The following is a 144179-nucleotide window of genomic DNA, read 5'->3' as shown; positions in this document are numbered from 1 at the left end:
ACGTTACACTTATATAAGTATTACATAATGTAGGTACCATTAATTTAATACTAACTATTCCAATTGCTAACTAGGAGATTATTTTAACAGTAAACATTCATTATCACAAAAACGGATATAGTTGTTTATTAATTATGATTAATGAGTGTTTTCCGGTTGCAATAATTTTATTTTCACGAAATTTTTATACCGTCTTATACATTATGCCAATATTACGTTTACCTAACCTAACATACCGACACTAAAATATATATTTTGAGAAGGGACACCAATATAATCTTTTTATCCGTCTTCTATACACTTGTAATACAGTTGATAGTCAAAACTGCTTTCCAGCATCTCCACATTACACTCAGTGTGGTTACATTGTTAGAAATTAAGTAAAACAATTAACGGCCATAGAATATAACATTATCTATGTTTTGTCAGAAACTTTTTTGATTGGTATTTACTATTTTTATTTTTAATAAAATTATTAATAGTTATAAATAACTAAAAACTTTCTAAAAATCAAAAAAAAAGTTTGTAATAAAATACACATAATATTATTCTACATAACTGTTATATAATAAGTATTAAGTATTGATAATTAATGTTCAGTAAAATAATCACAATGAGTTAAATCCGCAGAGAAGCTTTTATACCATAATATCTTATACATACATAAGACAGAGAAAAACTATTAACAGCACACTCAAACAATAATATAATCAATGATTAATCACAAAACCAAATAAACGCTCAAAAAATGTATGCGAAATATACGATAAACGACCATAGCACGTTGCTATGATGCTGATTAGTAATAAATAATAACTGTTATTTATATTACAATGGACCGCGAGAATTAGACGAAATTCTAATATAATTTGCGGATAATTGTGGCTTGACTGCACCATCCCCGTACGGTATTCGGAGGAGTAGAATTACTAAATTAAGTCAACGCGGAGGAGCTGACGAAATGTTAATTTTGTTTTTGTAAGCCTTTGAATATAGTATTATACATAGACAAGTAGACTTAATTAAAACACGCGTCAGCGGCTAATCATTCATTTGAATATACATAAATATATATATATATATATACTCTTATATTATTCATAGTTATCAGGTAGTGATGCAGTTTACTGGTTAATATTAATAGCTACACAACGGAATGACTAATGTTTTCATACATTATATGCTTTAGTGTACCAATATGGTAATATGCAATTTATTTTAACCTTACGAAATACTGAGGTACACATAATATACTAGCTGCAAGTACCATGTTTTGTTAATATTTTAAGAAATTAAAATAATAACACAGACAATGGGGTGGACAATTTAATAGCTTATAACTTATCTATTTTTATACTAATTATTTTAAATATAATGTTAACGCGATTAAAATTCAATTCATATACAAACAAATAATAGTATACTATTTTATTTTAAGTAACAGTCATATTTTTTTTTAAAGGTTAAGATACGCATTAATTTCAACAAATCGGCTGTTAGAAAAATACGTATATATTATATTGTTTGTCAATAAGTACGCGATGCATATTTTTTTTATAAAATATACGTACTATTCAGCATGAAATACATAATAACACATACCCTATAATACTTCCATTCAAAATATCTGATTATAAGAATATAATTAAGTTAAGATAAAATAATTCTTAATTAAATTTGTAAACCTTTTTCGTTCCAAATTCAATTAAGCAACTTACTATAATATATAACGTATATGTAAGTAAAAGCATGTCTAAATTACATTAATTATCACAACATTTATTTCGAAGCGTATTTATATTAAATAGTACAACAATAATTTATGAAAAAGTAAGTTCAAAACTTATCACCAAGTGCAACTATCTACGGATCGATATTTACCCAAGTAACTCTACTAGTAATGTGTACAAATTGCACGACCGTTATTGAATAACAGTTTCTTGTTCACCGGGGGAATATTAAGTCCTGGGCTTTCCCACAACATAAACTAGTGTGGAGGAATACATACGCATACAGCCTGCCCTATAGCTAGATAATAAATTAAAATCAATTTGCTACTTATACACGGTCTAGTAATAGTCGGAATTAAGGAAGCCAGATGCGAGGAGGTCGTAATATGCAGAACTTCACCCCTTCGGGTGTAGCATCCCGCGATAAATAAAAAAAAAAGTACATTATATTTTACATATTTGCATTTTTATGAATACGAAATTAACGAGATATTAAATTTTATAGGCTTAAGGCTCAAATACAGACCCCCAACCTTGGTACTTATACAATATTCGTGAACTGCAGTCGTTGCAATGCAGACCCAATTGTACAGCAACAGTATAATGACTATAATGGTGCATAAATATATAATATAATTATTGTACTTTTATTTTTTATAGTAACGACTAACGGCAAAGCCACAGACGTGTAAACTAAAATCTAGAAGTAGACATGAACATGCAAATATTTTATACATAATAATAGATGAAAAAAATTATATGTCTACACTTCAACAAACGTTTACGAGATAACTGCAAATGTATATGGTTCGGTATTAAGAGCGTGCAATGTACATATACAGATCGATCGCCACATTAATGATTATTAATTATAATAAACAAAACCTATAATCCCTTTTCGTATTCTATATTATCAAGACAATAAATAATTGTTGATTTTTAAAATTACCTCTATTTACCCTCTACTCAACCATCCGAGTACTTATCACTTATCAGGATCAACAATCAATATATACATTTTGAAATATTTGCATGAACTATGAATATAATATAAATCAGTTAACTTAAATAATTGAGAATCGCGAAACCAATAAACAAAAACGAAACGAGGACAGTTATTTCTAAGACGAAAATATTATGTTGTACATATGTGACTACAGAATGTTAACCTAACCTATGCATAGTACAACTCCACAAAAAAAGCTAGCAAACACAAAACTCTAATTATAATAATTATTAAGAAATAATATACTTATATTAAGATAGGTAAGACCTATTTGTTATTAAATTCACTATGGTATATGACGCTTAGGCGTACCTATATATAGCAACTGTACCGTATTAATGTATCATACATATTTAAACATAATATAAAGTAGTCAGACGAGAGTTTAAATATCGTATCATAATGGCTGCGACTGTTTAATATAATAATACGTGTGTACAATCACACTACACACACATCACACACGGTAAGCTTATACATGACGTGTGTGTGTATTATGTATGATGATTGACAATGCATCCCTCGGTCCGACGAATAATAATAATAATAATAATACGTGTTTTTGGCACATCTGCTCAACTTTAACTATACACTCTATAGCTCGGGGACGACACGCATGGGATCACAGCCGCCACCCCGTCCTGTTTGCACATATATTATATTATTATACCCTTCCATTATTTTTACGTTTCATGAACGACGTTAACACAAAACGCGCTCTCGGCGGGGTCGCGACTCGCGTGACGATGTTCAGCCAATTCAATATTGTTCAATGTACCTATATACAATGCATCAAAATTACAATATTCGACACTTGTAAAATAACCCAAACCGAAAACACGACGGGCAATCTGTCGACGAGAAAATGGAAAACGGATCTGCTTCACTATTATTATTATTATTATTATTATTATTATTAATTCTGTTGTTACTGAGATGAGGGGTCGTGGCATTACGTTATTGCGCGAGACGACTAGCGAGTATTAAACATTAAACTATACGATGCACAAATAGTATATCTATTGTTCAAAGAACGACTGTAGACACAATCAGTTGAGATCGCAGATATGTAATTGACACTTTTCTATACAGGGATTGAAAAATCCAAAATAAATATTCGAGGTCTTTAGATGAGGTTTAATTAAACTTTAGAAGAGGCCTTAATTTTGTTTAAATAAAAATAACATTTTAATAAGCAAACAAATTTGTATTACTCCTCAATCAGTGTTTTAAATATTTTTGTTCCTGAATTATACAATTTGCCTATTATACAAATACTGAATTAAATTAAAATCATAAAACATAAGTACATAATAATTAATAAACAATAGTTAATAATAATAATAATCGCAAGTCTCAAAAAAATAAAACATATTTTATTTAAGAAATTTTCAAAATAAAGCTATGGCTTTTTATGAGTCTATTACATAAATTTTTTGTAGTCATGGTTAAAAATAATTGTTTTCAAATAACAGAAAAATATCAAATTGTTGTCATTTAACTATAATACAAAAGGCAATATTATAATGTGCTCCAAACCTTAACAAATCTATATGTAAAAATAAGTCACTGCATTAACTATGCTTAATGATTATATTTTATAGGTTTTTTTTTATTAAAAGAATTTATGTAATACTTCAATAGCTATTATAGTCATTAGTAATTTGTTGAAAATAATACAAAATATTGAATGGTACATAATATGAGAAATTTGTGAAATATGTAAAATTGTAAATTTTCAAAGATTCGATATATATATATATATATATATTTTTATGTTAATTTACTAATTTTTAATCATCGATCATCAAACAAGCACATAAGTTGAGTAAACTAATAGCTAATAACTGACATTAGGTACAAATGGAGTAGTAAACATAAATTAATTTTATTATTAGTATCATAATTATAAATGTGTTTAACCACAAACTAAGATATCTATTTAACCATTATCTTTAACGACTTTAACCACTGTTATTGCCCTACAGAATATTGACTTAGTACAAATTTTTATTTAAAAATATGATCCATGTTAAACTTATTTTAATTTATTTCAAATTATTCTTTTTAATATGCATTATTTCTCATACTTCAGATAAATATTTTTTTTATACCTAATTTAAATGTTTTTTTTTTCATTATTCAAACTAAATTCTATCCCAATGGAATAAATTATTAATATATAATATGTATAGCTGCAATACATATCATTTTACTATCTAGCTCACTTGATTTAATAGCTAATACAGTTTTATATAGTATGTTAGTAATACACAACTTAAACAAGATAATAAACAATAAATTATAAAAATGTGTATATTTGATTATAAATAAAAACTAAAACTTGGAGGAATGTATTGCCCCTATTTATTATTAAACCATTAATACTATAATATGAACAGAATGCAATACACATCATGCAAACCATGGTCAAATGATTTAAATAATAAATAAAAATATGACTCACTACATATTATTCAATGACAATACTATTTGGTAGATATAAAAATACAATACCTAGTTTTACAATTACATAAAACAATATGAATAAATCACAACATAATGATAGCTACCTAACATATATATAAAATTGTGAATTATTTCATGTTTACTAATTACTAGAATAAACCATTTATAATAAAATAAATTCACAAGTCTGTGTTTAGTTAAATTACAAATAGTTTTACCTGCAGGGCAAAATCTGCCTTCTGGACCATCATACAGATTAAGGTTTGTGTCCACAGGGACAGAGTCGTTCAATAACGTTAAATGGGCAGGTTGGTCTCCTTCGTGGTTTGTGCCAGTTAATGCAACAGAAGACAAAATATCAAAGCTTATTTTTCCATCGGGTTTTGGATACTCAATAACAGAAACTTCAGTCTTTGTTTTCAGTCTCTCATTATCAGGAACTTACATGTGTTAAGAAAATACATTTATAATAAACAGTTAAATAAATAAAAAATTATTTTAAAAATAGAGACATACCTCCATGGCTGAGTGTCCAAGGTTCTTTTCCTTTAACGGCAAGTGTAAATCCAGAATATGCCATACCTCCAAACAGTCCAAGCTTAGTGTGAAATGATGGTCGAACATTTCTTACTTGTTTCAAATCTGACCATATCCAACTGCTTTTCACTTTTTCTTCATAGTCTTTAGGTTCCAAACCTGTTTAATATAATAAATTAATTTATATTTAATAACTGTAAATAGATTATAATACTTTTCAAAAAGAAAAAAGAAATTAAGATTCATACAATATTTTTTATTTAAATTGCCTATTTACTTCCTATGATTTATTTGGCATAGTGTTTGATAGATACTTTAAACGATTTAAACAAATATTAATTGAGTAAATACTTAAGAATTTAACAAAACATTATTTTAATATTACAAAAATATTGACTTATTGACTCTGATATATAAACTATGTTTTTACATTGAGAACAAATTAAAAAGTAATTATTGAGTATTGAACCCCGCCTCTTAAAAAATTAATTTGTTAACTTTTGTTAAATTTGTTATAAGAACTATATTATACAGTCTATTCGTGTATAAAAATAAAAATAGTTTACCAATTGTTTCACTCGTTTCAGATGTATTAAATATGGTATCAAAAGTTGATTCAGCAGCTAACAAACCAGATTTCATTGCATAATGAGTACCTTTGATTTTTGGTACATTTAAAAATCCAGCAGTACAACCAATTAAAGCACCACCGGGAAAAGAAAGTTTTGGAATAGACTGATAACCTCCTTCATTAAGAGCTCTAGCACCATATGCAATTCTGTGTAAGAAAAAATAATATTTTTATTTAATTATTTGTATTATATTATCCATAAGTAATTATAATAAATTAACCTTTTACCATCCTCAAACAAAGGCTGGACATGAGGGTGATGTTTAAATCTCTGAAACTCTCTAAAAGGAGATAAGTATGGATTACTATAATCAAGTCCAACAACAAAACCAACAGCAACTAGAGGCGTGGATTCGTTTAAATGATAAATAAAGGAGCCACCATAAGTATTTTTGTCCTAAAAATAATAATCACAATTTTAATTTAAACATTTAAAAATATAAATAAATATATTAATATATTTCATATTGTCATATGAAAAATAACACAATTCAAATATTTAATAACATTAACATTTTTTTGCCAGTTTGCTACAATATAAACAAATTGGTAAATTATATAATAATACAATTATTTACATTCTAACTGGTTTTATTAAAACTGAATTATTTAACATCAAACCCACTTTACACTAAATTGGACACTTAATCGCTTCAAAATACAAGATTATCAAAAAGAATTATTTAAGATTTAAAAATAAATATAAACAATATTACAAATCAAAGTAAATTATGATTTTTGAAATTTAAAAATAAGGAACCGCTCTGCTGCACAACTGATGTCAAGTGTACCTTGTCATTAAGTAAATCCCTGTATTAGATGTGTTAAATGTTAAATTTGATAATAATAAATAATAATTGTATAATATGAAAAACAATTCTGAGTGGAGACGATCTGTCACTCTATATTACTAGGAATATTTTGTAATATTTTTGTATTGCTATTTATATTATAAATTTGTGTTAGTAATAATGGGTTGAATTAATTTTTGCTTGAAACATTTAATTTATTATTTTAAACATCATTGTTAATAACTTTTGAGTTGATACCAACTTAAAACAATGTGGATACTCGAAATTACGTGTCTATAATAATTTTATTCTTTTTTTAAATTACAAAATAGAAAAATCTTCAGGTAAATACTGAGAATCTTTACTTTTGATCTATCAAAAATAACAACTAAATTCTCTTTTATACCAATAACCATCCTCAAAGTTCAAGATCTAAGTATTTCTCTACTATATAAGATATTAAATAAAAACACATGTATTGTAAAAGCAATATACTTATTGCTTAATGCTTTGCTTTTAAAACAATTTTTATAGATAAAGTCTAAATAGATGGTAAATTATTTTAAAAACAATAGATGTATTAATATCTTAAATTCAAAAATACATAAATTGAAAAAAAAACGAATTAATACCCGTTTTCTCAAACACTAAATTGATATATTAAATAATGTCAAGATTATAAAATAATTAAATATTAATGTCAATAATGCTAAAAGTTTTAATTTTACTGATTAAATATTAATTTATCTAAGTGGTTAAAATAAAACCTTTTTAAAAATGAAATATTTACAAACTCAACAACTTTAATTCAAATACATATCCATTATAAATTTAAAATTCATAAATATGAATAAAAAATAAAAATACTTCACATATACTATACAAACATACTATTAATACTCTACACTCTACAGAATACTTCTTTAAAATGAATCGATTATAATACAAAGTATTTATTGATTTTGTAAATTGAAAACATCAAGTGGTACATGTATTATTTGTCTAATGCTTATTTGCAGTATTAATACTAAAAAATGTACTTAGAATTGAATTATACACGAAATATCCTGTATTCTAAAGGCTAGTTTTGAAGTACTACAATGCTACACTACTTGCTGAAAATGTACAAACATCAATTTCAAAATTCTTTACTAAAAAAAAAGTCACCAATACTATTGCAAAATGGCTACAGATAATACACCTATAGTTCTAAAACAATCTCTTAATGATACTTTTTCAAATAAAGTTTTTAAAAAGTTGTCTAAAGTAGTAGCTATTATAATTATAATTGCACTTCTTATTTACTACTATTGGAAATTTACAAGAATCGTATCTGAAAATGAAGATTCAAGAATTAGTATACTTCTATACATGACGTATGTAACTTTAAATATAACACTGATCGTAGTATGTTTCTTCAATATTTTTATGGGACATGATATTTATAAAAATTTTACAAAAAACATTGCATACGTAGATTTTCTATCAAAAGATCTAGAATTGAGTTACAAAGACAGTTTACTTACATACATCAATTTCAAGGCACTTTTACTCATCAGCACAACAACAGCCAGTTACATAATACTTTATTATTTAGCATTAAATGAAAACGATTTCCCATCAGTTGATTTTACTGAAATGGTTTGTATACCTATAGTTTGGATACTTATACTTCAAATAAATGCTAAATTAAATCAATTGTCAAAACGATTCAACTATATAAAAAACATACTAGAATCATATATGGAAAAATCGAAGAGTGTTTATTGGATTCAATGGTATACAGTCAAACCAAAGGAGATAACTATACTAAACCGTATGCATTTATTCACATACATATCATTTACAGAAGTTTGTTCATATTACAACATTCAACTATTGGTACTAGTACCTAGAGTCATATTTTTTAACGTATTGCCAGTTCATTATAATATAGTTACAGCACTCGTAGCTGATGAACGTAATGCATCACATAAATGGACTCAAATGTTCACTTTATCGGTAATTATTCTCACAATATGGCCAATTATTCATCTGGTAAAATGTACGAGTAAAACCTTTGAAAAAGTATGAAATACTATTAATAGTGAAATATTCACATAACATGCTTATGTTTCTAAATTAAGTGACCGTCGCATCAACATTAGTTTTATTTTTTGTGTATGTTATAAAAAACAAAAGTATGCATATTTTCATAATTATGACTCTTTGGTTCAGTTATTATAATTCAGTCTATAATATATTGTATAAAAACAATATTTCCTGTGCATAAGTCGTATGGATTTTTTTTTTAATATTTTCATTTTTTGTCAAGTCACACATGTTTTAATTTAACTTAATTTATCTTATTTTTCACCATTAATAACCATTTAAACAATTAAAATATTAAAAATGATCAAGTCAATGCACAGAATATAGTGATATATTCTTCTATAATCTATATAAAACATAATATAATAGGGCTCTTTGTTATAAAATAAACCTAAGTTGTAATCATGGGAGTATGAAATACCTTTGTTGTTATATTATGCCGATAGACAGATAAATAAAATAAATGTTGGCGTGAAAGACTCTAAAGAATATCATAGAAGTATCTATGTTTAAATTAAATCAAATTGATAAACATTTATGTGAATATTTACTTGTCTTATAAAATGGATATTTTTCTGAAAAGCAATTAATTTAATTGGTCCTAATTATAGGGAGCACAAATAACGCAAATAATACATAAGTTGTTGGATAAGGGACAAAAACAAGATATTGAAGATGAAGTAAGATGAATAATATCTAATTTAGTTTTTAATATTTTAATTAATACCTAGTTAATAATTTATAAAAACTTATTAATTTCAGCTATATTTATTTTCTGAACAACTATTAAAAAGACCACTAGAATTTTCAGTAAAAGGATTTTTTTTAATTAAGCCTTCACTTGTTGCTTCAGTATGTATAGTTCTTAAATGTATGACTAGAGTGTATAAAATAATTATAATTTTATAAATTTTAGATGATGGAGTTGATTATTACATATGTAATAATTCTCTTGCAATTTCAAGATTCATTAAAATCTATATCTCCAGCTCAATTTTTAGTTAAACCAAGACTTGGTTGAATGCAACTTACTAATGGCCAACCAACAGTATGTTCTACTCTTCCAGGACTATGAAGTTCAGGTTTTACTTCCCATATTTCCTTAAGACCAAGGCCATATGATTGCGGTGCACAATTTTCACGTAGATTAAATTTTTTAAATAACTGTTTGGTTAGATGACCATGACAACCTTCAGCAAATATAGTTATTTTGGCATGCAATTCCATACCACGTTCAAAACTATCCTACAAATTGAATAATATTTTATATTTAATTTATAAATATAATTATACTTTAAGCTATAGTTAAATAATTCTCTAATAGATATTTAAATACTTTGGGTGATCCATCTTTGGCGACGCCAACATCACCAGTTGCAACTCCTTTCACTGAACCATCATCATGATAGAGAACTTCTGCAGCTGGATATCCAGAATACACTTCAACGCCTAAAGATTCAGCTTGTTCGCCAAGCCATTTTACTAAATGCCCCAATCTCACAATATAATTCCCATGATTGTCCATTGGCATACCTGTTTTGAGTTATTTAATTTAAATCGACGCTAAGATAAATAAATAAATATTATGTATCTAATATTTATTACCAGGCATAATAGGTATAGGTATACGACTACTTTTTGTGAGATAACCAAACTTATCATCTTTCACTGGGGTAGTTAATGGTGCACCTAAATCTTTCCAATCGGGAAACAGTTCATTTAAGGCAACTGGATCGACAACAGCACCAGATAAAATATGACTACCTAAAAAAATTTTAAAAAATTGCACAATAATATAAAAATTGTAATTTATGTTTTAAGCTACCAATCAAATGTTTCAAGCCGAAATTCTTATAAACTAACCACTTAATTTTTATTTTAAACAATGAAAAAAACTAATATAATTCTCAGGTTATGGATATTGAAATCAATGATCCACTGTTTCTGTAAGTTCTTATTAGTACAAATAGGTATACAGCATAGTAATAATTATATGTTCATCCAATATAAAATATTTATTTATATTTTTTTTAATAATTTTTACGATAAATTAAAATTAAATTATCATTTGATACAGTTTATTAAAACACTTTTATTATTATGTTAGATAATATTTTGGACATTTTCAGTTAACATCCAAGACTAAAATAATACATTTTTTTTTTCAATAGATAAAAAAAAATATATAATAATTAAAATCTTACCAACTTCTGATGCTTTTTCCACTACACAAACCCTTAACTCCTTGTTTTTTTCAGTCGCTAATTGTTTTAATTTAATTGCTGCTGATAAACCAGCTGGTCCTCCGCCAACAATTACAACATCAGCTACATCCTCATAACGTTCCATTGATATATCTATATAGTACAACATTAAGTATAATTATAAATAAATTAAACTAAAAACAAAACAAGTACCTTTCCATCTTTGGTCAGTTTCTCGTGGGTGCACAGTATAATGTGTTGTTATTTTCGGTGAAGCAACAGAATAAAGACGGAGACATGATGTTCCCACTTTACGAACTGTAAATGATTTCATTCAAAAACATTATAATTAGTAATATATTGTTATTTATAATATGCCAACAATTTCAAATGAATAAACAAATTATTGATCTGAATGTAATAATATAATATTAACTCAATTTATTTTATACCGTTGATAAAATGTATCTATAAGTAAATTACCTAAGTACTTTTTATAAAAACACTATTAACAATTTGTTTACATTATACAATATACATAAGTAATAAACTTCAATTTATATTCTTAAGCTAGTAGTCCTCAGTGAGGACTCCTCACTATACGGCCCTTTAAAAAATTGTGTAACCGGTCACCATTAAAACTGAACTGTATATTCTAAAATCCAGGCTTCTACACTTTTAAAGAGTAATTATAATACTAGTATTTTGGTTTTATCATATTCAATATTTTTTATTAATCTTATCGAGCAAACTATCTTAGCAAATTCAAATTAATTCATTACAAGCTAGTAATTTTCAAAATCCTGGTGGGATCACTACCTTAAGCTAATTAACAATTTAAAATTATTTTTAACTTTAAAAAACATTTAATATTGAATGCATTACTGTTAAGTACAGTATGAATTATATTGCAATATATTATGCAACTAAAGAATTCAAGAGTAAAATATTAGATTTATATATAAATAAAATTATTGTATAAGCATAACTTATGTAATTGTATAACTTTAAATAAATAAATTACAATTTTGTATTTATTGAACTAAATACATTTTTAGTACAACTTTACTTTTAATTATAGCTTTCAACAATGAAATTGATCCTAAATGTTTAACATTTTTTCGAGATTGACCTTGCAAAGTTTTTATTAAATACAAAAAGTACATAGATACTTACACAACATATTTGACGTTGTGGCCATCATCTTAAGGTCTTTAAAATTTTTAAAAACATACAGAAATAACACTGATAAATTCACTGACGATAAACCAAATACTTAACCGAATAACCGATGTCTAAACTGAACTTTGGCTACTTCCGTATTCAATTCTGTAACTTGTGAGTAGTGAGACTATCGAATATCACTGTAAAATAGTTTCGATAATACAAACGATAGACATTGCCCATTGGCCTCGTTTTGAAATGGTATTTAATCACATCACTGAATAACAATTTTATATCAAAGTAAGTATGTTTACACGGGTTTATCACCAAAAGAAGGTATGTAATAACAGCTGACTGTAGAAAGAAATAATTTAATATCAATGCTGTATTAATTGCTGTCCCCTTTTAGTATATTCACACTGTAGTAATCTCACATGATCATATATTTTAGAACGTTCTAGAATAATGGAAATAATATACCTACTTAATAATTTGATATTTTAAAGTTTAACCAAATTTTTGATTGAAGAAATGTGGCTTTATACGCCAATGATGCTGTTTAATGAAAATATTTGATGATTAAATAATAATACTGAATAATTTTAAATTATTCTTGAAAATACAAACAATTTAAACTCATAGCGTTTCTAGTATATTTTATACATCATACTTAAATAATTAATTGAAAAAATACAGCTTTCCTGAAAAACAGTTGATGTATTATTTCTTAACTATCTTAATTCTTAAATAAGGTATGGAAAATGAAAAATCAATGACAATCACAATGCATAATTGAGATGTCTTTTTTTTCATTTCTTAAAATATAGTGTTTTAAGCTTAATACTTCATTTTTAGATTTTCCCGTGAATCGAAAAAAAGTATGTCCCCACGAGTCTTGGAAATTAGAATAATAATATTATGAATCCAAACGGACAATACCGGCAACGCTATCTACCGCCGTGTTGTTTTAAACTTCAAACCATAATCATTCACGTGCGCGTTTTGTCACTAGTCAGCGCTTTTGTAAGCTAATTGTAAATAGAAATACATTTAATTTATTTATGATATAAAAAAAAAATGTATGATATACTTAAACTTAATACTTCTACTGCAATGCTGCCGAGCTACTTATTTTATGTATTTCATAATATCATTGATTTTAAAATAAACTTTAAATACCTTAATACCTTAATATATTGTAAAATCAATGATAATATTTTAGTAGTTGAGATTATGCCATTTTCATCAACCGACAACCTGAACCTACACAATTATTAGGTACAACAGCGCTGTACCTAACAACAGCACAGTAAGTCATCCGCTGCGCCATCAGGCTTAACTACAAGTAAAACAAGCAAAATGTGCAAAAGTGTATCAACAATTTGGAATTATAAATAATATTAATTTGTATGTTACATCAATTTAAAATATTTTATTATTAAATTATTATTACGTAAAGTTCCACTATTGTAGTGGTCATCGGCAGAGGAATCATGAGTGACTCAGTCCACAGTCGGTGGCAATTTATTTATTTAAGAAAAAACTATATTTTTGTTCGCGATAAAAAACCGTTTGTTGTGATTTTTCACGTTATAGCTATACATTATTGTTGCTACAAATCGTCAAACATATTTTATTGATATTTAATACTCGAATAAAATTATATACATTTTTTGTTGTTTTGTGATCTGCTTGTAACAACATTATTACTATTAAATTAATTTAGAATTTAAAAGAATCATTTGCAAATGTGAACATTGCTTTGAGAATATATTCCTATGTGGTTGTTAGCAACTTGCTGTGTTCGCGGATATACAGTGGCACTGATCACGTATGGCAAGTGGGGTAAATCCCCTATAACTTTTTAATGGGTCGTGAGTAATTTTTTTTGATAGAGTTGTAATTTGTAAATACTTAATAGTAAATACAAAGAAATACAAAGAATAGTAGACAACAGATAAGTAAAATACATTTAATGCAGTAAGCAGGCACGATGTAGAGAAGATATCTTATACATTTCTCCCTTAATCAGGCTTGGGTGGGTGGGTAGGTGGTACCCTCAAACAGGGTTTACCCCAGTGGCTTAAAAAAGGATTGGCGCCACTGCGGATATATCCTTCCTGTCCATTGAATCGGGGTTAGTATATTGCCAATCGACTTTCAAATCATAATAATTGACAAATGTACAACTATTAAAAGTTGAAAGAATTTTTTTCAATAAATCTAGGACATTAGAAAAAATATTATTTTAAAAATAACAAATACATTTGTTTATTGTTTATTAATTATTACTAAATTATAAATATATTATGTATATATTTTTTTTATCTTCAGCAACGGCTAACGGGGATTATTAGCCTTTTATATAGATTAGACACAGATTATAAGTAAAGCAAAATAACATTTTATACAATTTTTTACTTAATAATTTTAATTATAATCTATATTAAATAATGCAATAAGTAAATTTGATCAAAAAAAAATTATGACATGCAGGGGCGCCGAGTATAAGTGGCTCGGGGGCTGCAGCCTCCATGAGCTCGATAAGGTGGAGCTCAGCCCCCTAAAATCGAAATTGCTAATACTATTTAAATGTTATAACATAAAAAACAACAAATAACTATATTTTAGTAATAATAATTGAAGTAATGTTTAGTATAATTATTTAGGTAAAACTGTACATGTGTTTATAAAATAGTGAACCCTCTCCATGACATTTTCAAAACCTGGCGCCTCAGATAACATGATAAGAGGAAATATCTATAAATATTACTCAACAAATAATAACATCAAAATAAATTGTCTATAATATGTAGATATATAAATCTAGTATTTGCTCAAGTATTGTTATTTTTTTAAAAATTGTTAATATATGAATAATTAGATCAAAAAAGTATCATTTTTTAACTTAATTAATTTAATGGAATTAATTTTTATAAATTCATAGGGGCCTCACTTCAAGATCATGTAGGTTAATAGGTATCTATCTAATATCTATTTACAATGGTTTACAAAGACTTGTAACGGTTGCATCACTTATTACTTCGGCTCGATAATCTCCAATAACTTTTTTTAGCACAATCGCACTATACTTAAAACCCAAAATAAAGCGATTATGAGCACTGATCTTCATATATTTGGGCTTTTTACAGTAATATTAATATTATGTGTCTGATAATTTACACTGTCGCGGTCGTTATTATACCGATCGTATAGGTTCTATACACGATAATTGATTCGTTAGCAGTTATTTACTTATTTAATTTGTTAGTAAATTATTTTTATTATTGTTACTGTACTTACGATGTCGAATAAAACACAAAATTACAATTAGGGAAAGAAAATAATCTAACACGTAGTCTTAGACCTCCGTATATAATGTATTAAGTAAGGTGCGTCTGAATATATAATGTATACACATACTACACTACTACAACACAGTACATACATATCCATGATATTATTATATTAAATAAATACCTATATATATATATAGGTACTTCGATGTAATAGTGATTTCGTCGTCGTTTACGGGTCATGGCGGAGGTCGTGGGATTAAAAACCGTAAACACAAAATTGTAGGTAGTTACACACATACATACCTATATAGTACCTACATATGCATATAATATACACATTATACACATATTTTATATTTTATTCGTATGTAATATTGTTATTATAGGTATTCGACCGGAGACGACGTTTAGAAGAACATAGTATATATATAAGCGTGATAATATAACCTTTAAAGAGTGTACGAGAAAAATAAAATCGAGAGGAGGAACATTAAAATCACACGCATTATTGTGTAATAATAAACGATGCGTCGATGCCACGATGTCTCGTCGCTATATTACGCCTATGGGCTATGGAATGGCCTATAATAATTACATCAACACTATAATATATTATATTTATATATTAATACATTATATTATATGTAGAACTATGTATATGACCGTGGACCGTGTGAACGCCACACAATTTTGGTACTTACATAAGTATATTACCATTGACTATAAATACTAACCAACAACTTTTTTACAGTATTTTTCAATATATTTCCATCACATAATTGATAGTAGTTTAGTGTTAGGATAGTGTGTGCTATTTATACACCTTGACAGAGATTTATTATATTGTTTTAAAACTCACCAATAATTAAAAAATATTAATTTATAATTTATATGATACAATGATTATTATTGATATTGTTACTTAAAATTAATTATAAGTTCAACTATGATGGATAAATTAGTGGATATACCTGAATACCTAAAAATATTCCTAATTATATTGATCATACTACAGCGTAATAATGAATGCTAATAACTGTAGCATTGATAAAATACAAATTCATAAAAAGAAAAATACAATATAAATCATGATAATATATAATTAATTACTACAGTAAGTAATAACAGGACCTTTTTAAATGAAATTAATAAAATAATTAAAATATAACTAATACACTCTTAAATTGTCATCTATTAATACGTATTATAGTGGCGAAATTCGTGTATTTAAAGATTAGGTGTTCGATATATTGGCTAATCGTTTTAATTAATCAAATATGAAAAATGAAATTGATAATTTAAAATTCGAAATAAAATCTACTGGCTGGTATAGGTGGTACTATACTACATAAAATTAAAACACAACGATCTTCAAGTATACATGAGTCGTGACTTATAAATCAGTATTGTGTATTTTCAAATGATGCAAGAAGATCAATTATCGAATGGGAAAAAAATAAATAAGACGATAAAACATTCGTCCACTGACTACGGTGGTCATCACGGTGCTCTATGCGTATATACATCTGTGTACTTCTGACTTCACTGCTATCTGAAACTACGGCGTTGCCGTTTCAACGTCGTTACGGGAAGTCATCGGGAGTATGTATAATATGTAATTATCGACTATTAACCTATTATTATTTTTAATTGAAATAAAATTATAAAGCTGATTTAAAGCTATTTTCATTTCGTTGTTTATGTTTATGTAAAATACAAATCACAAACTATTAAACTAATTATGGTAAGCAGTTTAGCTGCCGTCTATACGTATACATGTATTATATAGTATTTAAAAATTATTATTACAAATATATTATATACTACTCAATATTAGACATACAAAATTCTTGACTACGCCACTGTCTAGTATGCTTGGATTAGTAAATATAATAAACATTTTTATAAAAATATTTTATATTCTTGTAAATGTTTTTAAGGATTAAAATTAAAAGTACACTAGACTATGCTGTTTATAAACTCAAAATTGATATACTGTATATCGTTCGTAAAATTTGATCACCGTAGAATTTAGATGAATGACGTCTGACATTATATATAGCCACTAACGACAAACCACTTGCCGAGTTCGAGAATCGAACAGATTACATACATTTTTATTGATTATAAAGTGGAAGTTTTGATGGAGAATAAAATAAAAATAATTAAACGGGGAAATGTTGTTTTGCACATAAAGAATTTTTACATTTTATAGCTAACCCGGCGGACGTTGTGAGAGTTAGTATTATTATCATCAGTACTCTGTGTATGCACGCATATGGTGACTAATTCATATTAAAGTCCCATTAAAAAAAAGTTTCAGTTTTTCAAAATTTTTCAATCCAAAAGATATTTTTAATTTTTCTTTCCATAAAAACCTTATTCAGACTACTCATATTACGAACATTATTTTTTTTTAAAAGAGCCCAATCCAACCACCTATTCGTCTTTAAATTATACACTTTCAAATGAAAATAATTTTATTCATTTATAATATATATAATATTAACTAATATAAATATAAAAAATAAAAATAAATATAATAATATTTGGCCGGTTGCACAAAAAACATCCATATTTATTTTATTGATCCGATAATTCATTGGCTCCATAAAAGTTTTATCGGTTTAATAAAATATTTTATCGATGGATAAATATTAAAAATCGTTGTTTATATTATTATATTATATTATATTTATTATATTTGTGAGTATAAAATTATTTGCAAATTTACATTTTATTCGAAAATAATAAAAAAACAAATATCTCATTGTTATGTTGATAAACTTTCATTAATTTTATTTTATTGAACCAATACAACTTATTGAAACAAAATCGGGTCAATAAATTAATGAATCAATAGTGACTAACGGTCGATAACTTATTGATTCAATAAGGTATTATGGCTTTGTACAACGTATTTTAATTTTACCGATTCTATAACTCAATTTATATTGGACCAATAACTATTTATTGAAACAATATAGTATTGTGCAACCGACCCATAGATTTATATTTAAGCATGGGACTATACACTAAAATATAAACTGTTACCTAACTTTATACATTATAAAGTACATTACCTACATTATATTAATTAAAATTTAAGTTATATACTATATATATATAAATTAGTTCATGTACAAGGCATACAATTTTTCCACCTTATTTTTGAATAAGGACAGAGATATTACAAAAATAAAAATAAAACAGATAACTTTCTATATATCCGCGAGGGGTTCGTGAGTAAATTAGGTTAGGCATCAAAAACGCATCTTGATGATGATGAATCTCGTCGGAGCCTAATCTCAGGAGACGGAACATCACAATGCAGTAGAATTATTTTAACTATGCTATTTTTAGTACACTAAAAATTAGAGAGAATAGAGATTAAATAAAAGTTAAGCTCCAAAAAAAAAAATAATAATAATAATAATAGTTATATTACTATAAATTAACGTTGAGGCTATAATATTTTACAGATATTATATTATAAATATGAGTATAATTAGTATAAAACGTAATACGCACGTGTTGCATATTCGTTTAAAAGAAAAATTATACATTTTTATTTTTAATTAAAATAAATTTACTTTTTAAAATTAAACCGTAAATTGGTGTTTTTTGTAATAAATTGGTTATTGTATATGAATTTATGAACACCTATCTTCGTCAGAAAAGTATTAAAACTGCAGTTATATTTAGGCCTTCTGAAAACACAAAATAACAACATTTGATAAACAACCAACATACTACATTTTACTCGAACAAAATGTTGAACATTAGCAATAAGGCCATTAGCCACCAATAATAATTACCACTCGGCAGTCAGCACTCACGGACTCACTAGTCACTCACTAACCATACTGATACTAGTAATAATTATTATTATAATAGGTATGTAGTTGGTATTCGAAATAAAAAATATTTAATGAATAATGATTTTTTTGCGTATTTATTACACAATATGTTTTTCTTAAATATTCTTATAGGTAAAATATGACTGACACAAAACTACATAACTATATCCTTTGCCATATGCCCATTTCCCATATCTATAACTCTATACACATTTAATTTTTTATTTTTATGATAAGTCTTAAATTAAAAAAATATGCAAAGATTAATGTTCCTTTTTAACAGTTTTTAATTTCATTTTAGACGATTTAATGCTATAATTTATTATATATTTTGTATAATTTTTTTTTTATTGTAATTATAGTGACTGATTAACTGTTAATTATAATATTATATGAAAGCATTTAAAACTTAAATAACAACATTAAGTCGAATGGCTTTCAAATGTCAATGTTTAAAATGGCTTACTGCATAATTTATCAATTATTATAAATATATTTAAAGTAATACCGTTATCGATTAATTATATTAATTATAGGCAATTATATTTATATCAGTCACTAACAACTAGTAAATATAAAGATAAAATATGATAAATTATTCATTTTTGTTGAATTTGATTCTATTTAAAATGTTTTAAATGATTTGTAAAAAGTATTTTTAAGAAAATTATTTTTGTATTATTTAATACTAATAACGTTTAGACCAACATCGATTACTGACTAACGTTTCAAGACAACTGCAATGGTAAGATATCGTTCCAAAACTATATATCTTTCTTAGTTTTTACCAAATCAATTTAATAAATCGTCAATATAAGCCCGGATTAAGGGGGCCCAGTGGGCCCACAACGAGTATCAAAAAATAGTGGGCCCCTGGCGAATAATACGTTTTTTTTTATTCAATCAAAATTATTTGGATATAATAATAATAGTATATTTCATATATAAAAGGAAACGTGTACAAATAACATTTTTATTTTTGTATTTAAAAAAGTAAGAAATAAATTTATAAATATAATTTTTTTTGCCTGAATTATTTTTATTTGGGGGGGTCACCAATATTTTGATTATGGTTATGGGCCCCTAAAATTGTTTGGCCCCAGACCCAAAATTTTCTTAATCCGGGCTTGCATCAATACATTATTTAGACTCTACATTTTAGAGTATTAGGTACCTTACTATTACTTTAAATTAATTTAAGACAAAAGATTTATCAATAATAATTACAAAAAAAGATAATAATAATAAACAATAACAAACACCGATGTACAATGAAATATTCATTCAGTAAATCAAACTTAAAATTTTTTAGTAATAATACTATTATAAAGGTGCATTTAAAGTTAATTATGTATAATTGTATAAATTATTTATAACATATTTTTTTGATTCCTTAATCCTTATTGCATTTGACAATGTGAGTAAGGAGTAATAGAAATTATATTGCATTATACATTTATTTCTGTATCTTATTGCAGACTGCAGTAGTAACGCAATTCGCCAATGTAACATAAATGTATTATTTATATAATATTTATAAAACAATAATGGCTAAATAATGATCGAGTGATAATAAAGATAAAGTTATAGCGAATAATGAATGCGTACATTCCTTTTTTAAATGAGATCATCCTTGTGTTTAATGATAAGTGATAGGATATACTTGTTAGATTTGGTTAACTTCAAATTCTAAATTTACGATTTGGGTAAGCTGTTGAAATCAGTCGTTATTTTTTTATCCAACACGGACAAGCGACTGCCGTTGGTTAATTGATATTTATGTATGTGTTATTCAAATTGAAAAGAATAACATGATATCATTGAAAGTTTAAGGCGTTTAAGTTGCAGGTTAAAGGAATCGTTTATACTTTCAATCACATTGTGCCTATAGAAAATGTACATAATGTACCTCATTATACTGTATACTTTACATTTAATTGTAGTAGCGCAGTGGCGTAAACTGGGGGTCACACGGGGTCCCACTTGCAACCCCTAAAAATATCATAAGGTCGCAAGAGTATCTTTTTGCGACTCCAAAAAATCACGATTTCAGTTTTCAAAAAATTGAAATATCAATATAATAATAAATTAACTAATTTATAATTTAAGAACCAATATTTAACTTTGTTTTGAAGCACTGGAATTATTATTGTTATATTATGTCCTTTTCATATTTATTTATAGTTTTGTTATTAATTATTTTCTATTATTATACCAATATGTATATTTATTGTGATCGGCCGACTCGAGTCTGATATTATATTAAAACTACAATTTTGACGAATAAAACAGTTTATTTTTGATCTCTAATTTAGCTTTTATATTAATTATTAAGGTAATATTATATTATTGAGCAAATTAAATTATTTTTGTAAATGTTTTTTAAATTATTTCGGTATTAATTGTTGTACCTGATTATTAGAAAAATATTAATACAAATGTTGAGAAAAATATTAGCCTTTTTGAAGAAAACCTCCATTCTACTAGAAAAAGATCAATTTAATTAATAATTAATTTCATATCATATCTTTAGTATTCATTTACAATTTATTGAAATTAAATTTATATTAATTTAATATCATTAAATACCTATTTCAGAGGATGTCAGCGCACCGTTTATTTTCTCTCTCTAGCCTACGCGCTACATAGACAAAACGCATTTACGCAGTCTGAGTAGAACTCACTTAATTTTGGTTTTTAGAGTTAATGTACCTATTATAAAATTAAATTTTGACAATATTTCTGAGTACAAGACGATGAGTTTTTTAAAAAAAAAATTAAAATTTTGAAAAGTTAAAGGTTATTTAAAAATATTGTAATTTATAGCTATTTCTAAACTATATATATAACTTTGTATTGAGAATAATGGAAAAAACTCATCGTCTTGTACTCAGAAATATTATCAAAATTTAATTTTATAATAGTTATATTTACTATAGAACCTAAATCGAGCGAGTTCTACTCAAACTGCGTAAATGCGTTTTGTCTATATTGCGCACGGGCTAGAGAGAGAAAACAAACAGGCGCTAACATCCTCTTAAGGATATTATGTTAAACACTACCTTAACTTAAAGTCAAAATTTTATTTTATTGACAGTAAATAATTATATACCCTATTTATGGCGTATATTCATATTCATATATAATTACCAATATATACTTATGTACTTGTAATATTACATCTAGAATAAAATAAAATATTTTAGGAGGGTGTGGGGGGCTTTGCCCCCCACAAGCCCGTCCAACCTAGAAACTGATTGCAACCCTAACAATTTAACCCAATTTACGCCACTGTAGTAGCGTATAGCGTATTCATACTTCGTGTCTAACTCGAAATAAGAAATAATTACACAACGACCGTAATTTATTATATATTTTGGCGTTGCTGGTTACGCATGGAACATTTTTTTTTACAATACGTCGAATAATAAACGAAATCACCAAAATCAACTTGTTTCATTTTACCCGCGCCACCGCTCCACATTATAATAAACACACTTATTAATATATGTTATGTTACATTGTTAATTGTAATATTTTATATATTATACTTTGACAAATATTATACCGCAGCACACCGGCGTATCGACCCTAACACGCACAACGAGTACGGGACACAGCTGTTTCGCAAGCAGTAGCCACCCTTCACAGCGGTTACAGCACTATATTTTTCCACGACCATGTGTTCTGGCGGAGCGCTTGCAGTGCTTGCACTGAATCCGTCTATATCGTCGTTGTCGTCCCCGCCGCCGCTGTCTGCGCGAAACACGATTTTACGGTCGTTACGGCGATTGCTGTGGCTCACAGCTGTCTTGCCTGTATGTAGTTGTAAGCGCCCGTTCGTCGCGGAAACGTTCGTGAGGTACCGATATACCGAGCTGTTACGCTGTAATAATAAATAAATAATAATAACATTACCGTTTTATTACTGCTATAAATATATATATAATATACATAATAGTGACGGCTCGTACTCATTACCAGTCGTGATTTCGGCGAGAGATCTATAAAATAATATTATTTTTGACATGCGACACGACCGAGACTATTATTATACAACAGTGTTGCTACCGCGACTCTTTTTGTGCCGGGTACGATGACGACAACGACGAATATAACGTGAGTATGTGGTTGAATTTATATTTTGTAATAAATATAACGTTGTGTGACTAAAATACTAAATTACTATACCATACTCTACCTGTATATCGTTGATGTTCGATCATACATTTGTTATGCAACAGCCGTATTGTTTGTATTAGTGTGGTGATAGTCAGATAGTATATAATATAGGCGATGAGTTCGTTATAGGGATGCCGTGATAATTTACTGCTGTGATCAAGTGATTTTTTTAAGAACTCTTGTTCATATTTGCCATGTTATCCAAAAAATCCATCCCCGTCACTGTCATGGAACATTATTGCTACTGCCGATGATCACAACAACATGATGATTGATATCAGTCTTTCTACTGTTTCTAACCATAATCCGTGGCGTGTCCTAGTCAAAATATTACCGGAATCAGACCTATTTATCTAATACATAATAAATTACCTGCATAGTGTGAAAAAGCGCCTCCACTGGGCCTCTGGAGGCGTATGAATCGTTATTGCCATGGTGGATATATACTATATATACCTCGGTTATGGTTATTATTTTGCGTACTCTGTATGACTGATACATGATAACAAAAATATTCCTGAATGGTTATCAATGTTAAACGATTGTATTATTTATAAGGGAGCTACAGTCGTGGTTTACCGTCGTGGCGGACTATATGCCCTAAAGATTCCGTACAAATGCATGTACGTCCGGGTTCGATTCAATCAAGGTTAAAATGCAATTTAAATTTTTTTTTATAAATATAACGTAATGTTAAATTTAATTTGTACATTATTATAAATTTATATTTTATTCAAATGAACTTTATTTAATTTTACTGTTAAAAATAAAAACCAACGTTTATAAAAGAATAAACCGGAAAATTAACTGACACGACAGTCATTACTATATATTCCTAGATATGTTATTAATAGAAATACAATTATATTTACTATACAAAAATAAAAAATATTTGAAAAATCATTTTAATGAAGTATAAACTTAATAATCATTTTTACGGTTTAAAATACATAATAATGGTCAATGACTGGACATACAAATAATGTATTATATAACAGATATAATAATAATTTTAACGCAAAAATCAAAACTTCAATCTTTAAGAAGATTTATTTTCTTTAGGTACTATTTTTGTTCAAGTTTAATACAAAAAATAAAATTATATTTAAACATAAATAATATAACACATGAAAATAATTGGTTTTAAAATATTGGCAAGATCACAGACAAGTATTAAGTATAACATAAAACAAAACTTATTTCCAAATCCAATAACTCTTTTGACTTTTGTCCTATTAATGTCTTACTGCAGTTGTCATTTATTGTGTAATAATATATAGTTAGTTACATTATTGTTTTCTTTTTTTTAATAGAAAATTTACAAATTTATACTAAAATTATATAGATGGTGAATTGAAAATTAGCTGAATGAATAAAGGCGATTAGTATTGCTACATAACTTGGATTTCTTTTATCATTACTTATTAAGAGATTCATGCACCTAAAAAACACTGAGTATAATCAGGCGCGGATCCAGACAATTTTAACAGAATTTAAAAATAATATTAATTTTTTACATATATTGTAATTTATAATATAAATTTATTTTGTTGGTGGCTTAGACGACACTACGACGGGGGGTGCCCGAGCACCCATAGCCCCCCCCCTGAATCTGCGCCTGGGTATAATTATATTTTGATTGGTGTGTGTATGTGTGTTTAGCATACACTTTGGTATAATAAGATTTGGCCAGTTTATTTAGTAAAGTAGTTTTGGTGGAGGTTTTTCTATACTTAGGGGTGAAGGTTATTTAAGGTAGGCATAAATATTGGAAAGCTTGCAAGGCTTTTTTATTAGACGATTTGGCAGATCTTCAAAATTGAACACCATCATATAACCAGGCTGGGCGAATTATTGACTTGTGTATTATGTTAAGTTTATTTGTTTGATGAGAAAGTCTAGATCTTAAAAAAAGGCCTTAGCAGATTGAGTGGAGTTTTGTATTGACTGATTTGCATTTTGTATTTATATGTATGCTACTATGCTCTGTGTGACCACGTGAGATGAATAGCTTGTCAAAAGTTAACCCAAAATATTTTATTTCATTGGCTGATTTAATAGTTAATACTTTGTCACTATATTTTATATTACAGTAAATTCCCGTTTTAACGAGAATACCAATACAACGAAAAATCCCGTTATAACGAAAGTCATGGAAGTACCCTACCGAAAAGTAGGGCTTATAAAGAGCTTATTCGAATTTTCGTTACAACGAAATTTCCGTTATAACGAAAAAAAATTCGATCCCTTGGAGTTCGTTGTAACGGGATTTTACTATATTTCGTTGCCATATAGCAGTGGGTATTTCTATATAGATATGTTGTGTAAAAATCCAACGAGATTCAAAGTATAATTTAGTTAAAGGTACGTTTATAGTTATTTTCTTATCACTTTAACCGATTTTACTTTTACTCGCGCTTCGACTATTTAAACTATATAGTATATTATAGTCTTTTATATAGAGACATCACTACAGCACTCTTCGAGACTCTGTTCGTCGCCAGAATTTACGACGATCACGTTAGACGCGTCGTCGTGCGTTTTTATTTCGGCAGCGCGCTGGTTATTGTTTCGGCTCGCCTGAAACCATGAAACCAGGACACTACGAAATGATAATATATTTTATATTTTAACGACGACGTGGCATTATATTTTAGACAGCATAGGTACCACCTAGCTGCAGCGTTATAGCTGAAACTATACGTCTATAAAACGTACACGCAGTGTCGTCACTCTTCGCCGATCGTATTATAGCGTACAGATAGCTGCGCTCCCGCGGGCGTTAGTGATTCGTAACACACGAAAACTTCGAGACGTGATACTATTCGTGGCCCGACCGGCGGCCCCGAATATAAAACGTGACCATTGCGCGCAAAGACGACGGTTTAGACGTCCCAATAGATCATTTTTCCCCCCTCGTCGTCCACTTCTCGCTATTCTTTCCACGGGAGTCGCCTAGCTATATCGTCGTCGTTGTCGTCGCCGTGTACAGTATACACGTACACAATATGATGCACCGATATAATACATTATTATGCGCACGTCTAAATAAATATAAAGTAACGATTGTAACGTATTATAGCGCTCGTCGTTCGGACTTCTTCTTTTGGGCATTAAATAATGTTGTGTGGCGGCGAGTACTATACGACGAATACGACGCCGACACGCCGTCGCCACCGCTGCCGGTGCGTGCCGAACCGTGAAGGCAATGCCATGCTGCTATAGTAAACTTGTACACTGTACTACACCCTACCTCATAGTCCAGAGTCGTACAAGACTCGCGCACGAATATAATAACATTAATGGTATATACTTATATAGTTATAATAGTTGTATGTATACCATGTACATTATACCTTACCTTCGCGTTCGTTCGGAAACGAAAAAAAAATGACTGAGCAAAATAGAGCAATGCGGTCGAAATTAGAGCGACGGTTTTCTGTTCGAACAATGCCTAATTACAATAATAATATACAGGCGGGTTCGAAACACACGGCACGCACTCCTGCACCGCGCACCTTATAATAATATTATTATAAGACTGTTTTAACGCGAACATGTATTGGATTTCTGTGCAGTGTGGAATAATATTTACAGAATTTTGACGTAGGTATCTAAACATTTTGAAATTGAAGTTTTCCATTTTTGATCGCTGTAACATCGTTTCTTTGTCCCTTTGCTTTGGATCAAAGCTAGATTTTAAATATATCAATAATAATTATCATGTTTTAGCCGTTATTTTCTTATAAAATATAAGTGCGGTAGTGCCAGTTCACCATCAATAAATAAATAAAATTGGAAATGAGTTTAAAGTTGAATCGTACGATTCATTTATTACCTATTAGTTATCACCTACTTTAACATGTAAGATTTGTGTGTGTGTGTGACGAGTAACAACGAATAGAACTATTAAATAATTGATTTAATTCTACCATTTGAACAAGTAAATATATCATCATGATTTCTCGGTAAAAATCAAGTGTTGAGTATTATGATTTATGCATAAAACACTGAGGTACATATAAAAAGTTATTTATTCATTAGTGACTCTTATTATAACATACAATTTGTATTTCTTAAAATATTAACCCTATCTAAAAATTATAATTTTCTATGAATAAAAATTGCAGAAGTTAATATGGAATATAACTAATCAAATTATTGAAATTCGATTCCCCTCCCCCTTATAGGGGACAATATAAAGTACAAAATAAAGATTTATGCTGGGTTCCAGTCCATTCCTATCATTTACTATAAAAATAAATAGTGACGTTACGCTTGGGAAATTGGTGTATTATATTACTTTATTTATTTGTATAGGTAATATGTTGTATATTAAACATTATATACAATACTTATATTAATCCGTTTAAAAAAGTAAATCAACTAAGATAATATGCTAGTGCAGGTAATTTCTGATCTGCGATGAAAGAACCATCCCGTATGTAAGGCATTATTAAGATTAATGGTATATATATATATGTAATACTGTAATAGTACTCGTATTATAATATAACAATAATTTTACATAGCACCTGACCCGCATACGTATTCTGCCGTCTGGTTTATACCTCTAAAGCAGGTGAATCGTATTATTGTATACACTTTAATATAATATTAAATATTAATGTTTGTTTTATTCGCTCGAATAACTTTTTTATAAGAACAGCACAAACACTGTTTGTGCTGTTCTTATATTATACTTACGTGATCTTCGTCACTACGGTGATGCACTGCTGGGCGCTGGTAACTACATTTATACATACAATAGTTACAACAGTCAACAATAGTCATATCGTATAAATTAGTGTGAAAACAACAAATTATTCATCGGTGGTAATTATTGTTCATACACGCACATACCGTTATGTCACCGTTTGGGATTGTCATTGTTTTCGCTTTCACGATTCTGCCTAACATAATTTTCATAATTTTATCATATAGGTGCAATAAATTATAATATATTATTTATTTTATTAATATCTACCTGCCTACCTAGTCATCGATCGTTAAACATCAGTCTCACAAAAGAAGATTTGTCTTCACGTTGTTTGCGCTAAACTCGGTCAAATGACGAATTGTCTGATATAGTATGTATTTAGTGCAGTACTTACTAATATAGGTACTTATTACTACCTACTATACATTTAGTTACTATACAATGAGTTGTTTCTATACGGCAATCACATAGTTTAACAAACCTGAAAACATTATGACTTTTTCTCCAATATCATTGCCTCTAGTTGGCAATTAATTATTTTATAAATCGAAATATCTAAGTAAAACCACAAAATATGTGGTTAAATCAAAATTTTTGTATTGTATTTATGTTATAAAGTTCTTCCTAACCGAAAAATTTTAATAATATTTTCAAGTATTATTATACTGTTTTATACTTTATAAGTATAAAATAAAACATAAAAGTCAATATATTATTATTTACTTCCAAAATATTCTCACAAACTGCTTATAAATTTAATATTAAGCCCGATATGTTATGAAACTTGAAAATTAGAGATCTGAGTCTCGTTTTGGTTACCTAACCAATATGCGGTCTACCAACAATAACATTCATGATACATTATAATTGAAACAAAAATTGTATATTCTTCTGTTATGATAAGTATCTATGTTTGAGATTTGTGGTCTACAATAAAAAAAATATATAATACTCTCATAAATCATACTTAATATATATGATACTGAAACATTATTACAATTATATTATAAATAAATTCATTAGTTTATGAATTGATATAATACTTATAATATTATATATTTTTAGTTTATATCTAGTTCGATATTTGAATTCGATCTAAATTGAAAATATATCAACAATAATAATCAATACTTAGGAATTATAGATTAATAGATTATATTTATTATAGGTACTTTATACTTTATATACCTACATATTATATGTATGAAAAATATACTATAGCTAGGGAGCCTTACCTGTTGTTCGCTTCACTCATCAACCCTCACAGGTCTTCACCTACGTGACCTATGCTGTATTTATTTAGTACTATAGTAGAGATACATACTAAAATATTTGTCAATTATTTTAACTTGTAAAGTTGTAATCATGTTATTGTATAAAACATCACATTATCTATAATTACTCATATTTACAATATATAAAATCTATTATGGGTAGTACACAAAATTATATAGATTGCATATTATCATCGTTGAAATGTTGAATGGCCAAAAATAAATGTTGTACTATGTTGATCAAAAGCATATTATATCTATACAATATTGGCTTGATGCCACGTTATGTATAAACTCGTATACAGTTTATACATAAATAATACCTATCATCATATAATATTTCGTCGTTTATTCATATAATATGCATTTTCAAAATATTTTAAGGAATACTTTAGTTTAAAATATACGATTACTTTATTTTATAAATAAAGCAAATATGTGGTATATAATATACATAGGTCATACTATAAATATTATAGATATTACAAAAACGAGATTTAACGGATAAACTGAAGGTATTAAATATATAAATTATAAATATTGTGGCTTTTTAATATTTCAGTACTTATAAATATAACTTTATTTTGAAAAGTACTTACAGTGAAATTTTAAGTAAAATGTAATGTACTTAACCATTGGAGCAGCTAAGATTTATTTTTAAATGTTGAGGAGAATTATATAGAATACAAATTTTATAGGAGAACTGAACTAGTGACCATTTTCAATTATCAAAATATTGTTGAAATTATAAATACATAATGTTATGTTTCCTGAATAATAAATAAGTACAATATTTAATGTATTTATACAGATAGTAAGACTCATACTATATTATATTGTATTATACTATATAAGTGTGTCCAATATGGGTCTTACTGCGTGTGGTTACTGCTTTAAAAAAAAAAAATTAACAACTTTAGATAGTACCTAAATTGGTAATTTTTAAAGAAGTTACAATTTTTAAATAATCATAATAATAGATAGGTACAAGAACAAGGAACTTAAAATTTTAAATTGGTTCTCTTTTTTCGTCATAAGAGGATTTTATACTATCATATATTTGTTATCATCGGTTCTGTCTTATAAGTTTGTAGTAAGATCCAAAATTTACGTTCAGCAGTTTTAGTTTTAATTTTAATCGACTTGTTACCAAATTCAAAGTTATTATTAACATTAATCATTATCTATATTCTTGATGCATTATTCGATATTTTTAATTTTGAACTTAAAAATGTGCCTACCTTTTTTTAAATATTCCAATTTAAAAATGTTCATAATTCGCTTTAAAATAAATATATCAAAAAAATTCTTCTGAGAGGAAACAGTAATGTATGTTATATCACTTTGTTAAATCTAATATTATGTAGGTTAATTCACTTTAATATTAAATGCTAATTGCTTAACTTAAATTTACGATATAAATGCGCTTGTAAAACATAGACAACAAAATATATATAATTCGTTTTTTTTCTATTTCATTATCAGTTATCATTAGCCGATAAACTGAAACTCATATCCACGGGTCATGACTTTAAGTAGTATCATACCATCTCATAGATATATTTATATATAGTTATATATCTATGTATCATCTACATTTTACAGGTCACATCCGTAATGACAAACAACATAGATGACATACGTTTATAAATTTATAGTAATTTTGTCCAATCTTATGTACCATAACACTGTTTGTACTTACAAATAGAAAGTTAATAATTTAATTTAATATTATTTTCTGATATGGGGAGGGGTACAGCCACAACTTTTTGGTTGCATCACTGGACCTAATCAACTTATAAAATAATTAGTTTGTGTAATTTTTCAATTTTAAATGCCAAACGAATTATATATGTTAACTACTTTAAAAATCAGTTAATTTTCAAATGTTAACTTAGTTTTAAAAATTCGTTGATTTAAAAATTAAAGAGATACGTGGCCTAAATAAATAATATGAAAATTTTTTTTTATTATTTTTATCTATTAAGATTGGATAATAACTCAAATTCTGCAATTTTTATAGACAAGTATAAAATTACTGATATATATTAAAATTATATTAGTATAATATTATACTTAAAATAGTAATTAGTAACATTAACAATGTTAAAATTTAATTTCATTGTTAACTAGGTATACAACTAGGTGGGTGTCAACGGCTTTCAACGGCTATTTTTGGCATTTTAAAAATGTACTAGTTGCTCCTCTCACATATTATTATTTATTATATATATGATGATTATAATACCAATCCGTTAAATAGAGGAGGTAAAAATGTAATTAATAATTATAGTTTATAAAAATAATAAAAATTGTAATAATAATAATAATAATAATAATAGCTCACCTAGTCACCTGGTAAAAAGAGTATATTTTACCAGAATACGTAATTTTCAACGCATTTAAGTATAATTATAAAATTAAATATTGTACTTATTCATATTATTATATTCATGTACAATATACATTTTACGTACCTATCATTTTATACTATTTTTTATTTTTTATATTACAATAAGTTACAATACCTACCTATTTATTACATTTGAATATAATTGTAAATATTAATTTTTTTTTGTTTATCTTTTTGACAAATTACACTGTATTTCGCTTATAATTATTGTATATTTTATCCTTTTATCATAAATATTATTATTATTTACGTATTTACCTTCCCTATTTTATGGATCGGTATTGTATTGATAAATATAATATATCATTATTAATTAGATTTTATTATATATATTTAAATATTTGATATTTAGCCATTTTAAATTTACAAATTATATATACTTTAATATGATATTATGATGTTATAATCTATAGTTAGTTTCAACATTTAGAATTAAGAAAACAAATTAAAAAATTATCAATACAGCTTAATACCATATTATAAGAATATCATGGACACACCATTTTCCATAAAAACACAAAAAACTTACAATAAGCACTCAGTCGCTAGGCCATTCAGGCGCCTAGGTGGTATAGCTGCTCAGTCGCACGCCCAGTTTATATTCTATTACTATACATGTTCTTAGTTAACGCGTCTTTCATTAAATTAAAAATATTATTCATAGTATACTTTTTTTTATTTTGTTAATTCCTAAATTATCAATCCACTCAACAATTCAAGAAGATATCACTTCAAACCACAAGTTCTACAAGAGGTAAGGTGATATATCTATCTTCAATTTATACATCACGCATAGTCCTAAATATACAATTATATATATATAAAAGGAAAAACTCTCTTACTCACTCCCCGTATTAAGATTTCATATTAATTAGTAATACATAAAGTAATGAGTTGATAATATCAATTTAAATACAATACAAGAATTTTTAAGCAAATATTAGACTAGAACCTTTTACCTCATTTATATCTCATTACAATGTTATAATCATGTATATATAATAATATGTGAGGCCAACTGGTGCATTTTATTCTAGGTTGTTGGGGGGGGGGGGTTGAAAAAAAGGTACTTTTGAGAGCAACTGATACACACGCCCAACTAGGTATTTATTACATCTTACAAAATAGTATGATTAAATAATTTTTTCTACGTTTTGCAGTCGTATTTATAAATAATGTGTAGATAAAAACGATGAGTAATAAACTAATAAATTACTAATTAATTAGATAATAGCTCTAATATAAGTTATGAGATAGATGTATGGTACCGTACATAAAAAAAAATATTAAAACGATAGTCCTAGTTGTTATGACAGGTTTTAAACTTTTACCATATCAACCAAACACAACTTACTAGTTATTAATAATTGTATCTGTTTTTGAAATTAGAAGGTTGCATTAAAAATATTAAATTATATAACTTAAAAAATATTTATACTTTTTACTGTGTGAGAATTTCTTCGTCTTGTCAGTGGTCGATTCCTAGAGCTATTGGCGTAATTAATTGCTTGTTTTTTTTTTTACCACTAACAAAATATATTTCCAACTTTTACTACTGTCTGCCAGTAATCAGTAAATATATTATATATTATTATTCTTCAAATAATACGTGACCTCAACCGTTTGATCATTGACATACATTTTTTAATTTCAATAGTTGAAATAAAGTTAAAACAGTTTTAACGATATCTAAATTTCAAATCCATAGAAATGAATAAATAACCGATCCGTATAAGTGTATACGGATTTAATTTAAGTTCTTACGAAGTGCTATAGTTTTTATTTACTTCAAATAACATTTTGTTGTTTCTAATTTTCAGGTAATTGTTTTACAGACTGGGCCGCAATGAGTTGTGTTCCTTGCGTAGATCCATGTAGTTCCGTGTCCAAAGATGATTTGGACAGGTGGACGAATAGTCTGAAACACGTTTTGGCCAATCAAACGGCCATGAAAATGTTTGAAGACTATTTGCAGGCGTGTAAATTGGATTCTGTGGACATTTTGGAGTTGTGGAAAATGTGCGACGGCTTATTGCGCTACGTACATCACAAGAAGATCGAAAAGTAAGCACGTCACAAATCTATTCGATTTGTCTGTCGCCTATATAATCAATGACGACGAAGGTCTAAACTACTGGCGGTTGTATAAAAGTATTTTGGATTATTTAGTGTTTTAATTACTATATATATATATATACATAAAATATAATGTAATAATACCATTTTTGAAATTTTAAAGTCACTGTTAATAGTTTAACTCGGTAATCACACACAACACTGTAGGATATTGCCTATCCCAAACCCCTTAAAACTGATCTGCTATTCGGTATATGTCTAATCACCAGAGCTAAAATTTCCCTTCAATACATATCGTCAACTTTGGGTCTGGTAATGGTCTGGTCGACATCTAGACGTTATGCTGTTTTATTGTCTCACGTTGAAAAGAAAACTATACACCCATTAATCAAAAGGAGCTTTGAATTGGTAATTTCAAAACATTTTTAAAGAAAGAGTAAATTTAACAAATCACAATATGAAAAATAATTTCCTAAGAAAACACTGCGAGTAAATTATATACTACTCATTAGTATTGATATTTAATTTCAACTGCAATTGTAATTCATTCAAAGACCTTTATGGCTTTATACAACTTTAAGTAGGTACCTATAGGGCTGACATTGAATTGAGAGAACCAAATATTGAATTGAGTCCCACAAATACTTTTGGGTTATCGGAATTGAGTCCGACCAATATTGTTAGATTATTCGAGTTGAGTCCTTTCAGCCTATTATTGATATATATTGATTGCCTACATTGTTTTTAATAATGCTAATAATGTTTTTAAAATAATAATAATTAATAACAATTATGTGTAATATAATAATGTTAATAATTAAATAGTGGCTGGTAAAAAATTAAATGATACAGATTTTAAAAAGTCAAATCTCCAAATTTGCTTATTTATATAATTGTTTGTCTGCTCCCGTAAAAAGTTTTCTTTTTCTAATGTTTTTTTACATGGTCTTTTTGCTTTGCTTCTTAATTTTATATATGTATTAGAGTGTAGTCCCAGAAGAGTGTCCACAAGAATAAAAATATTTGGATGTCCCGAATGAAAAAAAGCATTTAATTTTGAGTGAATTTTACTGTGTAAGTAGTTATGACATTTTATCTAAAGGAACTCAATTCAAAGATATTAAGATAATAAGCTGGACTCAATTCAATATCACCGACCTATAGTATACCTACCTACCCACAAAACCCCTTTTTGTTGACTAAGTGACAGATTATATAGACAATTTGTTTTAATATGACGTACCTGTGTTCTAGAGCACTGGTCTTCAACCGGTGGGCCGTTACACATTTTTGGAGTTGCGATAATTCAGTTTTAATATAGTACTACTGCAAAGCATTAAGCAATTTTAGCTTTTTTTACAAAATGTACCCTGAGTCGCGAGATCAAAAAGGTTGAAGACCACTGTAACTAAAGTACCATTTATATTGAAAATACAAATTTAATACACAATCAAAGTATAATTTTTAACTTAGGCCAGATTTTTATTTATATTTATGGAAATAATAGATGAGTCGTGGGTATTGATACGTTATGCACTTGGCATTTCAGCGAATCGTCAAAAATTAAAAATGACTACATCGCCATTGTAGAATGTGCCGGTGATATGGAGGGATTGACGGAACACCAGTTGCGCCGGTTGGAAGAAACTAAAAACAGTGGGCCGAAGAAGATATTAGCCCGCGTCGAGAAACTACGTCAGACAGCTTACGAACTGATGCAGCACGACTATGGATTGTTTAGGAAAAAGTTGTTAAAAGATCACAAAATCGCGAAAAAATAACGTTTTTGTTTGAATCGAAATATTATTACGTATGTCTAAGATATTTATTTTCTATATTTTATAATTTATTTGAAGTACAAAATACATGTTTGTTTAATATTATTTATACATTATGTTGTGATAAAATATGTTATTTCATCGGAACGTGACACATTTAGGTTTAGGATAGAAAACCCGGTTGTAAACTCTCCCGGGTCAACATTATATTTACCTGTAGGAAATGTGTAAACTCTCCAGAGTTGAAAAATAGTGTTATAGATTTCATCTCACTCAAACGTGGTACATAAAAATTCAAGAGTTAGGCTTTCTGGGTACCACACGTGACACGATTGCATACGGTGCACCTTTTCGGGAACACGATTTCGTATGATTTGCTGTGCATCGTTGCCACATTTGAGTTTTTATTTGTGATTAGTAAATATTAAATTTTGAAAAAATCACTTAAGTCAAAACATTTAAAATTAATAAAATGTTTAAATAGGTAATAAATTGTAAAAGTGTGTTTAATATAAAATTGTATACCTTGGTATTACTTAAATAACTAATTTTCGACAAAATATATTATAATATTTTTATGAGTTTTGTATTTATTATATTCTTTATTCGCAGTTTATTTTATACCAATTAAATCAGAATTTTTCATTTTTTTAATCCTACCTTTAAAAGTCTTTAATTATTTAAAGGTAAATAAATAATAAGTTAGTTTATAAGTTACTGATTGCATTTTCGTACATGTTTCCAGAAGGATGGGAGCTATGAAATTAAGCGTTACAAATTTGATGAAAACTTTCGGATTAATTTTAAATTGTATACGTTTTGTTAGTTTAAATCAAATGGCAATAGCGCTTTAAAGTTGCAGATAAAAATCGTACGCAATCGTATTTTACCGGGCTTTCTGACTTCTGTAGAAAATACAGAGATGGAGAGATGACATTAGTGAAGTTGGAAAATGGCTGCGTTACATTTTGGATTAGTATTCATAGATATATAGATCTAAATGAAGATTGAAGAGGGAATGTTTATATGTATATACACATTAGCTGCAATATTGCAATAATGCCTACACAAAGCGAACAATTAGAAACTTTTACTACGTACTTAGTTAATACGTAGTATATTGACGACGATATACATATCCTTCAACAATGTGTGTTTCAGTATCATAAAAACAACAAGCGGTTGTGAATTCGCATTTAAATTCATATTTCTCTAGTACTCATCCATGTCTATTTATATTTATAACTTCATAAGGCCCTAACAGATTTTCAAAATGAAGTGTACTGTGTACGTAAAAAAAAAATCAAAGTTACAATAAATAAAATAAAATTAGTAAAACCTTTTATACCTTTTAAATTATATCAAAAAATAAGACTATAAAGACCAATATATATATAAATACCTTAAGTTTTTTGAAATCTGTAGGATCGTATTGTTATAATCATAAAAATTTAATTTAAATGTTTACTATTTTGACTATATTATTATTAGTTTGTATATAGTAGTATTATTTAATTGAATGTTTGAAATTTCGATGTATATTTGATTTATTTTATGATTTTTATTTTATTTGTATTTTGACAATAATTATAGCCCACGACAGCTAAAGCCTGAGAGAGTTTAGATGTTCCCGTCGGGTAGTATTGGAGTAGACCCTGGACAATTTATAGATAGGTAATTTATTCAAATCAGAAGAGTTTACAATCGCTCGATTAGAAGAATTTTCAGGAAAAACTAATGACAATAACACAAGGCTTATTAATATATTGGTTCATGGATAAATAAATGGATTATTCACAATATAAAAGTTATCGATAAAAATAATAATATATATCTATATTTTTGTACATTCACATATTTACACTACAATAATTAGCGGACGTTGTTTATTTTTTATCCAAAAGATCTTTGGCCTCGTTTATCTTTGCAGCTATGTACGGTGAACCACCTTTATCTGGATGATTGATCAACATGATTCGTTTATGGGCATCCTGAAAAAAAATCAAAAAAATATTTTATTTATTAATACACAAATCTAATAACATATTATTATATTTTCCCACGCATACGACAATTACAGCCAAAAAGAGTTAACATGTTTCAAAAATAAAACTTGGAATCAAGTACCAACAATATCACGCAACAAAAACATAAAATATATATTTTTCGCCAAAAGTATAAAAATATACACATTGCACAACAAATGTCATTCATAGCTATGTCCGTGAAATATTTATAAAAAAAAAACAGATTTCGGACAATTTTTTAATAAAATAAAATAAATTGTTTAAATATAATGCATAAAATAGAAAAATATACGTATCTATACTATTTTTATATTTCATTTTTTACGCATAAATATAGTTAGATTATATCAATATTTTATTATTTAAATTATCGTTGGTAGGAAGTATTTTCCATCGTGCTTACGCATTGTTTATTAAAATATAACTTTTTTTATTTCATAGTAATTATTACTACTTTCTATGTAGTTGAATGCACATTTCTCAGTATTTTAATTAATTATTTATAGGTATAGTTATTATAATTGATTTTAAACAAAATTAATTTCTTTAATGTTTATCACTGACATTACTACCACTACTAGCTATTCTAAAAAAAATATAGGTTTAGTGAAACATAAAAAAAGTAACCACTCACCAAAGGCATGTCATACTCCCCTCACCATAATCATGAATATAATATTATTATGTTTGCATGTTTGAAGCTAGATAATATTAATACTAGTATAATATGCCTAGGTATTTTTATGTACTTCTGTCTAATAAAATAGTATTATTTATTTAGTATCCAACACCCATGAATACTAATTACAAATTAGAAATAAATATGTGTCATATAAATACAATAATATTCTATTATTTTTATTTACTTAATTTACAAATTTAACCGTTAACTTTATTAAAAGACAAGAAGATTACCCACCCTACTTTGAAAGTATTGCTTGAACAAAACTTTTACTACAGAATAACAGCCATTGGTTATGGATAGCGATTGGTAATAAAATTAACTGGAGATTTAATTTGGTCAATAAAAGTTGCAAACGGTTTTCATATATTATGTGTAATCTCAGAAAAACACTAATTAATGTAAATGCGATGAAAATAAAATAAAACATTGTAATTAAATTAAAATTATCCTTTAAAAATATAAATTATAATATTGTATAGGTATGTATTGTTTTTAGTGAACTATTATTTAATTATTTAATGGAGAGTACACACTACATACGCTCAGTTATATTTTTTCAGCAATCGTTTGCACAAATATTTAGTAGTATAGACAAAGGCTTGAACAAATATTCAAATTATATAAAGCATTATAGTCAATTTGACAACTAAAGAGTTAATAGCAGTATTGTGCTAAAGCCAAAGGACTTGGTGAATACATGAATTGTATACTCATATGTGGTATGTAGAAGCTTGACTTAGTTGACATCCAAACTAATAAGATTTATAAAAGTGCAAATTATTAGGATACTTAGATGAAATGTTTTATTTTTAACTTTATTTATTTATAAGAAGTTACAATAGTGCTTTATTTATTTGTTTTTAAATTAAATTTAGCAATAGCATAAATCCAGTTAAAAATTGTTAACTCAAAATAGTGTCAAAATTATAAATATTATTAATTTAAAAAATTGTTTATGTTCATTGTAAGATAGTTATTGTTTAATACAGAAATTATTTCATAGTAAATGACTTAATTTATTAATATATATATATGTATTAATGATTAAAATTTATTTATAACTTTACTATTAAAAACAAAATTAGTAACCAATAATCATAATTAACATTTGTTTAAAACATTAGAACTTTTGATGCTGAACTAAATATACTATATTCAAAATGGTATTTTACAATATTGCTTACAACTGTAATATCAGAATATTATCAAAGTATACTAGAAAAACTTTTATATTTACAGCTGATCATTTTATGAACATGTTAAATAAAATTAATTTTTAAATAATGTTATTACAAAAATGTTTTACTCATTCAAATATATACAAGACTTTCAACTATGAATCTTAAAAAAGTTCATGCAGATAATTAATTACACACAATTTATTATCAAACAAAAGATAAAAAAAATTGATTATCTATGGAGAATGGACACATGATAAAATAAAATTTAAAATATAAACACATAGTATTACTGATCAGTGGTGTACTCAGGATGTTTTAATGAAGAGGGATAGAAAAATTGGTTGTAATATTTGTGTGAGTTGTAGCCATTAACAATAACAATAGAATATTGAATTACATTAAATTACTTTAAAAGTAAGCATTGTTTTTATTATACCTTGAATCTAAAAAAAAATTTAATTATTTACATTAATAAATTTATATTAATTTTCCTTGATTTTTAAGACATGACATAAATCATTAAAATTGTTGGAAAGAATTAACACTTTTCTATGAATAATCAACAACTTTAAACTATTGACAATGTCTAAGGTCTTAAAATGTTTTAATAAATTAGTCAATAATAAATTTAATAGTAAATTAAATCTTTGGTATTTTAAAATGTTGTCTCAGAAGTACAATACAAGAACATGTATAATTATAGTATTTCTTTTAGCTATATTAATTTGAAATCGTAAACAATAATTTTTAAAAATTATTAATAAATGACGTCGAAACGATGTAAAAAAAATAGCTATATAAAATCAGAATACTTACTTGTTCAATAAAGTTTAAATATATTATTTAAGTATTTTATAATAACAAGGTTTTTAATGTTAAATACTTAGGTACCTACTAATATGAAAGTCTATATTTTATATTTTATTCGTAGATAGAATAATCCGACGACAAAACACGGAAGTGGAAAAGAAATTAATAATCTAGTAAGTATCATCGATCTATTTGCATAGATAATAAATATTTTTTATTTTATACTTAAGGCAGTTAAAATTTTATAGAATTATAATATGATTTAGCTTACTTTGATTTTGTTTTTTGGAGCGTTATTTGACACGTCAAGTATGAGTGTGGCTTCGCGTTTGGACATAGTAGGTTCAAATCCACCTTTATGAAATTTACTACTTGACTAAAAGCAATAAAAAAAATAATAAAATGTTTATAACAATAACAATAAAGTCATAATGTTTTGTAATTTTACCAAAATTCCCGATTCGGATGACATTGTTTTAAGAACTTCACTCATTTTTTGAGCTACTTGTGGGGCAACTCGTAATACTTGTCGACCAGCAAAACCAGCTGCGGCCAGACCTAGCCCAACGACAACAACACTGGCCTTGAAATAAAATACATTTAAAATTACAAAATTAATCCAACACGAAATGATCTTAGTTAATTACCATCTGTCAATTTGTTGCTCAAAACGTGAAATATTGAAATAATTGAAAATGTAAAGTTGTTCTGTAACGTTAATAAGCGTTAAAGACGTAAGTAGTAACTATAGACAGTATAATAAAATTAAACTAAATGAGAGTTAAGACTTGACAGCACGATGTAGATAAAATTTAGAGAGGTTGAGAATTTGAGACTAAGAGATAACTGTTATCATTTGACATAAAGCATTATGATAACAACATGGACCTATTGATACATGGATAATATTATATAATAGAAAACATAAACATATTGTTAATGGGTATGCTGGTATGCATGAACCTTATATTTATTTATTTATTGATATTTGGTAGTAACGCCCGCTAAGTAAAAAATTTTAACTAAACCCAGATTTAATTTTCGCCATACATTTATCACATAAACTCACAATGAGTAAATCATTGTCACAGTATGCAGTAATTCTACCTTGCTCTTACACTTCACTAGTTAGTAGTTCACAGGACCGGATTAAGATTTAAATATTTAATAAAGCCCTAAGCTATTTGAGATATGGGGCACTTTAGAAGTGCAGATATTATATGCATTGACGGAAATATGGGATATTTGGAGGGGCTTCCCCCATAATAAAAAAATCATTCAGAGCGCTCGTAAATTTTTTACACATTGTATTAGTATAAGGTTTATACCATTAGGGGGCTAAATCAAACAAATAAATATTTAAGCCCCCCCCCCCCCATAAAAAAAAAATTGTATTTTAACAGCCTATGATTATAAGTCAGTTCCAAGTATGATTTTCGGGGATAATACAGAGGATTAAACTGAAATACAGTTAAGAAATACCACGATAATTGAAACAATAAATCTTTAACTTAATATTATTTTTATTTATAACATACTTAAAAATAGTTACTAAAAGTACCTTATAATAAAATTATTCAATACACGAAATATCTCTCTGTGTTAATCCATTTTGTGTAAATAATATATTTTTTTTTTATGATGCTGGCCTGGGCATATACGAGTACTTATAGGCTATAGGTATTTTAATTCGTAGTTAGTAGCCAGTAGGTACTAATGGTACTACTAAAGAACTTTAGCCATAGTAGGTAGGTACCTATTAAATATCATGTAAATATTATAAATATGTAATATCGATCATTTTCAAAATATTTGATATCAGAGTTATGAAAAAAATGTAGATTACATACAACATAAGTACCTACTTATTAGGTATTAATATCAAAACCTTTACTCTATATAGATAATTATACCTAAAATACCTATAAATTAATGTCATTATGATTGAAAATCATAAATATTATAGTTCCTATACCTACATATTATTTTAAAATCATCAGGATCCAAATGTTGACCTCCGACAATCTTTACAACTCTCGATGAAATTTAAAAAAAAACATTTTTGAAATTGATAGATATCTTTTTTATTTATTTATTGTATACGATAACTGTTAAGTGAACAATAAACTGATAATAATACAATAATCATTGTTCTTCTTTTATTTTTTATTAAATGTAGATAAACCACAAAAAGAACTTACTGTATTATTATTATTTGTTATGTTATATTGATATACTTGTTATAGTTTATTACATAGTTTGTTATTGTTATTTCAATAAAAAAATAATAATAATTATAATGAATAAAATGCTGTTAATTTTTATAATTTAATTTTAATTATTTATTAATATTGTACTGTGAATAATTAAATATTCATAATAATATGTACTAATATAGAACAATTTTTAGTTATTTGTTGTTATTATAAAAAATAACTAAATTTGAGAATTATACAAAAATAGAATAAATGATAGCTCTAAGATTTAGCTATTTTACCATTTTTACCACTTTATTTTAAAAAAAAATCACTTAATTGATAAATGTACCCATATCTTTTTTTACGGAAATTTTCCATCTCTGCTAAACCCCTTAAAAACTAATCGTTCCCTTCATCAATGTACAGTAGTCATGATATACGAATACTATGAATATTATTCGTCTTGAACAGATTTTAAACTTTTAAACGATTATATTAAGATAATATTGATTATTAAAATAAATATACTAAACTACAGTTTTCGTTTACGAACAATTGTAATTGTCACTTTGTTAAATGCTTTTTACTTGAATATAAAATATAATATTATACTATATACTAGGTACTTCTGATAATAATATTTGAAGTAAATATTTAAAAGAGAAAATTTATCGTTAAAATATATTAATAAAACTATACTCACCTAATCACCTTATGTATCAAATATTAATTAAAAAAAGATTTGTACTTTGTAGGTTGTTTACAGTTATGTAAATTACTGTTGGTATAAACAGTAAGATTAAATGTTCATCCGTATAATAAACAATTGTTGATCTGCAATCGATTGTAATGCTATCTATAACTGCAGTATTTGTTAAACATAGCTTTGAAATTTATTACAATCTAATATTTATAAAAAAAACTTAAATAGGACCTAGGAGTAAACGATTAGGTTTGACATTAAATTGGTACAAAATAATAAAGATGATTGTTGAATTAATGAATTAAGAGTTCAAACACTTCAAACAATTCACTCGATTGCAAATTATACTTGACAATTCAATGTCTATACAAGTGGCTATAGGTTACAAACTTAATATTATTGTGTTAATTGAAAAACACAGTTCTGATAATGGCTGTATCTACAACACATATAAAATATACTATGTTCCCATTTGTTTGAACATTAACCTTATCTATTGATTTAAACTTTGTTGTTTAGGTATATATAAATAAATTATAAGAACAGTACATACATATAGATTAGATATAGGTATACGTTTAATAACTAATGTGATTTATTATGATGGATTTGTATTTTGTATTCACGATTTTCATCGAATGACGACGATTTTTGTATTAATATTAGATTTATATTACGATATACTATACCTAGTATAATAGTTATCTTATTGCGGCATTAAAATAATACGCAATTCTAAAAATTGAATTTATTAATAAATTATAAATACTTATAAAATATTGTACAAGTAGTATTCAAATAAATATTTATGCTGAAGTTATAACACACAGTAAGCGACCGAATTTTCTATACTATTTAATATTTCATGAATATTCGTGAGAACTATCTAGTAGACATTTATTAGCGTATATTTGTATACACTATCTATACAAATTTAATACAATGACCAACTTACAAGAAGTGAAATTATAAATTTGTTGAATTATACTTTTACAGTCAAACACGTAACAATAGAATATCGCCAATATACTAGGTTCAACATATCACATATCGTTAAAAAAAATTATATTTTAGGTAGAATGAATAGATTATGAACTAAGTTCAATTTTTTGAAAGAAAAATGTAAAATTAGAAAAACTATTACTTATTGGTGGAGACCTGTGGCCTAAAAGAGCTTATCCCTCCTCAAAAAAGCCCACCTTTAAAAATGATTATAAAAGTAATAACATTTTGTAGTTTCATACATCAAATTCTTAAAAAAGAAATACAGCATAATTACATAATTTATAATATTTTAGATTTTGAGCGGAGCAATCATCACTTTTGTGGACAGTAAAATATGGAGTGGTTTTTGGTAGTGAATTTTGATCTAGTTGGTATTTTAGTGAGTCAAAAATAATAAATTCCCAGTACTTTTTTTTATAATCGAAAAAAAAATAAGTTAAAATGAGAATTTTTTTTGGTTTTGTTTTTTTTAGTTAAACTGACTTTACGTGTAAACGAATATTGAGTAACCGTATCCGTATGTACTTAAAAATTTCACCAAATGTTTTATGTTTATATTATTGTTTTATATTCACGATAAAATGTTTAAAATATTTCGACTATTATTGCTATTAAGACATGAGAAATAATAAATTTTTAAATTTTTTTTTAAATATGCCGATAAGGTTAGGTTAGGTTACCGAGAGATCCCACAAATTCCAGAATAGTTGTTTTTATACCCCGCTGTGTAAAAATATAGAAAATAAATAAACACAATTTCTTTTTATATACATTTTAAACTAGGATTTTAACGATATCTATTCATCAAAATCGCAAAAAATAAGAATGCAAACTATTTTACAGTTATAGAAATTCATAAAAACTTTTCTTTTTAGGTATATCTGTTTTGAAAATGTCATTCATAACTGATATAATTTATCGTAAGTAAATAAGTAATTCGTATTGAAACTTTACAATTTAAAACATATGTACATAAAATTATGCTTTACAGACATTTGAAATTACTTTTTTATTCAGTAAATAATGATGTTAATTATTTCACTATAATTTAAAAATATTATTTATGGGAACTTGAAACTTTTAAGAATATTATATTATTATCATGCATTTTACACACGCAATGACATTTTTGATTTATTTTAAGATATTATATATTTATATTTTATACTATGAACCTAATTGAACTTATTTTTACTTTTTTCTGGTATTTATAGAAACATGTTAATCAATTTGTATTAACTAGTGGATTAGTGTATATTATATGTTATTATAAATATATATAAATATACATTATAATAATTAAATAAGTAAAAAATAATAAATGCAATATTCCATAATACTATCACTAGTAAAATAAATAACTTTAATAATTATATCATAAAATAAGTATATATATATACTATACATAATATATACCTACTATACTTAGTGATATAGACTCCGCTTAGAATCGTTTTTCGTGTACAATAAATAATGATATATCGTTGAATTTCAAATTCAATAAATATAATAGTGACCCATAAATCTCAATGTACTTTTTAAAGCAAAACGGTATCCACTTGCTTACGTTTTTAATTATATTGTAAATGTATTTATGTTAAAAATATAAAATAATATACATATACCTGTACTATGTGTATGTTATTAAATATGGAGATAAAATAATTATAGATAGTTATTTAATTTCAATATTTGGTTTGATGTATTCATATTATTTGAATATAAAATTAAAAAAATTGTTAAGAATTATTTATGAGGAGGTATGATCCCCTCCCTCGTTTCAGGTTCATGTGTATAATTATGGTTCTTCCAACGTTCCAACTGACTCTTCGATATATTTCTTCTAATGGATTATACTTAGATTTTTAAAAATGTATACAATAATAGACTAATAGTCTTTGTTATAATATGACGTCATAATCAATGCACTTGCTGTTCCAAATTACGATAAATTACATGCATAATTATCCACTAAAGAAATTATAGGACTTAGTTTTTGGCCGTAGATTTTGTAATCCTCATACTCAGTTGCACTTGATTATTAAACTATAATTTATATTATATAATAATTGTTTCAAATAACGTATTGTTAATTATTATGTTTACCAAGTATTTATTTATTTATTTATCATTTACAATTTTGTTACAATAGTCCGTTTAATAAGTAAATAATAAATTAACCTAAATGATTTATTATGTTTCATACTTAATCTTATATTTTAAGTTATTTAAACAAATAATATTTTATTATAGGTTCATGAATTTGTGATAATATCCAACATAATATAACGTGGGCAAATTATTATTGTTTTAAATTAAATATTACAATGTCATACGTTTCTATAGGTACATCGTACATCATTATTAAACTTATAGCACAATAAGAAAAATTAATTGATTTATATAAAGCATTATAAACAGTTGAAAAATAACTAAATTGAATGATTATATAATGATTAGCTATATATTGAAAACCAGGAAAATATTCATTTCTATAAATGATTGATAAATTAATAATTATCTAACGAGTATATAAATTAATTCAGGAAAATATTACACAGATGCTTGAAGCACTTATTCGTTATTATTTAAAGAATGTATATATTAAAGACTACATTTACAAAATAATTAAATAAAGCTTTGAAGTTAGCGATTCTTTAAATATACTGATATCAGCTAAAAATTCACTTTGATATTATATTAATAATATTAATGAAAATAGTTTTCATACCTAACTTTAATTTTATTTTGATGTACGAAATATTTAAATTAAGATATTTTAAAATATATACACGCGTAAATAACACGAAAACAGCTTTAATAATACAGTTTTTTAAGAAGTTATTTAAAAGAACCGCCTATTTTTATTAAATATTTTATGACATATTTTGAATAAATTAGTTGCTACAATACTCCTTTTGTCATAAAGTTTATATATCACTATATTAAATTAAATTATATAATGTTTAAAATATTTTATTTAATAAATACAATATTCAGATCAAAGAATTAAAACTAATTAAATTACTTTATGATTACGATGTGTCTTAAATATTTAATAAAATTGTTTTTTTAAATTTTTAAGTTTATCAAAAAATAAAAATGTGAATATATCATCAACTCAAGTATAATAGGTACCATATTATGCTGTGTACTTGATGACTATAAACTCAGAATTAATGTATTATTTTATCTTGAATCTTGATACGTATGCGTGTATAAGAATCGAGTATCTATGCGTCTTTGTCAGTTTAGTATTTACAAGATACGTGTGAAGTGTTTTTAGAAGGACATTAGTAAATTATCAAGGTTTTACACCCGAATGGCCAAATAGTTTATACCTACGTTTATATTGGTTTGTTGCATTTTCGTTTTTTATAGAATTATTTCAATTATTTTAAATGTTTAAAAATTATATTGGGTTCAAAATTGTACTTAAGTATAATATAGTTGAACACTTGTATAGTTGTACCTACAGATAACCAATTAAACCTTTAACTCATACATAACCTTAAAAGCGTTAGTAAATGGTTGACAACAATCATAACCGGAATCAACCACTTTAAATTTTAATACTAACTCCAGTTGTATAAATTATTATTAGCCTTGTTAGATTTATCAACAAGATTATACTATGTTATTTATATTATATTTTTTTCATATAAATTATTATTTATACTAGAGACAATATCAAGGCTTAAGAAAGATAACCTAACCGAGAAACAAGAATACAAAGTATTTTATTGATAGGTAGGTACGTCAAAGTGAAAACTTAGGATCATCTGAGATATATCAACACAAATAAATATATCTATGTAATAATATTATACTCGTATTACATACTTTGATATACCTACCTCTATATATACTATTGAATAAGCCAGAATTCTTCTAAATTAAGATTAACATAAAAAATAAATAAAAATATATTTGTTAAAGACTAGAACGTAATCATAAATATTATCATGAAAAAATATTCGTAGTAAAAATAATTTAGTTTAATGGTAACTGGATAATGTGGGTTGGGAGGTATGTGTCGTTAACATAACAGTGATCCATTATCCTATCATTCTCACAAGAATCCGCAGTAAAGGTTAAAATCTCGTACACGACTAATGATATACCAGATGCAGCTACTATTGTGCCGAACAGTGCCAAACAATATGCAGGAATCTAAAGTAAAAAAAAAAAATATTAAATACATTATATAATTCAATTTGGTTATGAAAAACAATAATCAACATTTATATTATATTTTAAATATAACAGCAGTCTACTAAAAATAATTATTAGAAAATTTTGGACTTTTTAAATAGACCTTAGATTTTTTATTGATGTTCGAGTACCTTAAACTTGAAATAATATTACGATTATTCTTAAATATTTATGTTTAATTAAAATATTGTATAAATTAGATATCACAAATCAAATATCTTTTTTTAAATGACTGAATTTAAAATATATACTACCATTATAAATTTTGTATTTATTAATTAGTATTATATCTACAAAAAATTTAACTTAAACGAAGTATAAAAAAGCTTAAATACCATAAAGAATTTTTGCTTAATATGTGATTCCAAATCTAATAATTTACATCCTTGCTAATATTATAATGTTATAAATAGGATATTACCTTTTCTTTCCATGAGTCATTGGATATTTTAATATAAATAGCTGCTGGTAAAACAAATGCCAATGGAATTGCAGCCACAACTCCCTAATAATAGATAAAGATATATATTATTTATAATGTTATAAATGTTATAGTTATTATATAAATATACTATGAAAATATTTTTTTTAAATTTAAAAAAATTCTATCCCAAAGAAGTTTAAATAAATTTATATTTTTGTAACTTTGAAGCTGTCTGTTTTAATCACAATTACAGAAATCGCCAAAAAGCAGACAATTTTTTAGTAAAAATATAATACAAAATGGACGGTGGTGTACATGATTGCAAATTATTATTCATCATGTTTCTATATAAAATTTGTATAACAATTTCAAAACCTAAAATCTGTATAAAAAATATATTAAGTATAAGATAAAACTTTTTGTACTTTATAATCAAAATATCGTTACATTAATCTATTATACATTTTTTATATTGTCTTATTAATTGTTTATATTAGTACATCAGTATTTTATATTGCTAATTGTATATTTATTAATCGAAGTTATATTGGACAATAGACGTGTTAATAAAGATAAATATGTAAACATTTTTGATATGAAGTATTGTTTCTTTAACAAGCCTAGGCTTTTGCAGACAATCGTTTGGTGTGCAAAAGGAGCGGGGGGAGGGGGTAGAACCTTTTCAAGAAATTTTCTCAGTAACTTAAGAGTTACGATAAAAAGTACATAATACTTACGTTTATTTCTAAGGCTATTCCAAGACATTTAGTGGATATGGAAACAAAGTAAGTTGCCACAAGAATAGAAATCGTAATTATAGCATGTCTTTTTTTCGACATTGGAATGGGATCGGTGCCCCCCCTAAGCGTTTGATCGACAACAGCTTTAGTGACCATACATTCCAACGGGAATGTGAGTAACGTTATTAATGAAAACAACAACCTTGATATGTTGATTAAATCATCGTTCCAACAATAGTTTTCCAACAAATCACCTATAAGTTTAAAATTGTAAATACAACGTATATTTATGCAGCGTTATCCATTTTTGAAAAGAAAATCAACGTACCTTGAGTAAGATCACCAAATGTAGCATATCCAACTAGTCCAAATGCAACCATAAGCAAGAACGATATTGAGACAGCGACGTGTGTAACACAGTTCCAAATAGTTTGACTTGCTCCTTCGATGGAGTCGTACAATAAAAACACGTTGTGGTGACACATAAAACCTAAATAATAAAAGAAAAAACCATAATTATACGAGTTAGTTTAGTGTTTAGTGTATACAGTGCGATTCCTTTCAAAGGTAACACGAAATATCGTCTAGTGACCTCAGATTGATATGGAGTTTTCGGGAGAAGATAAAGAATACCTAAATACACATCTTTTGATGATTTTCAAATTTTTATATCTTTTAGTGTACGTGTGCACAATACAACTTGCAATTTTTTAAATAGCAACAGGTGTTAACCCGAATTGTTTTAAGTTATTTTTACCTCTTAACCATGGCTCTAAAACCAAAATTGACTGAATGACAACGAGAAAATGTTTTAATTTAAATATTGAATTTTCTAACGATTATCTTATAATTTAACAAATTTCCGTGTGATTCCGCGTAATTTAAATATAACATTTTAAATACTCGTGCAGAAATTCAAAAAGAACATATTTTAGGAGCTACTCAAATGGAAGCAATGCGTCGTCTACAGTTTTGCAAGGAGAATGATGGATTAAATTTTGAACCATTTGTAAGATAAGTATTCTTAGTACTTAAAACAAAATTTGAGATAAGCGTATACTTCTAATAAAATAAATCATTTATTTATTCAATGTCTAAAAATATATTATGAGTGAAAGAAAATACGTAGAATCGCACGAAAATTTGTAAAACCATAGGATAATCGTCGAAAAATTCAATGATTTAAATTAAAACATTTGCTCGTTGTCATTCAGTCATTTTTTGTTTTAAAGCCATGGTTAGCCAAGAGATAAAAATGACTTAAAAAATTCGGACGATCCGAATTTTGTATTGAAAACATCTGTTGCTATTTAAAAAAACGCAAGTTGTATTGTGCATCCGTACATTGGAAGATATAAACATTTTGAAAATCATCAAAAAATGTGTAATTAGGTGTTCCTTATCTTCTCCCAGAAATCCCATATCAATCTAAAGTCACTGGACTGAAATATTTCGTGTTACATTTAAAAGGAAACATACTGTATATAGTCATACAGATCTAGGTAATTAATGACGGAATTTATACATGTGCAAAATACTACTGCGGTAAAATAAATTTCTAATTAATTTTTTTTATAAAATATTGTGTCATAGTATTTAATTATAAAATATAACAATTTTTTTTAAATTTAATTTTATCGTTTAATAATATATTTTATATGAGTGATTAATTTTGTTATTTATTTTGAACTATTTTTTTTTATTTGCTATCATCTATATGGAATGAAATTGGTTATATATATATATATATATTTAAGTTTATACGTGCCATAAAAGTATACATATCGATCAATCATATAATATTAAATAGTTTTAATATATAAATACACTCATTATATTTTGCATTATGTACACTGTCATGATGGAATTGATACGAATATTTCTGGGATATAAAATTCCGTTTTCCTATATACAATGAATATGTATTGTTTTAAAAATATTTTGTCCGATAGTGTCATATAAGTCAATATTTACAATAATACATATACTATATAGATAAGAGCAAATATTACCGAATGACATTATTCCAATAGCTTGAATCGCACCAGGCCGAACAAAATCCCACGTGCTTATGTTACCGACATTGGTTACTGTGGACCTGTTGAAATCAAAAAATTGGGACAGGGGAATTTTTTTGAAATTTAATAATCATGTACAGGTGTTAGGTAAGCGTACATACTGATATATAATTTAGTGTGACGGCTTACATAACTTCGTGTAGAGTTTCGTATCTGATGACTATAGTCACAAAGATAACTAAAACCATGATGAACGACACAATAGATGCTTTTGCCAGTCTTGCAACATTTCTTAGCATACACAAAGGGGCCGTGATAAAAATCGTAGCCATTGCTATGACGAAATACCGTTGGGCAAATATAGAGTCATGTGGCAACGAAAACAGCCGAATCAAGACCTTTGTTGCAGTGTCCCCGACGATTATGTTATAGCTTATCATCGCTGTAAAAAGATACATTTGAATACAATTTTAATCGTAGGTACTAAGTACAGGCTTAACAGACTTAACGTATAATTTAACTATATATATTAATATATTATTATATATAACATTATAGCTACTGATATACATAGAATATTATAGTTAATCTTATATTTTTTTAATTCGTAACAAACATTTTAATACATTTATATATTGTATTACATAATCCTAATATCAATACGTAGATACTTATTGCAAATAAATATTTTATTAAAATTACATATTACATCACGATGTAGATAACTTACTATAATTAGTAATTACCTATATGTATTTTGTATTGGTCACAACTCATAATATAGTGTGTGATAAAAAATATACACGATATGAAGTTAAATTAAAAATAATTTGATTTGTAATAAACTTAAAAATAATAATTTGAATGTGCAGTGGGTATATTTAAACTTTCGGTATTAAATAGAATTATAATATTATGTACATGAATTCCAAGAAAATATTATTTTATTTATGTATAATTTTGAGTGGATATGTATGAAATTAATATTAATTAGTAAGTATACCTGGCTACATATCTAAATATTTATTAATTTGTAGTTGGTTAATATTTAATTAGTAGTGATTAAATTGTTAATAATTATTATTAAAACTTTAAATTATTTTAGTCAAATAAATAAAATAAGTATAATTTTATATAGCTACAATTGGCTTTTCACATCAGCAAAACTTAGTATTGGCTAAGGCTATATTAAAGAGGTATCTTTACTACTATATCTATATAAGTACATATTTTTGAAATATTGTTATGAACTAAGTATAACAAACAACTAATATAAGTACTTTAGTCTATAATTAAGACTAGTATTACACTAAGTTCTATACTAGAATAGATATTGATTAAATTAGTGTAATTGGCCTTCCTACTTCCACAACAAGCTTGCTTACAGCAATATTAATTTATAATGTGTAATGTAAAGTATAACTATTGACGTTTTCAATGTGAATTTAAAATAATTCAACGAAGTTAAATCTAATGGTATCGAACTATATGCTGACGTGTAGCAAGGAAATGTGGCAATATTGCAATAGTAATTTTATAATATAATAATAGTCTTAAAAAGTCTTTATAATATTTTACTAATAAAATTATTAAATTATAACCACAAACGTATTAGACTTGATAACTTTTGTTCAATTTTTTTAAAAGGTTAATGTGTTTTTTTGCGTAAAATAATTGTATAACATTTGTACAAACATTAAGTCACAATACTCATACATGCTTTTAGAATCATTAAAATACGATATTTACACAGGTTTAATCAAAGTTGTTAAACATTGACAGATCTAAGCAATATAATGAAATAATATTATGGGTCTTATATTATTTTTATTCGAACAACGTTGACGCCTGGTGGCTAATATTTAAATATTCAAGCCTAATATATATTAAGGGCTATAGGTATATGTACGTATATACGAGTATATAAATACATATTATATATATGGACAAAAAAAATAAACTAATAATTAAGTTTAAATGACCCTAAATTGTTAAAATTTCGGTTTTATATTATTCACTACTACATATTATATTATATAATATTATTTAGTAATATTTTATCATTATAAGTAAAAAAAAAAGTTATTGCCATAAAAATTAAACAAAAACAGAGGTTAAAATTAAAAGGAAATACATAAATATACTTATGTATATATATTATACATAAAAAAAAAATAGAACTATGAAAAAACTTTCAAAAAATATAGTACAATAATAACATTGGGTATTCAAACAAAATATAAAATAACGTGTGTGTGAGGTACTGTGAAAAATAGCGCATATGAGTACACGACGTCGGACGTAGTATGATGAGTGATGCCGTCATGGTAGTGTAAATTAAAAAAAAAAAAAACAGGAAGTTGCTCTAATATATAGACGTATGGTACACATAATTTTCGAGTGTACTTTGTTATTGAGTAGATCACAATAATGGATGTATTAAATTTAAATTAAATTATAAGTCATTACATATTATCAAAAACGATTCTGAACGGAAACAGTTTGTCAGACCTTACTTCTAATGATATTTTATAATTTATGCTTATCACTATATCTCACTATTGGGTAAATTTTATATACATATAATAGTATGTGTATGAATGTTCCCAGTGCATTCATTTTTTACCACAATAATCACATGTGGTTTGACAGGCAAATCGGACAAAGCTATAATCAAACTTTTTAATTTTATTCTATACACTATACACGTAAATCAAAATATATTTTGTATGTGTTAGCATTTTTTGAAGGTAAATGATAAAATAAAAGTGTGTAAGTCTTGAATATTGCCGGTGATAAATGAAAACACGTTGTGGACCTATAAATGTATATTATTTACGTAGAGCCTATGAGTATTAATACGGTTATTATTAACATATTTCGAGTGCATTAACGAATTAATCTATAATCATTAGTCATTATTCATTATTATTCATAATTCTTATGATATTTAATCTTAAATTAACAATAATATGTAACATGAATTATTACCACCCTAGATGCATTTAAATTGAGTAGTGCATCATGTGTGAATACAATGCACTATTATTATTCTAATTTTATAATTACTAAAAAGCTAAAGCTTGATCATTAAGAAAATATAAAATTTAAATATTCACAAAATAGTATTCATAACATTGTATATATATATATGTACTATGTACAATTTTCAATCTATACGTATATAATTTCGAAATTAAAATTATGTTTTTAAGATAAAGTATGATATTTAATTTGTATATGCATAATTTATAGTTAAATCATAACAATTAACATTATAAGTTGTTCTATAATCTATATTTTGAGTTACCTAAATTTTAAAACTATACAATCCTATCTAAGCTTTATTCTGAAATTAGTCATAGTTGTATCATAACACCAATATTTTAAGCTTGAGTTAAAACTTAAGAATTTAAAAATACTATTTATGTTTAATTTTCTTTTTATTATTTGATACTTACCTATAAAAGGATAAATAAATTGTAGAAAAGATAAAACTACGAAACCATATCTGCCAAAAGCAGATTTCATTAATGATTGATATGAAAAAGAACCACTTATGTGTGCACTCCTCAACATAAGAACTAATGAGTAATCAGTGACAATCGCTACCAATGCCAATAATATAACTCCCATTCCGACACCAGCCAAATTAAACGCATATGGTATACCTATAACAAATTAAATTAAATTATGTATTATGTACAATTATAAATTTATAGTAATTATGTTCTTCTTATCGACGGGACACGTGGAGTGATATATATGTCATATTTTATAACTTATAAGAATAAGATATAAGTATAATTATTGACTTTGCCAATATTTTTTTAATTTAATCAGTAAATATGAGTTTTTATGTAACTAAAACTAAGCCCACGCGTGAATCAATCCACTTATGTGTTATAGCGTGTAACCACCTCAACTTTAAATTTCAACATTATTTATTTATTTGACAACAATTTTAACTATTCGTATTTATTTTATTAATATAAAATATTGTAGTTACGTATATATAAATTTTTATAATTAAAAATGTATATGTATTTGATGACTGTTTTAGAAACAGAATATATTTAAGGTTCTAAATAGGACGAGAAATCATGGAAGCTATTACCTATAGCTGTTACTTTGTTTAGGTGTGCTTTTTTTGTTAAAATATATACTTAATATAAGTAGTTTAAAAGTTCTTAAAAGAATATTTTTTTGATGATTAGAAATGTTTGCATAAGATGTATTTATCAAAGTACGAAAAAAATTGAATATTTTTTTGGTCACCAAATATTATTTGGTATTATTAATTTTATTTTAAGCTCTTTAATTATTGTAGTTTATTAATGATTTATTGTATCTTTCGGTGTAATGTAATTTCTAAATATTAAGGAAATAATATTTTAATATATAAGTAATAATGATATAATATTATCTTCTATTATACATTTATAGTATTTATACCATAAAGTTAAAAACTTATATTAAAATAATCTAAATGTATTGATTTAATAACTGTGATGCGTGTGAGTATATGACTTATATTTGAATATATTAAGTAAGGCTTAAGATAGAAATTTAAATCCATAATAGATTGTTTTATAATTTTTTGGTTTATTACAAAAATTGTATTTTTTTAGTTAATTAATACAAATAGTTGGTAATAAATTATTCTATACATTGAAAATATGAAAAATAAAAATAGTAAGTTATATAATTTTTTAAAGTATTTTAAAATTTTATTTAATAATATTATTTAAATAATGAATTCTTTAATGATATTGAGTTGTTTAAGAACTCGATTTTTGTAAAAATAATTTAACGGATAACGCAAATTTTGTATGGATGTATAGTGTACACAGAAGGTATATATTTATATTTTATGATTTATATATGTAATTTAATTCAATAGAATATTTCAAAGTTTATTGTGAATATAAAATTAAAAAGTACAAGTATAATTCTAATGTTTTATTACTATACATTATACTTTATTATACTATGTATATAGTTTATAGTATTATTGTTAAAATAAAATACTTCAATTTTTCTATTGTTTTATTATTTTTGTACCTAATATATAAATGTATAATACCTAAATATACTATATAGTAAATAGTAAATTCCAATTAGTTGCCCTTACAAAAAAATACTTAAATAGAAATATCTGTAATAGATCATGCATATTTATTACTAGTTATAAATTAGAAAACTTGTAATTAATTATGCAACTTACCAATAACACCACTACCAATAATTGAGTTGATGTAATTGAAACTCGCAAACTTTGGACAGTTTTTGAGGTTGTCGCCTCCATCCATCACCTAATAAAAAATACAATCAAAAGTTGATATGTGAAAAATGTATTAACTGAACTTGTTAAAGCAAATTTTTATAAAGATACATATTTTAGATTCATATAGTAATCATCATAATATGTTATCATTGATCATACATACCATGCAATGTTTAAGTCTTTAATAATTGAAAATTATACATTAAACGAATATTTAAATATTTATATGATTTGCTTAATGTACAAGCAGGCGAGTTAAAATTTACCTTAGTCTTACAACGGATATTGTAGAATGAGTTGTATGACATAAATAATATAATTTCAAATTTATTTTACATGCTTATTTTTTTTATAATTATATATTATTAAAGTTGAACAAATTACATGAATGCAAAATATATGCATTAAGAAATAGTTCCCGTGAATTAAATTTTCAATGACATCCCAAATTATTGTATCATTTGATTAAAAATAATTGTTTACGTTGTAAACTGTATCCAACTTATAAATAATAATTATAGTCTGTTTTATATTACAAAGGCGGGCAAGTTCACCATTTTTTTTAATTAAAAAAATATTTTAAAAATAACTAAGCTAAATTAAAGTTAATTTTAAAATATAAATGAATCTAAGTAACTAAGTAAAGTTAATTTTTTTCTAGAATAACTTTAACTATACTCGTTAATATTTTTATCTTAAAGAAAGGGAAATAAAATTACTAATTTTAATAAAGTATAATAATATTCAATATACATTTTACTATTTCTAATAACAGAACGATGGTTCGGGTAACAACAACAAAATACCGTCGTCACTGTGCCTGCATAATAGTACTTACAATAACAATAGTATTCAATTATAATACTAAAAAATAACACAAATCAATTTTTTTTTAAAGGTAAATAAGTGCGTACTGCTCTGTTGTACATTTATGTCTAGTAGGTCACAAGTATGGGTGTGTTAAATTAAAATATAATGATATACCGTTGTATATGAAAAATGATACTGAGCCGTAATAGTCTATATATATATATATATCCCCAAATGAGATTTTTTTTAAATTTAGCTATTAAAGTAATTTATTTTACTTTTAGTATGAGTATATTAATATAATTTTATGGAAAATATATGTATAATAAATATATAAATATATATGTATGTATACCATATTATATCAACGTAAATAATTCAAAATTTAATAACATCTTTCTATAAAAGAGTAAAATAAGACATAGGTTCATAGTATAAATAGATAATATCTTAAAATAAATCAAAAATGAAATTGCGTATAATAAATTAAATAAATATATACGTAAATGTTTAAAGCTTTAACTTCTCACAAAAACTTTTTTTAAATTATTAATATAATAATCAACATATCGTTATTTGTCGTTTAAACAATTAATTTTATGCAAATTTGAAACTTAAATGCATATAAAAAATTATTGCTTTTATGTATTTAGAATAGAGTATAGACTATAGACTATTCTATAATTAATGGTATTAATTACTAATGAAGATCAGGAATTCTTTATTGAATTTTCTAAACTTAGATAAAAAATGAAAAATTTTTATAAATTTCCAACTACAAAACAGTTAGTAATTTTTTGTGATTTTGACGAATTTCGTCAAAATTCTAACTTTAAATGTATAATATTATACATGTTTTTATTTTATAATGTACAAAAACAAATTGTGCCTATACATTTTTAGTATTTGTTTACGGGGAATAACAACAACTTGTTGTGAAATCTTGCATTCAATTTTCAAGAATTTTGACCCATCGTATATTTTTAACAATAATTAAAAAAAAACTAAAAATATTGAAAATATGTTATACACTCATACCTATAAATAACTCAAAATTAGTTGTAATATGATGAAAATTGTATCATTTAATGTAAATGATAATATACGCATTTGAAGATAATTTCAAGCATTCGCTGTTATTTTTTTTTTTAAATACAACAAATTATCAAAAAATGTTTGAGGAAAAATATATTATTTACAGATGAATATCAAATGCCGTAAAAATTCTAACTTTAAATACTCATCAAATATTGATTTGGCTTCAAATATTAGATATAAAGACAAAAATGTTATGAATTTCTAAAACAGAGTAATTTGTAAATTTCAAAATATTAAAAAGATAATATGAACATTTGATGAAAATATCAAGTATCTTCGATTATTCGTTATTAAATTGCGCAAAAAAAAAATAATCATCCAAAAACTTGATTTTGTACAAAATACCCATTTTTCATTGAATTTTTATTTGTTTTTATTGATTATAAAATTTACTTTTGGGAATATTTTACTTTTGACTTCCCAAAGTAATATCTATATTCAATTTTTATTAATCTAAAAAATGTTTAAAGACATAAAAAAAATACATCATTGTAAAATCAATACATTCATTCCTCTGTTCAGAATCTAAAATATATAGTTCATAATACAATTTGTGAAAAACTTTAGTTTTCATAATATAACTATGTTAAGATACAATCAAGGCCTAAAATACATCTAATTTCGGGGGATTGTCCAAACCTCATGGACCCCTCCTGGATACGTGCCTGAGGGGACACACTTATTAATTTAACTGTTACTTTTAGGATTTGACAGATTTCTATAGTGAAAAAAATCTGTGGAGGTTATGACTCCCAAAATCCCCATTTTTTATGTACCACTTACACATTAAAATTATTTATATGATACTGGTATTAAAAATACATAAAACTAATTAAATTATTTAAACTGTAATATTATATTATTTGAGAAATATATAGTATATAGTCAAATACATTCTTTTTAGAAATTTATTTTTAATCTACTTGGAAACTAAAATCCATTCAAATTCTAATGAATCTTTGCTTAAGAGGACGCTATACCCGCATGTGTTGTCTCTATCTTATACACGCGTAACATAGTTAAAAACTGTTTTGCGCGGGACAACTTTACTCCCTCGATATTTATATCAAAATTACTAAAATTATAAATCCCATTAGGAAGAACTTAACCTGTGACGTGGTGATTTGATTTTTTTGATCATGGTAACCAATAGTTTTTAATAATTAAATGAAAAAAACCTAAAGTTCTCAAACCGATAACTTTAATTGCATTCATATTATCAAAAAAATTAAAACGCTATGTCACAGGTAAAGTTCTTCCCAATGGGATTTATAATTTTGATTGTTTTGACTAAAATATCCAGAGAGTAAAATTGTCCTGCGCAAAACAGGTTTTAGCTATGTTACGCGTGTATAAGACAGAGACAATACATGCGGGTATAGACAATACATAGCGTCCTCTTAACAATTTGTCTATATTCGAAGATTAATTATTCTGTCTATATTAATTTGAATTATATTTTTTTATAATTATTTTTTGTATCACTTCGAAAACTACTAAATATTTAAAAAAATGTTATTATTTTTTAATTTTTTTTTTCATATCCAACTTATTCATGAAATAGTAAATATAATTCAATTTCTAATTAGGTACTAAATTATTATAATACTCCAAATAAAATAAAATTAAAATATTTAATCGAATTAAACAAAAATAAAAATTATTCAATTCCTCGACGTCATGTTTTTCATAGATTTTTAATTTTTATACAAGATAACATTTATCGAATTATGATGCTTTATACTTTTAATAGTAATATATACGATACGTCAATACTGAATACATTAGACGAAAAAGATTTTTGTTTGACGAAAAGATTATAGGTTTCAAAAACAAAAGAGAAAACGTTAAACGTTGTTTAATAGGGTAGCAGGTCGGATTTATCAATGTCACAAAATACTAACCAAATTTTTAATTTTTATGTTATATTGATAATATATTTATATGGAATAGAAATCTAATAGGTATTACATATAGGAATATAGCATACATTTAAATACCGAATAATAGACTAACTATATAAAAGTAAATAAATCAATATCGTGGGATGAAGTAAATGGTTTTGTAAATAGTAAATACTTAAAATAGGTATACCTACATTTAATGGTGTTTGCATAAATAAGCGTGGTTCAGAAGATTTAAATGGATCAATTTGAATAAAACGTTTTTTTTTTTTTAAACAGCATAGGTATTTATTTGAATTATAACTTTACTTTACATTTTTATTATTTATAAAATCGTATTTATATTATATGTATTCTGTATTGACTCTATTACTGTAAAGTTATAAATTGTATAAAATATTTTTTATTTAATAAATTTAAGTATGTTTATTCAAATAATCAATGTATAATACTTTAAGACTACCTACATAAATATTTAATTTTACTGAAATCCGATCTTTTCATACAGTATGAAAAATTATTTGCAATTTAGTGTTAATAACTTTTCATATAAAAATCAATAAATTATTATCCAAGACTGAAAAGTATCAAATTGTACTTAATGATTACAAGAGAAAATACATACATTAAAGAATAATCATTAATCATTGCATCGACAATTTTAGTAAAAGTTTAGAAATATTGTGTTTTCCGAAATCATTAAACATTAATATAATAATATTTATTTAGTTATAATCTTATTTAAATCAATTATTATTATCGGAATCAATGAATAGTATTGATATTGAAGGCAAACTAACTAGTACAATTTATTAAAGATATCCAAATACCGACAAACAGTTCTCAGTTAACCGAGGGCTGACCTTGGCTTTAGTAAGATTATAATTTATAAGCGTTTATACATTGTGTACCATATAATATTAAATGTTTATTTTTTTCTTCTTTTTTTATAAAATTAACGAATAAATATATTATATTATAATTTTTAATTATCAAGTGTCTGAATTTTATTAAATAATTTATAAAATAATTATAGAGCAATAAAAACTTTTTCGTACAGTAATGGTTAAATTACGAAAATTGCAATATAATATTTTGTATTTTGTATGCGTAGCGCGTTATTAAATACATATTAATAAATTATGTCTATATAATATTACTAGTAGTTTTATAGTCACTTTTAAAGTAAATATTAATAACCAATAAGACAAAATAATTTATGCGTCTACCTACATAAAATTTGTACAAACTATGGTATGTACCTATTATAGATTTTTATATGAAAATAACAAAATATAAATTAAGTGCGTAATATTTATAAACATTATATTTACATAATATTTAGGAAATATTTTTTTCCTAAATTAACCCGATATTACTTTTAAATTTAAACTTAGTTTTATTAGAAAAATATTTTTTGAACATTATTATTTACGAAACTATGTCATATTTGTATAAAATATAAAAATATATCTATACATAAAAAAATAACTTCAAATATCATTAAGAGGAATTGGGAAAGTTACATAGCATGTGTAATATATTATATATTTAAAGTCCAAATAATATTTTATTATTTTTATTAGATTTTTAGATAATTGCAATATATTTTAGCCCAATAATTTATATTTAAACTATTTATATTATATAAAAATTTTATCTCACCAAGTGAATATATGTATAGGTACAAAGAAAAATCTAAAATACTATGATTAATTCAATTCATAAATGTGTAATACTTTTTTATGTTTATTTCTATTTTTATAATTTGATTAAATACACAATATAAAAATGAATATTATTTTACTAAAAACAAATTATTTGATATTTGAAATTGGTTTGGTATACAGTGGGTATTTAGTTATTCAATATCGATACCTAGATACCTAGGTACATTTATAATGATTTTTAAATGTATACGTTAACATTTTTAAAAGATTAATTAAGATATCAATTTATAAATCCTAACCTATTCAATATTCATAATATGTCAATGATTTAAATTTTTTAAATGCACAATGATTAATATTATCATATTGATACTATTTTCACTTGAGTACTTTAAATGGTAGTTATAAGACAGCCAGCGCAATAAAAATGTACTTCTAAAACATATTTATTTAAGCATGCAAAAAAATAGATTGATAGGTGATAAATAGCACGTGACTCGCCAACACCTGCAAGGAGCAGTAAAACGTCAAAAACAAACAAGATTTTTTGAGATGAAAATAAAATAAAAATTATTTTAACTTAAAATATTGCAGTTTGTCTAATATTTACACCACGACCTTAGAACATATCAGTTTGATATGATATATTCTACAGTTCCCAACAGCTATACTTCCAACGGACCCTTTTATTATTCGTTCAGATTATTAAATATATTGAGGGAGAAATTTTGTTTTTGACATTCGTTATGCAATTAGATATTTTTCAGTAGAAGGTTGGGTGAGCTTTAAAAATAACGAGTTCTGTAAAATTGTTCTCTATACATATTGTTCTTTTAGTTAAATTTGCATTGGAAAATAATGTATCAATTATTCGCAGTGAACAGCCGCAAGTAATTAATGATTCAATTACGTGTCGGTGTATGTAAACGACAACCCTTCATATTTTCATGTCCGTAGCATGTCCAAAGTTTGAAGCACAATAGAATTAGTTTTTTTTAAATAATAATTTTTTTCATACGCATAAACCGGACGCGGGGATGAATCGGACGGCATAGTTAAGTAAATAGTTATACCAATAACAATTAAGTGCAGTAAAATTGATGAAATACAAGAATCATATACAATGCGATATGATATTTTATGCCATTCAAGCGTAAATACAACATTATTATGTACACCACAAGCGTGCGTCTATATTATTGTGCATAGGTATATTATAATCGATCGTAACCTGTTGTTGACGCCGCCGCTGCTGGAGTATGTAGCTCGTTTCGTCCATACCGTCCTTCGATGGCGCCACCAGGTATTCCTGGCTGGAGTTGGTCGAGCACATTGTGCCAGCTGTTGCCCACAGTCTTGGAAAACTTCATATATGTGGCACGCGACGACCGCTGACGGGACCGCGCGAATTCGTATTGTGTTCGGATTGCGACGACGGCGGCGGCGGCGGCGGCAGTACTGTTTGCGCTTGTCGTTTCGCGTTGAGATGAGAATGGCGTGATGTATAGGTACGGCACAGGTACAGGTAGAGTATACGCGTGTATATCGTAATATGACGTACCCATATACTATAATATTGTGTGTGTTTAATTTTTTTTATATATATAGACAGCGACGGTTGTTGCTGTAGCGACGAGAGCGACTCGTTGCCGGTCGGCGGAAACTGTGCGAGGCGTGTTTTCCACGGTTTGGCGCTGCAGATAATACTAGGCGTAATGCTATAATGTATTATTATCATATGCACACGGAGATAGGCAGCGAAGCTCCTCCCCACCACACCGACGCAAACCGCTTCCGCCGAATTTCCCATCCGCGCGTACACGCGCAACAATAATAATATTATAAGCGATAACGCTCATTGCACATGACGTGTATCATATGTATTTATAAAGGTAATGATATAAATTGGTATACCGTACATTAACAGTTGTACACGCGCTTATGATTTTGTATCATTACGATATATTTTTCTCGGCCGATAGCGCTGCACGTTTTGCATGTGTGCAAGACTCATTGCGCGAACGACGTAAATATTATGATACGTGCTAATAAAATCGAACAATAATACGCGTGTCGCGTGCGTGGAAAAATCACAGTATCCAAAATGTTCGCAGCCCGGTGCCAAGTCATTTCTCAGAGTCCTTAAAAAAAGGTAGACGACTGAGTATGTCACTCTGGTGTACATTAAGTGTCGAGTGGGCCACTGTTATTGATGTGTTAAATATGAATTCAACGATATACCATTGTACATGAAAAACGATTCCAAGTAGAAACGGTCAATCAGTCTATAGTAGACTGCTTATACTGCTATAATATACTTAAAAGTATATAGAAGTAAAAATAGATAAATACTTCATAGTATAAAATATAGTTAATAATATATTAAAAGAAATTAAAAATGTTGTTTACGTTATAATATACGCTATTGCTATAGTAAAATGCATAACAATATAATACTTACATGTAAAAGTTTAAGTTCCCACTCATAATGTTTTTAAATTATAACAAAATAATATTGTTATTTATCGTTTAAATAAATAATTTCGTCCAAATTTGAACTTAACTAGTCTATAAAAAAAATATATTGCATAATTATATATTTTTTGGATTTTTTTGTTTTCAGTATGAATTACTTATGAAGAATTTAGTATTAAATTTTTAAGCCTCAAGATTTAATAAATTAATATTAAAATTAAATTTTAATAATTATCAACTACAAAAAAATTTGTGAATTTGAACTTTAAACATTTACAAAAACATATTTGACTATATATTTTTGATATTTTTTAAGTGGTGAATGAACAACTTATGAGGAATTCTGATTATATTTTAAGCATTTTACTCAGTGAATCCACCTAAATAGAAATAAAACAAAAAATAATTGATTATTAAATGAGCTCTAAAAAAGACAAAATATTTTGAAAATTGCATTATGTATAGAAAATGATAATACAAACATTTCAAGAAAATTTCAAGTATCTACATTTATTCATTCTTGCGTAATTTTTTTTATTGTTTTTCCGGGCTATTTTTAAAAGATGCTGTGAATTTTCCAAATCACCCTCAAATTAATTTTTCAACTACTTATTGTGTTTACAGACAAAAAAAAATACATCATTGTAATATTAATACATTCATCGCACCACTAAGAATCTAAATATTTTCCGGTGTTTATAATACATTAAAATACATTGAAGAATTTAAGTAGAGAGATTTCATTTCGTTTATAGAAGTAGGATTTGGTTAGAATTATTGGTGACTCTCTGTTAATTGCATAGCTGATTGATTTTGATGGTGTTTGTGATTGGCGGTGGCGTTTAATGGCGATGGTTGTTGAGGTTTTTCTACTTGAAATATTGACGTAATTGTGTCTCAGTTATTTGTATATTCATCCTTTATAGTTGACTGAGTGCTGGAGGATATATTTTTAAGGTCTGATGATTTTGGAGAAGTTTATGGGCGAAAAAAGGACAGTTAAGTAGCAGTACTGAAAATACAATAGGTTCGAGTGTGGTGGCCATTTTAGCTTTGTCTACTTTTACACTGTGATATGTTATGTCAACTTATGTAAGATTTTTTTCATTGATCTTTTTGTGTAAGTGATGATAAAATATCACTATGGCTTTCATTAAAATCGATATTAACAAAGAAATGGTATAGTAAGTTTTTTATTTGCTGATGTTGAAATTGATAAAATTTCTCATAGTGTGACCTATAGGCGTGTTTACGGGTCTTGCCTGTCCTGCACAGGCATGACCTGTGAAATTTGATTTAACTTATATTATAAATTGTGGTGCATAATATAACCTTATTTTTTCTCAGTTTCTGATTTCATATACATATTTTTTTTTAATTTTCATCATTTAGACTTATAGCGTTTATATTTATAAGACTATAAAAATTGATAATTCTAGTACAGTAAACCCATCCTCCTGGATATGCCACTGTTATGCACGACCTGCGAATGAGGCCTAGACACGCCTATGGTGTGACCTATTAATTCTATTGCTAATGTGATATAAACCCCTGGAGTGGACAAATTGATGTTTCAGCCTTAAACGCTAATCATATTTTAACTGATATAATGATGTATATATAGTACTACTATTACTACCACTACTACTACTAATACGGTAAATTTCCGTTACAACGAACACCAATACAACGAAAAATCCCGTTATAACGAAAGTCATAGAAGTCCCCTGCCGAAAATCAGGGTTTATTAAGAGCTTATTCGAATATTCGTTACAACAAAATTTCCGTTATAACGAAAAAAAAATTTGGTCCCCCGGTGTTCGTTGTAACGGAATTATACATGTAACGTTTTTCTATGGACCATCAATTTTGCGTGACGAAAAGTTTTAAGTTCTTTATACTTATTATTGGCGGTAATTGCGACAAAGAAGTGGATGAAGTTTAAGAATTTTTATTTCATTATATTTTTTCTTTATAGTGATGACTTAATTATTTACAATTCTAATTAGAGATAAGGTCCCCGCCAGCATAGTATAGGTGTCATTATCTACAGCCCAAATGTCACCGTCCGTGACGGTACTTGTGGTCTATTAATTATTATAACTTGAAAAGTGTAAAAATATTATGTAAGTAATGTAACCCAATATGTTTTATAATAATTAAAATAATATTACTCTTTAGTGTTGTTATACATAGGTATATAACTTATATAATTATTTGTATCTTAATTAGAACGGCTCTTAAGTCTTTAGCTTCAAAAATATCCAACATGGTCGAAAATAATGTGTCTATCAAATAGTATGACAAATATTTATTAAGCCAGAATATTTTTGCACTGCACAAAATTTTACTCACTCATAAAGGCGATATTGTAATCTATAGAATTGTTGCTAAGATTTGGACTGCACAGCAATTATTGTTTACTGTATACCAAATGATTAATATCCCTAATTGAAATTAACGCTAGAGAATAAACCAATAAAATATTACATATCACAATATATAATATTAAATATTAATAGTGGTTTACTAGATGGGGGTATAAAGTCTGCCACGACAACCATGATATAGTCTGTCTCCATGACCTTGGTTATCAGTGCTGGGTTAAGAAAAGAGCAAAAGCCAAAAAGGGCAGCTGCCCTGGGCGGCGAAAACAAACGTTTTAAAGTTTTCTAATGTATTAACATTTTTAGAAAGAACTAGTAAATATTGAAAAATTTGCATAGCAAATAATTAAAGTAATATTATATTATATTCTACCACAGAGTTATTATATCAGTGCGTGTTCGGCGTATTATTGGAAAAATCATATTAGTTACACTTGGAGTACTTAGACCGTTACACTTCTATCTTTGAGTATAAATTGTATACAATAATACATATTATATTTACAGCAGTAAACACATAATCGTGTTTATTGTATTATCTGTATAGCTTTATTATAACCATTAGATTACTCAATTTTATATTAACAATTTCAAATGATTTATTTTTACAAGTACACTACCAGTTAATTGTCTTTATTACACTGTAGTTTAGTAAAGTACAATTGACGAAAAATTAAACGGGCTTAATATTTTCTTATAGCGTTTTCGTCAAAATTTAAATCGACCTACTATATTGTAAATACTAAATTATAATACAAAATGTAAAATGAATTACTTTAATAGATTTGAAAAAATATAACATGAAATATACTAAGTGATAAAAGCTGTCAGACCGTCTCTTTTCTGAATTGTTTTTGTATACACTATACCAGCCATACTCAACCTTTTTTTTATTTGGGCCACATAAAATATTTTAAAATATTACGCAGGGAGGAAGTCGAAATGAATGGAACGGAAATTAAAAAAAAAAACTAAAAATAAATTTATATATTGTGTATATTGTATAACATTTAGAGATGTATTATAAAAAAAATTTAATTAAATACTTATTCTAAATTAGTGTGAATTTTGATATTGAGATAGTTATCCTTAAATCCATAATCACCCTTATCGTAAGTGCGTGCAACACACTTTGATTGTTTTGTTGTATTTTATATTTATAATAATATTAATTTTGAAATTTATATTTTTTTATCAATTCAATAAGTTTGGTTCGGGCCACATATAAATCGTTGGAAGGCCGCAGGTTATCGCTGCACTATACAGTCATCTATCATTGAATTCAAATTTAACACGTTCATTACAGTGACACACACAACACCTGAGGTACAGCTTAGCAGTGCCCACTTTCCTACCTTACTTATCATATAGTATTTCTTTAATGAATATTTTTCTCTGTTTATCAGTGGTGTAATTGAGAATGTTTTATAGTGGGTGGGGGGGGGGCAGTGGCGCCGATCTATATTTCATGTTATGGAGAAAAAATGCTGGTGTTAGACCCATCTACTAAAAAAATGTTTAGTTAAATGTTTAGTTAATTACATTCGAATAGTACTTTATTTATTTCTTACTATATATACATACAAGATACTGCATAACAAACTATTTTTTATTATCACTTATCTACCCAGCTGACTCACCTATAAATAGTACTGGGGAATTTTCCCTAGTTCATACCCACGTTCGGCGCTACTGGGGGGGGGATAAAACATAAATATTCAAACCCAACTTGTGGAGGGTTTTGCCCCCCACCCCCCTCCGTATTTACATTTTATATCTCTTTATATATTAATATACCTTCTTATTTTATATTACATAAATACATACATACTTACGTTGGGTCTAGGCTTTTTTAAAAAAAAATTCAATATGGTATTATTAGTAGTTGATTTCCTTTTTCTTTTGCTCCATTTTGATTTTTAGGTTAGAAAAATATAAAATTCTAACAATAAATTACTATGTGTGCATTCAAAAATAATTAAGTCGCTACAGAGTGACACAATGTATAGTGTTTAGTGTGTCGTGAAAGTCAATGCAGGTACTGTGTGACAGCGCGTGTTCGTACTTCGTAGTATTCACTATTCGTTCATACCAATTATTGTAAATCTTAAAGTTACATTTTTTTTATTAAATTATATTTTTGCAATTGCAATTTTACCTATCGTTGGAGTATTTACTATCTCATATTTCTGTGTATGTAGCATGTAGGTACAGTGTGTGGTAAGGCACCTCGTGTTATATAAATCAATAAGATATGAACGATATGAACATGGAATAATCATTTATTTTATAAATCATGCTTATTACGTACCGAGTAATAAACTAATTATATACTAATACAATTAAACATTTTATTTGATTTCGTTTTGTAATAATTTATAAATTTGTAACTAAGCAAATTATAGCCTGTAGGTAAAATTGTAAAAGTCAATACATAAATACAGCTTATGGGGGATCTATCCCCATATCCCCTCCTGTAATTACGCACTGTTGTCTATTATATTTGTTCTGCGGACTATGATTATTTAAGAGAATATTTCATTTTAAATAGGTATCTTATTGTATATTTTTTAAAACATCGATAAAGACAAAAATGTTTAGACGGTCACGTATAAAATAACTTACAAGCTGTCGAACTTTGAATGAAAAGTCTTAAAGTACCTTAAAGTACGGTTTGCCTGCAGCGTCAAGAGTGGAACAACACGGCATCATGACGCCACGTCTAGACGCTTATACCTATGTCCAGACCGGTAGTTGACGCTAGACGATGCAGGGAAACCGTACCATTAAAGCTATTAGTAGTTATTATTAAGCGGGCAACGATTATAGTAATATAGTATTATAGGTTATAATAGGGTATGATAGATACATCTTAAAATAGTAAATATTAATCGGGCAACTTGAATATAATTTAAACATGGGTCACAACTCAGACGGAACATACACACAATAACCCGGATTTAACTTTTTTCGTAGTTTTTTTTTGGAAAACCTAGTATGCTGAATACGACTTTATATAACAAATATGTATAGTATTATGTATACGGAACACGTTACAAAACAATATAGTAAAAACCCACTTCAACAATGAATTTTTATAGTCGATTCAACTAGTAGTCACTAGCTTGAGACAACCTTTTGAGGGTGTTACTGGTTAGGTTACGGAATTTCAAATTTCCAATAAAAACCAAACATTTTGATGCGATGTCACAAATGTCAGTATTGCCAAAAATGGACGCTACTGTATTAAATTCATCAAAACATTAAATTAAACAAATAAGTGCTTATGACATATAATAGATAATATAATTTTAAAAAAAATATTATTTTTTTCACGTAAGGTTTATTAAGTACTTAATTAATTGTTATTAACTATACGTTATCTATATATAGTGATTTAAATAATATATAAAATAAAGTTATTAAACCATATTAACAAATGCATAAGAATTTAGAAAGTAGATACTTAGGTACCTACTATACTTTTAAGTCAGTATTATGCTTTATTATTTTTTGAACTTAGGAATAAAATTAAAAAAATGACATATTGTAATTATTTTGAAGTCCCAAATATTTTATAGGATACTCCCAATCAGTAATAAATGGATGGGTCACAAATCAAATTACATTATTTCTTCATAGGTTAAATCTATGCTTGTCTGACAAGATAAGTCTTTTACACACCTGGGACCCAAAAGCATGTAGACGAAAATTATTACTGTTGGAAAAAATTACAGTTGGACTTAATTTGTTGGACCAAATGTCTGTCAAAGATAGTGAGTAGTAATAGTATCTACTACCTATATACAATTCATATTTATCTATCTCCGTTTAACTTGCCATTAAAGAAATATTTTGACAAGACCTTCTGGAAGTTCCAAAAAAAATTAAAGTGGTATTCATAATTTGTACCTATGTCCTATAGGTTAAATTAAAAATAAATTTTAATGATTGAAAACCTTTTATGGTTGACTTAATCACTTGACTTCCGATTTCTAAGATTATTTTTTTATATGAATATTATATTAATATTCATATATTTTTTAAATAGCTTGTTTTTATTAATGCTGTATTAGATATATTGCAGTCAGTTTTAATTCAAAAGCAATGATAAATATATATAGTATAATTTATAGCGCCTATATATGCTTTTAAGCTTCAGCCAGTTCAGCCTTTAGATCATCATCAATTTTTTAGTAATTAAAACTCATAATATAAAAATAAATGTTAGATACCTTAAGGATAGTTGAAACATTTCGAAGAAATCAATTAAGATTTAAATTAAAAAAGTTACAAGGGTATATATTAAATTATTATTTTATACATATACATTTAAAATTTACTTATACTTATTATCTACCTACTATTATTATATTTTAGTCGATCATGATAGTTTGATAGTATTTATGTTTAGTAATTTAATATTCATAAAAGTTGATATTTTATTAAATTCTATGTACAAAAAGTAGGTAACTATTATTTATTAATAAAATATTTTTTTGAAATTATTAATTTTTATTTAAATTCATTTATTCACGAGTCAAACTGTTTTACTTTTATTTACTATACTTATTATAATTTGTAAGTTAGTTTTTAAAATGTTAAATAATAAATAATAGGTATATTAGGTTTAGTTAAATTTTAATGATTAAAATATATCAATATTCATTATCCTATATACCCAATAAGTAGTTTCATAAATTTGTTTTAAATTACCAATTGAAATTATTTATAAGTAGGTACCTAATTGTAATCATTCAATTTCGTATTTTAATGACTGAAATTAAAAAATTCAAAGTAGGTCTTTTTGTATAGACAAAGTAATAATCTATTCTTATGGATGATGTTCTTAATAAATATGTTTGTTTGTATTTTATTTAAAAGACTGTAAAGGGGCATAATTTGTTATTTAAATATTAAAAATAACACAAATGGACAAATATATTACATCTAATTAAATAGTCATTGCTTGTTAAAACATTAACACAGCAGTTTAAATGTAATTTAAGACACTAATAAATATTTGTAACTTTAAAATAACAAGTAATATAATATAATATCATTGTTGATGCAATAATTTTCATGATTTCCTACTTATGACATTTCTTTATACCACCTGCAAGGTGAGTGTGATAAATTAATGATACTGTTTTGTTATGCAATATTATTTTGACAGAGAGCAATTATTTATACTTGCTGTAAAGTATAGAATGATTATAATGTGTTTGGCGTTTTTGTTGACGAATTCATTCGAATCGATAGGGATTTCCCTATTTACACTCATTTATTTTTCTATACCCATGCGGCCATGTCAACGAAATTTATTCACCCCTCACGCGTAACGACACATATTGGATTTGCTTTTAGAATTTTATAACATAAAAATATTAGCACGATAAACTTTAATAAAAATAACTATAAATTATAATTGTAAAGAAATGTAAGTGAAAATATAAAAACCGATATACAGGTACTTAATACAATGTTGCTTGAACGTATAAACTTTTTGAGTGAAACTTTAACATGAAATAATATTTGAAAGAAAAAATAACACAAAAATGCAAATACACCATAATGGTGTATAATAATTATGCAATGAGTAAAATTTAGAATAATGAAGTACATAATATGTATTATGTATTACATTAAGTTAACGGATAAAAAAAATATATTCAATTGCAATTTTGGATTTTTAGGAAAATGTTTTTTTATTGTTTATCGGATTATCACAATCAATTTTATGTTTATTAGTGCAATAACTTATGATAGGACTCAGTAATAAGTAATACTCAACTATTTTGTACTACATATAATCGTTTACCTCTAGGTCTTTAGAGACTATATAGGTACGAGTGCATTTATTCATAAAACATATCCATAGTATTATTTCATACGAACATTTAATTTTGTAGATATTATAAATATTTTAATACATTACAATATACCTACTTACAAATATGCTGTTTTACTGTTATAAAAATAACTTAAGTGTTAGGTTCTCAGGTGGCAGAATTGGATATTTTTCTATACTTAATATTTTTATGCGAGGATCACATTCGTGGTATACCTAAACTATTAATTATAGACCGTCTGTTCAATTTTAAAAGTAATAGGAAATATTTCGAACACATAACCTTGAATTTGATTTGTATGTTTTTTACTGCATACAGCAGGGGCGGATTCAGACCAAGATAGGAGGGGGGTGGTTTTTAAAGGGCACACATTCATTTTGATAAAGTATTTATTTAGGTACATACATATGTTACTTTCCACAGTCTCGTACAGAACAAAAAAAATATTTTTTATAGTAGATAATAGAAATAAAAAAATAAATCACTATAATTGTGTTACCCTTGAAGTATAATTACGTCAAAAACTAAAATCAGGGAAAAAACTAAAAATTAAACTATTTTTTTTGAGAGAACGGGGGGGGATCGCCCCAATTGCCCCCCTCTGGATTTGCCACTGGCATACAGCTTATACAGGATATATAAATACATGTGTTTTAAATAAATTTCAACTTTTAACTATTTTTGTTTATGTATGTGCAGTAAAATAAAAATGTCTTAAATAAGAACCACTGTTTTTAAGATTGAATTTGGATTACTTAATTTTTTCGGAGTAACTTTGACCTTTACGGTATTTTGATAACTCCATTCTTCGAGATATTTTGTAAAAAAAAAGGCATTTGAAAGAGAATTGGTAAAGGGTCCGTGATTTTTAAAAGTCTCATAAGGGATCGGTGTTTTACAAAAGTTTAAGGACCACTGTTATAGTATTGATATATCCTAAATTCCTATATATACCTATGCGGCTATATGCATTATGCAATATTATAATGTATATTTTTTATGTTCAATACAATGACTGATATGAAGGACATACAATTAATCGGCGTAAATGATTATTTAATAGTTTAAATTGGGTATAGATTAGGTTTAAACTAGATGTTATATTGTTATGTACCTTTGGTATTGTTTTTTTTTTTTGTACGCATATTGTCACTATAGGCGAGCCGTTATAGAAATTCCATCGGCTTTGTTCAAAATGCAAAATCAGCTAATAAATGCATATTTATAAAACTAATAGGTAGATAGTAACTGTGATATGTATATAGGCACTAATATTATCACCTATACATAACAATATAAACATTTGCTACTGGACGCTGGTACACATGTTACGGTGCTGAAAAACAATTGCTTATGACCAGTGACCGCAATTTACATACCCATTAGTTGTAATGACCGGCTGGTGTTTAAAATTACATTACACCTAGGGTAATAGTAGGTACAAAATAATATTTTATTGAATTAAATTTATATTGTATTATTTTGTAGACAATTTATATATACAGTCATAAACTCAAACCTCGTGTTATTATACATACTCTTATTCCATGTACAAATCACAAAACGGTATTTGTATACATTTGAATGTTTCATTTTAATACTTATAGTTTATACCTATCTGCAGACTACAGTCATACTCAGACATAACTCCATTAGTCATTACTCATTATAAATGCACGACGTCATGATGGACAGTATGATTGCAATACATTTTTATAGTATGGAAAATAAAATAAGTAGGTACGACAGAAAATTAGGAAAGGGTGCAAAAATAAAATCATACCCACGTCGCGTTTTTTTTTTTAAATACCTTTTTTCAATGTTGTATATTATAGTTTGTAGTGGGTTATTATTAGGAGCTGTAGCCTATAGGTACGCGTAGAAAAAATATAAGTTTATGACAGTATTTACTATTCATACAAATTATATAATAATAATAATAATAATAGTTTATTTACGGAATAAAATTCCTATTTCAAATTTTCAAACATAATATAACAATAACAGTACATGTGTAAATATGTTACATAAAATATTTATACTTAATAGTAATACAATAATAGATAATAAGAGGTATAAATCGGTAAATGATAAAGAAATTATTAATATTATAAATTTAACTATTAGGTATTAATCTAAAAAATAATTATTTAACTTTTTTAGGGTTGTATTAAACAAGTCAAAGTTATTAATAGGGTTTCCAGTAGACATTTATATATAATATAAATGGATAATTTGATAAATAATTTGTATTGATATTAGATAAATAAAATGGACATTTACTATGAATATTTTATAATATACCTACCTTGAAAAATGTGTTTAATATGATTTTTAGTTTCTATATATAATGTAAAACATTAAACATCGAAACGACGATTTATAGGTCCTATCGGCTATCACAAACAAGACGAACCAAATTCCACTGGTTTAATTTAAAATAAATAAGTATGTACCTATAGATTGGTAAAAACTAAAAACTAAAATATTATACATAGCCACTTTATGTCTTTTGTAGTTATAATAATTTTTCACTTTTATACAGGTTACCTACCTCTACTAATTTGATATTAGCTTAATAGTTTAATTTTGTTTTGTGTACGTCATAAGATTTACACAGTTACGCATAAATAAACAAAATATAATATTATATTATTTTATTATTATTATATCATACCTAATATAGTAACATATTATTTTAACATAATTATTTCAATATTTTTCTTATTTTCGGGTGATCACGAGTGAGAAATAAGAATTTAATACTGTGCAGTGGGAAACACTGGATCCATTATCACTATAACCCCTACTCTTTAATTTTGTTTTGTCAAATGTGTCGCTATTACATTTACATTTTGCAAATAATTTTGAAAAAAAAATAAATAGATTAAATCATTAAACATTAACTATCAAAGAATTAAAAATTTGCCTCCTGTTACAGTTTGTAAAGTATTTTGACCTGTTTTCTTATAAATAAAATTTTTATTGAAATAATTTTCGTAGTATTCACATCAACAGTTAGGCAGTGCCATGTGGAGACAACTGATCATTTCTTGATTCATAAAATAACCATCGAGCTTTATAACATATTCGTATTTATATATGTATATATGATATCTTTACACAATGTCTGAAGAAGAAGACAAGAGTACATTAAATGATGCCGACAATGCTGTGGCTAATCCACCAAGTAATGAAGATGATAGTGACAGACAATCAGACAATTTATTAGTAAACGGTAATGAGAATACTCCTCCATGTCAATTGGACATCGGTCTGGGTACTCATACGGATAGCAGACGTCATGACAATACTTTGAATGTAAATGGTGAGTATACATATTCGTGTATTGCTTATGTATCTCTCACAGTAAAATGTTTAATTGGTAACTTGTATGTTAAACTTAAACTCTTGAATTGTATTTCAATTCAAATTGTCATAAAAAATCTATTTTATGAAGTCATTCTAAATTTCAATTTATTGGCTGAAAAATATATCTTATCATATCAGGAATAATTTAAGTTAATCTTTTAGTTATTTTAAACCATAGTTTATTTAAAAATATTTTAATACGTAGTTAAGTAGAATAATTACTTATCATTAAATTGTTAGGTATTTCATTTTTTACTTATACTTAATATTACTTATCATGATACATAAAATGTTAAATCTTGGATAGGACCTACTTTAAATATAATGTATAATTGAAAATGCACAGTTATTGGAATGTTGCATTGTGGTACTGCATTCTTTGGTCCTTTCACCTTTCACTTAATTTAACTGTAGGTTGACACAATTTTTTACTTACAGATCTTTTATTGTTAATTTATTATCAACAGCCCTCAATGCAAGGTAGTTAATATTTTTAAGTTATAACAGTTAATTAAAAATTATTTATTTTATTTTTATTAATTAAATATTTAAATCATATACTTATTTTATTACATTAAAACATTAAATTAATCCATCAATTATAATGAAGATTTTGTAATTTTTTGAACTCCTAAAAAAATTTTTTCACATTTCAAATAGAATTATTTTTTCTCTAGTGAAAATTAATAAATTATTTGTTTTTTAATCATATCACGTTGACTGCTATGCGGCTGCCAGTGTTCATATAAAAATGATTAGGTATTGATAATTTTTAGATTGCCGGCTGCCGCACCATATCATTTGTAGGAGGCCATACGGCCGCGGGCTGCCATAAATTAATTTAGATTTATATTATTAACTTTTTTCATGGCGCTACAATAATGATCTAGAAAATGCACTGTGGCGTAGCGGAAATAATTGCAATTTTTTGATGTAATGAACATAATTTTAACATTTTTTTTTTGTATTTTTAATTTTTTTTCAAAATCAGCTGTATATATCCGAATACAAATTTATAATGACACTGAAAAATGTTCATGGCGTACCCATGATAAATATTTTTGTGGCTGCCAGCGGCCGCATGACAGTCAACGTGAAAATAGATAGAATTTTTGAAAAGCCTTGTGTTTGACGTAATCATTGATTATTGTTAGCTTTTTAGTTGTGTACATTTATAAATAATATATTGTGAAGCAGATAATAATTTTTTTTTTTTTAAAGTTTCTTTATATTAGCTAAAAATGTATTTAATTCTTGAATGTAAATTTAAATAAAAATTATTTGTTAATAGATTCTGGAGAAGCTACTGCTTGCAGTATCAAACGTGAAGATAATCTTTTATCCTTTAGACATTTTTTATGCAACAATGGACACAATCAAACATCAAAACCCAAAGTTGAAGTAGTGCCTAGTGTATCACAACCAGTGAGGCCAGTAACAGAGACATCTACCTTACCAGATTTTGTTCAAGATCATATGAATACTGATCAACCTTATGACAGTGGTGATCTAGATTCACGATCAAATAGTATTGATTTGACACGTGGGATAAATCGCCCATCTATGTTTGGTAACCGTAGTAATCGTACACCTCAGCAATGTGTGGTAATGCCATTAGATCTTCCATTCTCCAACACAACAACTCAGCCTCGTGCTACCACACCAACAACTACCAACAGTTTGCCAGATTTTTTGTCCGATGGCCCAATTGGCGTGCCGGTTGTTCATCCAGTCACCAGGAATGAACAGCCAACTGATAGAAACCGTATAAGCATTACCATAAACCCACAACGTGGTGCTACACCAATAAATCAGAATTATACCAGGTTTCAAAGGTTCCTTTTATTTTGGTATTAATTACCTTCTTTATCTCATTTTATCTGTGATTAAATACATTTAACTGCTATAGTAAATTATAGTCGCCATTTATTCTAATTTTCTTGGAACACTTACTACTTGTTTTTAGTTCATGGTTCTGAACGATAACTAAAAAATGCCAGTTCCTAAGCTTTAATCTTGTGTATTCATTTATAAACTGTATTGTTAAAATTATAATTTTTTTAGATATAAATAATTTTAATAAATGGCAACCCTACTAATCACAAATAAAATGATCCTAAATTTAAAACAACATTTTATAACTAAATATTATGTTTTAGACACAGTGAAGTTGTTGATGCTAGGGTGGCTAGGCTAGAAGCAACAGAACAAGACTTAAGAACAACTATATTGAATTTAAATAACATGTTACAACAAACATTGGTAAGATACTGTTTTTATTTAAATAATAAATTGAACATCGATAAAAGATTTTTATAATCCAAATGTACAATTTATGAAATACTAAATTTAAATAATATAATATGTACTTTTGAAACTAATGTATTCTTGTACTAGGTAATTTGTTTCATTGATCCAATTTTAAACGTAAATAAAAAATATTTAATGCAAAATCATGCATTATTATTGTTTATAGATAAGGGCTCAAAGAGCTGAAGATCAAGTGAGATCTTTAAGAACCTTATTAAGGGCTAGAGAACAAGGCCTTAATCCTGGAAATTTATCAACGATTCCATCAACTATATCAGTTGCTGAACAGATACGTCATGGTACACGAAATGCCGAGATAATGCTTAAGTGAGTCTTAGTTATAATAGATAACAGAATATTTTTATTAGTTTTTGGATTAGGTTTATAATTTATTTAATTTCCATATAGCTTGTTGAGGGATAACTATCAGGACTTGAACAATGTGGCAGCACGTCTTGAGCAACAGGATACCATTCAGACTTCCAATACCCAATTATCAGTTGACCCAAGTGATACAACTGATAACAATGTTACATAACATTCCTGTTATACAATTATATTAGTTGTACATACATAATAATGGAAATTATTTCTTCATTATGTTTTATAAGTACTTGTTTACATTTTGTGCAGATTTATTGCCAAGACTGGACCTCAATTGTTTTGTTTTCTATATAATGATTATTATTCTTAGTATTATATGTATTGCCATTCAATGCTTAAAGTTGTTTTCCCATTTTTTTTTATTTAGAACGCAAATATAGAGCAATAGTAATCTTTTTTTTCTACAAATACTTCAACAGACTGTACGTTTCTATGAAACTAAAAATATTAAGGGACACAAGTATATTCATTCAAAAACGAAATGTGGGATACATTTTTCATGATTGTTAACCAAATACATTAATTTTTAACTAAATAGAACTTAATATCATGTTATCAGTGACATTTTAGTTGTAGATATGATTAACAAAATAAAATATATTTTATTGATAAAAATAATGTTTTGTTGTATTAACCTGTGTTCAATTTTAAAATTGTTATATTATTTATTAGTTATTTGATATGAATAATTAAAATATAGCAGTATATAATTTATACTATATATTTATTTATAAATTATGGTTTTATGTAAATTACCTATACCTATTCATTTTTTAGTTTATTAAATAGTAAATATAAAAAAATAATATTATTTCATTATACTATCGTTATTAGCTAGTAAAATACTAAAGGAAGAGTAAATTTTGGTTAGTATAATTATGCCTTAAAAGGTTAGGTTTTAGATCATATTATACTGAATTTTTTATTAGAATATAGCTATATACTGTTTTTAGTTTGTATAATGTAAATTATTTTATAAGTATATTTTAAGAGCCAAGAATTACACATAATACATAAACTTTTATATAGGCTTTTAATGCCTTTAACACTGATTTCAGGTTATTAGTTTGGTGGTTCTGGGTCTGATATGTAATTTGTATGGTCTCTTACTCTACATAGAAATTTTTTCATGTTTTTGTCAAACGTACCAATTGCTTTAATGAAAAAATAAAAAATCTAAAACAGATTTTAATTTATTGTTAAATCTATTTAAGATTGACTTTCCAGATTTATTTTTTGCTTATAACTAACTTTTTAAAAGTTGAAATATGATGACTTTAAATTTCTTCTTTTTTAATATAATTTTTTTTGGATTTAAAGTGATAAGACCATAAATGTAAGAAAGTCAATGTCAAGCAAACTTAACAATTAATTCAATCTGTTTTCAGATTTATTATCACTTCACTAGATAAATTAGCATATTTGGGAAAAAACACATTTAAATGTCTATGGTTCGCGAATATTAAATTTAAATGATTAGAAATATCAGACGGTAATAAACTAAGATTTGTGATACCTAAATTATTACATTTTATAAGCTTATAAGCATATAATCAATATTAGGTTATTTTTGATAAATTATCATATTTAATTCATAATTTATTATTCACCAAGTCCATAAAAGATAATGATTAAATAATGACAAGTGAATTATAGATTAATATCATATTATAAATTTGAACTTTATCAAAATTATTCAATATTGTAAATTATGTAGTAGGATATAATAATTTAGGTTAAAAATATAATTTTTTTTTCGTAAGCAAATAACAAAGCTCAATTTTTATTATTATTTATTTTTTTTTTTTTTAGGACAAAATATAAAGTTGGTTAAAATCTCATTAAATTCATAATAGATACTTATGCGTTAGTATAAAATTATATATATATATATAAAGTAATGTTTTCAAATTAAGATATTTCAATATTAGTAATCAGAATCAGAATCATCAAGAGCAGCTCTCCTTCGATCAAACTGAAAAATACAAATTTAAATTAAATAAATAAACATAATTAAGTTACTAGTAATATATAATTAATTGCCAGAATAGTTATGGATCTAGTTAATTTACTTTGACTGTAGTTTTGCGTTCTTGAGACTGCATTTGACTGTTGACTTGTTCTAACAAACCGATCAGTTCATCTTCTCCCAATTTATTAACAATCTGTCCAGACTGAGCCATTCTGAGTAACATGTTTTCTACCATACGGCCTTTTTCTGGTTTACCAATCATCAATGTGTTCACTGTATTAACAAAACCCATATTGATATCTATATTTGGACTTAACTACTAAAATCTTACATCTTGCTCGAGCAGCTTGGTTTAATACTTGGGTGAGTATTGAGTGTTTCATGTCTTCAACCGCCTGTCGTTGTTGTTCTGCTTGCTTTTGCTTCTCAGCATTGTCACCTTGTGACTAAAGAAATTTCAAACATCCCATCATTATAAATATGTAATAATAATAAAAACGAGTTACACATAATAATCTATTATACTATAATAACTTTTGTGTTTCACTTACTCCTCCGCCGAGTTCTGACTGCATCTGGGCCATTCTCTTTGAGCGCAGACTTTCCAGTTCTGAATCTTCCATCTTAGTTGTTGGGTGTCTGTTGACAAATGAGCGTCCAACAACAACCGTTTTCAATCGAACACTTATATGCAAGAGACTTTAAATTTTATCTTTTCGAGATCAATTGATTTGAATGAAAACATAAAAATTTTTCTAGCTTGTAAATAAGCATTTGCACGTTAATTGTGTAGGTCAAAAACCTTTAATGTTACAAAAATTGTACGTCTGAGATTATGAATGGTTATGGGTCGAATTTCGAGGTTTGAAAGACGTCGAAATCAAAATGTAAACACGAGGAACGATAACGGTTATCGTGCCAAAGGTACAGCGTTGCCAATGTAATATTATTACTTGTAAAATCACAAATCACAAAATATTAATAAAATCAAAGAAAACTTCATTCTCCTGTTAAGTTAAACCAATAAAACGTTTTCGTAATATAATTTATAATTTAGTAATTATAGCACGAACTACTATAGTAATTCATAGTATTAGGAAGTTATTTAATTGTTTTTTAATGATACCTGCATTTTGCAATTCATCATTACATTAATTCATTAACGTGTTGTTTTATTTAAACTATTATTTACTAAAGACATTAAACATTTTTGTTTGATTTTCGTATGAAAAAAAAACCACACATTTTTATAAATCATTGGCAGTATAATATGCATGAGAAATATATAATAAATCATTTAAATAAAAATCAAATATCACAATTAATTATTTTTTTCTTTTAGATTATACTTATTTTGGTAATTTTTAGGGCATAACTGCATACAGAGCCTTGCCATTAAGATTTAGCATCCAGGACAAAATTAAAAATATTCGCCCCCTATTTCATTTATCATTTATCATATGCATTTCATTTTTATTTAATTGAATTTTTTTACTTACAACGTAATTTGAACATTGATCTGACAAAAAACTAAAGCTGATTGCAAGTATTAATTATTAAACAAAATAGTTGGGTTTAAAATAATTAAAAATTAATACAAATCACAAATCACAATTCAGAAAAATAAAAATCAGAGTATTATTCTTTTTGGGACCATGATTAATCAATAATGTACGAATTTTAGCAGTAATTGGTGGCCAAGAAGAGAGATCATTAAAATCAATTTCGAATAATATTTCTTTGGTAGAGATTCATTTTTAGTATTTTTTTCAATTTCGAAGATAAAGAATACGGTAATTTATTATAAAGCCAAATAATACAAGAATGAAATGTTGGGTCTATTAATTGTTATTATTACTCGACCATAATTATTATTTGGAAATTTGTTCAGAAAAAATGTGTAATAGTCCAAAATAATTGTAAAACAATAATCTTTCTCATATATTTTATTTATGTAGCTTAAAATATTAAAAAAAAATTTGAGGCCCTTTTAAACCATGCGCCTGGGCGCATGCGGCATGCCCCTTAGCCCCCCCCCCCCAACCACAGCACGGCTCTGACTGCATCCATATTTTATAGGTTTTACTGTTTTAGGGCATATAATTGTCGGTTTTATTAGAAATGACACATCAGTTCTAATTTATCACGGTTATTTAAGTTTGAAAGTTATAGAAGCTAAGACAGACAAAACAAAATACGTACGAAAAAATATGCATGAAAAAAATGGGTATTTGGAAAAAAAGCCCCGTACCAACGAAATACATTATTCGTTATTTTATTTTGATTTACATAATTAAATATAAATAAATAATCATTACGTTTATCTATGTAACACTTCTTTAACATATCTATAAGTATAGCTGCAATCTGCATTTAACATTGCCAATAATTGTCATTTGACATTTGTACCTTCATAATTTAAAAAAATGTTGAAGATAAAAATTTAAAATAATTAAAAAAGGTGTGGGCAAGTGGGTATCGCTCTGCTGTATTCTGTATAGTAGAGATGGAGAGTAGGTCACTATAATGGATGTGTTAAATTTGAATGCAATGACAGGTATCATTGTATATACGAAAACCGATTCTGAACGGAGATAATTTGTCAGTCTAGGATAATTATAGTAGGATATATTATATTATTACCAATATTACCTATATTTCAATTGTAATGTATCGTTATTTTACGTGATTTCGTAAAAAATTAAATTTCATACGCTCATAAAATTTTTTATGTATTGATGCGGGAGTTTTTTTTTTACAGTTATTTGAAGAAAAAGTCATGGAGAACCTTGTATTGGGTTTTTTAACCTTAGATATTATAAATGACAAAAATGTTATGAATTTTAATTTCAAAATTCCTTCCAAATTTTCGCGATTTTGACATATTTTGTAAACATTTGAACTTTAAATGCCTATAAACAAAAATTGTGGATAACGATTTTTGATTTTATTTTATTACAATAAGAAAAACTTATACAAGCCTTGTATTAAGTTTTAAAGATTTTTTGGATAGCCAAATTTTTTTTATTGTCATTTCAAGAATAAAAAGTTAGAAAAATCGAAAATTTCAATTGACTATAAATAGCTTAAAAAACTCGAAATATTTTGAAAATTTAATCGTAAATAGATAACGCTAATATAAACATTTTGTGAAAATTTCAAGTATTTACAATGATTTGTTTTTGAGTTACAGCAAAATAAAAATAGATTTTGTCGAAAACTGGTTATGCGTAATAATTACCGTTTTACCGTTACCTTTTCAGGGTTTTTCCTGACGCATAACTGGAAGTTGTTTACTTTTAAAGTTTTAATCCCTTAAAGTACAAACTAGATTCAATTTCCTTTTCAGGGCTGAAGTCAAAAATCAAAATACTATTACTACTCCAAAACGTGATGACAGACACAAAAATAAAAAAAAACGCATACATCATTGTAAAATCAATACATTCATCGCTTCGTTCAGAATCTAAAAAATAAGGTTATAGGTTAGGTTATATAAAGGTAAAAATTTAAAATAATTGTCATTTATTATTTTGTATTACATAATTAAAAAAAAATGTTAAATACATAATAAATAATAAATAAAAAAATAAAAATTATAATTTAAAATAAATTATTTTGTATTTTTTAATTATTTTAAATTTTTACCCTTAAACATTTTTAAAATTATTATAGGTATAAATGACAAATGACAATTATCGACAATGTTAAATGCAGTCAATGCAGATTGCAGCTATACTTTTAGATACGTTAAAGAAGTGTTATATAGATAAATGTAATGATTATATTTAATTATGTAAATCATAATATAAAATAACGAAAAATGTATTTGGTTGGTACGATGTTTTTTTTCTATGATGCGGCTTTCTTTTTCAGTGAATGTTGTTATGGGCTTTTTTTCCAAATACCCATTTTTTTATTCGTATTTTGCGTGTCTTAGTCCTTAGACTGCAAATATGTCAATAAATACCTATTATATAAAATAATATTGAGTTTTGTATTCAATTTTAAATAGTGAAAAGAAAGTGATGCCTGTCAGATTTTGCATGAGCCATTCAACAACATGCACAAAGTTCGCGCAAAAATGGTGCCATAACTGCTCACTCCAGAACAAAGGGAATAAAAAAAGAATATTTAATATAGCATCACCGTGTTGAACCATCAGTCATCACCCACCATACTCAACCTAATTATCTCCGTGTGACTTTTTTTATTCACCAAGGTAAAATCTGAGTTAAATGGGATAAGATTTGTGTGGAAGTAGTGAAAGCAAAAGCAACGGGGGTTCTCAACCAGCTGACAGAAGATTTCCAACTCTGCAGCGTTGCAGATAGGTGGAAAATTGTTATAGAGCGGTGTAAGGATAAGCAAGGAGACCAGAGAGAATATTATTATATAGCGATTAGCTTTTTGATGTAATTATAATGATTAATAAAATGTTTTCTATGGTACCTGTCGGCAGTATGGACTATTTAATTGTCACACCTCGTAGTTTACAAAAAAATTTTAAGAATACATGTAATAATATTATATTATGAATAGAATAATGAGGTAAAAATGTAATTGATATTTATTTTCTTGTTTCATTGGAGTTTGTAGAGTATGGGTCAAATAAATCAATTTAAATTCAATATGGTTCATTAATTTATAATATATTTATATAATAAATCGATAAAAAGTATAAAGTGTATAAAGTGTATAAATTACTAGTTACTTATACTTTTTAGTTTTTTACTTCAAATAAAAATGGTTCAATGCAAAAATTAAAAAGGTAATTAATAATTAGGTGCAGGGTAAATAGGAAGTTTTTAATGATTCACATTACGTACAAATTGATTATATAGAATTATTAATTAGTACAGATATTAATGATACCAGAGTAAAATGCCTTTCGGACTCAAAATGCTGTTAAAACCTGTTAAGACTTTTTTTTATTTTTATTTTTTTATGAACAACGAATTATTACAGTTTATACATAGAAAATTAAAAAGTATAATTAATAAATATAAATACATGTTTAAAGTTAAAGGAATAAGTTGATGTCTATACATGAATGAAAATATACCTTTATTATAATTATACACAATTAACAAACAAAAATACTTAGGTATCAAATTTTAATAAAACATTGGCATTTACAATTTTATTATTGACGATTGTTCGAATTAATTTTAATGACTAATGGCCAGTGTCATTTGAATGAATATTCATTGTTTATTTATTAGCATATTAAGCTATAAATGCTAAATTCTAATAATAACAATTTTGTAAACTTTATATGTAAATGCAACCCGGTGTGTATCCCGCTTGTTCAGTCCGGCCAGTAGTACATACATTATGAATATACAAAGTGTATTCATATATCAATGATGGATTCACTGCGGATATTGTTTCAAAATCAGTTGTTCGCGCGAATTGTTTATTGAGTTCTGTCTTCTGTAGTCTTCTGAACGACAAACGAGAAACGACAAACTGTTATAATGAAAAACATCCGTAGTAAATTTAAAGGTAAGCAATACTTTTAGTAATATTAATAATAATTTATTAAGGTATTTTATAATAAAAAAAAACCAAGGATATACCTAGTTATAGGTATTTATAGATTTCGAGTGTATTTCGTTATTGAGTAGGTCTGTATATTGAAGTGGTAAATAATAATAATAATAATAATAATAATAATAATAATAATTGATGTTAAATTGTAATTCAATGATAAATCATTGTATTCATTCGAAAAAAACTATTTTGAATGAGTCATTATTTGTTTCTATATGGGTTGTTTATATATTAATATACTATATTATTATTTACTTATTGCTAGACGGTATTTTTATAATTAATTAGGTTGAATATGTACCTCAAAATGTGTAAATAGGTTTATGATAAAAATAACTTACAATTGGTTGAAAAATTATATCGTGTACGTACAATGAAAATTTTATAGTTATTTAAACACAACTATAACTAATTAACAATGGAGAGTTTCAAATTTCACAATTATTTTTTCTTGAATTATAATTTAAAATAATTAAAATTGTTATTTACAAACATCTAATTTCGAAAACATTTAAATTTTAAATTATAATATAAATCATAGTTGTAAATGTATTTCTAATATTTTCAATTTCCAAACAGCTTTAGCTCTTTAAGAGTAATTTATGAGATACCTTATATTACAATTTATTTAGAAAAAATTGTTGTTCATAAAAATCAAAAAATTCTAATAAATGTAGAACATTTTAAATGTTTGTAAATATGAGAATACAAGTAGCTCAAAAAGTGTCACAATATACCTATTAAATATTGTATTTTATTTTTATCATCAAAAATTGTCAGCAAAACTGTGGGGATGAAATAATGATTTAGAAACCTACAGTATATCTTAATTCTTAATATCATATTAATTGCTAAAGATTTTATATAGTTAATATAAACATACAAATTTGTATTCCATAGATCAGGGTTCGCCAACCTTTTCAAACGAATGAGCTACATTCGAAACTTGAAGTCCCTGGTGATCGACATCTATTGGGAAGAGATTTGTTTGACGAACAAAAAAAAAATAATCTAAGCTTCAAAGAATAATTCACATTATCCGATTTTTTATTACGCGCGATCGATGGATAATGGTTAAATTAAAGCTGGTTGGCGACCCCTGCTATAGATGGTCACTTAAAAAACAGTTTGGATACGGACACGGGTTAAATATTCCTTTGCTTCCTATGTATCTAAGTTTTAATACCAGTACTGTGTTATTTATTTGTAACGAATAATGAGTTACGGTTAACAAACAACTCTATAAATGTAATTTAATTAAAAAAAAAAAATGTAAAATTATTCAAACATCATAGTAACAGCATTAACCACAAATTATCATACGTATATGATAATATAATATTAATAAACTTCTTTATTACATACATACAGTCATATCGTATTTGTTTTATTATCGGTATACCGATTAATGTTATATTTAATTTTTATCGTGATAATAAGTCAATTTACTCTGATATCTTAGCTTACAACATTAAATTGAAACGGCTGAACTTAAATTTATTATATTTTACGTTTGTAAGACGGAGACAGCATATAAATTAATATTATTGTTATCAGAAACATAATAAAAGCATATTTAAATTATATATAGAATACAAATATAATATACCCAATTACATTTTTATTTATTTTGTTTTGTAGGTATCAATAAACATTATACGACATCGAAGCTGTTTCCCGAATTACCTTCGATTGATTTCAAGCCTTTACCGTACAAAGTAAAACATTATCTTTATTTTTATAAGTTAGGTATAGTGAAAGTGATATAAAATGCATTATGTGTTTATATATTCAAATTGGATTGATTACTTTTAATATATCAATTGAATATATCTTATCACATAGTTCGTTATAAACTTGGTTTTTTTCCGAATACGGTGAATAACAGTTATAGTAGTTATTAAAAGTTACTAATAATTTATTCAAAATTATGTTTACAAATTGATATTATTTTTTTTAATTAGTTATTTTCAAGTGTTCAGAGGTCACGAACTCATGAATGCAGTAGCTAATATTACAGAATCCATACATGTTTATCATTACTGCATGTTGTAATTAATAAATAAAACATCAATGTAAACAGTTAAAAGGCTTCTCAAATTTCAATCTTTTCGAGAAATAAATTAATTTATAAAATAACTGTTTTGAGCAGTGACAGATTCAATGTAGATCCGAGCCCCCCTTGATAGTTATATTATGTAAGTAAGGCCTAAAATCAAATCCTAAATATTGTATGTACCAAATTGTATGATAAAAATATAATAATATGAAAAAATGTCTTATTTTTAAGAAAAGTATTAAGTTTTGTGTATATATCTATAAGTGTTTAGAATAGTGTTTTGGAAATGTGACAAATAGGGATATAAACATATTTTATGATACACTTTTATTTTCAGGGCCTTTCTTACGAAAAAGCACAATCTATGCAATTGAATAATGTGTTTCCTCAAGTTCAAATGTATGAAGACCCTCTACTTTTACATGAAGGTAAAATGCAATGGTTGTTCGATTACAAGGGCAAGCGGTACTTGGACATGTTTGGAGGCATAGCGACCGTTAGCGTAGGTCACTGTCATCCGTCAGTATAGCGTATATATATGCATTTAGCTATTTAAACAATGTATTAAACGTAAAAGTCAAGTATTAAAAACTATTTTAAAATACAATTTTAGACGAATTACTGAAGCGATTGTGGAGCAATCAGGTATATTGGGTCACGTGTCCGGAGCGTACGAGCATCCAAAAATGTACGAATACGTGGAATCGCTAGTGTCAAAAATGCCGGGAGATTTAAAAGTAGGTTAGGTAGGAAAAAATTATAATTTATGAAGATTGTTTAATGATAATGGTTTTATAAAATTTTCAACCACTGGAAAAGCTCACGAGGTCATATAATTATCTCAATGCACTTTTTGACCAATATCATATCATTTTAGGCCATCGAAACAGATTTAGATAAGAGTTTGTAATATGTATTTCATAACACTTCAAAATGTAATTGTATATTACCAACTACCCAACATTATATGTTGAAATTATGTTTAATGTTGACTATTTTTTTTTAATATAAAATTCTGCCAGTTTTTGTGGGTTTTTGGTATAATATTTTAATGTTAATTATAGAGACATAATTGTTATAATAATATAAAATTCAAATAAATTAACAGTCTTATAATGGCCTACGTATACATAATATATTTAAAATAAACTATCTATGCGTATCAATAATCAATATTCGTATTCTAAATATTGTATAGTTATTGTAACTTATTGTAACATATTACATTCATGCAGTCATGCATAGTTGACATGAAATGGTCATTACAAAATAAATTTGAAAAATATTTTTTTCAAGGTTAATATATATTGAGCGATGTTGAAGTCAGCAGAGTGTCAGAGTGCAAGTCATAATAGTCACATCTATAATCTATATAATATAATTTATTCATATTAATTGTATAATCTACATACAATAACATATTTAAAACTTTCGTCTTTAAATCTAATATAAATAATATCTATATCTAATACAGTCAAGTCGCGATAACTCGAAAAATTTGACAATTCGAATTTTTTTTTATTTTCCTACAAATATAAATGATATATAAATTAATATAAATTCGAGTTAGTTATCTCGAATAATACATACTTCGAAGCGAATTTTGATCTCCCTTCAACTTCGAGTTATCGCGACTCGACTATATAATTATTGTTCGAATGTTACAGTCTGTGTACTTGGTAAACAGTGGCTCTGAAGCCAACGAATTGGCGATGCTGCTGGCTCGATTGCACACTGGAAACCAGGACGTGTTATCCATCCAGAACTGTTACCACGGTGTGTCCGGAAATTTACACGGGCTGACGGCATTGGCGTCAGCCAAGTACAACAATATGTCGGCTGGCAGTTTCATTCACCATGCGATGTGCCCGGACGTTTTCAAAGGCATCTGGGGAGGGAGAAAGTGCAGGGACTCTCCTGTGCAGACACAGCGGTCTTGCGAATGCGACCGGGATCGTTGTCGTGCAGCCGACAATTATTACGAACAGCTGGAGAACATTTTCTCATACTCGATACCTCGTGGCAAGGTGGCCGGATTTTTCGCCGAGTCCATTCAGGTTTGACCTAAAGGTTATAGCATATATTAACTTATTACTGAAACTTTGAGTTGAACGACAACCATAAAAATAAAATATTGAATAAATTAATTCAGCAATTAATACCATTTGAACATGGTGTAGCGTACAGTCTTGTGTGTGATTCAAATATTGTATAGCTGAATAATTAACTTGATATTATTAATAGTAATTGAATTGAAATGCAATTGTTTATTTAATAAAAATACAAGTTGGAAAAAAATAAAAATACAATAGCGTGTAGCGTGTAGTGCGAAGGTGTTATATATTAACTCAACGGCTATGGTACGTATGAAAATACTATACGCCTTTACTATGGGACTCCCTTATGTATGGCCGTATGGGGTTAGGAAAAAAAGCATAATTAATTTATAATAATTATTTATGATTTATATTTGATAGCAAGATTAATATTGACTTCGAAAAAGCAGCTATAAATGCAGTCATATCCATATTATTATTAGTCAAATTTAAAGGGTTGTTTTTTTTATTTAACGCAAAAGTTAAGTTATATGTAGATACCTTTAAAAAAATGTATATTATGATAAGCTACAGCATTTAACACATTTTCGATATTATTATATTTTGTACTCGGTAAAATTTTTTTTGCATATTTTCATTTATATATATATTTTGTTGTAAATTATCTAAAACGAATCGCGCTATTTTACTCTTATCAGAATCTATCTCTAATCTATTTTTTTAATCGGTGTCCAAATATAAGGATGATTATAGCAATATAGCGACACGAGCTTAGAAAATCGATCGTTAAATTCTTATGTTTGATTGTATTAAAACTAGTATAATTAGTTTTTAAAGTTGATAATATAAATATTAATAATAGAGTAATCGGATAAAAAAAACTTAGATGGAGATGACTTACAGCAAAATAGGTACAATAGTATATTAGGCATATTGGTAAATTTTCTCAAAAGAGAGAGGTTGTGTGGTTATGTTAGGTTAGGCTAATGTGTGCAACAATGATTTTCGATACTGATTAATTTCTATTATTGCGAAATAAACATATTACTAAAGAGTTCTGATAATCGAGAGCCCATTTACTTTTTAAATTAATTATAAAATATAAACATGTTACTAATTATTATTTTTTGATCGAAATATTATAGACGCATATATAAGTATTGATAGTAGAATAACACAAAATGCATTTGTATTTATATTTTACAGAGTTAAAAATTATGTGAGAATCCCACTGGGGTATTATTAATACCAAAACGATAATTTATTGCAGACATAAATTGTGGACGTACAATCTTTATGATTTAGGTATTTACAGATTATAGGTTTTAGTTTCCATGTAGCTATGATATAATATAATAGCGTACTTATAACATTGTTATAGCGCTGTAAGATCGAAGACTTATGGTTATAAAAAAAACATAATTGCAGTATGAACCAGTTGGTTTAAAATGTATTTTTTCACAGGGCGTCGGCGGTATCGTCCAATTTCCAAGAGGTTATTTAAAAAGAGTCTACGAACTGATCAGAAGTAACGGAGGTTTATGCGTGGCTGACGAAGTACAGACGGGCTTTGGCAGGACTGGCGAACACTTTTGGAACTTTCAATCACATGGTGTCACTCCAGACATTGTGACAATGGCCAAGGGTATTGGAAACGGTTTTCCGATGGCCGCAGTCGTCACGACGCCAGCAATCGCGCGGTCATTGAATTCGGCTTTTCATTTCAACACGTTCGGCGGTAATCCTGTTTCGTGTGCAGTGGGTGTGGCGGTGTTGAAGGTTAGAGAACTTAATACTTACTTACGCCACTTACGGGACAGTAAAATCTTACATGCAGTTTACTACGTGTGTGAAACTTCTTCCACTAATATTGCTCAAATTTTTTCTAAAACTTGGAATTATATTGAAAATAATTAGGAAAAGATTTGAACTAAAAATAAAAGTTAACTTTTAAGTTATGATCAGTAATCCTAATTATTCAAATTGTAGCTCTAATGATACTCACAAATTTGATTTTAAAATGTAAAAAGGTTGGCAAGTGGGTACCGCACTGATATTTAGTTGGTGTCAGTTGGTAGTATTATCATGGTATTCAATATGAAACCTTAGCTATAAAATTTAAGATTTTATAATTTTTGATACAAAATACTTAGGCATTAATACATTTTTGAAATTTTTACGAAGTTTGTAATAATTATTTAACTTCAAAAGCATATTAAAAAAATGATACCTATACAATGTTAATGTTTATATATAGATTTTAGTGCATTTTAAATGGGATTTTGCATTACATTTTCAAGAACTATGATCCAACAAATATTTTTTTTATTATTAAAAAAAAAAATTTAAATATTTGTAAATAGTTCAAAGAGTCAGTATTAGATTTTATCGATTGTTTAAATAATTACTTAAGCGTAGCGTGTATAGGTAATATTGATTATAATAGCTTATAAATATTATAATTTATAATTATAATATGTTATTTTTCTATTTTTTTTTTATAATTAATGGCAATATGAGATATTGAGAATCGTCATCATTTCTGGTTCTCAAATGCATTTAGAGTTATTTATTATTGTTATAAATGTCAATGACACATCACATATTATTTTATGTGTATAGGTAGTTCGTAATATATTTTGAATTTATGTGGACTCACTAGAAAATAGATTTTGATTTCAGCAGAGTTGTACAAGTACAATATAAATATATAACATGTATATTGCATTATTATTGCTGCAGGTAATCGACGAAGAAGGCTTGCAGCAAAACTGTTTGGATGTGGGCACATATTTTCTTGACAAGTTGTGCGGCATGAGACGTGAATGGAAAATAATTGGTGACGTACGAGGTAAAGGACTGATGATCGGTGTAGAGTTAATAGACGGCGATCAAGATGATAGCGATAAGGGCATAATTAATCCTCTAAATAGCCGAGCTATTTCTTGTATTAAAAACGATTGCTTAAAAATGGGGCTTTTGTTTGGGGTCGGAGGAGTAAGATCAAACGTAAGTATATAATATATTACGTTAAATTACTTAATACAAATGGCCTAAAAAATATTTTAGAAATAATCAATATTTTTCTATTACTCTATCTGGTATATTGTTTAAAATGTTTTTAAAACCTGAAATTAATTGTAGACAAAAAATTTAAATAATTGTGAATTTCAATAGGTTGGGATTATTAATATTCATTTATTTATATAATAAATCATCATGTTTTAATGTTTTAAATGCTAAGATATGATAATTGATAATATTATGTTAAATAATTAAATTATATTATATTTAAGAAAAGAAATGCTTACAATTTAAATTATTCATGCACTATTAAACAAATATTAATAATAAATAAAACAATGACAATTTCTAACTTATACATTACATTTACCTGTATATTAACTATTTAATTATGTATATTATGTTAAAATTACAAATACTTCAGTCTTTATAAATTTATATATAGTTATGGCAAAATTATTTTAGGTACTGCGGTTTATGCCTCCTATGTGTATAACGAAAGCTGACGTGGACTTTACAATTGCAGTTTTGAGACGAGCCATGCAAAATTATTATGAAGCTAAGTATCGTAATAATCTTTAAATATATTTTTATTTTCATATAATCAAAATGTATTTAAATATATTATGCTTATAATGTTGTTTTAAACATCTTGACAAAAATTGATTACATTTTTATTAAAATATATTGCTTTATATTATATAATATTTATATGTGTATATAATTATATAATTGTATGTACATAAATAAAAATAAACATATTGTAGGTATGGCATACTTAAAATATACCTATTAAAATTAAAAAAAAAAATATATATATATATATTAATACTCTAAAATACACATCCCGTCATGAAGATAACACCATTCTGGCGTCACTGTATCTGCTTTAAGACCTAGTGATACTAGTCGTTCACGATGTTGTAAAAATCTACAATTATATAATAATAATAAATATAATTAATAAATAAATAAATTGATTAATATTCATAACTATATAAGAATGGAAGAAGTTTAATAACACAAAACAGTTGTATTAATGCAAAAGTTTAGTTATTGAGTTTATAAAGTAAGACACCAAAATGTATTAGAATATATATTTATAATATATATATTAAAATATAGAATATATTTTCTTCAATAAGTACTCAAGTTTGTTTCACCAGCGCTGTCACTTTCAAATTTTAATATAAAACCTCAACGCAGATTTTAAAAATTTAAACCATATTATTAGATTGGAGCCAGGAGATAAAGTTAATTTATGAGTAACCTCGGGTTAGGTTAAGTTAGGTGGGCGGTGACCCATTTCGACCAAATTTTAATGCTATATGATGCCCGTTTCACATCAACAGTTAAGATCAATTTAAAACTAAGTTGGAAATGATTCAGTCAAAAAGTTCTTCCAAAGTTTTTCGTTTGCAAGTTGTACTCACAATTTTGCGGGTTATATCTGAATCATTGTATGATTGTGACGATGTAGATCAGAATTTAAAATAATTTCTTTATAGATCATTTTAGAATCAAAAGTATACCCACAACGTAGCAGAACACGACTGTTTTACCCAACGCCAATGAATCTCACGTATATTTACGTTATTTGAACCAAAATTATATTTATAATTATAAAATATTAATATATTAATTTATTATTATATTTTTAAAAACACATTTCAATAAAATGTGATAAGTATATTAACCGCTGCGTACGTACTGACTACGATCAAAGCTAATTATTGTCGTTTGTTACTTTATAAATTATAAACTATAAGTATGACATACGTTATTCATTTTTTATTTAGATAATTGTAATTTTTGGTTTAGATAACCTAATAAGTTTTATTTTATGTGGATAAACATAAAGGTTAGACAAAGGCACTCAAATACCCGTTATTAAACAACAATTTTTGTCTCTTGACAATCTGTCAGATTATACATCAACCAACTGTTTTGTCTCTTATTGATTTATTTTTATTACTTAACCTAGAGCATATATTCTTAATCTTATCTGGGCCGAGAACCCATTTGATGTAGACAATTGTAGAAAATCAACAAATTTATTTTTGGGCTATTTAAAATTATATGACCTAGAGTATTCGATATTTTTTTGATAATGGATAAGAAAATAGAATATCTGATAAAAAAAACTAAATCTATAAAAGGATATCCAAGTTTTAATAAATAACAAGTCATATGAGATAATTCACACTCAATGTGCAGCCGCGTGTACCTGTCGTGAAAAGGCGCGCAAGTTTTAACATTTAAAACTCAACGCCAAAATAACTTCGCGCCGATTTGTCCTAGAACGTAGACCTGACTCGTAAACCTAATAAGACACGCCCGATAGAAGTGTATCGTCAACGGAGCAATTACATTTTACATTATAAAATTTGTTTGAACGACTACGAGAACAATACCAATGAAGGTGCGTTTGCTGACAGTATATTGCAATGAACAAATGTAAACAATTTAAGATAAGATGCATTGCGTTAAATGTATCGAAGTGAAGGGAATTAATTTAACAGGACTTAATAATGTTCTTAAGTATACCTGTATTCAGCAGAAGGAGCATTAGTTGTTGGGTTTGACCACAGTCGCTCAGCTAAAGCTGCAGCTCGTGGCCATACTTTGGAATCAACAGCATTATCATCGACATACTCAGACCACATACATGTCTAAATCAAGAAGAAAAAAGTTGTAATTCAAAAAATACAGTTTGAATATGATATTAAATTAAATCTTACTTCTGCGCCTAATAAAAGATTTGGATTATCAACTTTTGGCATCTTGTTGTTGTAAATCTGTTTCCAAGTATGATAATTAGTTGATAACCAAAAACCATGATCCAGATAGTAAACGTCCTTTAAGGCGACTATAACCTTATAGCCTAATTTAACAAGTTCAACTGGAGTATTTGATCCTTCCCAAGTTTCAACAGTATACCTTTTTTTGTCCAAATACTTCTCTATAACTTTAGGTTCAGTCAAACCACTAGACCAAACGATGATGTCGGATTTATCATCTCCAGCTTCTTTATCGTATTCACTTAACGAATTAGCATGGAATTGAGACCACAAGTTTAAATAACCTTCTTCATCCAAGCTACGGTTGTTGTTTTTCATCCAATCAGTGATTTCAGTAGTAGTATTCCAGCAATTTAGAGCAACCTGCATCCAGTAAATTATATTAAAATCTTAAAGAATCATTTGTGGTTTGTACATCATTTACCTCATCGCCACCCATGTGGAACGCTTCTCCTTTTGGTAGTACATTGATCAAGTCTTTATAAATTTTTCCCAACCATTTATATGTGTTAGTATTGATTGGATTGAGCTGTCCACATGGTGGTTGTACACAGTATTTTCTCCAAGGACCTTTGTCCACACAAACAGCTAGGTCACCATAACCCGAGGCTTTACCCCATTGCCAACCATTACCCGCATGTGCTGGAGAATCGATCTCAATAATAATTCTGACTCCTCTGACTAATGCATATCTGAGAAGATCCTTAATTTCCTTGAATGAATACATTTCATCGGGGCTGTAAGCTCCATATCTAAAAAGTAAAAAAAAAAAAAAATTAATAATAATAATGTATATAATGCATATTACATTAATATTATTGCACTAAAGGTACACGTAAAATATTGTAATAAGTAAGAATATGTATAGTTAATTGTGTTGTTTTACTTATTGATATATTATTCCTCAATGGATTTTTATTGTTACATATTACAAAGACTTACTTAGACATTAATGGCGCACTAGGTAAATCCAACGGAAAACTATGAGAATCGGTGGCGTGCCAATGGAATACATTTAGTTTGGAATGAGCCATCGCATCGATATGTCGCTTAATAGTTGATATTGGGAAATAATGTCTTGCCGTGTCGAGCATAAAACCACGGTATGCGTATATAGGTCGATCAGTTATTTGAACATCGCTAGCCATCACCAATTTTTTTCCAGACACAATAGAACCGTATGTAGCAACAAGTTGTCTTACAGTTTCCAATCCATTTCTCGCTCCATAAACAGTATTTGCTTCGATATTAATAAGTATACTGTCTCCTAGAAATGAAATACCAGTATAATATATAGTTTCAAATAGCCTCATACTGTATGAATTAAATAGTTTCTTACCCTCGGTATTTATTTTCAATCTATAACTTTCGTTGGTTGTCAATTTGATATATTCAAATGGATTACTTGTAGATATAGATATAATTGGAGTATTTGCATAGGAAACACAATTTGGGACACATAATTTTTTTAAGGACAATATAAAAACTTGAGACGCTTCAGACATGTATTCTTTGCTTAATTGGTCAGCCATCTTCGATGTATCAAATTTAACATTATCGAGACCAAATTCGACTATAGATTTTCTAATATTATAAATAATAATAATAAATTAAATAATTATATATACATTAGTCTAATTTTTAAATCAGTGGTCGAAGTGGGTTGGGGGTACAGAAAATAGAATCTTTTCACTTTTTGCAATTTACATTGTTCATCCCACTGCTTATTTTGTTAAAAATAATACAAAGATTAATGATTTTTATGAGTATGGTATTTTTTTTTTTTAATTTGTCATTTATTTACAATAATATAATTACGTTTTTGGTGCAAAACAAATATTTGAGTTAATGATTTATAATTTTATTAAAAATAAAAATTGTGTAAAAAAAAGTTTAGTTATTCCGTTTTGGTTATACTTGTTATACAATGGTATAAGAAATATTGTTGATATGTAATATTCATAAATTATTAGTTGTATATACATCAATGCTTAATGTATAAACATGTAAATAGTTTAATGTTTTAAAATTAAAATAAATGTATATGCATCTAGAGAGTCTAATATCCTAGATAATATATCTATAATTTAAAAAGTTATGATATAATTATATATATATAGTATCTAGGCCCTCTATAATATGTAGGTATAAAAAATTCAAAACAGATTAATAAATAAGAAACCAGACTACTAAAAAAAACGTCTCTCATATAAGTTATATGTAATATTTTGTATTTTTAAAAGAAGGCTTAGGTCATCACTATCAACCGCCTAAATAAGCCATTGCATAATATGAGAAGTATATAAATATATAGATAGGGCATCCTTCCACTTATTTTGAGTTACTTCGGCCACTAGTTTAATTTGTATTATATTTACCCTATACTTGTCTGGACTGTTGGCTTTGGCCAAAGTGATCCATAGTGTCCACAGGTTAAACGACAAACGTCTATAGACCCATCAAGTCTACTGTTTTCTTTTTCCATCGATAGAATTTTGCTGAAGACGCACGTATTGTTGATGCATTCGTATGATTTACTAAAAACAATTTAATAAATAACTATATAATATAGTTGTGGTTTGTAGTTGTTACTAGTTTTTTGTAACACTGAATGATTATTCTTATTTTTGATAAAAACTATAAATTGTTAAAATGTATGTAGTGATTATTAAATAAATTTATCCTTAAAGGCGTGTCCCCAAAAAAAATAATATTTAGCTTTCCGAGATGTTTATATCAAATAAATTCGTTTATGATATTATTACATAACAATTTTTAACAACTTACTCCCCCTAAGTTCATAACTTGGAAGTGGTGTAGATGGATGCTCCCTTCTCTCACGTTTAAAGTTACTACAATTTATTAATTAATTTATTGTATTATTTTGTGTAAATTACTTTAATAAATAATATATATATGTACAGGGTGATTCTTTTATTATTAAACACTCATTATTTCGTCAAGTATTGACTTTTTTCATTCTTTTATTTAATAGTGATACCACTATCAACTTTTGATTTTCAAATGGCAACCTATAAATGTATTAAATTAATAAGGCTATTTTTTACGAATTTTAATGTTCAAATTATTATTTTTCGATAACTTTTTAGCGAGATATATTATTTTATAGTTAATATAAGCTTTATAGCTTTTCAAAGTTAGGCGGTTTTCGATTTGTATCATACTTCTTGTTTTAAATGTAATAAACTTGTTAACGACTATCGTCGCAGTGATGAACTGTATACGTTAAATCTGCAATAGTTATCAACGCCTCACAGTCGTAATAACCTGTAGGATGAACACCTAAAAATCTCAAACCATCTATCTTTGAGCAGCTATAACTTACTAATGTTTAAATGAAAAATAATAATTTTAACGTTAAAATGTATAAGAAAAATAGCCTTACTATTTTATAACATCTAAATATAGGTTGCCTTTGCCATTTGAAAATAAAACAAAGTGATTTCATTATTAAATTTAAGGTTGAAAAAAATAAAGATAGAAGTTTTAGAAAAGCATAAAATAAAAAAATTTGAAAAAAAAATTGAAAAAAGTCATCATGTTTTGAAATAATGAGTATTTAATGATAAAAGAGTCACCTTGTATACATGTATAATTTTTAACATAACTATTTTTTTAAATTTATAAAAAAAATGTAGTCACCAAAATCTAACCAACTACAACTGTTGTAAATTTAACATACATCAACTTAAATAAAAGAACTTTATCTGTATTCTGTGCATATATGTTCGCTTTTTTACATTTCAATTTTTATAAAAATTATGAATAAATAATCTTGAAATATAATTTATAAGACATTATTATTATAATGGTTTATAGGTAATGTATTATAAAAATTTTAGGCAAGTCTTCATTGACAATTTTATTTCTTTTGTCGTTGTTTAGTAAATCAAACCATAAACAAATTTTTTTTTTGTTTAAAAGATTATGATTGATTGATAAATAATAAATACAAAATAATTAATCATGACTTTTAGTATTGTCTTGGCTGTTAAGGAAATTTATTTCCATCGCCAACGACCATGATATGACGCTGAATACATTACTTCTAGTCGGATCACTAAAATTTAAAAAGTTGGGTATAGGTAGTTAGTGCAATAGTGCTTGAGTACACTACGTGCTGTTGGCCAAATTGTATTTTTGTATCTACTTAGAGGCTCCAACACCTGAACTCTTTGCTCGATAACCCTCCTGAGTGCTTCGCTTCCAACAATTTTTTTTTTTTGTGAATTGAGAGTTTATAATTCTAATATAAAAAAATCTAAATGAAAAATACTATAATCATTATAAATTATTAATACATCCCTTTATAATGGTTTCCAGTGTTTCTACGGTAATTATTTAACGGAATTATTTTTCAAAACGTTTTTGAATAATAGAAAGATTACATTATTATTAAAAATTTACTAAATTTTATTGCATTAATTAAAAAAAAAAAAAATTAAAATTGAATAGGTTATGAATAATAAGCTTAAACACTTAACAGTATTATAAAAACATTTATTTATTATTTATTAGAAATTAAAAAAAAATCAAATTACATTTAATTCGTTACCTTGATCATGTATAGTTTTAATTGTATATCTATTAAGATTTATACAACGTTTTATAGACTATCAAGTATAATGCACTCGCATACATTATATAATAAATTAGTGTTAATATGTATGCATAACCGTATTTTATAGTAACATTTAAACAATATGCGAATAAGCATAATTTTATGTTAATAGTTGCGTGTTCCCTGAGTTTGTAGAAAGTGTTTTAAACGTCTTATACATTTAACACGTATGTTCTGTATAATTTATTTAGGCTTGAAAAAAATATTTAAATATTGGTATAGGTATTAGGTATCATTATTTTTAAATACCCTCCTATAAAACCCTCCTTAAAATAGTATAATATTATATAGTGTAAATATTTCTAAAATCTAAATAAAAAATTGTTGTAACATAAATTTTAATCACCCTGTTGTATACAAAATTAATATTTCACGCATAAAAAATAATGTTACCTATTATCATTGATTATAAATACTATTTAGTTTTTATAATCAAAGGTATAATATACCTACCAACAATATAACGTACATTTTGAATCACCCTGTGCTATAATAATTTACAGTTAAATACAAAATTTGTTCAATAAACTTTACAAGTAGTGATATTTTACCAATTCTGTTTTATTCCATGTATATAATATCATTGATTATAAATAATATAGTATTTATAATTAATGATAATATATTAATATAAAGTAAAATTATCAATTACAATAGTTTAGGTATTTATTAATTCATCTCATATCACCAATAATAATTGTAATTTTTTAGTTCGTAAAAACTATGGTCATTCGCATAATTGTTACCTAATAAGTGACTAAGTATGAACTGAGTGTTTATTTCATAAAAAACGTTATGTTTTGATTAAATTACGCATAATATCTTCAACATACATCAGTGACGTTCGACTGAAAGTAAATTTTTGCTGATTTAGTCATTTAAGTTGTTTAATGTGTGTGTATTTACGTAGGTACTATTTATAAACATAACAAATAATTATCAAATTGTGAACGGAAACCAGATATATATTTAAATAAGGACGGAGTGATTCAATACACCTTTAATAGTATTATAGTAATTCATATGGCTATTGCAGTAATTGGCCATCGAAATATGAATATTTAGAAAATATAGAACGTAATCATGAGTCACAACTTTCAAAAGTTACAAATTACGTTCCTATTATTTAAATAATTAAATATATTATAATAGGTGTGGAGAGTACTGAGAGTAGCATCAAAACAAACACAAAATGGATATGAGTGTTACTATAAGCAACCAAGGCCGTAACTGGGGTGAGGGTCTAGGGGTCCGGACCCCCTTTCCTCCCGAATTTTTTTTTCAGTTACGGCCTTGTAAATAACGATTAAAAAGATCGCATTTGTATAGGTATTTAAATTAATATATTTTAATAAAATATTAAAATGTAGACAATTTACAGATAAAATTAGCTATACGCAAAAACTCTAATTTGGTAAACTTTTCATCATTTGTAAAACATTTACACATAACATGTATTTATTCATTTATAAAATATTTTTTACAGAGCTTTATTTTCATAAAAAACACATTTTAATTTCATTTCTTTGAAGCGTATTTTTTATATTATAGACGGAAGAACAAAGGCATACGTGAAGTTAAAATATATGTACAGCATAATAGGTAATTAGGTAAAAGGTAATTTACGGACAGTTGACCTTAGCTCTTTTCGGTAGGGCATTGTCTGCTTGAAAATTACTTATTCAGATGAACAAAAATTACTCTTTTTTTCAGTATTATGTAAATTTTTTATGTGTGAGCAACAAATACATTTAGCGTATTGCACCTCCATATTCGAGGTAAATGAATATATGTAAAAGATGAAATAAACTGAAAATCATTTTTTAGAAAATTTAGTTTTTGTCAGATTTTTTTTTATATAATCTTTAAATTTTTTTATTATTAGAAGATTTATTTCTTTAAAAAGTTATCTATGTTTATGATTTATTTATTTTAAATATAATTTTTATCATTATTTTCAATTTTGGTTTGTACCTATTGGCTATTACTTAATATTGCAGAATTGAACCAATCAAATCAATATTAAAAAATACATAGGTACTATGTAACAAAATACTTGGAAATTAATTTTATTACACATCAAAACAAAACTGCTAAGATCAATATATGTTTTTTAAACACAGCGGGTAGGAAATGTCTGGATGGAAATATTGTCTTAGATTAATTGTGAATGGTAGAATGACAAGCTCAGCAATAATCTAATCACCTCTATCGATCTTAGCGCCAAATCTGGAATGCATAGAGTGGCCAGACGTATCATATTACACGGGAAAGTACCGTATTTCATAAGTCTGCCCCGTTGTCCCGAAGTAAGCTTCAGGGACGCTAAATTGTTCTGTTTTTTTTTTTTTTTAAATATGTTGTTTTTCATATGTAAACAAATATGTAAAGAAAATTACAAAAAATTAAAAATATAATCTTCATCAATCTTTATTAAATGTTGATAACAGTATGATTATTTTCAAAATAATATGATTTTTGCTATATTATTGTGACAAACGATTTATAATGGGTCACAGTCCGCATACAGGCGATGTCGACCACGACGTCGGGAAACTGGGAGACAGAGCTAACGTTCAAACACCATTTAAATCATATTAATCTATATTATTTTAATTAATACTAATAAATACTAAGACGTCTAAAACATATTTATAACTTGTAAAATTGTGAATATTGTAATCCAAAAAAGTTTATTTATAGGTAATAAAAAAAATTAATGTCTCGTATTTTTCTGTATTTTATATCTGGCCACCCTAAGGATACAAGTGCGGCGGATAATTCATAATTATTTACATTATCACAAAATAAATTAAATGTCATGTGTCTTATGCTATTATTATTTAAATTCTAAGGGACAACACAATTATATAACGGAGCTAAATATTAAGTCGGTGGCGCGCGCAACAATCGGCGGGTGGACAGTGCGGCCAACGCGAGTCGCAGTCGCAGTTGTATACTAACCATGACGGTACAATCTTAAATTTATTATGGGCCGCGGTAAACGGATGGGCGACTCTTATCACAGTGTTATCACATACGAGTCACGAACTTCGGATATCAGACACCGACGTCTTACACACTGTTGGACTGTATAGTTGATGCTGATACAATGACAAACAGATGTAGGCGTGTAGTCATCTTTAATGTACCGATTATTCGTCACTACTGTCAAGAGCGTGTACTTTGGAAAATATGTCATAATAAAACAAATATTGTCAACAGTATAACAGTTGTTGTTGACGACTGCGGCTGCAGCTGTATCAGCTAAATAGGGTTGTATCTTATATATTTTATTCTACGGGAGGGGGGAATACGATATCGCTACCGCGGTATTTATATCACGTAATCACGTGATCTGCGCCAGATCCTACGCATTTCCGGCCGATCACAAAGCCCGACTGGCTGCGTGTTCGTCGGGTCCGGGACGTGTATGTACCTACGTAATCGACAGTAAAAACGGCAACGCGCCGTTGTAACGATAACACCACGATAGTGACGATACTCACACGAAGTATGAAGTCTGTTCGACGGTGCCGTCGTCGCCACTGGCAGCGTTCTGGTGCACGACCACGGTCAGCAGGTACAGCAGCATCACACCGGCCATCAGCGCGCATCCCGCCATCGTTTTACGTCTCTTTAACACAAATAAAACGAAGTGATGAATCACCATCGCGCCGGTATTATTTTTCTTCTGTTATAAATGTTATGATAACACTTGGTAGTTTGTTGTTCGGTGGTCGCCGTCATTGTGTGCTGCACATTGGCGATTGACCACTATCACACTGCGTTCGTGCGGTGCATCGTGCGCGGACGGCGGTGGCGTCGGCGTTGCGACGTTGGGCCGCCCGGCAACGATAACGTATACAAAACGCGCGTCAGAAAAAATAAAAAGAAAACATTGTTACTCCGGAATTTCTATAAGAGCCATAGATGATAGCGACAACTGTAGAAGATTATTTTATCTGTGCAACATTAATTACCTACCTAAAAAAGTTTTTAGTTTCAGAACGGTGCAAAAGTATTGATTTATAAAGATGTGTGGTTTTTTTTGTTTGTAGGTATATAATAATTATAATATATTTGAAAAGTAGAAGAAAAAAATTCTTCAATTTTAAACTTTGAAGGTGATTTTTATAGAAAATTAGATCTAGTAATTTGAATACAACACGATTTAATCACAATATGTTTAATCACTAATTTGTAACTTTTTTCTGTTTAAATTGATTGCCATAATAATAAATATATTAAAGATATATATTATATTGAACTAAAATACTTTCAGAACGCACATTTAAATGAGTTAACTTTTTTTTCGGTGAATCTTAGTTGTAGTTCAATTACGGGATAGGTGTATCTAACTTAGTGGACTAATCGATAAATCGACCGAAATATGACAAATGTATTGGATATAGCACTTAGCAACGTTGATTATGAAATCAGCCTGTCATGGTTTATTATTTGATATACATATACAAGTTATAATTATAAAGGCATTATACTAGTTATTATAATAAAAAATATCGAACTATATTAAGAAGTTCAAACATAATGATTAGTAATGATTGATTAATGGTAAATAAACCCATATTATGAATACAATATTAATAAATAAATAGATTCAAGCATTTTTTATCTAGAAAAATTATATTTTTAAAATTAAATAAAGTAATTGTTTTTGTTTACACTGTTTACAGATTATACAATATAAATTTATTCGACGTAGTATATTCTACTGATGTTGTCATTTTGTCAACTAAATAATTAAACAAGTAGATAATTAATTATACTAATATCATTCGTGTTTCCTGTTGTCTATATAATATACAGGGTGTTCCGTGAGGTTACCCGTAAATACCCATTGCGATATCTCCTGAAATAATGGAGATATCATAATTTTGGTTTTTAATAAGGTTAACAGGGACAAGAACTTCAAATACTTCATGTTTTAATTTGTTACAACATTTTAATTTCATTAATCTCCTGATTTTTAATATTTTTCTAGTTTCGAGAAGCCGACCGGATAGTTTGTCGGTCGTATACGAGCCATATGTTTGATACAATAATACCACTATTGTAAAAAAAAATATTAAACATCAGGAAATTAATAAAATTGAAATGTTGAAACATCAATATTTTCAAATAAATGATCTCTACAAATGGTTATCTTCAATTTTTTTGAAAATAAATAAAAAATATATTTTTTTAACTTTTTTATCAAAACATTAAAACAAATTGAAACATGAAATATTTGAAGTTTTTGTCCCTGTGAATCTTATTAAAAAACCAGACTTATGATATCTTCATTATTTCAGGATATCGCGATGGGTAAATCCTCATAGGACACTGTATGTATATACAGTTTACCTGTCTCTAGTTTTAATATTTGTCGATAACAATTAATTTAATGTATATAATTAAGTTTTTATTTACAAAAATATTGAAAACGAAAATTAAAAATATAATTTATACTTATATATCAGGTAAAAAAACAAATATGTACCTATATGTATTTATTTAAAAAAATTCTTCCGATGATAAAATATAAAAACTACGGCGATAATAGTGGTGGTAAAATGCAGCAGAATATAATTTACCGTTACTGCGACGGCACCACTATGACAATAGAATAATACAGCCACCCAGTGAGGACAAAATAAATGCGCAAGTGCAGAGGCTAGACATACTTATTAATTTATTATTTGGCAATATTTAAAGTTTAACATTGATTAACCATCATTAATTGTTTGACCTAACTAAATTTTAAAACAAATTAGAGAAATATAGGATATATAGTTAAACATTGGCATGCTTCAACTCTATAATATAAAGTTATAGATTATACATTTGAATATTTGATATTGTTACGTATCAATGTTATATACTGTAAAATAATAATGTTATCTTAACGTTTTCAATTTAATATAGTTTTAGATTTAAAAAGTATAAATCAATACAAATATTATAATGTAATTTCAGATGGACTAATTATATTAAATTTTAAGTACTGGAGTGATTTTGTTAGTTGTTTTATATTTTTTTAATGAAACTGATAAATATTTACTTACTGAGTGAATAACACGTTATATTTCTTGTAGTTATACTATGGATAGGTACTAATAACCTCTTTTAGCCATTGGCTCTGGAGTACGATTGACGATTGTTCAAGAATCCATACCGGTTTTTCTTGTCATAACATCATAAGCATAATTTAAGTGCTGGTGAGTCTATGGAAGGGTTTAACCCCTTCCATAGACATATAAAACCTTAGAGAACATTCAATGCATTATAACGATCACATTTTTTGTTCTTACTTCCCTATAATGTGTGCTATAGCCAAAACTAACTATTTATTACGTTGTAACACGTTTAGATAAATGGTAGTCACATGTATAATGCATTTTGAATATATAACTATTATACATATACATAGTACTGATTATTTACTGCTTTATCTGTTATAAAATATATATAATTGCTGAGTTTGTCTGTCTCATGATTTTTGCTTCAACTAAATCTTTTATAAAGGATCGTTATATAAGTACATTTTTTTTATATTTTGAGCTGAGCGATAAATGTATTCATTTTACAATTATATATGTTTTTATTTTGTGTATGTGTTAAGAGCACGTTATGCCGGCATGTGTTATCTCTGTCTTCCTAATGTAGATCATAGTAAATTTTCGTTCAGCAGAACACATTTTGTGATGTTAACCTTAATGTTAGAGTAAATTTACCTATTATCAAATTTAAAGGTAAGAATATTATCTAGGGCATCTTATAGGCTTTGATTGATATATTAATTTTTAAGCGAGTTACAAGTATTTTAGAGTTTTAATATTTTACATAACCATAACTCACTTGAAAATTAAGATATCAATAAAAGTCTATAAGATGCCCTAGATAATATTCTTACCTCTAAATTTAATAGTAGGTAAATTTACTCTAATATTAAAGTTAACATCACAAAATGTGTTCTGCTGAACGAAAATTTACTATGATCTACATTAGTAAGACAGAGATAACACATGAGAGTATAACGTCCTCTTAAGTGCTTTATTGATTTTCAAAAATGGAGGTGGTTTATTGTAGCAATTTTTATATTGATCTGTACTTTAGAGAGGTTAAAATGAAAAATGTCCAGTATTTTTTTTTACGAATGTGAAGTTGGGTGACTAAAGCTAGGTGACTATTTTTCAGACGGCTAGTGATAAAAAACATCGTGTATTCGGTTGCGTCTCAATGTATACAAGGCGCTAAATGTTTATAATGCAATTCAACCACAAGACAGCGCAATGACAATGATTATTGATTATAGTTCATAAGATCACAATCGCATACTAATAGGCAATCGAATTCCCAGGTGACTATTTTTCGTGTGATTCGCATAATAACAGTTAACTTGAATGCTCGCATCGTTTTTAATTTTTTTGACCATGTTCTGGAAGGTGGCAAACATAAGCGCAACTATGAATGAACTTATTGAATCGAATACTGATTATTTTTCAAATTAGTTTCATTGATAAAATGTTCGTATAGTTAAATTGAATGAAGAAAAACTAAATATAAAAAAGAGTGGGCAATTGGGCATAGGGCATTGATCTGCTGTATAGTAGAGGTGAAGAGTAGGTCACCATAATTTTTGTTAAATTTGAATGCAATGACAGGTATCATTGTGTACGAAAAACGATTCTGAACGGAGATGATTTGTCAGTCTAGGTCAGTGGTTCTTAATCTTTTTTGGTTCAGCGCCCCTTTATCGTAATAACTAACTGCTAACGTCCCCCTAATGCAAAATCAAATTTACTTTCTATAAATAAATATATATATATGTTTATTTATTTATTCATCAGTTATTTATTCACTATTATAAACAAGACGTTTCCTATTGACACGTAAAATTCGATTAGATAACATGCCATATGACATTGTATACCGTATTCAATTACAACTATTCTGATTTCACGTTCAATTATTCGTTGTGTTGTTATATAATATTGAAAAGTTGTATTATTTTTAATCTCCGAGTTTGAAAAAGCTCATCACCACCTCCTCAACGCCCCCTTCAATATTATCGCCCCCGTTAAGAACCACTGGTCTAGGATATATTATATTATTACCTAGGTATATTTAAATTGTAATTCAAGTTTCTACAACTAATACTTTTTGAATAACAACAAATATTTTAAATCGTTTTAGGATATCGTTATTTTACGTGATTTCGTAAAAATTAAATTTCATGTGCTCATAAATTTTTTTCTATATTGACGCTGGAGTTTTTTTTACAGTTATTTGAGCAAAAAAATATAGAGAAATTTGCATTAGGTTTTTTAACCCTAGATATAAATTACAACAATTTTATGAATTTTCAACTTCAAAATTACTTGCAAATTTTCACGATTTTGACATATTTCGGAAACATTTGAACCTTAACTGCTTATAAACAACAATTGTGATTTACGATTTTTTATTTTATTTTAGTACAATAAGTATAACTTATAATAAGCCTTGTGATTTTATGAGATTTTTTGAAAAGCCAATTTTTTTTTATCGACATTTCAAGAAAAAAAATTTAGAAAAATCGAAAATTTTAATTGTCTATAAATAGCTTAAAAAAATTCGAAATATTTTGAAAATTCAATCGTGAATAGATAACGCTAATAATAAAAACTTGGTAAAAATGTCAAGTATTTACAATGATTCGTTTTTGAATAACATCAAAATAAAAAATCGATTTTGTCGAAAATTTGATATGCATAAAAATTACAGTTTTTCCGTTATTTTTCCAGGGTTTTTCCTGACGTTTTTGAAAATTACTGGACATTTTTTACTTTTGACCCCCCCCCCCACTAAAGTACAAACTAGATTCAATTTCTTTTTCAGGGCTGAAGTCAAAAATCAAAACACTATTACTACTTCAAAATGTGATAATAGACACAAAAATAAAAAAAAACCTACATCATTGTAAAATCAATACATTCATAACTTCATGACTAAATGATCACCTAAAAGTATAAAACGAGTACAGAATAATACAAATCTTCGTTAAATATTAAAATATAATACCCTACTTACTGTAGGTACTACACGTGTTATACATGAAAATAATCATCTGTAGAAAAAAAAGGGCGGTTATTCGAATGTTGACTGATAAGAATGATCAACAACTATCTAACTAGCTAATAATAAAAAATGTTGTACTCGACATCTGGGAAACACAGAATCGGACAAAACTTAACTTTAGTTCATTTGCAATTTTAAGTTCAGTCGTCAAACACTAAACAAAAATAATTTATTATAATATGTCTGCAGACTATCTAATCAGCAAACATCAATGAAATCGAATTTACTATCTCACACAGTTATTATTAATGAAGTCATCAATAATAAATAATAATATTATCATTATCAATATGAATAAATCGAATAGAATAACATCGAATAGCACTAATTGAATAACACTAATGGAGCACTACAATTTGGTGCTATCACGGATTTTGGTGCTGACGGTGCAATCGCTACGTGGAGTTAGTGGAGAAAGTTAAGCTCCCGTGTAACTTTTAATTAGATATAGATATAGCACTAATTTCGAAAACACTACAGTTAAATAGTACTAATTGAGCACTAAATAATGGTGTTATAGTGGAAATTAGTGCTCGAGTTTTTCAGCAAACTTCACGCACCCATGATGATTTCATAGATTGAAGACACAGTGTATGAGAAACAGCAGGAACGGAATATTATGAAAAGTCACTTCCGCACGTTTATTGGCAATGGTCCATGTACTAACGGGTACGGCGGCCAACAGCAATCTCAATTAAATGGTGAACAGGTAATCGCTAATATAAATAACATCACAGCAGCAACGGCTCTAGATGATGGTTTAATGCAGCATTTCCCAAACTTTTTAGTTGTGCGGACCACCAATTTTGTAAAAAAATCTTTGAGGCTTACCTATATACAAAAGCACATGTATATATATATGTTACGCCGAAATTATGAAATTGCCGATTTCATGAAATCAACAAAGTTGTCGCCAAAAACGAGAAATCGGCAACTCAAAATGCTTAATACTGCCGATTGCATGAAATCGGCAAAACCCTTCTTAAAAAATTATAAAACATAATTTAATTAAAATAAATGTGTAAAACACCGGAAATATAATAAAATAATAAATACATTTTAATGTGTAAAAAAAGTGAATAAAAAAAAAATTGTATTATATTTAAACATTTTCACAAGTATTATGGCCTGGGTGGCACGCTGAATTACACGTCATCATATTTTTTTTACATGTGCACGTTTTAGATGTGCAATTCGTACGACAAGTACAACGTTGATAACTTTGTCCGGTCCCAACTGACCTCAATCTAACAAATTCTCGTAATGAATATTCATTTTGTTGAATGTCTCCAGTCGTTAGGGAACAGTACTTTGTTGATGCCAAACTGTTCCGCTCCAGCCATGTGCTTAAAATCCCTTCTTTAGTCCCGATACGAAATTTGCCATCTTTTTCTTCTATAATCACTGCAAGAAGGTTGGCTGTATCTCCTTGCCCTCGATCCACCGACGGGTTTGACACCAGCACATTGTCACCAACTTTTAAAGGAGGGAGGATGCCTTTGCCTCCGGTTACCATTCTTTAGGCTTGACATTTTAAATTTTGAGCTGCAATGTTGCGTCGTTTAAAAGCAGGATGATCGAGTTTCGTATTGGTAGATTCAAAACTCTAAGATATATATAAATTATAATATACAAATAATACAGAACGTGAGGGGCACCAAACGTCAAAAATAGGTTTAATAGTTTTTTGGCCACTTCCGAAGCCTTTTTGCATTTCAATGGCCGGGAAATAATTGTTGACGATACAACGAATGTATTGCTTAATAATTAATATGTTAAAATCATTTTGGGTTTTCTCGTTAATTTAGAAGTTACTTAAAAAAAAGAAACCCGTTAATAAGTTAGAAGTTAATTATCAAAATAAAAGTAACTCGTCAAGTAACTTAACTTTAAATTTTTAACTCGTTAATGCCCAACCTTGTGTATCAGTGTGTATATATAGTAACTGATATAACACCGACCGGCATCCGAAGACAATACGAAGACGTACAATTATTGTGGTTCATAGGTGAAGTCGTCACATATAGGACGACTGCAGCGATGTGGGACCGGGAGTACGAGAAAGAGGGGGCACTACGGAGTTTGTCGATAAATCATCAACGTACGTTCTCTGGCACCCCGTCGTGTGACGAGTTCGCGTGTGTCACGCGCTCGGTCATAGACGCGTTAGACCACCCTCTGCATGGTGGCCAGCCGAACGACCCATACCCGCCATTTACAATCGCGCGGCCCGGCGGCGACGGCGACACGGTGGCTAGCGGTACCGCGGAGTGGACAACGATGCTGCCGTAACGACACCAATGGCTGCAGTTATATGGCAATAGTTACTAATTTACGAGAGCTCGACAATTATTAATCGTAACGGAACAAGGCGACCGACTGTTCGATAGCCACGAAACGTCATGTATAACGGTATGGTTAGAGCGAGACTGCATGTACTGCATTGCGCGTACAAAGGGGTAACGACAACCGATGAGAAGCCGGACAACAGTGGTTAAAAAATATTAAAAACGTACTGAAGCGTTTAACACCGAATAGGTTGCCATGAAGTGATTGGTGGCACACTCGGACGCACGTCAATATAAAAACGGCCCGGTGTATACGACGTTTACGGCGTCGCAACGCGGTTGGAGGCTGACCAACGGCCTAACGCAATCGGGGACGCATAAAAATAATACGGCGACTGATAAAGAAGCCGATCCAAATCGCAAATGGTATTCACTATTTTGCGATCGTACAAGAACAGAATGTCGGTGTCGGAGACGTCCCACCGAGATATTGCGTTAAGGAAAAAATAAATCAATTATCGTGTGATATTATTGTGTTTACGTGAACTCACAACCGATGGTCAGCATGTCTTCGAGTGCTGCAGTGACGACGTCTATAGTCGCGGTGGCACGACGGTACTGAATGAGGTCCATATAAACTATAATATATTAAATACTATATATCCTAACTGGACTGTGGCTGTGGTGACGATAAAAATATATATTTATTATGTATCGTAAATATTGTACAGCGATGACATAATTACATCACTGACATCGTGTCACGGATTAAACGGGGCACATTAATTTGCATTGGCATCGGCATGCGGTCGGAATGCTGTGTATAATATGTTACATATTTTTTATACGAAAAACTGTAATTTTTATAATATGTTTTTAAATTTTGTGATTTGTACAATAATTGTACACATCGCGAATCGTATGATGTAACTTGTACAATCTAGTTACTTTGTACAGCGACATTGTACAATTCCGGACTTTGTGTGTAACATCATGTACATTATATATATATATATCAATTTGAGGCGCTTGCCTCACCGGTCGGTAATTTGATTGGGATTGCCGTTGACCACCACAACGCTGACCCGTGAAAAATTTCCGTCACCGTCGTATCACCATAATATTTGGTACTGTAGTCGGGCGGCGTCGTTAACCGCGCTTTTACAATCACCATGCTGCCAAAGTCTTTGGGTGATCGAATAACGTACGTAGTGGAATTATACCGACATAAGTAACTTACTTATGCCTTATTGCAGCATTTTATCCGTGTGTCGCAGTCGTTCTGTTCAACGATAACATACGAGGTCGACGCACGGACGACCGGTATTTATGTGACGGCAATGCAAATTACATACCAAGACGAATGGTGAATTGTTGGGTGCATTTAACGCACCAAACGATAATATATGATTTTAAGTGTTCTAATACACTCGTCACTCAATCAACACCGACTAATTTTTATTTATGTATATTATCATTTATTTTTTCAATTCTTACAAAACTTTTAAACGATTATAACTTTCTAACAAAAAAGAACATAATTAGTACCTATAAGATCCAACATTCTTTTTGAAAAGACTTTTAACTAAAAATATCCATTCAACTATATATTATTATGTTCTCGATTACAGCGAATGTCAAGTTAAATCATCTGCAGAGAGTATGTTAAAACACTTTGATTAGACATTATAATATATTATCAATTATCATAAATGTGTTGCTCTACTCATAAGTGTAGTGAAATTGTCTGTACAATGCGCCGGACAAGCAAAGTAATGCGATACACATACTGTACCTATATTATCATTATATTTATATTATTTTATCATTTTAGCTTTAAATACAGGCATTATTAGTTATAGATAGTTACTATACCAATATAAATTATCTTATTAATCATTCATTACCATGGTCACTTGTTGACTACTTTTTTAAATATCATATTATAATTATTATTATAGTATGCACCTAATTTATTATACTAGGCACTAAATTGATTTTATAAGGTAACTATAAAAAAAATCACATCTAGTATATGGGATTAAATAATATCTATAATTATATCATTGTTAAAATAATATTTTATTATATTTCTAAGGTTATATTCTTATAGATATGTTAAAAAATGTTTTTAAAATTATGATTAATTATATTAGTAATTATATTGCCTACAGGTCACATTGATATTTATTTATGTATATTTTTTTCCTTGGCTGAAAATTACCACGTTCAGGTATTATACGCGCGTTTTGACCTTAACGTACGGTACGGTTAACGTATGGGTACGGCGAACGGTTGTTTACAGTTTGCGAAGACAGCGAATGGTCGTGTAAATTACTGCGGACAGGACTCTGCCGTCGGGATTCGAAGACGTAAAAGAAGTACAGTTAGTCTGCGGACAGCCACCGCACAGGTCCTGATACCGTGTAACCATCGTCCTTTCGGTAACCCCGTCTGTATCGAGTCGCCGTCGATCTCGCTCACCTGCACCAGTTGCACCGTACCCGGAAACAGCAGTTGAGTCGACACTGCTGACATTTTTATTTCAAGTTACTCACTTCGTACAGTCTTTGCCATCAATACGTCGTCGCTAACGTAGTCATCACTATATTGGGTCCGAGTCGTGGTACGCGTGTGTACCAATAGCCATTGTATGGACCGTCGCGCTGCGATAGCGATAATCACCGCCGCGATAGCGTCGCGGTTACCTAAACATATAGGCCAATCAAAAAGACGCGGAAATCTATACAGCTTTAAGAGTGATCGCCATCGTTCTATTATTGTACTTATGTGTGACCAATAAAATAATAATTATAACGATTATTATGACTGCACATCATACATGTGCGTCGTTACATTCCAAACGTCGATAACGATTGTTAACCGCGTGTCATACTTTATAGTAATCGTTAGTTTATTATAATGATTTAATTTTTGTTGTACATTTGCAGATTTCTCTATTGACGGTGACAGATCTGTTCCGTACGCGAATTGTTGAAGTGCATCACGATATCTGCTCATGCGCACAGTCAACACGAACATTTTATACTCGATCCATACCATCATTATATATTTTGCGTAGAATATAATTAATGTATAAATTATTAATACAAATATTAAAATGCCAGATATACGTGCGCACGGCAGGGCTCGGACGGAAATTCTTGGGGACACAGTACAATCGGATGATATTGTCATACATTTAATTATAGAGGTAGCTAACATATTTCATAATCCATAAATTGCAAGTTCTTATATTTGAAATATTATTTATTTAAGTTATTACGTTATATAAAAGGTAATATTGTTCCTCCGGTTACTATTATTTAAATTCGAGATTTCTAATTATATGCTAAACCTATACTAAATATACAAATATTATTAAATGATAATAGGTATACAATAATATAATATATAAATCATTAGGTAATAAATATAAATATGTTTATGATATGGTAATATTTTATTGTAAATATTTATATTAGACAGACGGCTATTATTGTAGCTGAACTATTAAAATTAAAATACTTGAAGGTTTTTAGTTTATAATAGTACAACAACTGAAACAAATAAATATTACTTACATGTTTTACGGATCGTAGACTGGTCAAATGATCCACCTGATCTAATATATATAATATATATGTATAGAGGCATATAGCCATAAATAATATTAAAAAAACTTACGTACTAAATACGGTAATATTTGGGAACACCGTACACTTTATAAAAAATACAATAAATTCCATGGCGTTTTGCACACATAATATTAATGTATTAAAATAATTTAAAAATATAAACTACAACCTATACCATGTATATCAATATCAATAATACAATATAATTTAGCTCAATAATGAAACCTAGAAATAAAAAAAAAATTGGCGCTATCTTACAAATTTTCAACACTATACTGCAAATAAAATATCGAAAAAACGGGTAATGTGTATTATAATAATGTGTGTGTGTTGCCGGCCTGCGATAGTCGATATGTTGGAGGATTAAGTGGTGAGCGACGAGTCGTAAGAAGACGAAAATAAAATAAAATAATAATATTATAGATACTTATGCGGTACGAATAATACAGAGACAATGCTACATAAAACACAAATAATTTTTATTCCGATCTATACTGAATCGCCGAAATTTTCTAGTCACTGAATTAACATTAGTTTCAATTACAGGTGATCCTCTATCCGTAGTTGTATTAAATAAATGTAAAGTAATTAAAATACTTATATATTATATGCTACATTTACAAATACAATAAAAAAAATAATTTAATAAGTTTATATACCTATATACTTATATAATATATATATATATATATATATTTATAAAATATACAACATTATCTTACTTGAATTATACTTAGTTTAACTTAGCTGTACTGACCAAGACTTTGGACGGGATTGGAAAAATTTGACTCACCGAGTTTTTATATCAACAACCTATACAATCATATAGGTCTGTGCAAATCGAACATTTAATTTTCATTTTTTCAACTTTTAACTATTAACATATCAACAATTATTGTATATAAACAATACAATGTATATTAATTCATGATATAGATTAATAGAAATCAGTTAGTGTCGATTGAGTGACGAATGGTACACTCAAAAGTCAAAACCATGTATCGTTTTGGTGCGTAAAATTAATAGCCGCCCGACGATGCACCATTCGTTTTGGTGTTCGTATATACCCATCACCAATATACCGATCGTTTGTGCGTCGGCCGAGTTTTTTTTTTTATCGGCCGGCCACACATCAGTTTTGTTGTCAACACGGCCCTTATATGCACTTTTCTGGACGACACCTCACGCCCAAATCACGCGTCTTCACAGTGTAAACGCGGACAGGTCACCTTGTAATATTGTACCGTATTAGATATAATACGTCCGTTGTGTGTTGTTGGATGTGCTTCGTTACGACCGTTGCGTAATATTATTATTGTCAACCACGGCCTTTAATTAGTTTTTCGTTTAGTCGTTGTAAGCCGGCGGTGTTCACGATGTATGAGAGAGATGAGTGAGCCGTTACACGAATATCGCCGTATTTGCATAACCGCGATGTGTGTATAAACGTATGATTTAACGGTCAGGGTGGCATAGTAATGGCGAATATTTTTCTTGAGTGGCCGACATTTTTACTTACCCCCCCCCTCCCACACTAGACACTAATAGAATTATGTTTAGGTATATTGTTTTTAATATAATAAGTACTAAATTTGAATAAACAAATAAATTATAAATTAGATCATTTTCATCTTTTTATTATATAAACTTTATATATTATATGTATGAATAATAAATATATACATAATATTCGTTCTCAAACAATTTTTGTTTTTGTTATAATTCAAAAACAAATAACCGTAAATATTTAGTCTTAAAATATTCAATAAGCCAATATGACTCCAACAAGTACGGCCGTCGAGCCCGGAAACGATAGCGAGAAATGTTGGAGGTAGTTTTTGAAGCTATAACTCTTGTCTCTTTTAATGCAATAATTCCATACTCTAATGTTGTTAACTGTTAAGTATTAGGCTTTTCATGTCTCGCAATAACTGTGATATATGTCTGCTTTTATGTCTTCGCGCCAGACGAATATATGTTTTGCGGTATGGTGTCCGCGGTGACGAGTCGGCTACTTACAAAGGGGTATCAGACATTCAGACATCTAACCACTCTGACCGAGTAAATCTGGCATGGTACAGTTATTAGTAAAAATACCAGAGTGAAATTGCTTATAGACGACAACACTCTTATGAAAAAGTAATAACTGTTCAACACGCGTCGGAATCGATATTATGTAATAATTTACCATTAAAAACGGACTCGTTATGTCTAGGAACGGTATACAATACAAAAACCGAAACGAAAATCTGACGATGAATATAGAATCTAATTATAAAAATAGAAATCGCTTACATTACAAAAATATTAATTACAATATGCCTTATAATATTTTTTTAGTCAAACATTTGTTGAACAGACAAAACTTATTTAATGATTTAATGGCTGTTGTACTTACATATTATATAATTATAAAAAATAAAAGTGTATTTTAGTTTTTTATAATTATATTGATGTTACTTCATCTATGACGAGCTATGAGTTTATGACCAACTCGTTGTGCTAATTAAAGTTATTCATAAGTAATTATCAGACTAACAATATTATTGTAGTTAGTAGTAATTCAATATTTGTAAAGGCTTTAAATATATTTGGAAAATTTACATACAAAAAATATTCATAAACGTTCTAATGATCTGAATTTAGAGCTTTGCTTAATGATATTTTAAATGAATTTGCATAATATACGGCAATAATATAATGAGGGATAATTATAATAATTTATGAATCATTGAAAAAAAAACAAGTATATAATTATAATATTATATAGCAACAATAATAGACTTTTCATATGTACCTACTATGGTATAATTATTAATATGATAGTTTATACTTATTCTGTATCTGTCTACTAATATGCTTCATAAGCACGCATTAATGTCGGACGTCACAAATATTAGAATTTTCTAGTCTTTAAATATCTGATATTTTAGAATTGTACAACAAATAACACGAAAAATATTGATGAAGTAAGTAGTAAGTACCTAATAATAAATTAATGACTGTATCGGAAAATTTTAGCTTCAAATGCATAAAAAAAATTGGCTTTATATATTTTTAATTTTATACAGTTTTGAGAATATATTTTGTGGGATCTTGTCATAATTTTTCAAGAATTTTGACTCAAAAATAATTTTTTTTTTTATCGATATTTATAAAAAAAAAAACAGATAAAAATTGAAAATTTCTTATGCCTATCAATAATAGGTAAAAAAATTAAAGATTTGATCGTACAATGAGTGATAATCATATACGTTTGAAAAAATAAAATAATGTTTATTCGTCATTCATAAAACAAAAACAATTGTGAAACTTATGCTGATAATAACTATGACAGGAAATAAGTACCTAAAGAATCTTATGTTATATAATTTGCAAAACGTTTAAAGAACCTTGTATTAAATGTTCATCTATGTTTTTAATCTCGGGTATAAACAGAACATTTTTTATTTATTTTTAATCATAAAATAATTTGTAATTTTTGATAATTTGTCAAAATTTTAAATTTAAATGTTTACTAAAAAATGTTGTAATTACACATTTTTGATAATTTTTATTTGAGAAATAAAACACTTGTTAGGACCATTGTATTACATTTTAATACATTTTTATCATTTAATATTTTTTTTGCTATATTTATAAAAATAAAAATAAAAAATTGAAAATTGAAATCAAAAAGTTTATATATTTTTAAAATTATACCATATGTATAAAATGATATTATAAAAACGCAATGAACATTTCAAGTATTTACAATTTTTTTTTCTTAAGTTACATTAAATAATCAAAATACGAGTAGAGTCTGTTAAAAATTGGATTTACGTACCAGTAAAAAAAATACCAAGGGGGATCTATCCCCTTTGAATATTTTAATTTTAAATTTAATATTATGATTTGAAAAAATTCATATTTTTAAGTTTTTATTATCACTTTATTAGAATATAAGATTTAATTTTTACAAAGTATTCCATAGACAATTTTATGCCGAGTTCAGAATTTTTTTCAGAATCAACATCGGACATCTTAAACTAACTTTAATTTTGTCAAAACTTAACGTCTTTTGAACTCGGCAGTAGCGAGGCCCCTAATAATATGTTACGTGTATAATATAATGCTTTAGTTATCGATGTTATTTGACTAGTCGCGTGGCGTTTGTGTCCGTCAGCCGTTTGTCTCGCGTATTATGCGACGATCGGCGGTCGTGTTCTTTCCGCAGCTCGCGACTAACGCACATCGCTAACATGTAGTCCGTGAGGTGGTAGGCGAGAGCCAATAAACCCCGTGATCTATGTGTTGTACGTTATTGACTCAAAAGTTAATTAAAACAATATACAATACAATATAATATAAATAAAATATAAGTAATTATATACTAAATATAGTAATTAATACAATAGTATTAATAAAATAAAAATGTAATGTTTTCGTCAAAAATTAATTCATCTTGAATTATTATTATTATAGTGAAATATATAGCTAATAGGCAATAGCATTATAAATACGAGATAATTTAAAATATCCTAGGTTGAACGACCGTCTGCGCTCAGAATCGTATTCCGTATGTGTAATAATAATTATAATGATTGAATTCAAATTTAATACTTACATACCCAAGACTGTAACACACAGTACAGACTATAGTGACTTTTGTCTTATATAATATTTTACTAGCTAAATAACCCGGCTTCGCTCGTATGTTAAATAATCAATTTGTATCTACATCGGTTGTTTATTAATTATTATAAATAAACTATTTAAAGCCTAGCCATAATTATTTTTATAATTTAATTTAATTTATGATATTTACAAATGATTCTAAAATGATGAGTTACTTAATTCTAAAATGACTTAAATCAAAACATATTGATATACTACATTCAGAGTTCTATTTTAAACAAAGCCTTTCTCAGACAAAAAAAAAAAAAAAATGAAAAATCGGGTGACCTAGTGACATTTGGTAGAGTTAATAGTGTCGTCACAAAATTGGAACACAAAAGGTTTGATTTTTTCTATATACATAAGGATAATGTGAAGTAAACTTGATGCCAAGAGTGCAGTTAATAAGTGTTATTGCAAAGAAGAACTACACGTGGTTACCTACATCCGCCTTCTTTTTATAAATAATTATTATAATATTGTATAGGTATTATAAGTAGTAGTATATTAGAAATTAGGTATATATTGTAGAAGTGATTTTTATGTTATTGTTATTACGTATCATGCATGACCTTGTTATGATGAATATTTCATACGAGTAAATATAATTTAAACGTTCACAGTCATTTTAAAAAGAATTATACTAACATTTAGTAGTTTTGAATCGATGATATACGATTTATACTCATATACATGAAATAATAAAAAATTGCAGTCCATTTAAAGTGACCTGGCTCGAGGCGAAATCATAATAAGCCCGGCCGACTTTGTATAACATATACCTAAAGCAGTTAGTGCTACTGAATGTCAGAATGTATATACATATAAAATAAAAGTCAAATTTATCTAAACAATAATAGTAATAGTTGGCTATAACTTATAAGTTATAACACGTCATATTATGTAAGTAGGTATGTATTAAATATGACGTAATCGTTACATAGTTCCCTATTGGTCCGCGATCCTTTCCATAAACTTACTTACTTACCAGCAGCTAACATAATACTTATGACAAAACATGATCATTGTTCAATCGTATTCTAAAACCAATGTCTCGAAGAAGTTAATAATTATAGTGAGTATGTACTTATAGGTAGTACCTATCATATACACAAGAAATAATAATTGTAATCCACACAGTAAGTACATTTTAAACGATATTATTATCAACATATTAATAAATTTACCAAACTACACACTTCACTACTGGCGTATATTTATATATTAAAATAGGTTTCTTTGAAATGTTTTTCTTGTTTTTATTTATAGCTTATTTTTAAACTTAATATTTTAAATCTAATACCGATAAATAAAAAATAATATTGCGAATAATAAATGCCATAATTATATAATAAACTTAAATGTTTTAAGTTCTCACGAATTTTTTTTGTAAATTAACATCGTTATTTATCGTTAAAATAAGTAATTTCATTCAAATTTGATATTTAAATGTCTGTAAAAAATAATTGCTTTTATACATTTATTTAATTTTATGGTTTCAGTATAAACACTATAAACTATTTACGGAGAATCTTGTATTCAATTTTCTAAATTTAGGTATAAAATAAAAATTTTTTTATGAATTTTTAGGAAAAATGTAATTTGCTAATTTTCGTGATTTTTATGAATCAAAATTTTAACTAGATCCAATTGGCCACCAAAATCATATAAAATTAATACACTGATTGCTCTGCTCGGAATCTAAAATATATATGTTACAGTTACATACATTTTTTTAAATATTTAAACTTCACCATAATATGTCTCATTTTTTTCCATTACATTTATTTAGTTGATAATTAATAAAACATCATTTAAACATTTTAAACAGGGAAGCTATAATGAGTATTATATTCGTCCATCGAAATTAGAGCTAAATATCTGATAGTTATATTAATGGATCTAATTTCATTCGGTAGTACTCTGTATAGTGAATATGTATCTGGTGCATAAGAGATATTTTTGGCTTAGGATGGTGAAATGTTAAATATTTAAAATATACAGTAAGCATAGTATGATTTCAAGAAGCTATTCGAGGAAACGTGATGGTGATTTATTACTTTGCGTGTGCTATTATTGTGTTCAATAGACGTAATACGATGGTGGGGTGTGTGCTGATGGCCGGTGTGATGCTGTTGTATCTGATTGCGGTTATGCGACAAAACGCTTACGTAGCTGCAGAAGATGATAGTGTTACCACCAAGCAGTTGTACTTTGTGTGAGTATATTAACAATTTCACACCAATTAGAATTTATCTAGGTGAACTATAGGTGAGGAGTATAACTCACATTGTTGTAGTCATCGTAGTTGTTCGTGTTATTGACTACGTATCGACAAAGATATAGATACAATTAGGCAAATAGACGTAAGTGTATAAACGGTTGTGTTACGATATCTGTCGGAAATATAATGTTTGTAGCAGATCATATCGTTGTCTCAGTTTAGATCTAAAATAACTAAAAAGTATTCAATAATGAACTGTCTATGTGATATATTATATTATGATTTGTTTATTAAAAATGAAGGTGTGATTAAAATTTTACTATATAAGTGAATTTAAAGTTAAGTTTTTCTATCTAAAAAAAAAAAAGAATAAAAGAGTTATTTTAAAATATTTAGTTTTTTTAAATCGTTGTTTCTGAATAATTTTTTTTTTAATTTTATTTTACAATTGTTAAAAATAATTTCTGATACTAACAAAAATACTTTAAATATTTTCAGTCATAAATTATTAGTTTAAAATTACAATTAAATGGATTATTGAATTATATTTTATATCATATGATAATATATTATTATAGCTTTTAATGATGGATTGTTATCGATAATTTATTAATAAGACTAATAAGAGCCACAAATAATGCTGATCAGTGGTTAGAGGCGATTAACAATAAAAATATTATTTAATATAATCTTTATTATTCAGTTATTTGTGAATAATGATTGTTTATCGTCAACTTAAAAAATGTACATATCCTAACCTCCGAGTTAATTACAATAAAATTGACAAACACTGCATACTTTTTAATAATTTATAGGTATAATATCAAAAACATTATTTCTACTATAGGAAATCAATGATATTTTTTTTGCAACAATATAATTTAATATTATCTATTAAATTGTCTTTAGTAAATCATTTAAATGTATCAACAATACATGTGTCGTCAGCAAATTGCCTTCAATGGAAAAAGAGAACAGTGGAGTTGATGGGTCTGTAGACGTTTGTCGTTTAACCTGTGGACGCTATGGATCACTTTGGCCGAAACCAACAGTCAATACAACGATAAGGTAAATTCATTTTTATGTAATTATTTGTTTGAAATTAATTATTTTAATATAATAGACACTCTGTAATCGAATTCGGTCTCGATAATGTTAAATTTGATACATCGAAGATGGCTGACCAATTAAGCAAAGAATACATGTCTGAAGCGTCTCAAGTTTTTATATTGTCCTTAAAAAAACTATGTGTCCCAAATTGTGTTTCCAATGCAAATACTCCAATTATATCTATATCTACAAGTAATCCATTTGAATATATCAAATTGACAACAGACGAAAGTTATAGTTTGAAAATAAATACCGAGGGTAAGAAACTATTTAATTCATACAGTATGAGGCTATTTGAAACTATATATTATACTGGTATTTCATTTCTAGGAGACAGTATACTTATTAATATCGAAGCAAAGACCGTTTATGGAGCGAGAAATGGATTGGAAACTGTAAGACAACTTGTTGCTACATACGGTTCTATTGTGTCTGGAAAAAAATTGGTGATGGCTGGCGATGTTCAAATAACTGATCGACCTATATACGCATACCGTGGTTTTATGCTCGACACGGCAAGACATTATTTCCCAATATCAACTATTAAGCGACATATCGATGCGATGGCTCATTCCAAACTAAATGTATTCCATTGGCACGCCACCGATTCTCATAGTTTTCCGTTGGATTTACCTAGTGCGCCATTAATGTCTAAGTAAGTTTTTCCGAAATTTAAAGATCTATAATGCAATGATATTTTTATAAAAAAATTAAAAATTATACATTTATTTTTTTTAAGTGTTTTTATAAATGCCATAATAATAATAATTTCAATTTATTATACTATTTAATTATTACATTTGATTTCATATATATTTTTTTTATTTATACTTCAGATATGGAGCTTATAGTCCTAATGAAAAATATTCGTTTAACGAAATCAAAGATCTTCTCAGATATGCATTAGTAAGAGGAGTCAGAATTATTATCGAGATCGATTCGCCAGCACACGCCGGTAACGGTTGGCAATGGGGTAAAGAATTCGGCTTTGGTGACATGGCTGTTTGTGTAGACAGAGAACCTTGGAAAAATTACTGTGTACAACCACCATGTGGACAGCTCAATCCAATCAATACTAATACATATAAATGGTTGGGAAAAATTTATAAGGACTTAATAAATGTACTACCAAAAGGAGAAGCGTTCCACATGGGTGGCGATGAGGTAAATGATGTACAAACCACAAATGATTCTTTAAGATTTTAATATAATTTACTGGATGCAGGTTGCTCTAAATTGCTGGAATACTACTACTGAAATCACTGATTGGATGAAAAACAACAACCGTAGCTTGGATGAAGAAGGTTATTTAAACTTGTGGTCTCAATTCCATGCTAATTCGTTAAGTGAATACGATAAAGAAGCTGGAGATGATAAATCCGACATCATCGTTTGGTCTAGTGGTTTGACTGAACCTAAAGTTATAGAGAGGTATTTGGACAAAAGAAGATACACCGTCGAAGTTTGGGAAGGATCAAATAGTCCAGAAGAACTCGTTAAATTAGGCTATAAGGTTATAATCGCTTTACAGAGTGTTTACTATCTTGATCACGGTTTTTGGTTTTCAACTAATTATCATACTTGGGAAGAAATGTACAACAATAAAATGCCAAATGTAGACGATCCAAATCTTTTATTAGGCGCAGAAGTAAGACTTAATAAATATCATATTTAAACTGTATTTTTGAATTACAACTTTTTTCTTATTATTTTAGACATGTATGTGGTCTGAGTATGTCGATGATAATGCTATTGATTCTAAAGTATGGCCAAGAGCTGCAGCTTTAGCCGAACGACTGTGGTCAAACCCAATAACAAATTCTGTATCTGCTGAAAACAGGTACCACTTATACTTACAAAATTGTAATCTAGTTAATCCTCCTTGTTTCATGTAATATCTTCACACATGTCTTTGAGCATATTGTTTACTTAAAATTGTTCAAGTATTCACACGTATTGATACTACCAGTGATCAATAAACGATTATTAAATTTTAAGTATTTTATATACTCATGCTTATTATTAAACAACTAGAGTTTGTAACTCTTTTTTTTTATTTTTTTTTATCATGTTTATGTAAAAATTTATATTTATTAATTTGTACAAATTATTCTTTTTTAATTTTAGATTCATACAACATCGTGAAAGACTGATAACACTTGGTCTTAAAGCAGACACAGTGACACCGGAATGGTGTTACATCCACGAAGGAGAGTGCATATTAGAGTAATACAATTTTTTTTTTGAAAATGTATAGGTTTAAGAAGGGTATATTATTATTTATACATGTATATATTTTCATAATAATAATAATGCAATATATTTAAATAAATAATCAATTTTTTCCAGCATGCTATAGAGCGCATTTATTTTGCGCATTAGGTTTATGTAAAATGTATTCAAATTCATTTCGGCTTTATATAAATAAATATAAAAATAAAGATTATTACCATATTTACTATATATATTATTTACTATCTTGCATTAAATTTTTAATAATTTTTACACAGAGGATAATTTTTGATGAGTTAAATATTTACGTATTTAATATATTATAATACATTTTACTATTTGACATTTTCAAAATAATTAAATTCATTTCATAATAATATTGCCTTAAATATGTATACTCTGAACACAGTGAAAATACAAAAAATATAGTGCTCTACTCAGGGACAAGCACTACCTATAACTATAAAGCAAAGCGTTACACCTACTTACTTGCCAATTTTTTTTTTCATCTGAGATTAAATATTTTATTATTTTATAATTATAAAGTTAATCATTTCAACAAATTATTTAGGACTAAAATTTAATAATTATATGTACGTTGTTAAATAAAAAATAGTCATTTAAGAGGCTATAATAATTGTGTTTTAAAAATATGAGAATTTAATTTGAATCATTCAAAAGAAATTATAATCGAATATATTATATCCTAATATGTTGTATTTTAATTTTTGGTTATTGATTACCACTATAATAAATTTTCTGCTAAAGAAAACTACCATGCGCAGAATACAAATTTGGACAAGATAGTTGATATTTACTCACATCATATTATATCGATAATTTTAAATTGTAATATTTTATATTTTTATAAAAACCTAACTTGTGTAAAAATTAAAATATTGTAAAATGGCAATGTACGTACTCAGATAATGTTTTTTAAATTTAAGTTCACAATTGTAAATAATTGGTATATCTATGTTAAGTACAGCAGGTCAGCAGCTGTGGTTTCAGATAGTAAGGACTTGGCGATAAAAACATTTATTTTTTTTTCATAAACTAAAATATGTTATAAATTATATTTTAAAAGTTATTATGTGAAAATATTATAGCTTAAACAAATTTATCAGCTTGAAGGGTTAAATTAATTTTTGAAGCGATAAATCTTTGTGATTAAATAATTTAATAATCATTACACACATTTTAATAATATATAGCTTATCCTAAAAATAAGAATTTAGTGTTTTAGAAAATTAATAATAACAACAACTGTATCATATAGTTATTTATAAAAACCTTTGAGTTTAACTTTTGGGTTTTGGACGATATGAATAACATAGTCGAAACAAACAGGCAATACGTGTAAATGTTTGATTTGTTATTATAATATGATATAAAATTTGTAATCGAATTCGCAGTCTTGATAATAGTTAAATTTGTAACATTGCCTTCCAAATTGTATTTTCTATGCAATTCTAGTGCAATTATATCTACTTATTATACAAGAATTTTATTTGATTATATACAATTGACAACAAACGAAAGTTATAGTTAGAAATAATCAAATAAAGCACCGATGAAGATATTCAACTATTTACTTAAGATAGATCGAGTCTGATTTATACTATATTATATTAGCATTTAATTTTTAGGTGATCGGATATACGAGTAGTTATTAATATCAAAGTAAAGACCGTTTACGTGGCGAGAAATAGATTAAAACGTTTACGATAACTTTTTATTATATCAACCGTTCCAAACTGGAAACATATTGATGATAGCTGGTAGAGTGGTAGCGTTCAAATTAGTGATAGGTAAGCTTATTTGCGCATACCTTGGTTTTATTCTGGATACCACTAAGCATTTTTTCCCAATATTCTTTTAAAAATTATCAATGCACTGAATTTCTTTTTACTGAACCATATACTAAAATCTTGTGCTATATTTGTGGATAAATGCAGATACAATTGAGAAAATCAAAAAGTCTGTCCATAAATAAATATAAAATAGAGGTATCTTCAAATTCTGGATACGAGTTTTCTATTCTTTAAGAATAATTAAATTAAATTAGTTTTTTTTATTAATTTTAACTTAAATATTAATTTACATTAACGAGTTATAATTAGTAACAATAATTTTTATACTTCTGTTACCACTAACCATCGAGTCAAAATTGTCATAATGGATTCCACTCTTTAATTAAAAATGTGTGCTGTGTATGGTTCTTTAGTTTTTTCAATTTTTTTTCAATTTATTTATATTACTCTCGATCAGTGTTGGTGTTAATAAATCTTCTAATGTTCAGTTTTTTTTAATTTTAAATTTAATTCATAAAACTGACGTATATTTTATCAACTCTTATCTCTTATTCTACGATATTTTTTAATTATTAATGTTGCTAAAAATTAGTTCAACTTTATATGATACAATATAGGTTATATCATTGATTATAAACGTGTACAATTTATTGTATAATCAATGGTTATATCTTATATCGATTAAACTTGAGTGTAATACGTCCATTACAGTAGCCTACTCGGTGACAAAGTAAACTTGAAACTTTGTATAATATAAGTAATTTTTTGGGCTTATATATTTTTTCATAATTTAAGGAACTAAAATCGTTAGGCATGTAAATGTTTTTTTAATCAGAAATTCATATTAACTTTTCTTATGGTATTTATTATCCCAATTTCAAAATAGTAAAACAATTTGATGAAGAAACTAACCTATAAAGTAAATAGTAATTTTTTGATTTTATCATTTTGATGCTTTATCTTTGTTTTAAAAAATTAAATAACATGCTATGCTTAAAATGTATTGCATTAATTGTATAGAAAATAATTTAACTATATTAAGTTTGTGAAATACAAAGTTAATAAAACATACGGCCTTAAGTATAATTGTTTTTAAATTTAAAATGAAGTACACATATTATTATTTTTATCATAACAATAAAATATAAGATTAGAATGTAATTTATACTCGTAGGTAAAAAAAATAATGACAATTATTGTAAATTTATTGTTCAATTATAATGTGTTAAAGCAGTGGTCGGAAACCGGCGGCCAATGCCGCTAATGTTACGGCCCGCTTTAAATTTTAAGTACAGTAAAATTTTTTTTTATACATTTCATTATTTTAAAATTTTAGACAGTACTTTTTTTATAGTAAAAAATTTAAAAATATATATATTTTTTTTTATTCGGCCCACGAATTTTTTAATTCGTGAATATGGCCCAGAAGTCCAAAATGGTTGCCGACCACTATTTTAAAGTACTTATTATAAAAATTAGTTTTTTACATAAAATATGAATATTCATGATGAAAAACTTATAAATTAATATATAAATATACCAACGTCTAAACTATAAATTTATAAAATTTAATTATATTTATTATGTATAAATGTATAAATAATAAATAATTTAGAAACTCCATTATCACAAATACGAGGTAGGTACTACCTCAGTGATGAATTAGGCCAAATAATATTAATTTGAAATTCGTTTTACATTAATTTATTAATATTGTACAATATGTGATGTGATTAATTATTTTTGTATTTATTTTATTAATACTTTTTTCTGCCAATAATTATTATCTTATCTAATGATTTTCAATTATTTTATAACTAATCTTATTAGATTGATTCAATTACTTTTATATAACTTCCAACTATTAAAATGTTTAAAATACAAATATCATTAGTTTGTAGTTTGGGTAACAATATTTATGGTATTATTATAAAATGAATTGTCTATATTTTGTTTGTTACATAAAACTTTATGAGTTAAAACCATATGTTATACTAAAATGTCAATAATTTACTCAAATGTGTAATCATATGTTATAAGCATATAAATAACTGAAAAATAACAATTGTAGTTGGTATTGAAAATTTATAAAAATATTTTTACTCAGCCATTCGCTAGTAACAATTCAAGACATATTATAATTATTTGACTAAAAAAATGGTTTTTATTCCATTAATCGTTCTTTTAAATATTTATATAATTTTGATAATGATAACTGCCTTTGCCAATTCAGCAACAAATAAATTATTTCGTAAGTATTTGAATAAAAACATTGTCTTGGAAAAATATTAAACTTATTCTTGTTATTACCTGTATTTAATTGTATATTGATTTATGAACTTATGTATTTAACTTAAGATTTTTAATAAATAATTATAATAAGTAACTTTCTTTTCAATTTTATATGAATAACTGTAAGAAGTAAAATATAAAATGTAAATAATTGTTTGTCATATACCACTATAATTATAGTACGTAATAGGATTACTACTATATTAGCAGATCTAGATAATAATATCGTAACGTCTTTAAAAACAATAACCATTTGAAACAAAATAAATTAATCTATAAGTTAAATATTAACTCTGGTGTCTTATTAACTTTCCAGAACTCGTCGATCACGAAACAATTAAAGATTATAATGCTTATATTACTAAACCATCGGAAAACAGTAAGACTTTTATAGATAATATAAATGTATTTAATTTGAATATTTAATCATTTTATTAAATCATATTTAAATCATATTTTTTATTCGAGATAAAAGTTTGCGAGTATTGTTTAAAATAATCTTAATATTGTCGTTTGTGTCAATGGGGCATATACTAGAGTAAACATAAAACAACATTTATAGATTATTTAGGGCGATGAAGCAAATGAGCTGACACAATAAAATGTACCTATTAGAATTAGATATTTAAGAGAAAACAAAACGAGCAAGTAGATAAGCAAAATAATTTTAGCGTCTTAGAATGCACTATCGACTACCCGTAGTAATATGCCATAGGTCAACCTTTTTGATACTCGTTTTACAACTTTTACATCATTATCAATTATAATTAAGAGTTATTAATTATTAACATAATCTTCATCATGTTCAAATGACTAATTAATTGTAATTAAGTGTAAAATATGACCATTTTAATATACTGTTTAACTATTATATTAGATTCTGAGTATGTGCTTGTTAATTGTAATTCGACTATAATTAAATAAATAAATAAAATAGTCGAATTTGAATACTATGTACTATAGGCGGCAGTTATGTTTTCAGATGAAATTAAAATGAACATTTATGAATATAATAGAACAGTATACAGTAAGTTAATAAACTACTTTTTAAGTTATAGCTATACATTTTATAACAAACTGATATAATAAAGCCAAAAGTACGGATACAGTTATTTTTTTAGTAATTTTAGTAATTCAAAAATAAACAACTAAAAATACTTGGAGTTTTCGTTTAACATGTATACAAGCATTTTGAATAACATTTTGAAAATATTTTGACTTTTTTGAGATGATAAATATTAATTAAATACTTAAAACTATATTATTCAAAAAAGTTGAGTACATATTGTATTTTATTTTTAAAATTTAAAATTTCATAGGTAGTTAGTGTGGAAATTGAGCAGTTGGCAGAGTATCATAGTTACTTTCAGAAAAATAAATTACTTATAGTAATGTTTTAAACATTATTATTATTATTATTAATAATTAATATTATATTCTAATCAAATAAATAGGTCGACAGTCCGCTTAGGCTTAGTATATTTTTACGTCGTATACAGTGATTTGTCATTGAATTCATGTTTGATACATCCATGATCCATTAAAATAACCTATTCTTAACCTATAGGCTATAATCTTTAATTACTGTAAATACTAATAGTGTTTCCTAATTTCAACTGATCAATGCTCATACAACATAAAACAATATTCAAACTAAATTCATAGCAAGTGCAAATAAGAATAAAACCTATGATGTAAAAATATTTGATCATTAAACTTTTAAGAAATAAAACCCTATTTCTGCTTATTTTAAATTGTTTAACATAAAATATAAACCTGAAAATTTTAAGGGAGACACTGTGCAAGTTCGGGAATACAGAACAGTTTAGTGGGCAATCGTCGCACATAGTTAAAGGATACATATTAAATACTACCTATTATGATATATTGGAAATAAATGAACATTGTTTATTTATAACAATCGAAGTATTGGCAATGGAATAGATGCTGGATAAGGAAGGATAAATAATAGGTATTAATTAATATGTTATTGTTAATAATTATTTAACACAAATTATTATCAAGTAGATTGGTATATTTAATTATCTATAAATCAGTCAATATAATCATTATTTATAATATTTATTTATTAGCATTCAAATAAAAAAAAAGCTGTATCCCATACACGTCAAGTAAAAAATACGTTTTGATATTCCCTCAACATGCTTGCACGGCGTCTATAGTATAGACTCTGTACTACACGTTTAATATTAAATTGTTTTGGAAATGACATTTTTGTCTGTCAATAATGAAATAATAATAATAACTAAATTAATTTATATCATATAAGTGATCGATTTGTTTGTATGTATTATTTATAGATTTAGATGCCGTGCGTGAGTACTTTTATACACCGAATCACGTTTTATTTGTTAAAAAAGATTTCAACAGTTTGGTATGTTGTTAAATAATAATAATGTATTGGATACTTCCAATGATTGTCATTTATTAGCAATTATATGATATCACCTTACAATGATCTTAACTATGACCCTATAACTGATAAATTATTGTCGCACCTATTAACAAACTATAAAGTTTCATTATGTTAATGTTGTACTAAATTTTTCGTTGTACTTATATACATGTATATTCTTGTATATGTACATAAATTAAGAACATATTTATACAAATTTTGTATTTGTTTATTGTGCATAATGTTATCTTAAAAACCAAACAACATAATGTATTGGAAATTAGAGATACCTACAAATAAGGATTCAAACGCGATCAGAGAACATATTATATAATTATTAAAATATGGTTAATAGTATATTTAATTCATCGTTGTTATATTACATATTAATATATAAAATTAATATTCTAATTTTTTCAGGAATTCCATCGCCGAGTGTCAAATCATTTGATATTTATAAAAAAGAATTTAATGATTATTGTAAGTAAATTTAATGAGACGATTGACTGTTTTTTATATATTTTATGTAAAATATACGTAATTATAAATAATCTTTTTGAGTTATTATAAGTCATGCACTAAAAGATAATAAAAAATCTTCCGTTAGAAAAATAATTTTGAATTTTTTGTTATTAGTGTGTTTATACATTTCTTTAAGATTTTAAGTTAATTTTTCTTTGTATATTTTAAAAATACAGAACTATTGGTTACTTTTAGAATTGAAAAATGTCCACCCAGATTCGATCCGATAAAAATAGTTTTAGTATTTTGAATATATTTTAACATTCCTCATACCCAAAAACAAGAATATCAATTTTGTTTTATTACTTTAAAAACATCAGGTACTTTTTTTAAGATGTACATAAATTAAAAATGTAACTTCATGGTTTTTTTTTATTAAATCGGTGGATATTTTATCATATAGAAGCTACCTTCTTAAGGTTTATATAGTTCATATATTTAAAAGGAAGTGCCAGGATGTGTGTATCAATTACTTGTTATCACTAATCAAATATTTGAAAATAATAGTCATATAAAGACTTGATTTACTGAAAAGTAGTTGAATTAATATGATAAACATTAGGATTGGATTTAGTAACCACTACAACGTTAGCATTAAATAGTTTAATGAATATATTCGTATAAGATCAAAAAATTTCAAACAGGAAAAAATCTTAATGTATATAGTAAGGTAAAAGTCAAAGTTATAGTATAATCATAAGAACCTAGTGACGTAAATTTGTTGGAATTTAGGTGGAATGAAACAAATTATCTACCATTTATATAGATATATAGATATTTCCTCTTTTTTTTAGAAAGATGACCTGAAAGTATTGGGTTGTGACTATTTGTATAATTTTATTTCATATACTTTTCCATTTATTATTCCTGTGTATGATATAATTTTACATTTTCTAATTATCCTATAAGTAACTGTTTTTTTTATATGTATTTGTTTAAAGAACTTGTTACGCGGTCGGGGATGATCCGTTAAATATAAAATATTCAAGAAAGAAATTAATTATTTTTAATATATTTTAACTGTAGCTCGGGAGTATGAAGGTATTTAGGATTTTAATATTACAAATAAGTGTAGATTGGTCTAATAATTATCAACACCTAAAAATTTATTATAACTTACAAAAAAATTTTTTCGAAATTCTGGACTATCTCGAAGTTAAGGTAAGCATGTTGGAACTGGCGTTTTCTTACAAATTGGTATTTAGCCTTACAATAACAAATATTGAAATATGGCACAAAGTCGGAAGGGACTTAATATTTAGTTAGGAAGTCAGCATATTGAACACTTTATGTTTAAAATATATAATTAATTATGTAACGATAGTTACGAACTTATATGCACCTTGATTATATAAATCATTGTAAATACAATTAGTATGATATGTGTGTAAAATGTGTTGAACGTAAAGTTTCCTACTAATTATTTTGAATAATAAGCATTTACGATTTATGTATATATTTTTTTTTTTTTGATAAACTGACAAATTAAATTATTTTAAATTTAGGTACAAATCTAAATAAGAATAATGATCCGGAGTTAATGTGTAAATATTTAATTTTGTTTGAAATTATAATGCGTACAAATTGTGTAAATAATAACATAAATAAAGATGTTAACCCCTAAGGACTGTGCGGATGTTATAGTAATTAATTCGTATTTAGATTCATATGTATTTTTTAAAGTTAAAATAATATATAAAAATATTATATTTGTCTTTGTATAATTGTATGATGTAATATAAGTATATTCTTTTTTTCTTGTTTTATCACCACATGGGGGTGAACCGTTAACATAATTTTTTATATTTACCCCCCCCCCTCTAAAGTTAGGTTGTTGTGATATCATTTAATGAACAAAGAAAGTCCAAATTATATTAAATATTTAATATACATGATACATGATACATAGCTACAAAATATAGTAACATATAGCCAAATACAATTTGAAGCGTATCTATCAAAACTTGATATTTCTGAATTCAGTATTTCTAGTACATATAAATGTTTAAAATCAAATAGAATAGAAAAAACATTTTCAAACATAATTATATCTTTCCGAATTTTTTTATCAATGATGATTACCAACTATAGTGGGGAACGTTCATTTTCTAAGTTAAATTTAAGAGCTTAGAAGTACCATAAGCCAGAAACGGTTAAACTCCTTATCTTTAATGAGTATTGAACATGAACTACTATCAAGTTTAGATTATGAAAATGTTATGGAAGACTTTGGAAATAAAAAAGCTAGGAAGAAACCATTAAAGAGTATTTAATAATTGACAAATTCATATCAATTCATAATATATTGTTTTTTATGACAATCATTTAAGTTTTTGTTTAATGAATTAATTTATTTTTTAATTATAAAACATATTAATGTATGAATAATTAATATCTTGACGTTTTAATTAATGGGAAAGTATTTTATGACTGTGTGTTTTGAAATTATAATAAACAATAAGGGAACAGAGATTTAAACAAAAATTCAATTTTTACTAAAAAAGTATAATATTTAATAAATAATAATACATTATGTGTTTAAAAATGTATCTATATATTATTATAATTTAGTATTATAGAGTCCCTGAAATATGTTTGGCCCGTGGCCACATAAAACCTTAAGACGGCTATGGAAATGCCCACATACTCTTATGGATATAATCCTATTAGTTTACAAAAAATATGTTTTAATTTTACAATTTTACTAATTTCAGTTAACTAATTAAACTTAAATTCTTATTTTAGCAGAAAAATATTGTTTAGACATTTTTGAGAGTATACTTAAAAGTTTATGCCAATGCTTAAGTAAGTGTTCATAAACATTTTATTTTTATATAATTATTTTTTTGCAGCTTGAATAATTATATAAAAAAAAAGAAATTTAGATCAAAATATACATTTATTTATTATTTTTGGAGAAAAAATTCGATTTACAAAAATAGAGGATAAATATTACATTTGTTGGAAAAATATAAATAATATAATTAATACAGAATAAATCTATACATATATAAACATATAGAAAAGTACATATAAAAGTTGTGGAGTACACTCATCCAAAGGTTTTTGGCATATTACCTCTTACCCTAAATACATATAAATACATATTATACGCTAATATATTTGTAAAATTAGTTGTCTATTTATATAAATTACCCAACTAATTGAGAAATTATTGCTGCTGAGTTATAAAATTAATTCGATCAAAATAACGAATTAATTCGACTATTCCGGACAACATTCGAGCAAAGGCCAGCTGGACAGCTGGACAGTATGAAAAATAAAACAAACATTATTCTGTATGAAGAAAGTCAGCATTTGTATAGTCAAATATAAGGGTCGGCAACCTTTTTACCTACACAGGCCATCATTTATTTCAGTTTTTCATTAAGGGCCGCATACAAAATTAAAATATTAAAAAATTAAAAATATAATTTAATATGTTATATATATATTATATACGATTAGATTATATTTTCGCTCATAACTTATCTCATGAGATGTGCACATTGTTATATAATAGTCATGATTAAATTTTATTTATATCAATTTAAAATATAAAATTGAAATTTTAAACACCATGAAATATAATTGGAGGGCCGAGGGTTGCCGGCACCATGGTCAAATACATTAAATATGTTAAAAAAGTGATCATTAACACCTACTACAACTTAAGGGCAAAAAATTTGGATGCTTGAGACCAATTATATATAAAAAAAAGAATAACTTTTGCCCGCCGCAGAAAAATATAGTCAGGCCAGATTGGATCTTGATAAATTTTTGGTATGCATAAGCATACCCTGCATACTCCAAATGACGCCCCTGAATTTCGGTCTTTATTGGTTTGAAAAAAAAACTTAAAAGTTCAAAATTTGTTTTAAACCTAGTCATACAGTCTTGAAAAATCATGCTACCAAAATCTGAACAGTCAATACAAAAAACAATAATTAGAGCAATTAAAAGTTTCAAGAAAAAAACCAAGAAAATTTACACAAATGATGTTAAATGCCAAATAAAAACTATTAATGACGTTCATCTTATTCCGAACAAAAAAAATTATTCCTAATATTAATTAAAATGATTGAATAGTTTGATTATTGCAGACAATATTATTTATTATAAACAAAATCTGTTATTGTACCAACAGGTTATTGATAATTGCGTAGTGTCCGTCGCTCAAATGTTGTAGATTGAAATAATTTATATAAGTCAATTTAAGTTGTAGTTGTTGTTGAGTTAGTGTATACAAGTACAACAGTGTGATGGTTGATCTGAGAAGTGAGGACAAAATTCTATGTGGACATTCAAATGTATTTTATTTTGCTTTATTTTTACACAATGATAATTGTAAAATATTTTGGTGGGTCACGAAGGGGAAAAATATTAATTACCCGGCCAGCTCAAACAAGATTTTGGGAAACGCTGTTATAGTACATCTACAAATGTTGTTTCGCACTTCTCCCGGACCAGATGTCCCATAATTTGTTCGAGGCCTCTTTGTTGCAAGTTTTGGAAAGTTGTAATTATCATCGAAATGTAATCAACGGATCATGAAGAAGCCATCGTAGTTAAATATAGCTTACTATTATATGTGTTGGATGGATTGGACTCGTTAAGTATGCTTTAAACACTTAAGCAAATCATATTATAATGATTCGATTATTATTCTTCATCTAATGTTTGCTGAACAATTTGGCGTTTACGGATAAGCACTTATTATAAAATAAATCGTACAAGTTCTGATAATTGTGTACCACTATTTTAGATTGAAGTTTAAATTAAAAGATCTATAACCAATAATTAAAAACAACAAATATTTTAAATCGTTTTAGGTTAAATCTTTATTTTACACGATTTCGTAAAAATTGAAAATTCATACGCTCATAAAATTTTTCTATACTGAATTACTGACGTTGAAGTTTTTTTTACAGTTATTAGAAGGAAAACTTATGGAAAACCCTTTGTATTGTGTTTTTTAACCTTAGGTATAAATCATAAGAATTTTATAAATTTTCAACCTCAGAATTCCTAACAAATTTTCGTGATTTTGTAAACATTTGAACTTTAAATGCTTATAAACAAAAATTGTGACTAACGATTTTTGATTCATTTTTGCTACGATAAATACAACTTATAACTAACATTGTATTACATTTTAACGATTTTTTGGAATGCCAAATTTTTATTTATTGGCATTTATAAAAAAAACTTATAAAAATCGAAAATTGCAATTGTCTATAAATAGTTTAAAAAAGTCAAAATATTTTAATAATAAAATGTAATCGTACCTAACCTAGATAAAGCTAATATAAACATTTTGTAAAAATTTCAAGTATTTATAATAATTCATTTTTGAGTTATAGTAGAACATAAAATCGACTTTGTCGAAAACTGGTTATGTGTAAAAATTCCTAATTTTCTGTTATTTTTTTTTTTTTGTTTTTCCTGATGCTTTTGAAAACTACTCAAAATTTTTTACTTTTGACCTCCCTAAGTACTAATTACTAGATTCATTTTCCTTTTTAAAACAGAACTTAAGTTAAAAATCAAAGCACTATCATTACTCCTAAATTTGATGACAGACAAAAAAAAAATCCCATATCATTGTAAAATCATTGTAAATCACTCCGTACAGAATCTAAAATAATAAAATATATTTTTACAGCGAGTTTAAAGAGCATTTTAAGTGAGTAGATCATTTAATTTAATAAATATTTTTTAAAGTAAATCTAAAATACGAAAATTTTTTATTTTGAACTTTTAAAATATTCATTTATATGCCATATTTTAATAATGTACGTAGAAAACACAGCTTTAGTTAATTTTATACAAAACGATTATTTTCTAACCACTTATCGATACGGAATTTAATATCTATACCTAAACTTATCGAATTAAACTTAGAAATATTTTACTCTATTGAGTTCAAGGGCAAAAATAAGTACGAAACTTTATTTTTATAATAGTTGTGTTTTTGTGTATTTAAATTAAATAAAAGAAGCATAAATAGATTTATTTTTACCGGGAATAAAAAATATTTAATTAATTAATCAACAGAAAAAAGAGCATTGAAGCATTAAGGTAGATACTGAATATTTTTACAGATAATGTAACAAATAAGAGTGAGTTAAAAATTTAATTTAATAAATATTTAGACATGAGAGTTTAATTAACTAACACTAGTTTATGATAAATATATTATAAAATATTCATAATCGTTTTAACTTGTTATATTTTTTTAAACATCCATGTTGTTTTATAAAAGTTTAAAGTAATTATATTATGTAAACAAATTTATTTATTATAAACAAACATTAGCGGAAAAGTTCGAAAATCAAGAAAGGAATAAACATTTTCTAAAGGGTATGGCAATTTTAATAATTTATCATGTACAAAAAATCGTAATATTGCACTGTTTGTAATGTGTGTATTAATTATTATTAATTTTAATTAAACAATTATATTCTAGATTCTGCTTAAAATACAACCATATTACTGTTATTATTTGTAAACATAAAGTTTACTCCATATTTTTAAATTTAGATTGCTTAAGTAAAATGATAACAATTTTAGTTTATAAATACGTGCATATAATATTAATACTTAATTTTTTTTTCTCTTTGTAACTGCTATAGGATAGCTATACTGATTTAATAATAAACATAATAATTATAAAATTAATATTACTATTCACTTTTAATTTTATATTTCTATAATATTATCTTTGTTATTATTATTTATTGACAGAAAAATTTCCTTTTACAAAACAATCAATATGTAAAAATACAACGTGTAGTATAAAGATTTACGACAAAAACTATACCTAGGCACCTAGTACAAATTATATTGTAAATAAATTATACATTAGTATAACAAAAATATAAACATTTGGTAAACAAAATTATATAATCGTTATCACGGTATATTATAATATACCGTGTCGTTATTTACAATCAAAAAAACATTGACTTTCTTAGTTTTTCTTATGGCCATCAGTATATTAGCAGTTAATAATCGTAAACAATTGTTAGAAGAATTATTAATTAAAAAACTGTCTTGATTTCTTGTAGATTAGTTATTAACTCGAAAATTTGATTGTTTCAACTAATAAGAACAATCTAAGAAATTGTTAAATAATTTTAGTAAAAATACATAGTGGAGGTAATCTATTTTTTTTATTTAATGATTCAAAATTATAATATGATAGTAATGTTATTTGAAAATATTTTTTGAGATTTTTTATCTTTGAAAAATTTCCAAAAGTATTTAGGATTATCGTTTATTGAATTGTATACATTGTTTATGTATTAAATTTTTTTAAGTTGGAAAATTTAATATAATCAAAAACATGATTTTATTTTTTAAAAGTTAATTGATACCAGCAATTTTTTCTTTAATGCATTTTAATTCGTGGCATAAACATATAGGGACATTTTAATGATTAGATAATGTAAATGTTGAAACAAATTAATTTATAATTGAAAAAATGTTTGAGTAAAACAAAGTTATATTAGAATTTATATCGTTAGTTCGATAGATACTATCTCAATTCATAGCACCTATTAAAGTAATAACTTGTTTATAATTGGCTTTATTTCCGTCAAACAATTTCAATGTGGATTAGGTTGTTAATATAAGGATTGAAAAATAAAGGAGTGAGAAATAGTTGTTTATAATAAGTGAAGGATGATGTAAATCAACACTAATATTAGGTAAACTATTTAATGATACTGTAAAAGAATTAGAGTTTTTTATGACATAATCAAGCAAAATATTATTCTTATTTAATACATTATTAATTTGTTTAAAATTTAAAACAGCAAATTGTTAAAGAAAACAAAATTTGCGTATGCAGGAGCGAACGAATGGGGAGTTTTTGGTGTTTACCTCTCCCTCAACATATATCAGGAACAAAAAATAAGTTACCTGACCTACAAATGAATAGTATAATACCTGCAACTTAGCAGTAGAAAATCTGCAGTAGGGTAATCAGTACACATTTTTCAAATAATATCTAAGTAAAATGTATACAAATCCACTAACGTACCAATAGAAAAATACACGGAACCAACAATATATGCTTAATTATAATTTAATTTTATAAAAACAAATACAATTTCTAAAGCACACATAGACATATTTAACAATTTCGAATCTAATTTATTATCAACGACAATAATAAAATCCTTTTCTGGCTTTCTTTAGAAAGACTACTAGTATATATATATTAATATTACGGTCTTATAGATATTAAAATTATTAAAATCAAGTTTAGAAGAACTAATATTTTTTGAAAGCCATGTTGTAGTAAATGCGTAAACAATGCAATTAGAATAAAGAATTTGAAGAATTTAATTTAGTATTTAATCCATGTAAATTTTGATAATAAACATCGAGCATAAATGGAGAGTTTTTATAACATTTTTGAAGTAAGACAATAGTTGGAATGCCTTTTAAATATTTTTAAATAATGATATCATTTTCACCTTTATCTCTTCAATTAGAAAAGGCTACTCATAAATTAGACATTACTTCGTGTTGCTTAGGTGTACGATTTGAGGAAATAAGTGTATCAGTCCATTTAGGTGATCCACGGAGTTTTATTTAAGCGCGTAGAACTGAAAAAGACTCACTGGCATTTGAAAGAGTGGTTTTTAGTGGACGACAGCGATTAGGTATCAATTATTAAGATCATGACTTGATTATAGTTATTTAAATCAATGTCATTAAATAAATCATTAATTGAGCCGTATCTAAGAGATTTACAGGGTTCTTAGAATTATATGTTCTGGTAAATTAAAAAAAAATTAAATTGTTTACTATTGGTCGATGATCATTAAGTTAATTTAATAATTGAAGCCCTAAAGCTGGAGAATGTGTTTTGTGTTTAAGCGAGATAAAATCTTGCTCAAATAAATCTAAACAACTTTTTAATTGATTGTTTTCAATTTTTAACTTTGAGAACTTAGCAACTTAGAACACAACACATAATACGTTCGATCCAGTCTGAACAGATAGACTATTGCTACACAACTGCCACTTTGATACGTAATAATATTAATTTATTGTTATCTTTTGGTAACACGTAGATAGATATACTTTCAAAAGCTTGACTGTATATATTATTAAAATATAAATAAAATATAATATTATTATTTATGTATAAACATGTATTTCAGTTCCACAAATTATAGTTGATTTAAAGGAAGTTTTGAGTAAGTAATAAAACATTTTATACTTGAATACTTCCATACCATATAATACAGATATAATTAGGAATAACACAAATTACTACCCTTTGAAGTATTTTAAATTTTAATTTAATGAAAACATTATTTTTAAATAATTAATTAATTTAAAAAATGTTTTTTGAGTTTAATATAAGTTCAGTTTTATTTGATAACATTTAATTCATGTCTTTTTTAATTAAAAATCCTAAATTTTATACTTTTAATTTAATTAATCAAAATAATCTAAATAATCTAAATTATTATAATAATTATACTATTGTACAAAGTTATAACTGGAATTCCTTATACTATTAAACCCAAAGTCACCACTTCCCCACAGTGCCTGTGTAATAAATGATTATTTTAAGTTACATAATATGTTTTAATTTAGATCATGGAAGTAAACGGGTACATAAGAACTCTAATAAATGTTAGTTTTTGTAATTATAAATCAATTTAATAAATTCGTAAACCATGATATAACCATCTTAATTCAAATGTAGTTTTTATAAAAATTAAAAATATTTCGTTTGAAGTTGGTTATATAAAATAATTAATGCCTAATAATTGTAATCATAGTTTATAAATTGTTGATGAAAATTTCCCCACTGAAGAATAAGGAGAGTAAGTAAATTGTTGTATACGTTTCTATGTATTTTAAGTGGGAAATGTTTAAATATTGTCGTCCTTCAAATTTTAATATTGAATAAATTTGAATCATACATTTGAATTCAAAATCATTA

General features: G+C 26.7%; 11 protein-coding genes across 21 annotated transcripts in view; 5 read left to right on the top strand and 6 right to left on the bottom strand.

Moving 5' to 3' along the window:
- The window catches only part of LOC113557152 (electron transfer flavoprotein-ubiquinone oxidoreductase, mitochondrial), an 18978-nt gene extending 6085 nt beyond the window's left edge, over positions 1-12893 (bottom strand). The window contains exons 1-10 of the mRNA XM_026962485.2: positions 12636-12893; positions 11673-11777; positions 11460-11612; positions 10861-11019; positions 10592-10788; positions 10288-10500; positions 6595-6770; positions 6309-6520; positions 5722-5901; positions 5424-5645 (exon numbers count right to left, since the gene is read on the bottom strand). Coding sequence (XP_026818286.1) covers positions 5424-5645; positions 5722-5901; positions 6309-6520; positions 6595-6770; positions 10288-10500; positions 10592-10788; positions 10861-11019; positions 11460-11612; positions 11673-11777; positions 12636-12663 — 1645 coding nt within the window. The 5' untranslated portion in view covers positions 12664-12893. The remainder of the gene's footprint in view (positions 1-5423; positions 5646-5721; positions 5902-6308; positions 6521-6594; positions 6771-10287; positions 10501-10591; positions 10789-10860; positions 11020-11459; positions 11613-11672; positions 11778-12635) is intronic.
- Positions 8153-10277, top strand: LOC113557153. Its single transcript, XM_026962486.1, has 3 exons — positions 8153-9231; positions 9867-9935; positions 10018-10277. The coding sequence occupies exons 1-3, from the start codon at positions 8347-8349 to the stop codon at positions 10162-10164; spliced, it is 1101 nt and encodes a 366-aa protein (XP_026818287.1). The 5' UTR covers positions 8153-8346; the 3' UTR covers positions 10165-10277.
- A 10725-nt stretch (positions 12894-23618) lies between the features above and the next one.
- LOC113556772 lies at positions 23619-36336 on the top strand. Of its 2 annotated transcripts, none has more exons than XM_026961914.2 (3): positions 23619-23905; positions 34192-34435; positions 35997-36336. In XM_026961914.2, exons 2-3 carry the CDS (start codon positions 34218-34220, stop codon positions 36226-36228), a joined length of 450 nt encoding a protein of 149 aa, XP_026817715.1. In that variant the 5' UTR covers positions 23619-23905; positions 34192-34217; the 3' UTR covers positions 36229-36336. The 2 variants fall into 2 exon arrangements, with proteins under 2 accessions (XP_026817715.1, XP_026817714.1); XM_026961913.1 differs by having other exon boundaries at positions 23621-23901.
- Positions 36337-38040: 1704 nt separating this feature from the next.
- Positions 38041-41760, bottom strand: LOC113556011 (mitochondrial import inner membrane translocase subunit TIM14). The gene is made up of 4 exons (XM_026960702.1): positions 41576-41760; positions 41377-41511; positions 41200-41304; positions 38041-38216 (listed from the first exon to the last, which is right to left on the bottom strand). The coding sequence occupies exons 1-4, from the start codon at positions 41576-41578 to the stop codon at positions 38112-38114; spliced, it is 348 nt and encodes a 115-aa protein (XP_026816503.1). The 5' UTR covers positions 41579-41760; the 3' UTR covers positions 38041-38111.
- A 6704-nt stretch (positions 41761-48464) lies between these two features.
- On the bottom strand, positions 48465-64707 carry LOC113556306 (putative sodium-coupled neutral amino acid transporter 11). The gene is made up of 9 exons (XM_026961164.2): positions 64232-64707; positions 57459-57546; positions 55693-55902; positions 52421-52673; positions 52226-52311; positions 50542-50703; positions 50211-50467; positions 49471-49554; positions 48465-49007 (listed from the first exon to the last, which is right to left on the bottom strand). The coding sequence occupies exons 1-9, from the start codon at positions 64331-64333 to the stop codon at positions 48828-48830; spliced, it is 1422 nt and encodes a 473-aa protein (XP_026816965.1). The 5' UTR covers positions 64334-64707; the 3' UTR covers positions 48465-48827.
- Positions 64708-76557: 11850 nt separating this feature from the next.
- LOC113556404 lies at positions 76558-80395 on the top strand. 3 transcript variants are annotated; one of them, XM_026961323.1, is made up of 5 exons: positions 76558-77042; positions 78378-78912; positions 79246-79348; positions 79563-79723; positions 79805-80395. In XM_026961323.1, the coding sequence occupies exons 1-5, from the start codon at positions 76841-76843 to the stop codon at positions 79932-79934; spliced, it is 1131 nt and encodes a 376-aa protein (XP_026817124.1). In that variant the 5' UTR covers positions 76558-76840; the 3' UTR covers positions 79935-80395. The 3 variants fall into 3 exon arrangements, with proteins under 3 accessions (XP_026817124.1, XP_026817123.1, XP_026817125.1); XM_026961322.1 differs by having other exon boundaries at positions 78378-78921; XM_026961324.2 differs by lacking the exon at positions 76558-77042 and adding an exon at positions 77526-77566 and having other exon boundaries at positions 78378-78921.
- A 1192-nt stretch (positions 80396-81587) lies between these two features.
- Positions 81588-82634, bottom strand: LOC113557741 (programmed cell death protein 5). Its single transcript, XM_026963297.2, has 4 exons — positions 82304-82634; positions 82084-82198; positions 81853-82025; positions 81588-81755 (listed from the first exon to the last, which is right to left on the bottom strand). The coding sequence occupies exons 1-4, from the start codon at positions 82373-82375 to the stop codon at positions 81708-81710; spliced, it is 408 nt and encodes a 135-aa protein (XP_026819098.1). The 5' UTR covers positions 82376-82634; the 3' UTR covers positions 81588-81707.
- A 4418-nt stretch (positions 82635-87052) lies between these two features.
- Positions 87053-95114, top strand: LOC113556264 (alanine--glyoxylate aminotransferase 2, mitochondrial). Of its 2 annotated transcripts, XM_026961111.1 has the most exons (8): positions 87053-87260; positions 88950-89026; positions 89705-89886; positions 89981-90104; positions 91035-91424; positions 92889-93203; positions 94167-94433; positions 94914-95114. In XM_026961111.1, exons 1-8 carry the CDS (start codon positions 87233-87235, stop codon positions 95028-95030), a joined length of 1500 nt encoding a protein of 499 aa, XP_026816912.1. In that variant the 5' UTR covers positions 87053-87232; the 3' UTR covers positions 95031-95114. The 2 variants fall into 2 exon arrangements, with proteins under 2 accessions (XP_026816912.1, XP_028044441.1); XM_028188640.1 differs by lacking the exon at positions 88950-89026.
- A 53-nt stretch (positions 95115-95167) lies between these two features.
- LOC113557483 (chitooligosaccharidolytic beta-N-acetylglucosaminidase-like) lies at positions 95168-108094 on the bottom strand. Of its 2 annotated transcripts, XM_026963031.2 has the most exons (9): positions 107960-108094; positions 105401-105528; positions 99628-99786; positions 98589-98833; positions 98192-98516; positions 97674-98001; positions 97190-97612; positions 96996-97120; positions 95168-95379 (listed from the first exon to the last, which is right to left on the bottom strand). In XM_026963031.2, the coding sequence occupies exons 2-9, from the start codon at positions 105514-105516 to the stop codon at positions 95274-95276; spliced, it is 1827 nt and encodes a 608-aa protein (XP_026818832.1). In that variant the 5' UTR covers positions 105517-105528; positions 107960-108094; the 3' UTR covers positions 95168-95273. The 2 variants fall into 2 exon arrangements, with proteins under 2 accessions (XP_026818832.1, XP_026818831.1); XM_026963030.2 differs by lacking the exon at positions 107960-108094 and having other exon boundaries at positions 105401-105652.
- Positions 108095-112116: 4022 nt separating this feature from the next.
- Positions 112117-112530, bottom strand: LOC113559301. Its single transcript, XM_026964972.1, has one exon. The coding sequence runs from the start codon at positions 112528-112530 to the stop codon at positions 112117-112119; it is 414 nt and encodes a 137-aa protein (XP_026820773.1).
- A 7256-nt stretch (positions 112531-119786) lies between these two features.
- LOC113556664 (chitooligosaccharidolytic beta-N-acetylglucosaminidase-like) lies at positions 119787-127316 on the top strand. 6 transcript variants are annotated; one of them, XM_026961752.2, is made up of 9 exons: positions 119787-119909; positions 123686-123814; positions 124730-124888; positions 124944-125188; positions 125261-125585; positions 125767-126094; positions 126156-126578; positions 126646-126770; positions 127058-127316. In XM_026961752.2, exons 1-9 carry the CDS (start codon positions 119905-119907, stop codon positions 127158-127160), a joined length of 1842 nt encoding a protein of 613 aa, XP_026817553.1. In that variant the 5' UTR covers positions 119787-119904; the 3' UTR covers positions 127161-127316. The 6 variants fall into 6 exon arrangements, with proteins under 6 accessions (XP_026817553.1, XP_026817557.1, XP_026817555.1 ...); XM_026961754.1 differs by having other exon boundaries at positions 119898-119916; XM_026961753.2 differs by lacking the exon at positions 119787-119909 and adding an exon at positions 122602-122735 and having other exon boundaries at positions 127058-127301.
- Positions 127317-144179: the final 16863 nt, after the last annotated feature.

The sequence above is a fragment of the Rhopalosiphum maidis genome, chromosome 1, assembly GCF_003676215.2.
Source record: "Rhopalosiphum maidis isolate BTI-1 chromosome 1, ASM367621v3, whole genome shotgun sequence".
Classification (NCBI taxonomy): Eukaryota; Metazoa; Arthropoda; class Insecta; order Hemiptera; family Aphididae; genus Rhopalosiphum; species Rhopalosiphum maidis.
Note: the sequence above shows the minus strand (reverse complement) of the source record. Positions and strands in the feature narration are given on the sequence as shown.

What these genes read in the sequence shown, in the direction of transcription:
- LOC113557153 (XM_026962486.1), top strand. Translation starts at nt 8,347, where the DNA reads ATGGCTACAGATAATACACCTATAGTTCTAAAACAATCTCTTAATGAT. An exon ending in CGAGTAAAACCTTTGAAAAA is followed by an intron (nt 9,232 to 9,866) that starts GTATGAAATACT and finishes TCCTAATTATAG; the next exon opens with GGAGCACAAATAACGCAAAT. An exon ending in AACAAGATATTGAAGATGAA is followed by an intron (nt 9,936 to 10,017) that starts GTAAGATGAATA and finishes TATTAATTTCAG; the next exon opens with CTATATTTATTTTCTGAACA.
- LOC113556772 (XM_026961914.2), top strand. Translation starts at nt 34,218, where the DNA reads ATGAGTTGTGTTCCTTGCGTAGATCCATGTAGTTCCGTGTCCAAAGAT. An exon ending in CATCACAAGAAGATCGAAAA is followed by an intron (nt 34,436 to 35,996) that starts GTAAGCACGTCA and finishes TTGGCATTTCAG; the next exon opens with CGAATCGTCAAAAATTAAAA.
- LOC113556011 (XM_026960702.1), bottom strand. An exon ending in CATCCGAATCGGGAATTTTG is followed by an intron (nt 41,305 to 41,376) that starts GTAAAATTACAA and finishes TATTGCTTTTAG; the next exon opens with TCAAGTAGTAAATTTCATAA. An exon ending in CTCCAAAAAACAAAATCAAA is followed by an intron (nt 38,217 to 41,199) that starts GTAAGCTAAATC and finishes ATTTTTTTTCAG; the next exon opens with GATGCCCATAAACGAATCAT.
- LOC113556306 (XM_026961164.2), bottom strand. Translation starts at nt 64,333, where the DNA reads ATGTGCTCGACCAACTCCAGCCAGGAATACCTGGTGGCGCCATCGAAG. An exon ending in ATTTATTTATCCTTTTATAG is followed by an intron (nt 52,674 to 55,692) that starts GTAAGTATCAAA and finishes ATCTTTTTACAG; the next exon opens with CGATGATAAGCTATAACATA. An exon ending in ATGACTCATGGAAAGAAAAG is followed by an intron (nt 49,008 to 49,470) that starts GTAATATCCTAT and finishes TTTTTACTTTAG; the next exon opens with ATTCCTGCATATTGTTTGGC.
- LOC113556404 (XM_026961322.1), top strand. Translation starts at nt 76,841, where the DNA reads ATGTCTGAAGAAGAAGACAAGAGTACATTAAATGATGCCGACAATGCT. An exon ending in CAATACTTTGAATGTAAATG is followed by an intron (nt 77,043 to 78,377) that starts GTGAGTATACAT and finishes ATTTGTTAATAG; the next exon opens with ATTCTGGAGAAGCTACTGCT. An exon ending in ACATGTTACAACAAACATTG is followed by an intron (nt 79,349 to 79,562) that starts GTAAGATACTGT and finishes TATTGTTTATAG; the next exon opens with ATAAGGGCTCAAAGAGCTGA.
- LOC113557741 (XM_026963297.2), bottom strand. Translation starts at nt 82,375, where the DNA reads ATGGAAGATTCAGAACTGGAAAGTCTGCGCTCAAAGAGAATGGCCCAG. An exon ending in CCAAGCTGCTCGAGCAAGAT is followed by an intron (nt 82,026 to 82,083) that starts GTAAGATTTTAG and finishes TTGTTAATACAG; the next exon opens with TGAACACATTGATGATTGGT. An exon ending in AACGCAAAACTACAGTCAAA is followed by an intron (nt 81,756 to 81,852) that starts GTAAATTAACTA and finishes TGTATTTTTCAG; the next exon opens with TTTGATCGAAGGAGAGCTGC.
- LOC113556264 (XM_026961111.1), top strand. Translation starts at nt 87,233, where the DNA reads ATGAAAAACATCCGTAGTAAATTTAAAG. An exon ending in TTTTCGCCGAGTCCATTCAG is followed by an intron (nt 91,425 to 92,888) that starts GTTTGACCTAAA and finishes ATTTTTTCACAG; the next exon opens with GGCGTCGGCGGTATCGTCCA. An exon ending in TGGGTGTGGCGGTGTTGAAG is followed by an intron (nt 93,204 to 94,166) that starts GTTAGAGAACTT and finishes TTATTGCTGCAG; the next exon opens with GTAATCGACGAAGAAGGCTT.
- LOC113557483 (XM_026963030.2), bottom strand. Translation starts at nt 105,564, where the DNA reads ATGGTGATTCATCACTTCGTTTTATTTGTGTTAAAGAGACGTAAAACG. An exon ending in ATTGAAAATAAATACCGAGG is followed by an intron (nt 98,517 to 98,588) that starts GTAAGAAACTAT and finishes TTTCATTTCTAG; the next exon opens with GAGACAGTATACTTATTAAT. An exon ending in TCCACATGGGTGGCGATGAG is followed by an intron (nt 97,613 to 97,673) that starts GTAAATGATGTA and finishes TACTGGATGCAG; the next exon opens with GTTGCTCTAAATTGCTGGAA.
- LOC113559301 (XM_026964972.1), bottom strand. Translation starts at nt 112,530, where the DNA reads ATGGTAACCGGAGGCAAAGGCATCCTCCCTCCTTTAAAAGTTGGTGAC.
- LOC113556664 (XM_026961752.2), top strand. An exon ending in ACAGTCAATACAACGATAAG is followed by an intron (nt 124,889 to 124,943) that starts GTAAATTCATTT and finishes TTAATATAATAG; the next exon opens with ACACTCTGTAATCGAATTCG. An exon ending in ATCTTTTATTAGGCGCAGAA is followed by an intron (nt 126,579 to 126,645) that starts GTAAGACTTAAT and finishes TTATTATTTTAG; the next exon opens with ACATGTATGTGGTCTGAGTA.